The sequence below is a fragment of the Falco biarmicus genome, chromosome 3 (genome assembly GCF_023638135.1).
Source record: "Falco biarmicus isolate bFalBia1 chromosome 3, bFalBia1.pri, whole genome shotgun sequence".
NCBI lineage: Eukaryota > Metazoa > Chordata > Aves > Falconiformes > Falconidae > Falco > Falco biarmicus.
Window position 1 is genome coordinate 114,313,446 of NC_079290.1, and position 115,649 is coordinate 114,429,094.

The following is a 115,649-nucleotide window of genomic DNA, read 5'->3' on the forward strand; positions in this document are numbered from 1 at the left end:
GCACGGCTGCAGGGGGGGGTCCCAGGTTGCAGGGGGGATGTGGGGGGTCCCTGGCTGCAAGGGGGTGCAAGGCTCTGGAGGGTCCCTGCAAACAGGGTGGGTGCCTGGCTGCAGGGAGGGTCCCCAGGGGTCAAGGCCGGTGGGTCCCCACTAAGCTGGAGTGAATCTTGGGGGGGTCACCAGCTGCAGAACGGGTGCTGGGGGGAGGCAGGCAGGGTTATCGGGGAGGGAGGGATGCTGCAGGTGGGGCGGGAGCAGCAGGACCGTGCGGGGCTTCTGCACCTCGCAGAGCTGAGAAAAGGGGGGTGACTGCCCCCAGACCCTCGGGTGCCCCCAGCCCCCCGAGGCTGTGTGGGGCAGAGCCTGGTCCCCGTGGGCTGGGCACTGGGGACAGTGGGGACAGAGCCTCCTGCCCACCCTGGGGGGTCCTCAGACCCCGAACCTCCCCCCAGTCCTCCACCCCAAGCTAGGTGTCCTCAAGGGACAGGGACACACCATGTTGTCCTACAGGATGGTGACATGGAAGCCCGGACTGAGCTGTGCAGGGCTGGTGGTGGCCCATGGGACCCCAGTGGCACACAGCAAAGCCACCATCCCCGGTGGGGAGGGAGGTGCGGGGTATAACTCAGAGCCAACAGAAAGGGGAAAATCCAAATTATGCCAAAAAGGTGCAAAAAGAGGAAAATGTCCCCACCGGGCGCGGGGGGAGGCACAAGGCGCTGGCAGCCCCCAGTGTCCGCCAGCGCTGCCAGCAGGGATGAAAGGCGCCTTGTTCACCAACATCCTCTCCAGCCCTGTTTCTGGAGGAAAATGTTTTTCCAAAGGTTTGGGGCAAGGAAGGGGGGAGCTTTGCGTCGGCTTTCCGGCGTGATCCCTGCTCGGGGCACCCGGCCGCAGTTCCAGCCTGGGAAACTGCTGGGGCAGAGGAAAACTTGGAAGGTGGAGGGAACGATGCTGGAAATACTGGGATTTTTTATCCCAGGTCAGGCAGGGAGAAGCCCTGGTGTCAGCAGCACCCTACCACGATGCAGCCCTCGTCCTGCAAGACCAGGCAGCACCCAGGGCCAGCACCCAGCAGGGTGCGGGGGGACACAGGGGACCCGGGTGTCACTCAGCACCGGGAAGCTCCCAGCCCTGGAAGTGGGAAAATGCTGCCTGCCAGGACCAAAAAGCTTCGTCCAAGTTTGGCTCATCCCCAGGGCTGCTGCCATGCCAAGTCCCCATGTCCCCGTGTCCCTGTGTCCCCGTGTCAGGCTGGTTTATTTATTTGGCATCAAATCCAGCCCTGGAGAAATGAATCCCGGGAAAACCGAGGAGGGCAAACCAGCCCCGGAGCCGGTTCCTGGGGCACAGTGAAGGACCGCGCAGCCCAGCAGCAGTTCCCCCAGGGAGGAAAGGCCGTCGCTGCTTTTAATCCCGGCCCCGGCTGCATCGTTGCAACTTCATTTTGAAGATGAATTTTTGCTGGGAGCTGCAGAGCCAGTTGTGGAGTAAATCACGGCGGGCGCTGCCGGGACGGGAGCATCGCTTCACTCTGCGCCAGCTACAGCAGAGCTACAAAGAGCAGCCCGCTTCACAGGGCCTTCATCCCTGCAGAGCGGAGGAGGAGGCGGAGGAGAGGAAGGCTACGGGGGTCCTGGGTGGTGTCTGTGTCTGGGCCAGCCTGGGTGCAGGGTCCTGTCCCCATGGCTCCGTGTGTGGCGTGTCCCCTACCCAGAGCCCAGCAGGGGGGCAGCTGGAGCAAAGGAAACTGCTGGCAACAGGTGGCTCTGGTGGCAGCCCTGGGGACACTGCACTGACCAGGGGACACTGCGCTGCCCTGGGGACACTGTGCTGACCAGGAGACGCTGCACTGACCAGAGGAAAGTGCACTACCCTGTGGTCACTGCACTGACCAGGGGACACTGCGCTGCCCTGGGGACGCTGTGCTGCCCTGGGGACACTGCACAGCCCTGGGGACACCGCTCTGACCAGAGGAAACTGTGCTGACCTGGGGACACTGTGCTGACCAGGGGACGCTGCGCCGACCAGGGGACACTGCACTACTGCACTACCCTGGGGTCACTGCACTGACCAGGGGACACTGCACTGCCCTGGGGATGCTGTGCTGCCCTGAGGACGCTGCGCAGACCCCTCCCTGCCCCCTCCTCCCAGACCACAGCCACTGCCCCGGGCAGGGGTGCAGCAGGTCACCCCAGTGCTGCCAGCCCCCAACACCCCCTGGCAGCATCCCCAGCATCACCCCTCCCTGCACCACGGTGCCCTCCATTCCCAGTTCCCCCCCAATCCCCTCCAGCAGCTCCCCAGCCAGGCTGGCACCACAGTGTCACTTACTCACAGGGATGCATCCATCCCCAGGGATGCAGGGACAAACCAGACACGTCACACCGTGCCTGGTCAGCACCCTACATGTCCCCCAGCCGGGACGGCACATTCTGGAGTGAAGGCGGAGGACGATGGCCACCTCTCCCCATGCTCAGCCCCACGCCGGGCACAGATGGGACCCCAGCCCCAGTGGGCACCGCCGGTGCGTTGTCCATGCCAAGCACGGAGCAATGCCAGCAAATCCCCTCCGAGTGACACTAAAAGCCTGTTGCCATAATGCCCGGTGAAGGAATTAAGCTGCTTAAATGTGCAGGCAGGAAAGGGCTGGCATGGTGCTGGCTCTGCAGGGTCCCCCCCAGTCCATGGGGAAGAGAGAAACCCCCAAAATCTTGCTTGGAAGAGGACCCAGGTCACACAGCACCCAAAGGATGAGCTGGGCACAGTCTCTGCCCAGACTGGGGAGGAATATGGGGTTGGTTTTTTCCCAGCAGCTGAACTGAAACCCCTTGGTTCAGGAGGGAAATGCAGCTGAGGCTGAGCTGCAGCAGGACATTGCCAGGATTTTGTGGGAACCAACCTGGAAACATGGAGCTTTTAAGCCACACAAGCCTGTTAGAGCGATGCACCTTGCTTCCCACAGCCTGTTAAACCCCCAAATTGTGTTTCCAAACCAATTGCTTTGCAAACCCACATAAAAAGGTGGTTTTTTGCAGCCAGCATGGCACAACATGTTCCTCAGCAGGTCACCACCCTGCTCCATCACCCCACAGCCCAAACCACAAGGGGGAAAAATCCCACCTGCGACCTCCTCGGGTGAGTTAATTTGGTAACACATCCATGCTGCTTAACAAGGATCGTTAATGCACCCTGGACCTGCCACTCACCATGGGGATGCGGCCCGAATTTTGCATGAGAGGAGCTGGAGGGAGACTGGGGGCTCCACAAAGGCGCCTTGTTCCCCACAAAGGGCTGGCGCTGGCCCAGGGCAGGGCAGGTGGGCGGCAGCTCCCAGGTGTCCTTCCCCAGGGGAAGGGGCTTGGGGGAGCCCTGCAGGATGGCGGTGCTACTGGCTGCATGAAGGGGATGCAGGGAGGGGATGTATGTGGGGGGCGGTGCATGGAGGTGATGTACACATGCATGGAAAGGATGCGTGTGTGGAGAGGATGCGTGCATGGAGGGGATGCGTGCATGGAGGGGATGCATGCATGGAGGGGATGCATGCAAGGAAGGGATGCATGCCTGGAGGCTGCGTGCATTCGAGGGTGCATGGAAGGGATGTACAGAGGGGATATATGTATGCATGGAGTGGTGCATGGCAGATGTGCATGCATGCATGGAGGGGACACACGAAGGGGCTGTGTGCATGCATGGAAGGGATGTATGGATGAGATGTTTGCATGCATCGAGGAGATGTGTGCGTGCATGGAAGAGATGCATGCATGGAAGGGGTGCATGGAGAGGATGCATGCATGCATGGAGGAGATTCATCGAGGGGATACATGCATGCGTGGAAGGTCTATATTCATATCGCCAGCAAGTCTGAGCACAAGCAGACACTGCCCCCAGGCCTCTGGGTGAGGGCAGTTCCCCCTCCAGCACATCCACCGCAAATCCCGTTTGTGTAACAGGTCCAAACAGGAGCAAAATTTGGCAAAGGGCCTGTCACTGCCTGCCAGGGCTGGGGGGGAGGACCTGCCTCACAGCAGTGCCAGGCAGGGGCGCAGGGATGGCTTTGGGGTGGCACGGCACAGCACAGCACCCATCCTGCACAGCACAGCACTAATCCTGCACAGAGGGAAGAGAGGAGGGACAAAGAGAAGTAGGGAGGAAGGAAAGGCAGGTGGACAGCACTGTCCCATGCAGTGACAGGGATGCAGCTGGTGACAACCCATCAGGACCAAGCTCCATCCCATTCCCAGGGTGCAAATCCCATCCCTGATTTCTTCCCAAGCATCTCCTTCCATCCTGAACAAGAGCTGAAGGGTGAGAGGGCAGGGAGCACTCAGCACCCCGCAGGATGAGCTCGCAGTGCCCCAGCCCTTCCCCATCTCCCCGCTACCATCAGCCCCCAAGCGCCTTGCAGAAGCAATCGAGTTAAAATGAAGTAATCACTCCTCAAGCATAGTCATTTGCAGGAAAAATACAGGCCTTGCTGTGATCGAAAATGGTCTCAGCTGAAACCGTCCCTCCCATCGAGGATAAATGTTTTTAGCTCCGGGGTGTTTGGTGACAGCAGCCTCAAACCCAGCTATCATGGCACCCTCTTAAGGGGAGAACCCAGGAGGAACCCTCTTGGGAACGTCATGGAACCCTCTCCTGGGTTCTCCCGGGCTGGGGGTAGAAAGCTGGGGTTTGGGGCTTTGAATCTTTTAGGAATCAGCAGTACTTTGGGGGGGATTGTTGTGCTCCATGAGGAGAGGGGCTGCCCCAAGCCCTTAGCCCAGCACCCGCGGGATGGAGCTGCAGCACCCACCAGCCTCACCCAAACCAGTGGACAAGCATCTCCACGCTGACCAGGGCTTTCCACACCAAGACCCTTTAATTTTTACTTTTTCTTCAGAATATCACACTTTGCTTCTAGCATAATAATTCCTCACTTTTCCCCATTAAATGCACAGGGCATGGGGCCAGTCATCACCTCCCAGGCATTGCTCCCAGCGCTGCCTTCCCTGCAGCAAAAGGCTCTTGCAGAGCTTCAGGAACATGACCTGACCCCCAGAAGCCTGCACTGAAATTTGGGCAATTTTACCTCACAAATTTTTAACTTCTGATTTTTTTTCTCCTTTTCCTTTTATACCACTCTCTCTCCCTCTTCACCCCACGTCCCCCTCTTTCTCTTTCTATACCTCTACCTATTACATCCCCATCCAGTTCTTTATCTCTAATAAGTCTCTGCCATTTTCTCAAATCACCTGCCTTTTGCTAATGCCAAAAATCCTTTTTCTTTCTTAACAGACAAAATAGATTATCTCATCCCACCTCTCTTCCTCGTCTGTCCAGCCCCAAGCGGGCAGACGCCCGACACGGTGCCGTGGCCAGATGTAATAGGGCTATTAGATGAGTTATCATAGCCTGAAAGGATGAAATAACTTCTGTGTCTTTGTCCAAATAAACCTCCCTGTTCCTGTTCCATGCAACGAATGAACAAGAGTTCCCAGAGGAAATAGCCAGGAAAATGTTAGAAGGTGTTACAAGGTGTTAGAAGATGTTATTTAAGACCCAGCCCCTTACCAAGCCACCTCTTGGTTTGTGCTTGAAGGGCACAGGAGTTCCTCTGTGGAGAATGGGGAAGCGCAAGGGTCAGTGCCCAACACCCAGAGCTAAATCCTCACCCAGGCACCACTCCGACAGCGTTTTACTGAGTGCTTGTCGGCACAGCCTCACAGACACCCAACACGTGGCTGAGTCTGAGGACCACATGCATCCAGAAACCCACTGTTTTTTCACCCTCAGCACTGATTGCAAGAGGAAACATTCCTCTCCATCTCAGAAGAGCTTTCTCAAGCTACCCCTCCATCTCCCATGAGCTGCATACAATCTCCCCAAATCTTCAGGCGAAACCACTGGCATGGCCCCATGGCAGCATCCCAGCCCGTGTGGAAGATGCTCTGGAGTCAGTGAGGCAGTTGGTAGCCCCTGGGATGGCCCCACAGGGCACTGCCCCAGCCAGCTCAGACTAACCTCCCCATGCCCATAAATTCTCCCAGTAGGATTTTAAAGGGATTTTTTAGAGTGATGCGAAAAACCCAGGTCCTCCCACCTGGGCTGGCGAAGAATGGTCTGAGGCTTCAAAATGTAAAATCCCAACACTGTTACTAGGGCTACGCTCGTTCCCTCTCGGCCACCCCACTAAAACCTCCCGTTTCTGTCCTTATGGGGTGTGACCACCGCAGGGATATGTCAGGGCCAACACTGTCCATGTCACCTCCAGGCACGCTGTGATGCTCCTGGGGCTGCACCATTGGGCCCTGGGGTCCCAGCTGCTTTGCTGCCACCCAGGCAGGCTTAGCCCAAGTGCCTCCTTCACACCACCTTTTCAGAGCTTATTCATCTCACTTTGGGTCATTTTTGTCTCTTTTTTTAACTCCCAGAAAGGCCTCTCTAATGGTGGGGGTGAAGCAGGGGAATAGCGCTGAGCTTCCCTATGGTCCTAAACCCAGCATCTGCTGATGTTGTCATGCAAAACAGTTAAAAATCCCATTATCAGGGACAAGAAGGTCGGAGTCTGTCCCTGCCCCTCTTCCAGAGCTGTCTGGGAGCGTCTTGTTTGATCCTGGGATTTTTACAAACTGCTTTTAACCCAAAAATATTCCAGAGTACCATGCACTGTCTGTCCCTCCGTCCCCTCAGTGTTAACCCAGAGCAGCCACCATCCCAGCTGCTTGGATTTGCCCAGCCATACACCTTGCAATAAAATTGTCGCAACGGAGGAAAGACACAGTCACTCAATATGAGTGATCAGTAGACTTCGTTTATTGTCTCTTACAGTCACCTTTTATGCCTTGTTATAATTAGCTCATACATATTACAAAAGTTAAGCTCATTATTGGTTAGTTGCCTAAATACCAAGCCCGCCCCTAGTTTCTCTTCTGTAGTTATCTGTTCCCACCTGTAACATTCTTTTCCCACCGCGATCTTCCTGTTATTGTGTAACAAGAACAGCCAAGGACAGTGTATTTTTGCTTTACTTCAGATAAGCGGAGAGCGATGTGCATTTTTGTCCAGCCAGCTGGACTATGTCTATGTGACCCTTTTCAGCTAGCCAGTTATCCGCATAAAATGACTTTCATATAAAAAAAGAATAAAGGCATCAAACCCAAGCAGCCCTACACCAAAACTCTCTGTACTGTCTCCTCCGGTATTGCCTTGGAGGTTTATTCTTTGAGAGAGGGGGGGATGTAAATCAGCCAGAACATTTTGGGTCTCTGATCGCTTTCAAAATCACAAAAACCATTTATTTTCAGACCTGGGGTTTGAATATTGCTCAGATTTCTCATAATCATCTCTCAGTGCTGACAGGCTGGAGCCTGAGCACAGAGACAGAAGTGCAACCAGCCGTCATTTAAAATTCAACTGAAAGGAAAGGAGGGAATAATAGTGTATCCAATATTTCTTTATTATTATTTTTAATTTATTTTACTGCTTGTTTTATTTTATTCAATTTTATGTACAGGAGAAGGGTCAACTCTCCTCTCTCTTGTTTGTCCTCCTCTCAGCGTCGGCAGCTCCAGTTTGGTGGTTTTCCAAACCCCGTTGGAGGAAGGATGCGCTTGGCAGTTTCCACCAGAAAGAGCTCATAGGGCATTGGAGCCTAGCGGGAGTGAACAAAAGCGACCAGCTTGCGAACCAGCACACCTCAGAGATCAACCAGTTCTTTTCCCAAATAAGACAGTTCATGCTCAGGGTTCCCTGCAGTGTTGCAAATATTTTGGGTCTGCAGCCGACAGCAGCAGAATGGGAACGTAGTGGGACCTGGAGTACGGGGGGAGGAAAAAAAGATGAGCTAAAATACAGTTTAAAAGGATAAAATATGCTGATTTGCTGCCTTTCTTCACCTGGGCATCTTTTCAAAGTATTTTGAGACATCTTTCCTGCCAAGTCACCCAGGGGTGATGCCTTTGGGTGCCGTTGTGGCAACACATGTCCCAAAAAAAGCATCTCGCCCCCATGGCCGTGATCCTCCTCTGCCCAGCTGGGTGATGCCTTGCCGGCATCACACCCTCATTCTGCATCAACCCCCAAACACTGATCCTGGGGACCAGCTCCTGCACTGCCCCAGGCTGGAAAGATGCCTAAACAGGGTGATTTTTGCATCAAACACCACTGAAAGTCCAGGAATGGACCAATTCTGCTGCACAACCCAAACACGAGCGGCACTGGAAAAAGCAGTGATGGGAAAAGTAATAACAAAGACCAAGCAAGGATGATGTCCTGGGGCCACGCTGCCCGCGGGCAGAGCTAGTGGGCAGCAGCACAGCTACATCCTCTCAGCATCTCCCTCTCCTTCCTTATTTACAGCTCAAGATGAAGCCTCCTTGTTCATCTCACTGGCAGAGGACCAGAACTCCTCAATTCTCTGTTAGCCACCACACATGGCATTTCTTTCTATTATTTTTTTTGTAATTATCTAACAATGAAACAATTTAAAGGGGGATAAAAAAATCAGAGGAGGAAGAAGCCATCAGCGTGCTTAAAAAAAATAAACCTCTGTGGGTACGCAGCCACATCTGCCCTTGCTGCCACGCTGAGCCAGGAGCATTAGGCGCGTGTTTTTAGGTGAAGGATTCAACAGAGTTTATGGGATTGTCCAGCACCATCAGAGGTGTTAAATGTGGGATTCGGGGATAAACCAAGGATTATGTAAAGTGAGTCTTTAAGCACAATGTATTTGTCATTCGACGATTCAGACACATCTAATAAGAAGGCAATCCATGTCAGCGCGATGGGGCTCTGCCAGCACTGCTGGGTTTGGGGTGAATGGGGCTAGCAAGGGGAAAATCACAGCCGAGATGTCCCTTATCAAAACCAGGCGGTGGGGACAGGTCCGGCCCCAGGAGCCTCCAAGGGACACAAGGGGAGGAGGGATGGTGGCTGCAGTGATCAGGTGAAAGGAGGTGGGAGGTGTCGCTGGAGGGGGGAGCTCTGTGGTCAGTGGGATGGTGCAGCCCATCGACCACTTTCCCCTGTGGGCTGTTTCCAAGCATCCCTTTCTCTGCCAGAAAAAGGGAATTATTTTGCAGATTGTTTTACAAGATTGTTCTATTGGTGCATTGCAGCCCTGGGATCCCAGCCCAGCATCCCAACCTAAAACACCTGCAGGGCCGTTCAGTCTCCAGGAGGTCCAGCAGAGACTGGACCACATCTGCCCGTGGTGCAAAGGCCACCAAGAGGCAACACCGAGCAACCCCCTGGAGAAAAAACCCTTGAAGGCAATCTCCCCAGCCCCAGCTTTCTTAATTATCCCTAAGTGAAGCAGACACACCTTCAATTTCTCCACCAAAAAGGGAAAAGGAAATAGATTATTATACTCCTTAATTAAAAAGTGTGTCAGTCTTATAAGCAGTTAATTAATAATTCCACATTAACTTGATTAAGCAGTAGGACAGCGGGAGGCGGGAGGCGGTGCAGCACTCATGAAGCTCCCGGGGTCAGGCTGAACCGGCCGGGCTCAGCTCGTCCTTGTAAACGAGGGGATAAATTCTTTGTCCTCAACAGGTCTGGAGGTTTTAGGGATAAAATCACAGCAAACGTCAGCCTGGTGTCACCCAGCTCTCAGGGTTCCCACCACCCCCGCATCCCCCCAAGCTCCGGGCCGGGGGCTCCCCATGTCTGCAGGAACAAACCTTACTGGCAGCATTTTTGATTTCCAGCCATGGACAGGTATGAATATCTCAAATTAATGAATGGCTGTGATAAATCACAGCTCATGGACAGTAAGAAGGTTTTAAAACTGAGGGAAGCAGAAAGCATTGCTCCTTTCCCTGGCCGGAGCACCCACCCGGTGCCGGGTGCCGTCTCCACCTCCTCCTCCTCCTCCTCCTCCTCCTCCTCCTCCTCCTCTCCCCACCCACCCCTGCACCCTCAGCTGGACAGTGGATTTGCATGCACTTCTCCTCAAAAAAGAAAATGTAATTCCAATATACAAAGTAGTCATTAATCACCAGGAAATTGTGATTGTTACAGGAGAAACATTAACAAAATAATCACAAATTGTCTGCCAACCCTGATTTGCAAATGCACACGTTTCTAAGGATATGGAAAGGCATCTCATTTTGCTGGTGTAATTAGTTATTAACCCTTTGCCACGTGGTGCAGAGCGTGGGCACCCATGTCTCCCAGCACACAGGCTCACCCACATCACGAGCATCCTCTGCTGCGCCCGAAGCCACTCTCACAGCCGCCCCACCACAAAAAAATTTTAAGCACTCAGTATCCTCAGAAAGCTGTGGATTTGAGGCTATTAAAATCCTATCATTTTATTGCTGGGATTGGATTAAAACACTGATTTAAAGCAGCCAGCCATGCCGCAGATGGCTGCACACCCTGCTCAGTCCCCTCAGGATCATTCCTGCCCGGTGGTAAAGGCGCTGCCAGGACATGGTTGTGCTCAGGATCCAGCAGAGACGATGTGGGAAAAGCCAGTTTTGTCCTCTGTGGCCCTGCTGGTGCTCGAGGGCTCCTCGCGGTGCCATCACCAGTGGCACCGGGCTGCCCTGAGCCCTTTTGAACTCACTGCATGGATGGGGCATCCCTGCAGCGGCAAGAGTGGGGAGCAAATCCTGCCTCCCACGGTGATTCAGGCTGAGTGAAAGGGGGTGCTGCTGATTAGAGCAAGAAAATGTGCTTTGAAATGCAAGGGCTCATCAAATTCCTCTCTGCATCTGACGGCTTCGATCACCCTGACGGCAGGGGGCCAGGTCCCTGGCTCTGGTGTGGGGTTTTATCCTGGCAACATCCAGGCAGGGGGCTGGAAACCAGCTCCAGCACCCCAAGGGGTGGTCGTCGACCCTGACTTTGCCAGCCCCAGCACTCCTGTCTATCTCTTTTTTAATGCCATGTTGAATTTAACACCACAGAAATGTCTATATTGAATTAATTGCCATCCCGGCATCGGCCCGGGGAAAGGGGGAGATGCGATGCCACATGTCAGGATCTGGCCCACCTCCTCCCGTGGTGGATTCGGCTCCCGGAGGGTGAGCACGCCCCTCTCCCCCCCCGCCCCTCCCTCCAGCCCCTCAGCCGCTCCCCCCCCCCGCCCGGGGACAGCAGCCCGTGTCACGAGCGGTGCCGGTGCTCTGTGGCACACGGGTGCGTTGGCTCGGTGGGCGAGGGGCGGCTGTGGGGGCATTTGTCAGCGGTGATTAACTTGCCAATCCCAGGAATGTCTGAGGACTTTTACACCCACTCCGGTCACAAGCGACGCCAAGGTTCCTCAGAGTGGACAAAGGCGGCGAGAAGAGCTCTTTGTCTCCCTGCTCCCCCCATCTGCTGGCAGAGCCCCCCTCGCCCCCCCTGCAGCAGTTGTAAACCTGACCCCAGAAGAGAAAAGAGGCAGAAAAATCCTCATCAGCACCTTTAAAAAGGATTCTTTTCCAAAACTGGAGTTTCCCTTCATGTCAAACCTTCCAGCCACATGAATTCACACCCCCCAAAAAATGTTGTTTTCCTTTTTTCTCAAAAAAATAATGTGAAATACCAAGCATGTTGGTGGTTACAATCTTCTATTTCAAATCACTGCAGCCTTAGGGACGAGTCATTTGAGTCCGAAGGGACCCTCTCCTGCAGCACCCAGGATAATTTCGGATGCCCGCTGGGCCATGTCACTGGGATGGGGACACACTGGGGAGGGCATGGACTGGGTGGCGGGAGATCTGAGCATCAGGTACTTCTCGCTTGGATATCAATTGATTGCAAAGGAATTTTATGGGAATAAAATACCAGGGGCTTCAGCATGGGACTGGGGGAGCACGAAGGGAAGGGCTGGATTTAGGGGTGATGCCGATGGCCATGGGTACCCAGCCAGGCCACCCCGCCGTGGGCTCGCACCCATGCAGCATCGCCAGGAAGCTCCGGTTCACGGACCACCAGCAAAGCTCCAGGGCTGACACGGGGAGGGCTGGCGGTAATGAAGGGATCTGCTAATTGCGCTGAGAAGTGGAGTGCAATGAGCAAACTGGGGTTTATGTTGCTGCTGCCGCCCAGGTGGGGAAATCCAATCTCTCCAGGAAATAAGAAATTGTTCTTAAAATCACTGTTCTGCGGTGGCAGGCCCATCGGTAAGGCAGGCATCTTCACTTCCCTTTTTTCCCTCTGACCTAATCAGTTTTAACTGGAAGAATAAATGAGACCTTTCCTTCAAGATAATTATACAAAACATTGAATTAAATTACTATTAGGAATTTTTACCTTCCCACTTGTGTCAGGCAACTGTTGTTTTAAATAATCATCTGATGCACATTTGTGGTGCATCTTTCCAGCGAGCGTGTACATCCCTTACAGGCTGGAAGCCGGTGGTCCATAAATCAGAGGAAAGGGGCGCTGTCGTCCCCCGTCCCCCCCCACGCCCACCGAGGACCCCCCTGCCAGGGCTCAAGGGATGCTCCTGTGCCCATCACCGAGGCCCCTGGGCTGCCACGGCTCGGCACAGGGCGCTGGCGCAGCCTCCAGCACGGCTGATGTTTTCGGGAGTGGTTTGGGATAAAGCAGCCCCGAAGCAGGACCCCGGCCCCGGCGGTGCCGGAGCCCCCCGGCCCCCCCCGGGCCGCCCCGCAGAGACCCCGCCGGCTCATCGCAGCGGTGCCCGGGCCGCCTTAAGGCGGGGGGCGGGGCCGCACCGGAGGGCGGGGCTGCGCTCGTGACGCCACTGCTGGCCGCGCCGAGCGGGGCCGAGCCGAGCCGAGCCGGGCCGGGCCGAGCCGAGCCGAGCCGAGCCGAGCCGGGCCGGGCCGGATGCAGCGGGCGGCAGCGCGGGTGCTGCGCGGGGCGCGGCCCCCCCCCCGTGCGGGCGCTCTCGGGCGCGGCGCGGGCCCCCCCGCGGGGGCTGCTCTATGAGCGGCACGGGGAGCCCCCGGCCGTCGTGCAGTAAGGGGGGGGGCGGGGAAGGGAGTGCACTGCGGGGGGGCTGTATAGGAGGTGCATTGCGACGGGGTGCAGGGGGCCTTTACTAAGGGTGCATTGCAGTAGGGCGTGCAGGGGGGGCTCTAGTGGGGATGCGTTGCAGGGGGGGCTCTAGTGGGGATGCGTTGCAGGGGGGGCTCTACTGGTGATGCGTTGCAGGGGGGGCTCTACTGGGGATGCGTTGCAGGGAGGTGCGGGGGGGCTCTACTGGGGATGCGTTGCAGGGAGGTGCAGGGGGGCTTTACTGGGGATGCGGTGCAGGGGGGTGCAGGGGGGCTATACTGGGGTACATTGCAGGGGGGGCTGTATTGGGAGTACATTGCAGTAGGGAGTGCTGGGGTGCATTGCAAGGAGCACAGGGGGTGCAGCTTGGAGCAAGGCTGGCGTGCGGGTGCAGCAGGGGCATAAGCGTGGGGTGGGGGCTAGCAGAGGGGTGCAGGGTGGGGTGGAGGTGCAGAGGAGGCGTGTGGGGCCCGGGGTGCTGGCAGGCTGCTTTCGGAGTGCATTGGTGGGGGGGGGTCAGGGGTTGCCCACCGCAGGGTGCAGCTCCCTGCAGGACCCCCAGGCAGTGTCAAGGGGGCTGGGAGGGTCCCAGGCACACAGGGGGTCCCTGGGGGTGCTCCCATTTCCCGCATCCCACAGTGTCTCACAGGCAGGTGCTGTGGGGGGTGGGGGGGCTTGCCTCCACTTCCCCCACCCACCTGCTGCTGCTTCAGTTTGCCTTAAAACCACGTGTTTTCCCCAAAAGCCCATTCCTGATTAATTTGGGGTACGATGAAGAAGTTGGAGCCACCAGCATCGCTGCACCCTGACTTCACCCTTGGCTGCATCACACTGAGGGGGTTTCTCTGGGGTCCCAGCTCGAGGACCAAGCCAGTGTCGCAGCTCTCGGGGCCAGCGACTGGCACCTGGTGCTGCGGGATTTTCCTTCTAAAACAGCCAAAAAGCCTTGTAAGGGGAAAGTCACATTTTGGTGCGGTTTAGGCCCGATTATCAAGGGAGGAAACAAACCTTGAGGACTTGCTGCCCTGCCCCGCTCGGACCGACTGAGGTCACCCCTGGAGATGCCGGAGGTGCAGCCCGTTGTGTGGGTGCCCCTGCAGCCCGAGCCCCCGGGGTCTGGGGGGGATGGACGGTTGCTTTTTCCTTATGACCATTTAATTGTGCAACAGTGCTCGTTGCTCTTGAGATTTGCTGCCCCATCGCTTGTGCAAGGCCGGTCTTGGGCTTCACCACTTCTTGTTTCTGCAGATTTCTGAAACTATCCAAGTTCCCGTAACACTAAAGTGGGGCAGGACAAGCTGTAAAATCCCCATCCAACGGAATAGTGTATGGTATTTTTTTTACACAACCTGCTGAATTTGTTAAGATTATTGAGCGTTACTTTGCTTGGTGACATGGGATTTTGTTGGGTGGTTGGCTTTTGGCAGCCTCCATTAAAAATCTGTCCATCTGTCTAATATAAATCTGATATTTTTTTTAACGGGATGGCAATTGGAGCTGTGGGTTTGTGCCCAAGCCAATGCTGTGTGGAGATGCTGCGTGGTATTACCTTTAACCTCAATATTTAACTTCATTTAAGAAAAAGGAAGGGGTTTCAATTAGTCAGATATGCAGAGGGTGGCAAAACTCAAAATTATTTAATTGGCTGCCTAACAAGGCAGAAAAATATATACAGCATGGAGACAGCATTGCTGGGGGCCAGAGAGCCAGAGGCATGGGCATCCTTCAACAGCAGTGCCTGCGGGTGGGTCCCCGTGTCTTGGAATGCTAATTTTTATTTTCTTTTTAATCTTTTTAAGCCTTAAACAGGATGGAGCGTCAGTGTTTTCCTTCCAAAGCCTTGCCATTCAGCTTGAAGCTGGTTTGCAAGGAGCTAACTTCATCCAGCTGATTCTGGCAGGCAGTTTGCCCAGCAGCTGCTGCCGCTCCTTGGATGCTGGACACACACCTGGCTTCCAAATTCATAACCTTGCCAAAAACTGCATGGATCTGGGCAAAACCCACCAAAGTCAGGACTCTTGGTTGTACTGAGCAGCTGCGGGGCTGTATTCTGCACCTTGCTGATGCCAAACTCTCCAAGGGAGGTTTTTGGACCCTGCTGGGAGCCTGATGCCCATCTCATCGTCCAGATTGCTAATTAGGAGAGGAAAATACTTGCAAATGCCGGAGACCTGCCCCTGAGATGAGTGTGCAGGGCTAGGATAGCTGGAGTGATGGCAGAGGGCGGTCTTCCATGATGTGGACAGAGGGTTCTGTGCTTGGGGGTGCATCTGTATAGCGAGGGTGCTCAGCGAGGGTGCTCAGCAAGCATTCAGGCTGTGGGTTTCTGTTTGGCTGGCTGCTGCTGAGGAGCTGGAGCATGGCGACCTCTCCTGAAGCCGGCACTGGAGCGCATGTGGGGCCGTAGCTGGAGCTGCTGCCAGCAGTGCAAGTTCCCGTGTGCTGACAGCCGCCGGACACGTGCACGCTGCTGTTTAATTAAAACCTCAACGTCCTCTCCCAATCAGCTGCACAGCTAGGAGGAGGGAAGGGGGGAGCCACTTTGGCAGCACAAGCCAAGCCATGAAAAGAAATTCAGCATCTTGTTCCTGGTGACATGTAGTTAGCAGCGTGTAATTGCAGCAAAGAGCTGCTCCCAACGTTGGCAGCCTTTGCGAGCCCCTTTGCGGAGCCCCCAGCTCGTTTAAATGTGGTTAAAATTGCCTTCGTCTTGCCAATGGGCACGGCCAGGTGGGTTTGCCCTGGCTGGGAGGTGGGTCAGGCTGTCACCAAGCTCCCAGTTGCTCTGTCCCCTTGGTCTGTGGCATGGTGCTGATGGGTTTTATGGAGGAACTTCCCCCCTGCTCCTTGCAAGATCCAAGGTATCCCAGAAGTTTTATACTGCAATTCCCTAGGGCTGTGCACGCCAGGAGGATGCGTTTGAGGCAGGGAGATGAGCTGGATTAACCAGCCCTCCTCTTCCCTTGGTGTAAGAGCATCTTCATCATGTTTAAAATGGTCTTGTGGCAAAAGGGTTGGGGATGTCATCCCTCTCAGAGAGGCTTTTTTCTGTGCCAGGACTCTTCAGGGTTTGTTCCTAACCCTGGCTGAGGGTGTGAGGTTTAGGGGTGGATGTAGGCACTGCTGCTCCCTGGGGCACAGGAGTCTTGGCGGGGTCATCGAAGTCCAATGTTGGGTTTCTTCACTCGATGAGACCAGGCTACAGCAGTATAGGTGACATGGGGTACAGGGTGCTGGTTAATGTGTAGGTGATACAGGCATCTCTCTCCAGAAGACATCAGACTGGCCAGTGTTGATGCACTTTTCCCTTGTGTCTCCCTGTTTAGACTAAAGGACCTCGAGGTGGCCAAGCTGGGGGACTCCGATGTCCACGTCAAGATGCTGGCAGCCCCCATCAATCCTGCTGACATCAATATGATCCAAGGTAACGTGCCGGCCGTGTCTTTTTTTGCGTATTAATTCTTGCATGGTGCTCCCAGTGGGATGTCTTGGAGGGCCTGAAGACGGCTCCTGGGATGGGGAGGGATGGGGTATGATGGGGTCTGCAGCTTACCTCCAGCTTCCCGGCAGGGACCTACGCCATCCTGTCCCCGCTGCCGGCCGTGGCGGGGAATGAAGGTGTTGGGGAAGTGCTGGAGGTCGGGCGTCGTGTGGCAGCTCTAAAACCTGGGGACTGGGTCATCCCGGCGGATGCTGGACTCGGTGAGTGCATACCCTGGCATCCTCGGTGCTGGGAGCCATGGCACCGCTGGGTCCTTACACACCAGCAAGCTACTCCTCTGCATCCCCCCACCTGCAAAGCATCTTCTCGGGATTTTTGGGGTGCTTGAACCCCCTGATTGCTTACCAAGCCTGCACAGAGAGCAAACCCATGGCCATGCTCTTGTGCGAACCGATGCTTGGGGAGCTCCATCCTGTTCCAGGACCCCCCAGCACCATATTTGTTGGGTGTCTATAGAGCCACGTGCCTCTCCTGCTTACAGCAATTACATCTAATCGAATGTGACTTAAATGGGAAAAAAAAAAAAAAAGCCTCATTAGAGAATGCTGGGCAAGGGAGGCAGCAGTTGGAGCCCCTTCTGTGCTGTATTAGCCTGATCATAAATATAATGGGCTGGATTGTCTTGGATGAGAAGCACCGGGATAACTGCTGGAGCTGCGCAAAGGCATCTTCATTTCTTACCTGTTTATATCATGGCTTATGTTTTATTATTTCCACCACGCATTTTTATTTTTAATGTGTTTTTTCTTTAAAGCAAGCTCAGTATGTGATCCCCAGCGACTGATGCTGCTCATCCTCTGCAGATGCAGGGGAGCTCCAGGGAAGGATGGGGGGCTCAGGGGAAGGGGCTGCTGTGCATGGGACACATCCAGTGCAAAAATCTGGAGCACTCACAATAGCAGCGATAGCAATGCCGTTGCTTATGCTAAACCTGAATTTAGAAATAATCCACTTTTCTGTAGCATAGACCCTTTATGGGGCTTCTGCGCCATTCTAAAGCATTGCAGCAATCTGTGCTTCTCTGGAAACAACTGTGTTTTGTCACATCAGCTTAGAGCTTCTTTAAAGACCTGGGATAAAGCATTTAACCTGTGCAAGGTCACGGTTACATCTCATTACAGTTTTCTCCTTAATAGTGCTCTGGTGGGAAAGCATGGGAATTTATTTTCCAACCAATGTCTCTTGTGCTTCTCCAAAATGCCAATGGCCAGAAAAATGGCTGGTTCTGGTTCAGTGTAACAGATTGGTCTCTGCTTATTTTTTCTTAAAAGGCTTTTTTGCTTAATGGGAGAACGAAAGCTATCTAGTTAAGATCCAAATGTCATATTTTTAAACATAAAAAAAAAAAAGTAAATGGATACTAGGGGGCTAAAGCGGATATAAGTATAAAGGGAGCGAATCGAACTAAACTGGATTTGAATATATGGGCCCGTCTATAGGATGGGGAGTGTTTCCATTACCTCTGCACACTCCCTGCGCTCAGGGAGCCCCAGCCTCATTATCCCTCTGGGAAATGATTGGACTTTGCTGGGTGATAAATCTCAGCAGGCAGCGGGGAATCTACTCCCTGCCTCTCACAATATTTTGGCCGTACCCATACAGGAAAATATTTCGTAATTCGCTCTCCAGGGTTTAAACTGTGCACAGCATGGCAGTGCTGCCACGACCAGCATTGCAGCTATGGCCTGAGTTGCAGTCTCGTAACGTTTTCCTTTCCTTGCTCACCTTCCTGCCGCTCTGCCTGCAATGCTCTGGTACCCCAGGGACGTGGCGGACACACGGGGTGTTCCCCGAGGAGATGCTGCTGAAGGTGCCCAGCGACATCCCGGTGCTGTGCGCCGCCACCTTGAGCGTCAACCCCTGCACAGCGTACCGCATGCTGGCTGACTTCGAGACCCTGGCGCCAGGTATGGCTTCACCAGGTGGAAAACAAGGGGGGTGGGTTGGCCAGTTGCTTCTGCAACAAAAAAATCAGGATTTATTTATATCCAGGTGACTCTATCATCCAGAATGCCGCCAACAGCGGCGTGGGCCAGGCTGTCATCCAGATCGCCAAAGCCTCCGGCATCAGGACCATCAATGTGGTGAGGGACAGGTGGGTCCCCTGAGAGAGGAGAGGGTCTCCTGCAGGGCAGGAGCTTCCCTCAGCCTGGGTCAGAGGCTGGCAGGAGGTCAGGCAAGTTTGGCAGCTGGATCTGGTCATCCTGGCCATCCAGCCCAGAATTTTGCTGTTTGCTCCTCCAAGGTGTCCTCCAGCCTCTGCCCTGTTGTCCCCAGGCTATGTCTGAGCAGGAGGGAGGAGGAGATGACACTCTGCTTTCTGCCTCATCTTTTGGTTTTGTTTTTTTTTTTTTCTCCTCCCTCAGACCTGGTCTCCCAGAGCTAGTGGAGAGGCTGATGGCCCTGGGCGCAGACCATGTCATCACGGAGGAGATGCTGAGAAAGCCAGAGATGAAAGATATATTTAAGGTACCTCAATGCTGATCCCACTGGAGAGACCATCTAGCGAGTTGGCGCTGTGGGGAGAGGTGCAGGGATGGTGGGAAGGACAAATCTCTCTAGATCAGGATTTAGCCCCAGAAGTGGGGGGCTTTTGCTGCTGCCACAAGGTCCAGATCATAGATTTTAACTCTATGACTCTTAGCTGCCCCCAGGGTAAACGTTGAGGTTAAGGCAGTTGCCACCTCAAAAACCGCAGTCCCATCCTCCAAAGGAGCCCTAAAATTTGGGAACCTTCTTAATAAACTCTTGCAGAGCATCCCGAAGCCCCGGCTCGCCCTGAACTGCGTTGGAGGCAAAAGCACTACAGAGATGCTGCGGCATCTGCAGTAAGTTTGGCCGGGTGGTGGCTCGGGCACGGGCTCAGGGACAGCAGCCAGCCCTGGAGGGTCCTGCTCCAGAGCCCTCGGAGCACAGGAGGTGGCTGGAGTTGCTGTTAGCTGATGGTCATTACTGAATTTTTGGAGAGGGGAGATGAGTGGAGAAGTGGGTTTGGAAAATAGCAGGACTTCAGGTTAAGCTGTCATTGCTGCGTGTCTCAAATGCTGCCAGTGGCTGGAGGCAGCTGAGGTCCAGTTATGAAGGTCCACCAGGTCCTGGGCAGGTGTAACTGGGGTATTTAGCTGTAAATTCAGCTAATGGCGCATGGGAGCGAGAGGGGAGCTCTGGAAAGTGGAGGCTGAGGGGCCTGTCGGTGCCATGGTGGGGTTGGGTACAGCAGAAGGAGAGGCTGCAAGGTCAAAGCTGCACGTTGCGGGTGGCACAACCCAAGAGCCCCTTCCTCTTCCAGGCCCAAAGGGACCATGGTCACCTATGGTGGGATGGCAAAGCAGCCTGTGATGGTGCCTGTGGTGAGTACTGGAGATGCTCTTGATTTCCCCCAGGACAGGTCCCCTGTGCTCCACTGCGGATGTCCTGGTCCCCTCAGCACCGCAGGAGCTCGGCTCTCCCCTGCCTGCAAACTGAGAGCTCCAACCTTTTTATTTAACTGCTGGGGTCCATTATGGGACAAGATGCTTTGCATCCCAGTGCAGGTCTTTTGGCTTTATTTATGGAGGATTTGGGTGGCTGTTAAATCCCCACCGGTGCCAAGCATCAAACCCACCCTGACTCCAAGCCTTGGAGTCACATCTCCACATCCCACTGGGCCCTGGCTCACAAATGAGAGCGCTAACAAAGGAGCGAGGAGCCTCACTGCCACCCTCCACGGCTGTCACGCTGGGAGGGGACACACAGGTCTCACCTGGGTGTGTGGTTCCCTCTCTCCGCAGAGTGCCTTCATCTTCCGGGACGTGCGGCTCTGCGGCTTCTGGGTGACCCAGTGGAAGAAGGACCACGCGCAGGGTGAGCTGGCTGGGTGCTGGGGGGCGGCACAGGAACCAGTGCCAAACCACCACACCGGTGCTGTCCTCTTTATTCTTACTTGTGTCACAAGTGCTGATAGTCCTCAGCATGGCTGAAACAGGGGCGCTGGGCGGTGTGGCTTGGGGAGGGACAGCGTGAGCCACCGTGCTGGGGGCACATGCCACATGCCTGAGCTGGGAACCCATCGCACCCCAGCATCCCCTGGGTAGCATCAGGCAGGGGTCCCTGGGGACAGGCGATGGCTCTGGGACACGTGATGGTAAGAGCTCCCCCCTTCCCTTGCAGACCAGAGCCTGGCTGACATGATGGACGCCTTGTGCCAGCTGATCCGGAGGGGTCAGCTCACCGCGCCAGCATGCACCGAGGTCCCGCTCCAGGACTACAAGGCAGCGCTGGAGGCCACCATGAAGCCCTTCACGTCCTCGAAGCAGATCCTCATCTTCTGACCTGCAGCTCAACCGCGGCGGTGGGCTGAGCCCACTGCTGCTTCGCCACAGCCAGGCTTGCCCTTGCTTCCTTGTCCGCAAACAAGAGATGCTTAGGTGGAAAAAAACCCCTCCAGATCCACTGATTTTTTTCTCTTTTTTTTTTTTTCTCCTTTTTTTTTTTTGTTGTTGTTGTTGTTGTTTAAAGTTTTTAAAGCAGCATGTGTAATTGCTTCTGGAGGAAGGCTGCAACCTTGCTTTAGCTGGGGGGGGTTTGGGTGGAAGAGAAGGCTCAGGGAGCCTGGGGACAGCGGCTCGCTCAGCTCAGGGTATCCAAAGAGCAGCAGCTCCCCCCTCTCTCATCTTTTTGGGGCTAAGCATGTTGCATTGCAGTCCCCTGCCTCCTTAGCAGCTGTCAGTGTTGTTCTGCTGTTTGCACTGTCCTTCCAGGTGATTTTTGGCTGCTTGTGGGTGGCTCTGCAGGGTAGCAGGGGGCTGGTCACTGCCCTCCTCCCAGCCAGCACAGCCCTGCAGCCTCTGAGCCGCCTCCATGTCCCCCCTCCAAGTTCAGCAGAAAGTGCCAGGGGGTTGGGGGCACTCCCCACATTGAAATGCAGAGAAACCTCAATTTTTTAAATGGATTTTTTTATTGTAAAAATTTTTTATTTTATTTTTCCCTGCGCAGCTCATGCAGTGCTGGCAGGGGATGCCTGTGCCGGCTGGAGGACAAGGGCACAAAGGGCTCTTCCAGCCCTTGGCATCCCCTCCTTTCAAAAATGAGCTCGAACAGCTCAAAAAAAGAGAAATGCCAAGTTAGCGAGTACAAGGAGGCCTTTTTGCAGTACCTGGACTTGAACTCAGTTTTGCTGCTGCCCCTGCTGTCACTACTGATCGTGATGAGAACCTCATGGAAATCCATGTCTAATACGTATCTATTTTTTTAATACGTATATATTTTTTTAAGATGCTGCCAATAAATGTTTCTATGCTCAGTCGGGTGCGTGAGGGTGGGCAAGGGATGTGTGGCACTGAGGATGGGCACACGCAATGCACCAGGCTCCCTTGCTACCTGGCCTTTTCCCCATCCTAAATCTTGGGGATTTTCTATCCTATAAAGCTTTAATTACAATTGCACGTAAACAGTTATCATCCTGCTAAAAGTAGCAGGAGGATGGATGTGGTTTTGCCCCATTAGCAACTGTCAGTCATCAAAACCAGTGTTTTTTACCCCAAATCTGTGCCCCCAGACAGACAAAGATGCACTTTTTCCCCCCACCCAGTTATTGCAATGGGAAGGATGAGGCTCATCCTCAGGGCAACAAGAACCACAATTCCCTTCAAAAGCCTTTTCAAAGCACCATGGTGTTCATTTGAATTTCAATTTTTGGTCTTAATTATGATATTCAGCGGCGGAGTGAGCTGCTGCTCCTGTCCCTCTGCTCTGCAGCCAGCAAAGCCCGGGAGCAAGGGGCCAGTGCCTGCCTGGCGGGGGAGCGCCCGCCCAGCCTTCCAAGGTCCCTTACAAGTGGCAGAGAAACTCCAGGTTATTTATTAGCCATCATGTTGGTGGCCACCTGTCTACCCCTGCTCGCCCCTGGGTTTGGGGTCTGAAGAGGACAGTTCAGTCCTGAGCTGCAAGGGGGTGAGATGCTGTGGGTGTGACGCACGCCTTCACCCCTCCTTCCCCTAGCAGCTCCACCAGTAAAGCTGGAGCCACAACCAGTCTCATCCACACGCACCACAAGAGTGACAATCCCAAAGATGTGCTATAAAGCTTGTAAAGTCCGGTGGCAGAACAAGGTGGGGAGCAACTCCTTGAGCTCCTCTTGGGTGTGAGGTTCAGCACTGCTCAATCCTATTAGACAGCAGAGAATCCACATGGCAGTACCTAGAATAAAACCCACCCATTGTAGAGGGATGGGGTGGAATTTTGGGAACCTGGCTGCTCATGGCTTGGACAGGCATACTCTGCTGGGTAAGAAGCTGGCTGGCTGGGCTGCAGAGGGGTTGGCAGTGGAGTCACATCCTGCTGGTGGCCGGGCGCACGGGGTGTCCCATGGGCTGGGTGCTGTTTAATGTCCTCATCAGAGGTCTGGACCAGGGGGTTGAGGGCACCCTCAGGCAGTTCGCAGATGACACCAAGCTGGGTGGGAGTGTGGAACTGCTGGGGGGCAGGAGGCTCTTCAGGGGGGTCTGGGCAGGCTGGACCATGGCCAAGGCCAAGTGCATGGGGTTCCACATGGCTCCATGCCGGGTCCTCATGTGGGACACAGTGACCCCGTGTAACGCTACAGGCTGGGGGCAGGGGGCTGGAAGAGCTGCCCCTGGCCTGACGCTGAGCTGGGGGAGGAAGGGGCACGGAGCCCCCGGGAGCTCTGAGGGGTGGGTGGGCTCAGAGGGGCCATGGCTGCTGCGGCCTCCGGCTGGGATGTGCTGTGCCCCCCTGCGTGGCCCTGACGCCCCCCCCTCCCCCGGCCCAGGGCACTGGGAGGCTGTAGAGTGAGCAAGGCAGCGTGCCAACATTTGCTCCTGAGAACAACAAAGAGTTTACTCCTACTTACTCCTATATTAACTTGTTTCAACCTCAACGACTCCTACACTATTGTGTTTTCTAACTTGATGACTCCTATACTAATGTGTTTCTACCTCTGTATTCCTATACTACTGTATTTCTGCCTCTGCAACTCCTATACTACTGAGTGTCTACCTTCATACATCCTATACATAAACTGAGTTTCTACCTCTATAATCCTATATAACTGAGTTTCTACCTCTATACTCCTATATTCTGCGTTCCCGTTACCCCCGCAGCAAAGCCACTGTGCCCCAGCACTTTCCTGATCAGCAAATAAAGCGGGGTGAAAAAAAAGCAAGAAAAGACTTTGGGATCGTTAAGAGCACTATTAAGCGTGACATAAACCAGAAAAATTAATGCAAAGCATTCATCCCCCATGTTTATTTGACTCGGCAATAAAACCTAACAAGCTATAGAGAACTTTCACAAAATGTTCCGAGCTCTTACTCCTACACCAGGGCACAAAGGAATAAATAGTTACATTTAACTCTTCTTGTCACACAAGCGGAGTTGTCATCGGAGGTCCAGCTGCTGGCATGGTGCACACATGGGATTAATTTTTGGGAGGGTGATGGAGGGGGGGTTTGGGGAGGTGGTGGCTGCTGAGGCTGGGATATTGCTGGGAGCCTCTGCTGGGGTCTGCTGTGCTTTAGGTGTCTGTATCAACTGAAAGGATAAAAATAAGTCCCCAAAGTGGCCTTTAGGGATCTGCAAGGGGGATGTCGTTGCTCCTCAGTGGGAGTGAGGGATGGGCAAGTGGGGCCGGGGTGGGGGTGTCCCCAGGGAGGGGGTCACCGCAGGGAGACCCCTGAGAACCCCGAGCTGTGGGGGTGGGGGACCCCCATCCCTGCCTGCATTTGGGGGAGGAGGAGCCCAGCAGTGTCCCATGTGTGGGGAAGGGGGCACCCCATCAGCACCCTGGCACACCATGTGGGGCTGTGGGGGGAATGGGGGACCCCACAAGCCCCCGACCCGTGGGAAGGCAGCCCCCAGCCACACCCCATATATGGGGAGGGGAACCCCATAACCCCCAGACCCCTGGGAAGGACCCCAGCCCTGCATAACAGGCAAGTGGGAGCCCCACAAACCGGGGGAAGGGGGAAGAAGTCCACCCGACAGTGCCGTGGCCCCTTTAAAAGCGGCGCGGCCAGGCGGGGAGGTGTGGTGGAGGGGGCGTGGCCTCGCGTGACGTATTCCCTCCCCCCTCCTTTATCGCTCCCCCTCCCCTCCCCGCTCGGCGCCGTGACGTCGCGCCGCCGCTTCGCCCCGCCCTTGGCGCGGGCGCTCCGCCGCCGCCGCAGCCCCGCCCCCCCCCCCGGGCCGCGCCCCCCCCCCCCCCGGCCCCGCCGGGCGCGATGCCGCGGGTCTACATCGGCCGCCTCAGCTACCAGGCGCGGGAGCGGGACGTGGAGCGGTTCTTCAAGGGCTACGGCAAGATCCTGGAGGTGGATCTCAAGAACGGGTGAGCGCGGCCCGGCCCGGCCCGGCCCTCCTGTTCCCCGCCGGCGGAGCGCGGCCCGCCCCGGCCCCGGGCGGCGGCCGTGAGAGGCGGGCAGGCCGCAGGGGTCCCTTGGGGAGTAGGGGGGCGGCCGGGCCGCCCGGGCTCCCGCCGGGCAGCTGAGCCCCAGGGGTTCGGCAAGCCGCCGGGGTTCCTGTGGCGGGGAGGGGGGCAGGACGCCTGGGTCCCCATGGCAACGGGGGGGACATGACGCCTGGGCCTCCGAGGGGAAGGGGAGGCCGGATGGCGGGGTCCCGGGAGGCAGGACGCCTGGGCCTCTGTGGCAAGGGGGGCCGGGCGGCTGAGTCCCTGTGGCGGCGGGGCGGGGGGGGGGGGGGGGGGCAGGACGCCTGGGTTCCCATGGCAACGGGAAGGGGGACAGTGCACCTGGGCCTCTGTGGCAAGGAGGGGCCGGATGGGGGGGTCCCGGGGGAGGGGCAGGACGCCTGGGTTCCCATGGCAGTTGGGGGGGGGGGGGGCGGGCAGGACGGCTGGGCCCCTCCCTCAGTTACTGAGGGAAGGGGGAAGGTCATCTGTGTCCTGCCCCCCTCTGTGGGGAGGGGGTGTCCCACAGGGCTTCCCCCAGGCCCCTCCACACCACAGGGTGAGCACTCGGGGCTGAGCCAGGCATGCTCTGGGACACCAGCACCTGCTCTCCCCCCACCCCCAAAACCAAAAAACCAACAAAAAAACTCCAAACAACCAAACCCAACAAACTCAACCCTCTGGGGGGGCTGAGGCCCTGCCTTGCAGCCCCTGTAGCAGCCGCAGAGGTTTGTTCTCAGCCCCCCAGGGTGGGAGGCATGTGCTGGCATCAGCCGGGGGGGGGGCCTGCCTAGCCAGCGCCCCGGTGTGCCGCATGTGTTCTGACCTGTGTGCTGTGCCAGCAGCTGAGCCCTTGCTGCACCTCGAGGGTTTGGTTCCTGCTTCACCAGGACTTGCCCAAGACATTCAAGTGTGGATTTTTCAAGAGAAAACAAATTCCTATTTTTAGTGGGTTTTTTTCCCCAACACTTGAAGCTTCACGAGTGTTGGCGTCTTTACTTTTTACAAGAAACCCAGCTTGAAGTCTTGCTCAGGAAGGCTGAGTGGAATATGGATTTTATTATTATTAGCTAGGCGAGCCAACTATTAACTTCACTTTAGAAGTGGAGAAGAGGCATTTCTCGTAAAAGTTAGTCCCTGAGCATAAAACCAAAAAAGGCACGTTAAGTTTTAATGCTGGTTGTACTGGTAGGTGGACATATAACAGGTTTATAAGATGAATAAAATCCGTTACTAAAACAAACAACTGTGCACATGTCAGTGTTTTAATTAACGCAGCTTCAGGTGGTATTGAAGGTTGCCTGTAACTGGAATATCAGTGTGCTCTGTTTTCCAACCCCACTGTAAACCCTTGAAAGTGCTTTGGGGGGTGTGTGTGGGGGGGTGCCTGTCAGTTTTCCTGTTGCTGCATAAGCCTCCAAATTAAACATTTCTGGCTTATGGACAGATGTGGTGGGGGAAAAAAAAAACCAGACAAACTTTTTTAGCAGATGTAGAACTGCCAAGTTACATGGCTGATGTGGCTAATGGACTTGTCACCTTGCCTTTATTGAAAAATACCTGCCAAGGACCAGCCCCATGATCCCAGCTTGGCATTCAGGAGTTGTCTGCGGGGTGGTGGTGTGGACACAGGAGTTGACTTACAGGTGCACTTGTGTAGCCCAAACTTGTGGCATCTTAAGTGCAAACAGTAACAGGTATAGAGGGGAGGAGGGCACAGTCTGCCTGGATCTAATATCCAGGCGCTCTGTATGCAGTTTATTCCAGAGCTAGAGTCCTTTTTGGAACTTCACTTGGGGGAGACAGAGTTCAAAAGTTGCCAATAAAGGAAGGAATACAGGAAGCCTAATGTTAACTGAGTTATCATCCACCTTGCTGTTTGCTGCTTCTGTGGCAGATGGCTTCAGCAGTGGCTTCAGTCCCTATTTCTAGGATTAACTCAACAATTTTGTTCCTTTTTTAGTTTTATATTCTGCAGTTCTTTCAACAGCTGTTGGTTTGTAGTTAAATTAGGGTTGGACAAAAACTGACTTGAGCTCTCGGGTTTTGTGTGTCGCTACTTGGGATAGCCTCACACTGTTTTTCTTCAGGGTACTGTGGCATGCTTTGTTTGCTCTCTGATCCTTTCTCCACGGCTTATTTTTAGTAGTGCTTAGCAAACGATTAAAAATTACTGCACGGTGTTTGACTTGAGACATTCTTTCAGTTCCTTCTGGAAATTTGTGAGCTATCTTTGGTGCTCAGCCGGCAGGAGATTAGTGGTTCGGTATTTTAGCAGTTAAACTGAAATGCCTGAGCAGGAGGATGAAACTGCAATGTGATACAGTGGAGTCCTAAAAGCTTAGCTGGGTCTTGCTTGCCACTAATTGTAATTTAAGCTTGCAATTCGAAGGCTTAAAGTAATGCTGCAATTCCTAATTGTATGCTCATAGTTTTCATATTCTTTTTTTCTACTCAGAACTGCACTGACAACCGGAGCTCTGTGTGGCAGTGGTGTATGTACTAAGCGACCAGAAATTTGGACTTTTCAGCCTGCTTTTTACCTTCTAAAAAAATGCTGAAAGCTAGCTGTAGTAGCTGTAAGATCTGAAAGCTTTCATGGATGGGGACAACAATCTGCAATCTCGCTAGGTTAAAAAATAGTTCTACCTGTGTGCTTGTCTGCCCTGTGTCACCCTGAGCAGCTTTTGAGAATTTGCAGCTTCATCCTTATAAAATACCTGCAAGACAGAGGGATGTAACTTCTCCAGTGGATTGAGGAAGACAGATCAAAACTAAAAGCTTTGGACTTAAGTTCTTCCATCTAACTAGGCTCAAAGTCTGTATTTGCCCAAGGAGAAGTAATTTGATTTCCTTGTACTCTCCCCACCAAAATATTTAGTGCTGATTAACTTCAATTAGAGTAATTGGTATTAAACAAAATCAAATTGGTGTCACAACATAATGATACCCAGTACACCTAGATGACAGTAAGGTGACCTATTAATTAATGCCAGTGGATTTTTTTCCCCTTTTGCTAATATTGGGGTGAGTAAGGTGAGATTCTAATTTCTTTTTGTTTTAAGGTGTCCAGTCATGCTGGAAGAGCAGAGATTCTCATCAATGTTTGTCATTAGTGCAGAAACTTAGAAGAATCACTACCAAATCTTACATTTAAGTAGTTTAAATCTTGAAATTCAAGTATTTTTTGAGGTTGTAACTTCAGTGACTCATTAAATGAGTGTTTTGTTTCAAGCAGTCTGAAGATGCTTTTCTTTAATAACGCCTTGCTCCTGGCTGTAGCCGCCTCCAAGCAGGACTGGCAGGCAGAGTGCTGCCCGTGCCTCTGCTGTTCCCCTTCCTGGCTACAGCACGGGCGAGCGTATGGCTCCAGCAAGCAGCCCGAGTGGACTGCGAGCCACCTACAAGTTAACTTTCAGGAGTGTTTTTTAGGGTTGGACGCATTGCATTCTTTATTCCAAATAAAACCGGAGCCAGGAATCGCTTTTTCATGGGCTTCCTCCTCTGCTGCTGCTCATGTTGATGCCTGCTTGCCCCGACCTCGCTCATCCAGAGATGCAGGAGGAATGGTGGAGGTGCAATGTGCTCATTTTGGGAGCATCTGTCCATATGAAGCAATTGTGTAATATAAAATTCAGAAAGTGGTGAGGCACTGGAAGAAGTTGCCCAGAGCAGCTGTGGGTGCACTATCCCTGGTAGTGTCCAAGGCCAGGCTGGACAGGGCTTGGAGCAACCTGGGCTAGCAGGAGGTGTCCCTGCCCAGGGCAGGGAGTTGGAACTGAATGGTCTTTAAGGCCCCTTGCAACCCAAACCGTTCTGTGATTCTGTTCTTAGAAAGCTGCCAAACCATCAGCTTGATTTGCTGAGAGAAGAGCATGGTGAGAGTTGGGCATGTCTCTCTTTGCTGGGAACCTGTAAAGCAGTGGCTGAACTGGCACTGCAGCCACAGGTCAAGCTCAGGCAGGTTGCCACTCATCTAAACTTTATGGATTTCTTGTGCTGCAAAGGGTAGGGACAGCAGCTTTGAGGTCCTTCTCGGCCCATGGGACTCGTGCTCTTGGACTCCACCGCATCTCCAGCACCAGCCGTTAGTCAATAGTGGGAAAAAATTGTCACCTGGGGAATACTATAGAGGTGAGCTTGTGGGCTTTGTGCTGGTCCTGGTGGGCTGGCATAGAGAAGAGGGTGTGGAACCAGCAGGCTTTGAAAGCAGTGCAGTGGAGGAGCAGCTGAAAGGAGAAAGATGAGGGTCTGCCTTTTATTTCAGGTATTAAGCAATTTCAGAAAATGACGTTTTTCCTTTCCTTTAAAAACCAAAAAAACCCACCTTTTAGGATGTTTGGTCTACTGGAATTGCTTGGGATGAGGACAGACTCCTGTAGTTTTTTCCTTTTTTGGTACATGAACAGAAAATGGCATAGCTTCACGTTAGCTGAAGTAAATTGCATTGACGTTTTTAGTAAGTAGTTTTATGCCACGTATGAAATAGTAATAGTAGGCATTTAAGAGAAGATTTACTTGCACTGCTGTCATATAACAGCAGGTTCAGATTGCTGTAGTTAAGGCTGTGTCAGCAGTTGTGGCTTTCTGTGGTGTAAAACTGTGCTTCTGAAGGTTCTTGATTCGTGTTTTTAGATCACACTGCAATATTATACATATTTAACAGGTGGATCAGTATTACTTTCATTTGTGAGTGGTGTGGACTATGGTTTCTAATGTTCTTTAAATGCAAGTAATCTCAAGGTTTGTATGAGCTTGCTTGTTTGTCTTACAAGAAGAAATTTCTAATTCTTTTTTTAACTTTTGCTTTTTCTTTTTCCATCAGAGTAATGTCTTATTCTAGAGCTACTTGCATTCTGTGTGTTCCCAGATGAAAAAGAAGAACAGCACAGGGTCAATGATAAGCCTTCCCTTTTGGAATGAGCAAAGAGAAGAAAAAATGTTAATGCTTTCCATCACCATTTGGCCAGATAAAGTCCTGTTGATGTAGGACCATCTTGGGAGCAGATTCCCGTGGGAGGCCAGGTGGAGGAGCTGGTGTCAGACCGCGAGTGCTGGAAGTGCTGCCTCTTGTCTCATGCGTGGTCCGGGTGTCCGAGTGCCCCCCCAAGCAACTTCTGGGTGCACTTCTGGGAAGAACAAATTCAGTGCTGTGCTCTGATTGAATTCAGATATTCCTGTGTTATTCTAGCCTCAAATGTCTGTGCATTTATTGTCTCGAAAGTGCTGGTGTTTACCAGCAGGCACTTCACTGTGTAAGTAATTGCTATTAAGGCGAGATCTCGTTTAAACGTTGGCGCTCACTTGCTCTATTTTTGGAACTAAAGGGAGGAAAGTTGCAATTTGAATGGTTTTATAATGGTTTCAGTTGTTATAAATCAATGACGCTTGTTTCTTCCATGAAACTACGGCACTTGCATGTGAAAGCAGCCACCTTATTTGTGGTGTTTGGAGTCATTTTTCAGTGTTTCATTATTACGGGTACCATTATGCAGCAAAACTGTAGCTGCTGGTAGTGCCATGGTTGGGGGAGGTAGTGAGAAAGCTTAAAAACAAAGTGACTTAAAAGAGGAGGAGGCCAGTGTTTTTCTGTCAGGGGGTTGTTTTTCTGGATTACTTAAAACACCAGCAGTCACAAAAATTTTGCCCTGTGGCTTGCTAAGACCTGAGCTCAGGATTACATGTTTTCCTACAGCAGCCGGAGAAGTTGCAGCCAAAAGAGACTCTCAGTTGCACAAAGGGCTGCAGCATCCTCAGCTGTTGCTTGGGCGACTTTGGAGCCTGGATCCGGTCTTGGCAGGTAACTGAAGGAGAAGTGATTTCAACTGCAGGTAGTCTCTGAACTCCGGTAGACAGCACTCTGATGTTTTTTGTTCTCTTCCCCTGACCCGTTGGGATAACGGGTGTCCACACAATGTTAGTTTTTAAATAGGTGTTTAACTCTTGTCTGGTTAGAAATTGCAGGCTTGAGTTTTGCTTCAGAGCACTGAAGCTGTGCATTTGCTCTGCAACTGTAAGCAAGTCACCAGCCTGTCTCTGAGCACCAGCTGTAAGAAATTATTTTAAAACCCTGTGCTTGGCCTTTTGGGATCTCTAGCCGACAGGGATTAGGCACTTGCAGCAGCTTGACATTGGCACTGATGCCTGTGGCACCTCTGACGATAAACTGAAAACACTGGCTTTTACCTTTTCAGGCAAGCAGTGGTCTGTAAGTTTTGTCTCTGTATTGTGTTTGGTTTTGATAATGAGAAATCAATGCCGAAATATTTCATTTCAACATTCAAATGAACATTTTTTTTTTTTTTCCAATTTGTATCCTTCTTGCACTTGATCTGCTCAGGACTAACAAATCTTGAGCAAGGCTAGTGCAGCAGATGTTTTCAAACACAAAACTTCGTTCTTCTCTGGACCTGCACCCTGTGCTGCCCTTGCAAGCCCTCTTGGCTGCAGGTGGATTCCTCTTTTGCCCAGGGAACTTGTTCCGCGTTACTGTTGCTGGATTTGAGTCCCTCGACAAGGTTTGGACTTGCCATGCTCTCTGAGATGCTAGGATATTGGAAATATAGTGGGCAGAAAACACTTTCTCAGCAGTACATGGGAAGCTGCGGGTATTTCAGCAGGTGGAAGATCTGTCCTGTTACATGAGCACATGGCTTTTCTTACCCAGACCATCAGTACTGTCCATAGTCAAGAGTAGAATTAGTCTGGTTAAAACAAAATCCCTTTTCCTGACCTGCCTTTGTATTTTCTGTCTTGTTGGACCTTTCACGCAGCATATACAGACCACTTGTGTTTGCAGAGATGAACGCATATTGCCATTTGAAGAGCAGGAATTAAGATCGCTTCCTGATAGGACCAGGAATGAACCCGGGGCTTTTAAAAACTCAGGATAAATCCTGATCTGTGGAACATATATACTGCACTATCTGTCAAATGCCAGTTCAGCCTCACTGCCGTTGAGCAAATTTATGGAATTATTTATTGAATATGGTGCAGCACAGCATGATATTTAGTGGGCTTGTGGCAGGGGTAGTGCTCGTGGCCTTGAACCCTTAGGTGGCCTTCAGGAGGCTGCCGCCGATGTTGGTCTGAGGGACCGTGCAGCACGCTCTTCGGGCTCCGCAGAAATCTGTGCAACGCAAGTTGTCTTTGAGCGCAGATACCTCTGGTTCAGTTCTGAGTGATTCTTTTTCTCTCCATCTCTTTAGGTACGGCTTTGTTGAGTTTGATGATCTGCGAGATGCAGATGATGCTGTTTATGAGCTAAATGGTAAAGATCTTTGTGGGGAGAGAGTGATCGTTGAGCATGCCAGAGGCCCACGTCGTGACAGCAGTTACGGTTCTGGACGCAGTAAGCACTAACATGCATTTGTATCTGTGACTTATTTTAAATAAAATATTTTTTGCTCATTTTTTTAAAGAGTAATATAAAAAGAAAATTATATGAAGTTGTGAATAGTGTTGTGTAACTGTAAATGTAACTGTTGATCTGAATATTTAACGTTTGTTGTATTAAACTATTTTAACTGATAAATTAATAAACACAATTTCTTGTACCATTTTTATTTTATCATTTTGTTTAACTATTTGAATGGTTTATTTGCACTGTGATGTTTAACATAGATTTAACAAAGACCTCAATGTTTTAATTAAAAGAGTCCTTTGAGGCTAAGATGACTGCCTGTTCCATTTGCTGACCCTGGGTTACCTTTCCATGAGTGGCTCTTTGACCTTTGTGGCCCTTGGCTGACCAAAAAAAAAGGAAGCCATGTGACGACCGCAACCTTTTCCCATTAGACCTGGGTGGTGAGGATCCCAAGGGTTAGAGACAGATGAGATTAATCTGAAATAGGTGCCTGAAAAGCTTTATTCATGTCAGATATTCAGAAAGCCTTTAAGCAACGTAAGTAACATTAGTAAACTGGCTTAATTTGGTTTCTTCTTTCAAACTGTTTTTAAAATAACTTTAAATTTAATTGCATGTTAATCATAGCGTAATCATAATTATGTGCATTGTTTTAATTATGTGCCTGTAGTAAAAATCTTTTAATGCTTTGGATCTTTGTAACATTTCATACAAGGGGGATCGAATTTAGACCAGTGGGTGGGTGAATTTTTAATGTGTTTTGTGAACATACGGGGCAGAAGAGTTTTCGTCCGGGACGTAGAGTGAGTGCTCCATTTCCCTAGTTGAAGTACTGCTGTCTGCTTGTCACCTCCTAAAGGTGGATATGGTTATAGAAGAAGCGGAAGAGATAAGTACGGTCCTCCTACCCGTACAGAATACAGATTGATTGTGGAAAATTTGTCAAGCCGCTGCAGCTGGCAAGATCTTAAGGTATGGGGCCCCTTTCTTTACCCTCTCTATTAAAGAGCACAAAGGGTAAAAAAGTTAGCTTCCATTTCAACAAGGAAAACTGGCATGCACCCATGTTCTTTACTCCTACTTATTAGTAAGTCTGTGTGCTCGTGTGCATACAAGTAGATTTTGGAAGTGATACACACTTAAATCAATATAGAAATGTATTTGCATATGTGAAATCATTAATGTGACGCTGGGTGTTGCACCTGCAGGCTTGGTGTCACTGGGCTGTAGGAGGTTAACTTTTTTCCTTAACACAAACCAGCATCACGTACAGATGTGTTTTATCTTATCTTTAAGCCCTGTCAAAACACGCTTTAATCATGCCAGTGGTAGGATTCACGAGAGATTGAGGAGTTCACCCTTGACACTTTGGATTTTACTCATCAACTTGTAAGGTGCTAGAGCTATTTGGAAATGATAGCATCATTCTTGCACAGTCTCTGTTAAGAATTTCCACACCACATAAAGCTGTTTTAAAGAGAGTTTCAGGGAAAGGACGCTCCCAGAATGAGCAATCATACAAAACCTCTGCCAAAAGCTGGTGTTTTCCTAAGTCCAAAGGAGTGAAAGGTGATTCTCAGCAGCAGAGGTGCTGGGTAATGCTGTGTACCCACAGCACCTCTGAGTACGCTGGAGGTGGAGTGTTGGCTCGTGGTTGTCTGCGTCATGGATGGAGGAGGCAGGACAGGGAGCAGAATTTCAACAGTAGGTGCAGAAAGATAGTGTTTTCTTGTCAAACTTAGCAGCAATGGTTAAAAACATTTGTTCTTACAGGAATGCATTCTTTTATGGTTCTCTTTTAAGGATGTGTAAAATTTGTTCTAAACAAACTTTGACGTAGTAGAAACTGGTCTGTAATTGAATATGTAACACTAGTTCAGGTACGTACCGAGATTCTTCAAATGTCTTTTGTTGTTAACGCTTCACAGCATCAGTAGCTTGTCTTTGCTTCTGGTATTAAAAATTGTAAGTAGAGCATGGCATGATTAATCCTCTACTGGATGCATTGCTTCTTTTGAATAGCTTTCATTTCAGTGTACTTAAGGTGGGAGTAGCTGGGTTGAAAACAGACTGAACTGGGGTTCTGTGCCCCATTTCCATTGCAGCCCACGTCTGCAGTGGCTGAAAGATGACCCTGTCTGGTGGCTTACTCAGAGCAGGGCAGGACGGCCCTCCCTGATAAACAGGCATTTAGTAATCGAAACAGAGAAGCCAGGGAGCATGAAGTGGGGAAAATGAATTGAGCTTTTACTTGTGGGGGGGTTTCTTCCTGCAGAATGAGAGATGTTACCTAGGTGGAAGACAAAGGGAAGTCTGCTTGTCTGTAGTCTTCTTGCCTCTTCATATTCGACCTTTAAATTTGTCATCTTTCCCAAGTTACCTTTGAAAACATGATTTAGAGAGCGATAATTTTCTTTCTTTAATCACTTTCGTAATTTGAAACTTACCTTAGTCCAGAGCATATTCCATATTGGACTCGAGATGAGAGACCTTAAATTAACATTTGGCTCAGAACTACCAACACTGCTTTGGTTCTAATCACACAAACTGTGAAATCATAGCGTGTTATTTGGCTTGTTCAGAAACCTTGCCGTTAGCACTGCGAATGCTCTTTGGTTAAAACCCTTGCTGACATCCATGTGAGTAGAAGAGGCTAAGTGAGCGTTGTTGCAGAAATGAACAGAGTCAGCCTGGAAGCCTGGCTCTGGATTCGAGGGAATGGTTATTCTGTCCTCTTCCTCTAGGATTATATGCGTCAGGCAGGGGAAGTGACATATGCAGATGCACACAAAGGAAGGAAAAATGAAGGTGTGATTGAGTTCAAATCCTATTCTGACATGAAAAGAGCCCTTGAAAAGCTGGACGGGACAGAAGTAAATGGCAGAAAGATTAGATTAGTGGAAGACAGACCTGGATCGAGACGGCGCCGCTCTTACTCTAGAAGCCGAAGCCATTCGAGGTATGTCTCTTTATAACGTAGCTCAGGCCGAGTCTAGCTGCAATTACATGAATATACAGCAGGTTCCAAAACACCCTGGAAGCATTCAGAGTTCTCAGTACATCTAGTTCTTGAGAATGAATTGGTTACCTGCAAGTAACCAAGGGGAATGAGGCCTCTGTTCAGAGCTATCTTCCTTGGTGAACGTGTGTATCTGCTAGCTAAACACCTGGCAGCGTGCTGCCATTCTTCCCCAGCTACACCAAGTCCGTAGTCCTTGCTGTCTTGCAGGAGAAGGCTGCGTGGCAGGTGGAGCTGCGCATGCAGAATGAAACAGAAGGTGCCTTTGACACTTCAGCTCTGAACACTGTGTTCTGCTGTAAGCACCAGGACTAACAGTTCTTTCTCAGCTTGGAAACCCCCACCCATTCCCTGTTTCTTAGAGATTTGCTGCTTTTATTCTATGATCAAGAGAACTGCTTCAACACACAACACCATGTATTTTCCCCTTTCCATTCTGGGGTAGAACGTGTTGCAAGAAAACTCAGGCAAGCTTCTACCGTCCATAGAACAGCTTGCTTATGAAATCAAAGCTTTATCCTCGTGTCTCACTGTATTCACTCTGCCTTGACTGGGAAAGTGATTCTCACTTCCTTATTTTAAATAAGGTTGCATATTTTCTTTGGGGTAGCCACCCTGCTCTCTTCCAGACATGGCAGCAGGGGGTGAGCAGTGGGGAGAAGGTTACTCTTAATTTAAGCCTGTAACTATCGGGTAACGTCTCACCATTCGGCTGCTTGAAAGGTGCCTTAATGCTACGGGTTTTGCCCACAGGGAACTGGGGATCACAAGCTCTCCATGGGCATGTGCTAATGTTAAGCTGATTGATTTTTTTTTTTTTGTTCCAGGTCTCGCTCTCGAAGCAGACATTCTCATAAAAGCAGGAGCCGCAGCGCCAGTAGTAGTCGCTCCAAGAGTAGATCAAGATCCAGGTATGTCTTTGTGTTGGAAGAAATGGGGGCTACCCACTTAAATGGGAAGAATCATCCTAAACTTGCAGCAGGAGCACTGTTTGTTTTTCTTTTCCCTACCTATTATGCACGCCACTTGAAGTGCTAATCAAATCCAAGCCGCGCTGAAGTGGAGCTGTCTGTTGTCTTTGCGCTTCCAGGTCTGTGTCCCGTTCCAGAAGCAAGAGCCGTAGTCGAAGCAAGAGCCATAGCAGAAGCCAAAAAGAGAAAAGCAGGACTCCAAGTAAAGAGGATAAAAGTAGGAGCCGCAGCAGGAGTGCAGAGAAATCCCGAAACAAAAGTAAAGATAAATCTGAGGGCGCTCTCCATAACAGTGATGAGAAAGCAAAGAGCAGGAGCCACAGCAAGGAAAAGAGTAGGAGCAGGAGTGGGAGTAAGGACAGGGGAGACATGAGGGAGAGCATGAGGAGTAGGAGCAAGGAGAAGAGCAGAAGCAAAGACAGGGAGAAGAGCATTAGCAAGGCTAGAAGCAGGAGCAAGAGCAGGGATGAGAGCAGGAGCAGGAGCCACAGTAAGGATAAAAGGAAAAGTAGGAAGAGAAGCAGGGATGACAGCAGAAGTAGGAGCAGGAGCCACAGCAAGAGTGAGAAAAGCAAGAGGCGCAGCAAGCGAGACAGCAAACCAAGTAGCAAGAAGAAAAGGAAGGACAGCCACGAGCGGTCCAGGTCAGCCTCCAAAGACAAGGAGCATCTAAAATCAGATTCTGACAAAAAGGAGGCAAAAGGTGAGGGTGAGGATGCAGCTGCATGTCGGGTGTCTCGCTCCAGGTCTAGGTCGATTTCCAAGTCAAAACCAAATGTCAAATCGGATTCTCGTTCCAGGTCTAAATCCGTTTCAAAGCCTAGGTCCCGGTCCAAGTCTAGATCTAGGTCTGCCTCTAGGTCACACTCCCAGTCGCGGTCAAGGTCTCGCTCCAGATCCTAACCTTGCTGCAACTGCACTTGGAATGGTTGGAAAAGTCTTTTGTACATGTTTAGTAGTTGTAGCACAAGTGATTGAAGTAGAAAACATGTCAATGCTGTATATTTTTAACAACCTGATGGTCTGTCTGTCATTATTAACTGCAGTGCTCCCTCCCTGCCATGCTCTCTGGTGCAAGGTTGTTCAGCTCATTTTCTATCCTATAGAAAGGTTCTCTTTAAATATAACTCTTCCTAGAGCACCAAAATTGCCCTGTTTTCCGGGAAGAGCCTTGCAGAGAACGAGCACTGCACCTTGGTGGGTTTATGAGATTTGCAGTGATGACTGATAGGGTAGGTATGATGGCTTCAACAGTCTTTGCCCTTGAATTGATGCCCTTTGATGTATGCCATTTAGTGGAAGTGCTAAGTCTTAAGTTTCATACTACTTTTGTTTCATATTTTTTTGACTTACAGAGTTGTGAATAGCACAGTCAAAAGGAAAAAAAATATAGGTACTTGCAGTAATCCATAGGGAAAAGAAGTATAGTTCCATATTCTGGTATTGTGACAATATCCTTGTTTTATATTAAATTTTTTTATTTTATTTTTCCCTGTCTTGCAAAGTACAGTGATTCCTGTTTCCATGAAATTTGAATAAAGACTATTTTTGCTTGATGACATTTGGTGGTGGTTACATGAAGTTGTGTCGTGACTGTCAGTGTTTGATATCCATTGGTGTAAACTAGAATTTGCAGAAGAGTTACTCACAGAGAATGGGATCTTGGTTTAGAAAGCCACTTTAATATTAAGTGCTGTCATGACACTTTAATACAGTCCAGTTAAAATAACTTGTTCCTCCAGAAACACATAGGTGTTGTTTGGAGCTTTAATGTTGCAGTAAGAAGAATACAGGAAAATGAACCAGAAGCAATAATGAAGGTGACAAGCCTGTTTTCCACTGTCTAATAAATGAAATGGAGTGAGCTTCAGCTTCCATAATACAGGGAAGAAAATTTGTCACCCGCTTAACTCGCTCGACTCAAGTCAACTGAGATCATTGCTTGTCCCACAATGTTTTAGGCTTTGTACAGCTGTGCTGGAGGGAAGCGTGGCTGGCGTGGAAAGTGTGTTTTTCTGCTCTTTGCTTTGTTCTGTAGATCATTAGTTCTGTTTCTTCATTCACACAGTTGGCCTTTCTTACTGCACCTGTGCGAAATGAAGGGCAAAGAAGCACGATGCTTTTAGCGGTGCCAGGCAAGGTAGCACGCTCAGCAGGAGAACACAAAGCTACCCCAGCTGTTTACTTCTGGTTCTTCTTTGATTTCATGATTCTTGATTGCGAGTTTGGGATTTCAGTCATGAACCACGAACTTCCAAAGGGAAGGCGTTAGTTTGAGCCAGGTGGGATGGGGATGTTGACTCCGATAGCGTGAACCAGCCTTTGCTCTGGGCACTGTGCAGCAGCCAGTGTTTGTCCTAATGTCCCCCAAAAATGCAGGGGAATGGTAGCTTGGAGATTTCCAGCCATGGATTGAAGGTTCACTTTGTGTGTGGCCCTTTCCTGGAAGGGAGCTGCTGTACAGAAACCTTGTTTGCTCTGGATTCAGTGTCCAGACGGGCTCTGTCATCTAGCTGAAATTCCCTAGCACTCACTTTCCCAGTCCAGCTTCTCTAGTCACACCCAGAGCAATTTGGAGCTGAGGCTGGAGCCTCACTCAGCTTGTCTCTTCTCAGCATATTTTCCAGGAGTGTTTCCTCCTAATAAAACACCTTTGCTTGGGGGGAACTTTTATAAAAGAAAAAAAACCCCAAAACTGCAGGACACGCTTCTGAGGAGCTTGGAAACACCAAGAGCGGTGGGGGCTGCTCTGCTGCATGTCCCCAGTAACCCTCAGATGTGGGGGGGAAGGCAGGCAGCTCCTAGCAGGAGTTTCGTAGGTGTTCCTGAATAATATCCCAGTTTTAGTCTCGGGCCATTAGCAAACTGCTCAAACTGAACTTTCTACAAGCTCTTCTGTTGCATGGGTGCTTTGAATGGCTTTTGAATGAAGAAGTGCTGTCCCCAGCACCTTGCTCTGCCTGCCAGTGGTGTTCTGAAAAGTAAAAGGCAAAACACATTTTGTGAGTTTTTACTTGGTCTGGGGAAAAAAAAAAAGCTAGTTACGGCTTTATGAAAATCTTTTCTTTAGCAAATTTCAAACTGCTAACAATACTTCTGATAGCAGTTCTTGCAGCTAGATGTTAACTTCATAGGTACAAGTAATTCTGTGTAATTTGGTCATTTGAAACTTGTACTGCTGTATTAAAAAGATGAAAGGGCAGTAGATCATAAGACTTGCTTTCAACACAAAATATTTCCATAGAGTTTAAGAGGGGTCAGGTCTTGGTGAGTGGCTCAGACTTTATCAAATGTCATATTACTACAGCAGCATGAGAAAGCAATGTGGAAGTGAATTTAATTTCTTTAGAAGGAAAAGCCTTTTCCAGCTATATATATTTAGTGCTTCAACATCTTAGGCACTCATAATAACATTGCTAATCCCTTTTGCTGCTTAATCTTGGTACAGTAGCAAACCAGGCTAGGCAAGATGTTTGCTAATAGGGGATAATTAGCTGAAAAATACCTTTAAGAAAATCTGCAAATGATAAAGTCTAGGCTAAGACTTTAAAAAGTAACTCTGGCTTTTGCCATCTGGCTGCCAAGGCTGCTCCTAATGAGGTGAGCATGGCTTTAGTGAGCCCTCAGGGAGAAACATTTCTTCCCTAAATACCTGAAGACAGGCTTTTGGAGATGGAGGTACATGGAAAACTTTTGGTTGAGGAGTAAATCTGCGTTGTGTGCAGCAAAGGTTGTTCCCTGCAATGCTCAAGGTTGCATGTGTGAGCACCTCGGGTGATGCTGGAGGTACAGGGCCAGCACCTGCCCCGCAGGGAATTCTGCGTGTGCAATGGGGTGTCCGTGTCATTTTTTGATAGAATTAATTGTGATGTCCCTGCTTTTGTTTTTGCTGTTTTCAAAGCAGGTGATTGATTGTTGCAAGCAAATTTTCAAGGGGTGGAAAAAGTAGGTTTTGATTAAAAAGGCATTTGAGGATTGAGCAGCCCAGGATCTGTGCCTGTTTGCCCAAGTCTCTGAGTACTTCTGTATCAGGAGGAGCCTTTGGCAGCTCTTAACCAAAACCACTTCAGATGCACCTAGAGCAACTATTTGGAAGCACTGTTCTCGATTCTGGTGCGAACTTGGTCACCTATGAGAGGCAGGGTCTTCTGCAAAGCTTGGGGTTGCTTCCCTGCACTCCAGGCTCCTGCTGCTCAACAAACCTTGCTGCAAGGCTGTGATCCAGCCGGATTTGTTTTGAACATGAATAACCCCAGTGAAGAGCTGGGACTCGTCTCGTGTCCGATATGAAGCCTGTGCTTAAAACACTTGTGTGATTTAGGTGTGCATCTCCCATGCTTTGGTTTACCCCTAAATGTGCCCAGATCTAAGTGGGAGTGACCCCATTACCCCCGTCCCCAGGCCAAGCCGCTTTCTCAGCCTGCTGGGTCCTTTTTTTGGCTGGGTTGAGGCTGCCACGTCTCCAGCTGCTCACATGCAGTGACAAAGCCAGGCACCCGGCTGTGCCGCCACACATACACCATGTAGCTACAGCTTGTGCTGGGCACCTGCTCAGAGAGGATGTGGTAGGAGCAATGCGGGGATTTCATCAGCATCAAAGAGGAGATTTCATCAGCTGTGCCCATCAGGAAGGTGAGAAATTAAACCCTCGTCCCAGCTCTGGACTCTGGCCTTCCCTGGGCATCGAATACCCCAGCGCCTTTCTGCAGGAAGGTCCCAGTGCTGGCAGCAGGACCAGCAAGTGGCTGGGTTGAGGCTTTGTGCCCCTGCGTCCTGCTCTGGGGGGACCTGGTGATGCTGCCATGGGGTGGAAGTGACAGGTGTCCCAAAATGCGCTGAGCTGCTGAGCAAAGCAAGCTCCAACACCCTCACCCCACCTCCTCTGTGATCTCGGCTGGGGCTGTCTTCCTCTGCCGTGAAGGCAGCTTCTAGTGACGCGAGTTGCACGTAAAAGATGTTCCTGCCACGGGTTACAGGGAGTATAGAGGTTTGTATTAAGAAAATAAAAGGTGTTTCCTGCACTTCCTGCCTTTGTGGGTGGGTGACTCCAGCCGTCACTGAGTCCCCGTGGGGGCCCTGCAGCCCCCTTGTCCCCTGTGCCCTGGGCTGGCCTGAGAACAGGCTCCTCCAGGGACGCAGCCATGGCCCCCACCACAGCCCAGTGGCCCAGCTGGAGGCTGAGACGATGACAGTCGTTGCCTTCAGCCTCTCTACCTGCAGGTGCTGGTGGGCTCTGTGTGTTGGCTTGCAGTCCTCAAACCTCTCCTCATCCCTGTGCTGTGATCTCAGCATCTCTTCTTCTTTTCCAGGACTGAGACCCCCTCCCAAACCATCCCTGCAGGCTGCTGATGGCTGAGATGCTCCAATGCTGGGATGCTCCAGGTCACATCCCATCCCGAGAGCACCACATTGCACCCGCCCCCCCCCCCCCCCCCAACCCGCCAGCACGTTGGCCCCTTCCCTGTCCTGAGAGCGCTGCTTCAAGCTGCAAAGCCCTCCAGCACCAAGAGGTCTGAAGCCTGGGGGTGGCACATCAACTCCCAAATCCCCAATAATCAGCATTTTAAAAAGGCAAAACATCAGCACCAAAAATGCTATGGTTCACACAGAGCTGGCCCTCGCGGGAGCACAGCCTGGTAAGAGGAGCTGCTTTCCCAAGAAATTTTGGGTCCGTGGTGCTAAATTCTTACCTGAATTCGGCACGGGCGGGAGGTGGCATCCAGCAGGATGGCGCTGGAAGGACGCACATTGCGAGTCTCTTGGTCTCTTTTTTTTTTTTTTTCTTTGCTAATTCTACCCTTGCTCAATATTTTGTCTAAGAGAAAAGGGAAACAATTTGAGGTATGTCTGGAAAGCGGAAAAGAATAGGAAGACAGGCATTTCCATGGCACCTTCTCCTTTTGCTGCATAATTCCGGGTGCCTTGGAGGGGCAGGGGTGATGCGAAGCCTCAGCCCGCTGCCTGCACAGAGCGTGCCTCAGTTTCCCTACCTGTGGGATGGAAATATTGACTCGGGTCTGTTTGCTCTTGGGTGATGGGTGTCATCGCTTCCCCACCAACCCTTTGTGGGAACACTGCGGTGCTTTACTGCCCAGTGTAGCGAAAGGCCTAGAGAAGGGCAACTGCCCCGTGAGCGTGGTCACCCTCCCCGGCGGGTACCGCGGCTTTCAGCCCAGGTACCTTTTTGCACCAGATGCAAGGCCTGGGGGTGTTGGAGCAGGAATTTCCAGGGGTAAGGATATTCTGGGCCATCTTATTGCCACTAATTAGGCTGAAGGTAAGTGCCCCCTGCAGCAGGGCAGCAGTTGCACCAGGTCTCTGCAGGGATGCAGGTCACTGTGCCTGGCACGCCTCTGCCACTGGCAGCGATGGGCACATGGCTCAGCTGGGTCTCGGCTGTGTAATTCAATGTCTGTTTCCATCTCCTGGGTGTCTGATCGTCACCAAGTGAGTCTCCCCCACTAATTTTGCATACAGGTGTAGGTTTTGCATCAAAACCTTCGGCTCGTGTGGCTCGGTGGTGCCGGCACAGCCTTTCCCAGCCTGGAACTGCTGCAATCCCGGTGCTGCACCACGCGCTCGGGAACCTGCAGGGCCTTAACTGGCAGCAGTTGTGCAGCCAGTGCAGTAATGGTGGTAATAATAATATATAATAATAATAATCGTAATAATAATAGTGATAACATTATATGGCTAGAGAGGAAGAATCAGTGGTACCTCTGCTATAGTTCTGCAGTATTTCCAATCGGTGTTTCTGTTTGAATAATTAAATGCAAGAAGCCAGCTTTAGGCTGGAGATACCTACCCAGGTGCACTAAAAACCAGCCCCAAAGTCTGATTTAGGGTTGGGATACCCGTTTCATGGGGCAAATGCAACTTGTAGATGAGCTCTGAGGAGGGAAAGCAGAAACTGATGCAGCAGGCATGGGGCAGGCTCTGTCAAAGTGATCGGTCAAAGCAGTGAAAAGGGCAAGAAGCCCTGAGATAGGGACCCCTCTACAAAACTTACCTTACTACAATTAACACCGAAGTATGAGTCTAAATACACATGGATAGTTTAGTTATTTGTAAACTCTTCCAGCTCTTCAACATCCCTGTAAACCTGGTCCCAGTGGGTGCTTAAAACACCAGCCGGGAACATCTGCAGAATTGGGGTTTTAGCTGGAACTTGCTGACACAGATAGGTGAAAAAAGTTTTTGTTTTCCCACTAATTTTAAAGATGGGTATTTTACGTGCCTCACTTGAGGGATGAAGAATATTATGCTGTGTATTTCAAATGAACCATTTGAAATCTCATTTATTATTTTCCTGAAATCCCATTCCATTTAAGTTGTCACAGCTTGGGGCCTGCTTGTGCTCCTTACTGCCTCACCACAACAAAAAAAAACACCCCCAAAGCATCATTAAAAAGTCCTACCACCACTTATTTTATTGTTTCAAAATTCTAATACAAAGGAAAAAAATATTCTCAGATGAGAAGAAAAACAAGTTGAACAAATGCAGAGAAGAGGGAGAATGTTTTGTATTAATTACCGGTGAGGGAGGCAGCGCGGTCCGTCAGGGTCCCGACCCGCTGGTGCGGCGGTGACAGTGACGTAGGTCTCCATCTCCCAAACCTCCCTGCAGACCCAACCGGCGGAGGGGGCAGCGCCTGCCCCGCTCCCAGTGCCCCCACTGCCGGTGGGTGCCTCCCAGTGCCAGCCTGTCCCAGTTCGTCCCCATCCCAGTGCCAGCCCTGTCCCAGTTCATCCCCATGCTTAGTGCCAGCTTGTACCAAGTTCATTGCCATCCCAACACCAGCCTGTCCCAGTATGAGCCTGTCCCAGTGTCAGCCTTGTCCCAATGCCAGCCCTGTCCTAGTTCATCCCCGTCCCAGTACCAGCCTGTCCCAGTGCCAGCCTGTCCCTGTTCATCCCCACCCCAGTACCAGCCTGTCCCAGTGCCAGCCTGTCCCAGTTCATCCCCACCCCACTGCCAGCCCTGTCCCAGTTCATCCCCATGCTTAGTGCCAGCCTGTCCCAGTTCATTGCTATCCCAGCACCAGCCTGTCCCAGTATGAGCCTGTCCCAGTGTCAGCCTTGTCCCAATGCCAGCCCTGTCCTAGTTCATCCCCATCCCAGTGCCAGCCTGTCCCAGTATGGGCCTGTTCCAATGCCAGGCCTGTCCCAATGCCAGCCCTGTACCAGTTTATCCCCATCCCAGTACCAGCCTGCCCCAGTTCATCCTCGTGCTTAGTGCCAGCCTGTCCCTGTTCATCCCCATCCCTGTACCAGCCTGTCCCAGTATGGGCCTGTCCCAATGCCAGCCCTGTCCCAGTTCATCCCCATCCCAGTGCTTGCCCATCCCAGTGCTAGCCTGTCCCAGTTCATCCCCACGCTTAGTGCCAGCCTGTCCCAGTTCATCCCCGTCCCAGTACCAGCCTGTCCCAGCTCATCCCTGTCCCAGTGCCAGCCTCCCCAGTTCCTCCCCATCCCAGCACCTGCCTGTCCCAGTGCCTGCCCCGTACCGGCGCCTAGTCCCGTTCCATCGCCAGCCGTGTCCCAGCTCATCCCCGTCCTACTGGCAGCCTGTCCCTGGGGCTGCCGCATCCCAGTGCCCAGTCCCATCCCAGCGCCGTGGGTCCCAGTCCCGCTCCCAGTGCCCCATCCCGCCCTGCTCCCAGCGCTGCCTCGGCCGGGGCCGGGGCCGGGGCCGGGGCCGGGGCCGGGGCCGGCGCGGAGCGGGACGGCCGCGCATGCGCCCCGCCCTCCCGCGGGACCGCCGGGGCACTAATTGTTGCCGGAGTTAAAGAGAAAAACCCCCGGTACGTGAGGGAGGCACCGGGCGGCCGGGCCGGGGTGAGTCGGGGCGGCGGGGGGCACGGCGGGAGCGCGGGAAGCCGCCGGCCGCCATCTTGTGGCGGGGGGCGGTGGGGCCGAGACGGGCCGAGACGCTTCGCCGCGGCGGAGCCGCTGGGCCCCGGGGTCCGTGAGGGGAAATGGCGCCTCGGGGGTGAGGGCTGCCCCGCGCCCCGTCACGGCGCGGCCCCCGGCCGGGCCGGGCTCCTCTGCGGGGGTCTGCACCCCGCCGGGGGCTGAGGGGACCCCTCGGCGCGTCCCTGGGCGTGAGGCTCCCGCTGGGGGGGAAAGTGTGTTTCCAAACCCGCGGAGCGGAAAGTCCGCGGCAGAGCTCGGCTGAGGAAGCTTTGGGAAGACGAGTTTAAGTTGTTCACCGGCTACGGAGCGAAATTATAAAAATATGTCCGGTTTCTCTGTTGGCTTTTTGCCCGTTTCTAATGAGTCTACAGAGGTGGCTGTGAAAATTAGCGTTACCCGGCCGCAACGCCGGCAGAAACTTTGTGGGAGTGCGAGAACTCCGAAATGTTAAAAAACATATAAATACAGCGCAATAGAATGAGGACTGGGAGGTTTACCCAAGACTTGAAGGATTTAAGTTTGAAAATAGAGATTTTTACATGCAGGGGGGAAACCCCCAAACTTTCTGACGGCGAGTTCAAAGACTAGAACTAATAACATTTTTTGAACAGAGGGATAAAAATAATACTTAGGAAGTATTGATGTAGGGATGGGAATGGGATAATCGTAATGATTTTTGGTGTTCAGAAAAAAGGGATTAGGACAGTTTTATTGATGCTTGGTGCCACAAGGAATTGGATTAGATTTTTAATATGAAAACATTTAATTTACTCAAGTATTGCCCAGATAAGCTGAAAAAAAGAAACAAAAACAAACACACGTTGGTCTGTAATTGGGATTAAGGGAGAAAGAGGTCTGATCTTTTGTGCCAAATTGCATAAGAGCTTTCTGGTTCATGTCTTATTATGTAATGAAACAGAAGGAAAAGGAGGCAAAATGGGTACTTGATGCTGCAAACTCTTCTTACCATGCAGCAATTAACAGCCATCCGATGCGGTCTTGTTAGCGTTGGTGTTTTGCTTCCCGGCTCTTCCTTGTCCCATCTATCTAGATTATATTTTTTGAGGGTGGGGACGAGTCTCTTCCTCAGTGAGTCTTTCTACTTGGCAGTGTAAGATCTGTAATAATAATTAGTAAGAGTCCCCAGGGTAATTTGCAGGATTGTAGTCTTATAAAGTAATTACAGATGCAATTAAAACAGAGGACATTTTTGGCCTCTGTGCTCTAGTTTTGGCCTCAAATTGATTGCACCTTACATTGCAAATAATCCCTTTAAGGCTGAATGCGTGTGAAATAAATTGTAATTCATCGTGAGTGCAGAGGTGGAAATGGAGCCCGAGTTTGAGCTGCTGAGTACAACTGGGTACAACTACTGGGCAGATTGTGCAGGGCCAGTTCCATTTTTCTTGGCCAGAGTTAATTTATCTTGCCTTTGTGGTTTTTATTGCCATAATAAGTAGGTTGCAGTAGTGTGAGTGGTTACAAACAGATGTGCTCTGCAGATTCCTGACCGACTGACTTCTCATGGCCCAAGGGTGTGTTTTCTTTGCCTCAGCCATGCTGTTTGTCTGCACTTTTTACCACCAGTTCTTTATTTACTGGAATTTTAAGGCAGTAGCAGAAGCGTGGGTCTTTAAACTGACTGTTAAAAGTGGCATCTAGCATCTGCAATTTTACTTTATAATGGTTGTCTTAAAAGTGCATTATCTGCAGGAGAAGGTCTGGCTCTCTGTTATCTCACTTCCACCTTCATGCAAAGCTTTTAGTCTAAACACTTCTAGGTATGATGATATATGTCTAGTCCATTGGTGGAGAGGGGACATGAATTTGAGGGTAAAGCCTCAGTATTACCCCCTTGACCTTTTCTATATGAACACTCATGTTTTTTGAGAGGTGAGCAGTGTGGTGGGCTGCAAACCTGGCGCTGGGAGATTGGTGATGAGATAGGATGCTCCCAGGGTGGTGATGAGGACGTGGATGAAGGTGTGGAGTGCTGTCTGTTCAGCCTTCCTGTGCCAGTCCGTGCCTCACCTCTGTGCAGGAAAGGGGTTTGGAGGCCAAATTCCCTTTACCAGAATTTGCACAATTTGCGTATCAGGGAAACACAGTTAACCTGGGTCAAAACCAGACTGAACCACGGCAGCAGTTACTCTGGAACTTTACAGTCTTTCTGTAAAACAACAAGGAGGTTCCTGAGTTGCAGTGTCAATTCTTCCTCGAACACTGTTCCTGCTCTCCCCAGTTTATAATTTTTAATCTATTTCAGCCTTTTCTCAAGCCCTCCATCAGTGTGTTGTCTTGAGGTACAGGAGAGGGAAGAAGGTAGAACAGTGGGCTGAAAAATTAAATTAGAGACTGGGGGGGGAAATGACCAAATGTTTACTTGTTAATGAAGGCTGGCAGCTGAATGCTCCCACACGTGGAATCAATTAGCAGTCAAAGCAAACAGAGATCCGACCAGACCCCGTCCTTCCTAATTAGTAGCACTAACTGTGCTCTGCAGGTGAGGTATGTATGCAGATGTGCTTTGCTAAATTTGGCAGGTTACTTTCCAGAGGATGGTTCAACTTACTGGTAAAATACTTTACCTCCAGGGAATGGATGTTTTATTAGTAGGTTTAGCATCTTTTGGCTCGTCTCCTGTTTTTTTAAATTTCTGATTGAATCCAGCAAAATGATGGGATAAAAGCATGGTAGATCCAAGCAAACAGAGGTAGCAGCTGTATTCATGAACCACACAGGATTTGTTTTGATAACCCTGTTTATGCTGTAGCTTTTAAACCAAACAAAATACATGATTTAAAAGCCAGAAACCTGAACAGAAGAAGCAGCAGCAGAGATCATTCTTGACTGGTCTGAGGCAGATCAAAGCTTCCTCGTGCGTTGCTGTTTGGCTGGTAGCAGGGCGGTGCAGAGCTGAGGTCCTGTTGGCACATCAGAAATAGTCACCGCTGTTAAATCAATCGTGTGGCTCGTCTGCCCCTTTGGGGTAGGGTTGGTGGAGGCAGGAGTTCTGGAAGGCTTGTAGGGGTGTGCTGTGTCTTCCAACCTGCATCAGAATGTTTTTTTCAGATAGTACCTGGTGGCTGTTGTTGCAGTCCTGCTGCTCCCTTTTCTCTTTGCATGTAGTTTGTTGGGTTGTTCTGGGGCTTTTTGACTGCTTCCTTGTATCTGGTTTGTACAGTGCTACTTCATGGTGTCCCCAGAAGCTGGAACATAAATGGTGAGAATGCTGGAGCAGGGAGAAAATAGCTACAGTGAATTTACAGGGTGAGCTGCAGTAGTTGCAGCTTCCACTTCCCTTTTGAATGCTAAACTCATGTGCTCTTCTCCAGGCTCCAGGGAGATGCTTTATTCCCTGTGCTGTGTTTGGAGGGTGTCTGTATGGCTCGAGAGGGACGGCAGTGTGGCACAGGACCCGGGAGCCTGAGCCCCGTCCTGTCCACACCAGTGCACGGCAGCCTCAGCTCTGGTTTCCTCATTGCTGCTCTCCACTTTGGCAACTTTCAAATGAGATAGCATAAGACCGGATCACGTAGAAGTTTGGGGGTTTTTTTAAATAAAGTAAACACATAGGAAAAAGGTCAGTCCCGTAAAGGTGTCTTTTTTTAAAAAAAAAAAGTTTATTCCTAATAATGCAAGGCCCTTACCTGCTCAGCAGTCCTTTCCATTGTCATTCACTTGTATTGAAACCAGATGCAAATTTCTGTACTTTAGTGGGTCACCCTTGGCTGCAGAAGGGGCGTCAAGGAGGAATTGCCTCTGAAATGCCTGGAGAAGGTCAGGAGCTGTCTTTGCTCGCTCAGTTGAGAGAGCAGACATGGCGAGATTGGGGATGGTACTGGGTTGTTAGAGAAAAATAGTATCTCAGCTCTGGTTTGTAACTCTTACAGTACCAAAGCTGATACAGGGATATTTGAGCCCAAGGCATCATTAGTTTATCCTCATTTTATGAATCACAAGATGTTTATAAATCACATTTGGAAATTGTTGGTACTTCTGTGTGGATTGTGGGTGAGGTTTTTTTTCTCTCTTCTTTTGAGTTAGGTGGAAATTTGGGTTATAACTTTTCACAGTGAAAAGTTGGGTGATGTAGTCAAAGTGTAGGGTTCTGGGCACTTGCACAGATGCTGCCAGTGAAGCTCCAAAGTGCACACAAAATCTTTAGGAAATCAAATAGGACTAAGCATATACTTAAGCACACTGTTGGAACAATAACAGTGATATTGCTTACAGAATTTGCACATTTTCTTCTCCGGCTCACCTTTCATGACTGTGATATCAATCCATGTACTTCCTGAAACTTCTGGTGGGGAGGGAGGGATGGAAAATGGCTTCTGTATGTGTGCAAGCTGTGCTTTGTTTCATGTTATCTGAAAAAGTACTTCTCTAGGTTTTTGTTTAATTAGTTCCTTGACTAAACACTTCACTTTTTAGACTCAGATAGCTTTCTAAGAAGATTCATTTTTGACCTAACCCTTTCTGCAACAGGAACAGCAGTATTTTTGCAGTTTCTCATTGTATTTAACACAAAGAAGGCATGTGATGCTTAATTGAAAGAAGTTTGGATGTTTTTATATGGCCATCTGTGCCAGATTTTACTTCAATTCCTTCATTCTGTAGTAATGCTAAATCTGCAAATAACAATTTGACTGCATACTCTACCAAGCTATTTAGAAAACAAATACCAGAAGAAAAATCTGTTTTGCAATTTTTGTTGCACAATTATGTACACAGAATATGGGCACTCTGGCTGGTTCTGCCTCCTGACTGCAGCATCGAATGGATCCAAAAGACAAGCCTACACGTACTTGTGGTTTTTAAGCTTGCTTCATCAATTCTTTGCACTTTTTTCTTCTGGAATACTTGACATACATTATTCAACATGAAACAATTGTGGCTGGTGTCAGTATGGCGCATAAAAAACTTGTGGAGTAGGTAGGTACTGGTAGTTTTGGAGTTCAAGACTAGACTCCTTAACACCAGTCATTTGGAGTTTAGATAACCAGCCTTAATTATTCCCCAGAAAATTATGAGTATTCAGAAAAGTACAACATAATAAAATGGCTTCAGAACAGAAACAAATAACTAGTGCAGAGATTTGACATCCCTTTAAAACATCTGTCTGGGAGCCTACACCCAATGTGCAGCCATTGTAGATGTCAAAAATGTTGGCGGACACAAAACATTATGGGAAATGGCTGCTGCTTTTGATTGTTTTCATTAACTAATTCCACTTTAAGGGCATGTTTTATTGCAAAAGTAATTATCTGTGTCTTACTTAAACATGTAAGTGGTGTGACTGAACTTTTAGTTTTCCATTAGGAGATATTATTTTTTTTTTTCCCCAGCACGGCAGTTTTTATATTGTCACAAAATTGACAATGTCTTGAATCACAAATCTTACAGCTTCCTTACAGGTCATTAAGTTTTGAGTGAATATAGTAATGATCACGAGTGATGGAAAGTATTTATATCTTGCATCTGTTGTTGGAGAAATCGGGTCAGATTTAGAAATGGCAGAAGTTCCAGCATCTTGCTAGGGAGGGCTTTGGGTTGCTCCTGCAGAGGTGCTTCTGAACATGATGGGTTTTATGGTGTATGGTTTCTGTGTGGCACTGGGTGACATTCGTTAGCATGTGCAAGTGTTACAGTGGTATAAGCAGTTCCCAGAGGCCAGGATTAGCCGTGTCATGGTCTCAGGCCTCGAGGGGACATACCTGAGCCTCCTGGCTGGGCCCGCTGAGTGTGAGGTTTGCACAGGGCTTTGTCAGTGGCCGGGTGCCTTCCCCAGAGTCACCATTCTTAGCAAGCAGGAGATGAAAAGCTGGGGAGAAGCAGCATCAATGCTGTTAATGAAAGTTACAAAAGTGAAGGTAGGATGTGCTTCTGTTCCTCACTTTCAGTAAATGAACAGAAAGTGTAAACTGTGGACATGGAAGTAGGTTTTGTACCTTCTTTTGCATCCCTCCCCTTCTATTTGGAATAGGTCGAAATGCTCTCCAGTGGAGCGCTGAGTGCCTCGTGCAGCTCCTGCAGCAGGAAGGACAGGAGAAAGGCTGTTTCCTTGCTGGCTTCACAGCGTCACATAAATCTAAAGAGAAAGGTAGCAAAGCTAGTGTGATCATAGATGGAGATAGACTAGAAATGAGGCAGCGCCACGCTCAGCCTTCGCAGTCAGATGTGCTGCTGCTGACTTGCCGCACGCTTGCTTTTCAGTGCGCTCCGTGGGGAAGGCTGGCTGGCGCGTCAGCGGGGCGGGGAGCGGGGCTGTGTGTAAATCGGGAGCTTTGCAGACCGTGCGTTCATGTAGCAAGCAGCCGCAGCCTGAAATAAATCCGTGCGTGTGTATATATTTGACACAACTGTGTCAAGAAACCAAGAGATAGCAGCTTACGAACCGTTATGCTGGTTTGGGCTTAATACTAGGATCAGCTGCTGGGTTTAGAGTAAACTCACAGTATTGCTGTCTGATCCTATAAATTGATTTAAGTTGTATTGCCATGGTGACTGTTTATTTGTCTCCCAGCGTAATACCACCTAAGCATAATCCATACATTAATGTGTACATAGGGTAACCTTGAAAGGGCTGTATTGTACAAATGAACATGGCAAACTCCCGAAAACCAGAGCAGTTTATCTTGGCAGTCCTGTGGCAGAGCTATGACAAGAAGCGTTTGCTTCCTCTCCGTTCCAGCCCATGCTGTGAGGCCAGGGCATCCCTCTACCTTCCTCGACTGTTTCCCTGCTCTGATCTTTCAGAGCAGTATTTTCCTTGTTTTGTAGTTAAAATTTTTCTCTCTTTTCCTGAGAAACAAAAATTAGTAAGAAGTACAATGGGTGGAGCCTGGGATTCCTCAGTTCTGAATTTTATCTTCGCCCCTTCACTGACACAGGTAGTGAAAGCACTTCAGTGTTCTTCACACTGTTAAATACTTGCCAGTGGCTATTAACACTTTAGGCATTGGTACGGTTTCTTTGCAGGCTGTGAAAAGTTCATTTGAGACCTTGACTGATGAGTTTCCTGGAGGTGAGGCTGGTTTTTTTTCTAGTAATGGTATTAGTTCAGCCTTGCAAAATATTACTTGCCTGAGGTGAGTAATAGGCTTTGATGGGTAAGTAAAGTATCATCAGTCATCGTCATAGAAAGGGACAGGCAAATGATTTTTGTGTCTGAACTGCTAAGTGTTCAAAGCAGTTCCTGAGACCAGATTAGTTGTGCCCTGTGAGAAGTCATGAAATTATTATTTTTTTGTTGTTTCTGTTTAAAAATTGCAGTTTGGTTCTCCACTAACGTCATAAGAGTGACTGGCAGGTCTGATACGTTGGGTGTTAGACACCCTGCCAAATCTTACAAGAAACTGAGGATGCACAGAGTTCTGAATGCCAACTTGCTTTGAGTGCACTTAACACTGAATGAAATGATCAGCTTTTGCTAGGTTTCCCATTCTGTTTTGGGGAAGAAAGGTGGTTTGTAAGTCAGTTATTCCCAGAACAGCACAGTATCAGATGGTTTTCTCGGTGCCAGCTGCTTCTCAAATGGAATTTTGCCTCCTGGTACGTGGAGGCTTAGCTAGAAGGGCTGCAGACATCACTGTTGTTGCTTGATTTACAGTCTTGGGTTTTATTGCTTCGTTGTGTTTCTCACATTTACCCTCTTATAAAGACACTGAAATCCTCATGTCTTTAGGAATCAACCTGGCAGCATCTGAAAAGGGACTTCGGTTGAAATGTTTCTCTTCCCATTAGGTCTGATAGCGTATACAGAAGTACAGTGAACCCCCATCCACCCATTCAGTCTTCACGATTTTGTTTGTATGAACTTGTGCCTCTTTTCCTTTTTTTTTTTTTTTTTTGGGGGGTGGGGTGGGGGGCGGTCCTAAGGCAAGATGGATGTTAAAAGCCAAAGCTGGTTTTCTACAGTAACGATGAAGCTCTTTCCCAAGGCTGCACTATTGTTCACTGGTAGAAACGAGATCAAAACCTGGGTATTTCTGACCTCTGCCTGTGGATTCCCTATCTGAAGTTCAAGCGCAGAAGTCTGGGTGGTAGCATATTAATTATGAATCATTATCTCTGCCAGCATGGTAGTCATTTATCATTTCATAAATTTGAATCTATGACTTGGGGCTGCATGACTCATCTGAGTTTTGCTGTATCTTTTGCATTAATGTTTCGAAGTCTGAAAATTTTAAAGATGAAAAGCAATCACAAATATGGACAAATGGGGAACATTCATGCCTCACTACAGCTCTTTGAAATGTTTGAAGTTAGTTTCTGCTGTCTTTTTTTAATTGCACAGTTTGCTTCCTTTTATTGGGCTATCTTGATTTTATTGTAGGTTTTACTGATAGGGAATGTTATAAGAAAAGTAATTTCTTTACTATATTTTTCAAGGGGTTTTACTGGATTTATAAAATGCAGAGATGTAAAAGGCTCATTATTGTATCAGGTCTTCTCTGGTTAGCACAAGATTATTGTCTAGATTGTGATTTTTGACAGTTTTCCTGGCCCAGTTTTAAATAAAATCCACAGCTTAATTACTTCTGTCCAAGTATCCTCCAGGCTCCTTCTCCCAGAGGGAGCTGTGTAAGTAGTCTTGGTGTTTGAGCTGCTTGATTTTAAAAGCCTGATTGTAAAGAACATCTAAAAAGTGATAGTTTTGCCCTTGCTGAAACTGGCATCAAAACATTGGCTACAAACGAGTGCTTATAGATGTACAAGGCTACATCAGATGTTAATGTATGGTGAGCCTTGGGCGGCAGTAGTTCAGTACCACCCTATGTAAGGCTTGTTTAGTCCCGTTTGTAACTTTCCGTAGCGCTGTGGAGCTGCGGTGGCGCCATTGTGTTGTGTGTACGTAACCACGGATACCAGCGCGCATCTCCCGCGCCTGCGGTTCCGTTAGAGCCGGTGGAAGCTGAGCTGGCTTCTGCAGCTTGACTGCTGCTCTGCTTTGCTCCCGTTTTCACCCTCCTGACTCGTTCTGACTAGCCTATATGCAGCTCATCTTCACAGTTATGCAGGATTGTAAGTAGCTGGAGTTTTATATTTGGGGGAAAAAAGGAAGAGATCCTCCTACAGGAATTAGGTTGCGATATCCGAAGATATTTGGTATTCCAGTTTACAAACATCTGTCCTGGTTTTAACCCAATTTAGATTATCATAAAGAGCTGTGATGCTTGAATGAGAGTTTCAGGAATGCTCAAACATCAGATATTATCCTACCTCAGATCTGTGGTTTTGCCTTTGGCTGAATTAAACTTATACTTTGAACCTGTAGGTAGAAGGTCTAGCATGTGGAAGGCTTCACATCAAGAGTGGAGTTCACCTGCCCTTACTTAAGCACTTGGCAGTTAAAAGCCTGCCCTGGCAGTGTATCTTAAGGCACTTTCCAGTGCTCCAGCAGAGAGCCAGTCTGCCAGAGGCAGATCAAGCACATGGGCCTTGGGTGATGCCTGCTCTTGCTGTAAGAGCTCAGAGTGACCTTGTTGAACTCAAGCATTCAAATGTCAGAGCAAAGACCCCTGCCGTGGGCAGTTTTGACCCATTCCCGCAGGAATGCAGTTGGACCTGTCAGTTGAACTGTGCATTTTGTACTTAACATCAGTGGTTTTGCTCACACTAGAAAAATTAGTAGAGCTGACAGTTCAAGAGAAGATTGTGAATTTTTTACTTTTTTTTTTTTTTTTAAGCAAGCAGTTACGTTCATGGATTGAAAATACTGAGGCTACGTTTAAAGGGCATGAACATACAGTTAATTTATGGTCAGTGTTTGGTTAATGTCTACCACAAAAATTGTTGAGTAATTGGATATGGGGAGCCCGTATAGCAGTGTGGCTTTTAGTCGAGTCTTCTAATGGAGCCCATTAGTTTATTTGCTGGGATGTGAAAGCAATACATGGCGCTTAAGCATTTTAAGAGCTTTATAGCATTTCTAGTGCAAAGCCTTGACATTACAGCAGTATAGAGGGGCCTGGAAACAGCTGTTAGATGCTGCTGCTCCCCCCTGATGTGCACAGACTTTTCACTTGTATATGAGTTTGTGCATACAGCTGTGTATTTGTGTTTCTGTAATTTTAAATCCTGGTACTCCTAATATCCAGACCAAAGCTCCTACTGAATCCAGAGGCTCTAGGATCTTGCTAGTGAACTGTAATTGGCAAAAATGTCATACAAATCAAGTAACTGTTAAAACTTACTGGGTTTTTTTGTCCTCAAGCTGTACATATGCTTAACGCTCTCAGCTTTCTTTTCATGTTTACTGAAGTGTCATGAGCAAAATGCACATTTGACATTTTTCCCATCTTTTGAAACTAGCATTGCTCTGGAAACCCTTAGTGAAATGTGAGCAACAGACCTCTTTATTCTGTGCCTCTTTTTTTGTTTTGTTTTGTTTTCACACCCTAGTTTTCTTTGTTAAAATTAAATAAAGAACCCAAAGACTAAGCGGAAAGATGGAACAGAATGTCCCGGAGAGAATCATCAGCATCCCGACAGCAGACCGCGATATATTGAATGCCTTAGACTGGAAAGACGGCATTGGTACCTTGCCTGGTAGCAACATACAAGTAAGAAACCAAGGAACACAATACATGAGTGGCCACCATGCCTTGGCATCACAGAATATTTGCAATATATTCTGTAGTTTGCACATGAAGGTTGTGCAGAGAAAATACTTTGTTTTAAACAACTGGGTTGGCCTTACCAAGGAAGTGGTGAAGTGTTAGTAATGTTTCTGAAATGATGATACTCCCTCTCTCCTTCAAAATTCTTGCTGAATTGATTTCTAAAGGCAGGAAGTATTTTAAGTAATTGTTTTCTGCTAATGAAAGTTATGGGTCTGATCTTGCTAATCCCCGGTACTGTCCATACAACATACTCTGGGGCAAGAAATCCCGTTGATTTCAGCCCACTATGAGAAAGATGTTTTCTCTGAAAGACAAATTTTTGTATTTTGTGGGGTTGAGTCTTTAGATTCTTTTCACATCAGTGGTTGTTTTTCGCAGCTTTTGACAGCTGCCTGTATCTTATGTATTCATGATAGTGACAAATACAGCTGTCGTGTAAATCAGAACCAAGATTTGATGGTCCTAAACATAGTGTTCTGTGTTAGAGGAGGGAGGAGAGTGGGTGTCTGCTGGCTGTTTCCCAAATTACCTTCAACTGTTGCTTCAATTCAGTTGCAGTTCCGATGACTGAAAATGAATACATAAAATTGCCCTCAAGGCTGCAAGTTTTGAATCTTGGGGTGGTGGTGGTGGTGGAAGATCAATTTTCAAGTGAAAAAAAATTGGAGCTGAAGGGACTTGAAAGCTCTGAAAAATCGGATTTTGGTATCATCACATCAGGCATTCAGAATCAAGACCTCCTGCAAGTGTTGACAGTTCCCCTTCCTCCCCTGCTCCTCCTGCCTTTGTGCAGACGGTCTTCTAGACGGGCTGTCAGACCTCACTTAGGCTACGAGGAAGATGCTTCTGCCAGCAGATGTCGAGAGAAAGTGGATGAACTTGCATGCTTGGAGTATTTTAAGATCAGTGGTTTACACTCCCGTAAAACCGCCATGGAATGGGGTCCGCTGACTTTCTAGGAGGTCCTTTGGGTGATTCTTTTGCAGTGGCCTAACTTTTGCCCTGTATTTAATCAAAGTAATTATACTTCTGCTTCTTAAAAGAGCTCAACGGTGTATTGCCACAGGTTCTTTCCTAAACAGCAGTAATGTTCCTTTGCAGACACAACTTCACTTTTATTGATTCCTCATAATAGTAATCAACAAAGCACCACATTATTTTTTAGACAGAAAGACATCAGATAATACTGTATTGTTTTATATTAGATGATCAAGTATAAGAACACTGAGCACCACAGTTAGTGAGTCTGGTAGAAATGTTTAGCTGGAGCATGGTAACTAGCTGCACAGGAAGCCACTTCATTCTTAAGATGCCAAACACTTTTTTTTTTTTTTAATTTTCCCTCACAGAAGTGCCAAACACTTTTTTTTTTTATTCTTTTGCCATTTAATCCTTCTTTTCCCCTTTTCTTCCTGCTATATTCTGGTTCTTACATGCACAATGAAATATACTTTTCCTTAATTCTCTTCCCAAGTGTCTCAGGAAGGACTAATTCTTTCTGGAGAGTTTGTGTAGATTTCATATTAGCAAATATGCTATTGTGAACTCCTTTGTGTAAAGGAAGGTGCAGTCCTCAGAGCAGCAGTTATGCGTTTCCAGAACTTAGGAATGAGGGATATTGCTTTGAAGAGTCTCGAAATGGAACTGGTGGTTGCCTCCATGGATCAGCCCATCCTCAGCATCAGATCAGAGACCATTAATAAAGATGCTTCTTGTTTTTCTAACACAAACTTATGTTTTCTGTGGCCTGGGCTGGGCTTCACCAGTTTGTGTGGCTGCAGATATACCATTGAATTATTAAAGGAGGAAATAACAGGCTGCTGTCTTCACTGGTTTGAGCTGAATCAGAACTGTTAATTCGTATGCAGGAGCGTCGCTACCCCAGAGACTAATCTGCTAATACAAAATGACACTGGCACCCTTCCCCACCTCCAGCTGAGAGCTCTGCTTCACACTTGCTCGGCTGCTTAATGGCACGTAGAGCTCTGGAGATGTTCCTTCCACTGACCTTCTGCTCATGATGCTGAGCTGTCCTTATCAGCTCTAGCAAGGACCCCTGGGATCTGCACTGTTGTGCTGCTGCTGCTCTGGTGTTTGAGGAAAGTGATAGGTTTCTTCTCTAAACTTAGTCCACTTCAGAATTATCGCTTCTCTGAAATAGATTGTTTCTTTTTGTGCTGAAATAAAAATGATGCTCTGTCTCTTCAGGGGTGCAGAGGAAGATGTGAGCTGCTTAGAAGCAAGTCCAGCATCTTTGAAGCTTTAAGAAATACAGGCTTCAGATAAAAAAGGGGGAAGAGAGCAAAGAACGTTTGGGATAAGGCTTTGATAGGGTGCTGGAGGCAGGGTCCTGAGCCCAGGAAGCATGCAGGAGTAGAGGAAGAATGGTGCTTCTCAATGCAATGGGGGGTGCTGCTTCTGAAGCAAATGCTTTTAAACTGGGTTTAGCAGGTTTGAGCGGCTGTGAAAAGATCTCAGACTACTAAAGCTAATCTGCTTTAGAGCAGAGCTTGCACATGCAACCTACCTTTGACTTGTCTCTTTTATTCTGGAGTTCAAGGAGTGAGGCATCTGTCTCTTTTATTCTGGAGTTCATTTTTAGGCATATTTGCTCATCAGAAGTTTGTTGGGTTTTGTGTTGTTTTTTGTTGTTTGGGGGTTTTTTTTGTGTGTGCTCGGTGGCATTTGCAGATCAGGACTAATAAAAGATGCACATTGACACTATTTGGCACAATTTAGTAATTTTGTCTGGACCAATGAAGTGTTCTTTCACAGCCTATGAAATTTTTTAAGCTTAAAGCATAAGAGCCTGTGAAGTCTGCCACATCTTATTCCTTCTCTATAGCTACCCCATGGTAGCTTCGCTTTGTATCTGGAGGGTTTTTCTTATTCTGTGTCTGAATTTACTCATGCCCTGTAGCAGGACAGGCAGTGTGTGTGCAGGGTTGGTAGGCAGGTGCTGTGTTGGAGCAGAGGATGGGTGTGCTAGCAAAACCGCCGTGGGAGCGTCATCTACCCCAGCGGCTGATGGAGGGCTTCTTAAGGGTCAAAACCTGGGGCGACTGGGACTGGGAGCTTGGAGACTGACTCCTGGCCACACTGGTACATGTCACCTACCTACTGCCACTATCTGTGGCTTCTGTTAGGTGTCTTTTCTAGGTTGTTCAGAAAGGGTTGATTTGGATTTGAGACTCTCCCCTCTGTCCTTGGGCCAGGGCCCCACCGTGGCTTTCACTAAGAAGTGGTACTGTGCAAGCAGGAGCTTATCAAACAAAGAAGAGCTAGTTATTTCTCAGTGTCTGCTGTTCTTCAACAGTGTTGCTTGTGCATATCCCCGCATTCCTCTGCTCCTCTGGGAGCACCAGACTGTCAAGTGTCATTGAAGAAGGGTTGGGAACCGCTTGGCCTCTTGCAGCTCCAGATGCTCACTGCATTTATGCAGTCCTGGCTGTCACTGTGCTCTGAGGTCTTTAAAGCCCAGCCAGCACCAGCTGGAGAACGTACTGGACAAGTTCTCCACTGGAATGTGACTTTTCTGTCAACAGCTGGGTGATTCCTGCTTGCACAGAGATTTTAGGGAAGTTGCTGTACATCATAACTGCAGTAAATGTAATTGTGCTTTGTTGGGTGAATTTCAACCATCATAGCAGAGTTTTGGGTTAAATCGCTTTTCTGAGGGTATTTATTTTGATGTGTTTGTCAGAGGTCTGGGTTTTATAAGGGGAGCACATCCCAAGCAGGTAGAATTAACGTTGCTTTCCTTCAATGACAACGAAATACATCGTTGGGGATTTCTGGGGGCTCGCTGGTGGCATTTTGAGGAAGAGTTGTGTTAGGTGTTTCTCACTTTTATTGTTACTTATTTTTAATGCTTTTTAATGTATATTCAGCCATTTCTTTTTATCCCATACCTAGTTGCTCCTCAGGGAACCGTATTCCTTCCTGTCCCTCTTCCTAGCCCTTTTACTACGGCTTATTTGCTTACTTTCTTCTCTTACCTGCAGTTCTGTGTAAATGAGTTTGGACTGCTAGAAATCATTACTGAATCAGAAGCTGAAGCCATAAAAACTCTTTCAGCCTCAGCAGTAAATGCCAGCCCAACCAGCTTTGCTCCTGCTGCTATCAACGTTTCTGCTGCCTGTAGCACCAATTTGGAAGGTGAGCTTTTTGCTGTGGAAGAGAATACACAGTTTCTGAAAAAGCTTCTAGAAACGGGTCTAACTGAAATGTGTGTTTTAGTAGCGTGGTGCTCCCTGGTGCAGCATGTGGAGTGAGTCTCTGCCTCATTCCAAATAATTCAAGAGTATTTAGAGTGAGTGTAATTACTGCATAGTTGTAACAGTACTTGGTGCACGCATTGTGCTCGCCTTTGTGGAAGGTAAGTGTGGTTATGTAAATGATCTGGGCTAGATTTGTTGATACAGTCAAACATCCCTGTCACGCTGAGCCTTACTGGACTGCTCTTGGGGCGACAGGAGTTTCCAGCGTTACTCCTTTCTCTGGTTGCATGCATTAGGCAGTGTGGACCATGAATGGATGGCACAGTGCTGTGCTAACCTGGGGTTCCTGACTCAGGATGAATTCCCAGTAGTGTTATCTTTGCAAGAACATTCTTCAGAATCTTCTCTAACCTGGCTCCTGCTAGGAGTTACTCTGTTAGCCATAAGAGGTTTTAGGTTTCCAAGGCTACTGTAATTGAAACTTGGGGAAAACTTGAGTTTTAACAGGATAATACAAGCATGTTATTGGACATGCACACCTGTGTAAAACAAAAAGTATCTCAGTTCTTACTGTTTATCCAGAAACCAGTAGTTCAGAACAGAATATATTTATATGATAACCTCTGAGCTCTTTCACTGCAGACCACTCAGTTAAGCTGGCCAGCCTCACTTGCTTCAGTAAATCGCTAGTTTCCTTTGATTAAATTACTGTTTCAGTAGAGCTCCCTTGCAGGTGTGCCTGAGTGTCTTCCAGAGAGCACTAATGGAGACCAGTGCTAGGGAGTGAGTGACAGCTGAGAGCTCTCATCCCGAGAGTGCCATCAGCCATCCAGCGTAAGGTCGTATTTTAAGGATGCTCTTGGTTAAACGTAACAGCATGTGGTTGTGGCACAGGGAGCCCTTGGTAGGTTGCCCTGGCACCTTGTACTGAAACAGATCATCTTCTAAGGTGGCAGGAGACTTGAGAAATAGCTTGGGACACACAGGCACCACAGGATAGCAGCTGGAGCCTGTTCAGTCTTCGACATCATCAGTGCATCCTGGTGCAGTAGTTGGAAGGACGTTAACTGTATAAGGTTTGCGGTAGCGATGCTGGATCCCTAGTCAAGGCAGAGATACATCACTGAATTCATGCATCCCTATGGTTAGAATTTCTTATTTGAGAAAAGAACGATCTCTTGTTTTGTTGCCTGCCTGGGCAAGCGTCTGCTGGTTGGCTTTCCCCAGGATTTTGATGGAACTGTTTCTGTTTTTGGGTAGGAAGGCTTTGTACCTGTCTTCCCTGCTGGCTTTTCTCATCTTGAATTTCATTGTAAGCTCTGCAGGTTCCCTTACACTTACAGGCATTCGCTTACGCTCCTGCTGATTGTGGGTCATTCTCGTCTATGCCAGCTGAGGAGTTGTCAATCCATCTGGTGAAGAACCAGCTCTTAAATGGACACATCAGCACTAAGAATTTTTCACACCCTCTTAGTCCAAGTGTATTCCATAGATCAGTGTGACTTCTAACTGAGCAGAGATTTTCAAGCACTCTATGTTCTTGCAAGTTTTCCCATTTTTGTCTTTTTCCTGCCTGGAATCATGGGTCCCCGATGGCACAGGGAGAGGCTTTAAGTTGTGATACAAGCAGGCATGCGTGGACTCTGTGCGTAGGCAGTCTGTCTGCCCAGTTCCAGCCAGGACCTTCTGACATCCGTATTGGGCTACAGGGAGCGATCAAATATAAATGAAAAACGTCAGCTGTCTTAGCAGAACGAGTACAAGTACTGGTGAGGAGACTATGAAAATGGCTTTAAACAAAAAAGCAAAGTGACTCATTTTTCCACATTCTGGATTGTGTGGTGTGTTTTTTTCTTTTTTTCTTTTAAAGTGTTTAATGGTGCGTTCAAAAATGGATTGATCAAACCAGTGCACACAAATGGTGCCACTAAAAGTAGAAGAGGAATGATGTATACTTAGGAGCCCCTGTGCACAATTTGCATGTCAGGTTAATTGAGCAAAGTGTGCGTCAGGATAGTGCAGATGCCTGGTAATGGGTATCACTATAGTTGTGTTTTGCTAAAATATTAAACATAAATTAATTTGCATTAGGAAGAACTGAAATCATAGGAGAAAGTAAACATGAATGATGTATTGGAGTTATTCCTTACATTTTCATGCTTTCATTCAAATGAAAGATTGATACATAGCCCTTGCTATATATAGAAAGAATTGTTTCTGTTCTTCCATCAAGAATGTTCTATTTCCAGAGGCTGCCTACAAAGGATTTTCATAGGTACAAAGTATATATAAAGGTGGAAGTTTTTGAACTTAACCAACTATATTAAAAGTGTCCAAACAAGATGGACTTGTTTGACATTTGTCTTTCAAGTTAGAGGGTTACTTGGAATAAGGAAATATAAAAAGTAATTTGTAACTATGTCCTGGTTATAGCCTTGAGATTATATTCTCCTTTATCACTTTTACAGGTGGCAGGGTTTCTCAAAAATTAAAATATTACGGACAAAGGGGTTTTCCTTTAATGAGGTGGTACACTTTTTCTGTGTGGCAGCACACAGATAACAATTACTTCCCTCGAAACAGAATACTGAGGGTCACTTAATGAAAGTTTGTAAAGGACTTTGGCGGAACAGATTGCATCAAAGGTGTTTCAACATTTTAATTTAATAGTTGTCTTTTGGTTTGCTTCTGCAGTGCCCAGACAATACGTGCCCTGCTTCAATTTCCAAACCTGTGAGCAAATGGATTGTTTTGAGAATGGAAAGTTTTGTACTCAGATGGGCTCCCAGCAGCACAGGGACAGGTAAGGAAACCCCAGACTATTCCTCTTCTGTGTTCAAAAACCTTTAAAGAGAACAGCATGGTAAAGTGTTGCTGTGACTAGAATGAAATCCTCAGAGCCAGTGTGACAGTGGCATGGCTGAGGCAGAGCCACCTGTGCAGCTCTGCCATTGACCTTCCTGTTACCCTTGAGGCTCCTGTGCCAGGCAGGAAAGGTCCTCTCCGGAGCTCTGTCCTTGTTTCTCTTTGCAGCCTGCAAATGCTGGTTGTGTGCTCAATGCCTCAGTTTCCCCATCCTACAGATAAGGATGATGTCATAACTTCCTTGTTGTGTTAGAGTTGGAAAAATGCAGAATTAAAAACCCTCTTGAGCTGCTCTGGTGGTGAGAGCTGTGCCGGTACTCTGGAGTGCTTTTAAATGGTATATATCTGGCAAATCCTGCAGACACAATTCACTTCTCCAGGTTCTCAGTTCTCAGCCCAGGCATGCTCATTCTTCTAAACTGGTACAGAGACACTGGGAATACTGCAGGAGCATTGTTGCACTTTTAATTTGATTTTGTTTTCAATTTTGGATGTTTAGTGATACCAGAGACATTCCAGATGATTGCAGAAACAGGGGAAATAGTAGAAATCTTAATACCAGCAGTGGCTGTCAGGTGAATGAGGCTGACAGACCTGTCAAACGTCTCAGAAGGAAGAGAAGACTGCTTCTGGAGTCTGAAGATGATGAGGAAAATGCAGATGAGGACGAGGTAAATGAGGCTGCATGTGTTTTCTTTGAAGAGAACTGTGAAAAGCAGGGACAATTCTGTGTCTCAGATTTCACTGTGGAATGCAAACGGAGCTGAGGGAGCTTGCTCTGTGCCCACAAGAATGGTCTGGGCCTGCTCCTGGTGTCCATCAGTAATGAGAATGTCAGTTATGAAGTCTGAGGAGTCATAAGGGTGAATAGCTCATGTGAAATTGAAGTCAAAGTCAACATTTCAGACTGTAACTTTATAGTTCTAGTTATAGCCCTGTGCACCAAGTGTATTTCACAGTAATAAAAGCACGTGCCTCCAAAAATACTTTAACTACAGTCAGGTGCTGTTATGTGATATTGAAGATTAGTGTTGAACCGCAGTTTGATTAGGCACTTGCATGGACACTCATTACACTGCTAGAAACCTGTGTTAATGGTGGATGAATAGAAGTACCTCAGTCCTGACCTCATCTTTTTTTAACTTCCATTAAGCATCTTAACTCCCTTTAGGGGCCTTTCTTTGTGCAAGCCTCCACTCTGCTACCATGTGCATAGCTTGTAAGGCCTGAGACATTTTATTTATATTCATGCATTGCACATGCTTTTGTAATACAGAGACACTGGGGTAGGTGTTCGTTGGTAATGCAAGCTGAATGTTGTGAACAGTTTAACTCAACTTGTTGCTCAGCTTTTCTCCGTGATGTATATAAGATGTTTTAAAGAAGCACTTGCATTCTGTCTCCCCCTTCCTCCTCCTCCTCCTTGTTTGAAACTGCCCCCCTGTCTCTTCTGGGGCATGTATGGCCGGCAGCTTTACATTTCGGATTTTGCCCTTTTTGGTTTGCTTTGAGAAATGACAACCCTGGGTGGATTAAACATGAGCCTGAAAACCACAGAGGAGAAACGTGAATGGCAATCTGGCTTGGAGTGTGACACAGGGAGACCACATTTTCTGGGGTGTTCATCTATGAAGCTTCTGCGTCCTTCAGGGCTTCATAAATGACTTTTTTTCTGTATCCATTCCCTGGCATAGATGGACATAAGAACCTCTGAAGGCAAAAGGAAAATGGAGCGTTACAGTAAGGTTGCTGATGTGATCAGTAAATCCTGCGTTGCAGAAAGCAAATCCTGTGTATTGTGATGGAGGTTTTGGGCCCATGTTGCTCTACAGTAGCCATATTTAAATGAACTTTAGTAGCGTATATTAAATAATTTATAAAGCACTTTGGGATACTGCAGGATCAAAGTTATATATGTAACATACCCTATTAATGTTCTTGCAGGGTTATTTAAAAGAAAATGAAATGCTAGCTAATAGTCCTGTTAGTTACATGTTACATCCTTATTGTACCTGCATTGTGAGATGATCAAAGAGGGAGGAAAAAACAATATTGCTAAACTTTTTTTTAACATATCTGTGTCTAGGAGAAGAATAAATCAAATAATATGAAAAGCCGCAGAAACACTAAACCAATAAAACAAGGTGAGCTAAGCTCATAGTCTCTTTTCTTTAATGTTTATAGATTTTTTTTTTACTAGCTATTATAAAATGAATAATAGTAAACAGAAGAGGAAAGGACAGTAGAGCTCATTTCACATTCAGAATAGCTTATTAGGTACATGACCCTCTTACCACAGTCAATCTTCTGAAATGTATTAGCAAGAATATACTAGATTTGCCTGCATGATGGGCACAGTGTAGAGGATCTAGAAGGAGACAGCCTGATCCAAAGCTCACTGAAGGCAGTAAGAATCTTTTTTCAATTGACTTTGGAGAGCTTCATAGCCACAGACTACAAATGCTAAATAGAAAATAACAACAATCAATTGACAACATTTGATTGATTATAGACTATGGGTTACATTTAGTATCTAGCTTAAAGGAGTTAGCATATGTAACTGGGGGGAGATTTTTAATATGCATTTAAAATGTAATTTTCAGTGTGTATGACCTTGGTCCTACTAGAATGAATCCAAGCACCTACCGAAGTTGTTTTCATCATCTGAGTGCTGGTAGCTGCCTCTCTAGTAGATGCATTGTGGTATTAGCAGGTTATAAATACATCTGTATATATATATATATTAAAAAATACTCTTGTGAACTGAACAAAAATTCACTTGGTTTTTGATTTGTTTTGTTTTAGGTTTATTTCAGCTGTAATTATATGCCTCCTTGTGCTGTCTTTTAGTTCATAATCTAACCCCTTATTCCTCTGTGAAATATCAGGAGAAGGAATTATTTTCCACAATTTTATTATATCTTGTCCAAACTTCGCAGTGGCAACTTTCCATGGGCAGCTTGCCAGCAATCCGGGTGCCACGATTCATTTGACCTGTGATACATTTTTTTTTTTAATGAGAAATGAGCACGTTTTCCTACTGCTGGAATTCATACCTTTCCTCAAAAGTTGGGTAACACTGCCTCCTTTGGGGTACAACAGCAAAACAGCATTGGTGTGTACATGGGAGGAGAAAGAGAAGAGAGGGCACAGCAGGAGGCATCTAAGAGAAACACTCATTTTTCTCTTTATTTTTGATTGCTTAGTTGTTCCTGGAAAGAAGAAGGTATGGAACTGGGTTTCCTACTTAGAAGACGAACGGATGCCAGCTGCTCCCCTAAAACTGTTCAGAGAGGTTGGCAGCTTTTTCAACTCTCTTGCTATGTTTTTCTCAGGCAACATCACAGAATTACTAACTCAGTAGAGGTAGGATTGGAGACTGCCCTCAAGCCAGCAGTTACATTTATGAGTTGTTTCGGTACAAGCAAGCAGTAAAACCCCCACGTTTGTTTCCAGCCCTGAAGCACTGTGGAAACAGGCATCTGCCCTGTGAGTCTCATCTCAGACCAAGGTGTAAAAAATGCTGGTTGAATCTCACTCAGAAATAAACAATGATTGTTTCAATCTGCTTTGGGTAGCTCTGGAGCAATGGGCAGTTAGGCAATCTCCAAGTACCATTGCAGAGGGACAGCTTAATGCCTTTCATATGTCCTGTGCTTGGTCAGTGGTGGTACAACACCCCTTCCAGCCTTCCTCTGTAGAAAGCTGCAAGTCAGTCAGCCCTGTGAATGTTGCAGACTGTCTCAATGAGAAGTGACTGTTACGAGGGAGGCGGTAGGAGTTGTGTTTGTTCAGAGTCCCATGCACTGAAGGTGCAGGAGGCCGAGTTTAGCCTTGCTGAAGCTGCTTCAGTGCACCAGCCCACATTCAAAGTTCAGCTCCCAGTGAGCTCTCCGAAGCCAAGGGCTGTTGGCACCTTACAGCGTGAGGTGAGAAGGAAAGTCAGGTATCTGCAGTAGATGCAAAAAACCATTTGCAGTTCAGATTTATTTTAAGCCTTTACTATACTTCACGTTTAATTTGGATTAAGACTGCAAATAAATGAAAACCCCAAATGTTTTCTGGAATGACTGTGTAAATGGGCTCCAGATCAAACATGCCTTGTGCCTTTCACCATTTAACAATGGGAGTTACCTTTTGGGAAAATCTGGATTGCTGACCTTGTGCTGACACAGGCAAAGTGATTTGGGCTTTCCTGGCTCTTTACTTCTGCCAGCTCTCCTACCTTGGGCTGTGAAGGGGATTCTTTTGTGTCTGAATAGAGTTCATTTCTGCATCTGCTGAAAGACTTGTTCATAGCTAATTGCAGCAGGCTTGTGGTTCAGTGTTTTTAAGAGATTATTTAGAATAACAAGTAAATCTGAAATATGGTGATCATGCCATTATTGATCTCTGTACCTGCACCTGTCTATTAAAGCAGCAATCATGTAGGGATAGAATTTTCTTCTCTGAGATGAAAATTTGAAGCCTTAAGTGTATCTCATGACTGCTCTGCAATAGATTTTGTCTTTAGGAATTAAAACCAAATGTTTTCTTCTCCCCCTCCCCCCCCCCAGTATCAGTCATTCCCACAAGGACGAAATGGATTTAAAGTTGGAATGAAATTGGAAGGGCTGGATCCTGAACATCCCTCTCAATTTTGTGTTCTCACAGTGGCTGAGGTAGTTGCTCTTCCTGTCTTTGATTCTAGAATTGCCATGTACATTTAGGATTTTTTTTTTTCAGTAAAAATTAGAAACAGAAGAATAATAGTACTTTAGTACTTTAATTAATTAATGGTTAAAAGGAGTTCAGGGTGACACTGAAGGAATAGTGTTATGTGGTTAAGGCTCTATGCCTGAAATCCTACTGTCAGATTTTTGCAATTGTAACTCAGAATAGTAAACCTATTAGTTGCATGCAGTGGACAAATATGAAAAAGAACAATGCCATTAGGCCCTAAGACTTAGTAAATATAAGCAAGTCAAAATGCTTTTATACTCCTTCAGTTATGTAAAATCTGTGTTGATCTTGTACAGACATAAAAGTTTTTGGACTGCATTTGTACTCCAGATATTGCCACAGTAATATGCGCATGAGTACGGAATAGGAGGCCAGTGAAGTTACAGTGACTGATTGTATTTTCGGGTGTTTGAAACGAGGAAAGAGGAGCATGGAAACTGGGAGATGTAAATGAGGAGAAATAAAACTAGACTTTTGAGAAATAAATGAGACCTTAAATTTACTTTTATCTGTAAATCCAAATACAGAGTGTTTGATTAGTGCTTTTCTTTAACTTCTTTATGACTCTTTATGATAATCAGAGCTCCCCTCGTTATAGGTACAAGGGTACAGAATGCGATTACACTTCGATGGTTATCCAGAGTGCTATGACTTCTGGGTTAATGCTGATTCCTCAGACATCCATCCTGTTGGCTGGTGTGAAAAAACAAGTCATAAGCTGCTCCCCCCTAAAGGTATGAAAAAAAATAGTATGGTGAACAAGAAACCATAAATTCTGCGGAGAAGTAGGTGTCCTGGCTCTGCGTGTTTCATTTTTAGTGTGATTTCATTGTGGAACTCGAACTGAGTGGCTTAAAAGGAAGAGGTGTAACTAAGATTGAATCACAGAAGAACAGAACAGCTTCCTTTTGCTGTTCCAAAAGACTGATGTTGTTAGTCAAATTAGAAACTCTTTATTGGATGAGCATGTAAAAGGAAGGAGTCTCATTGGGGTTCAGAACTTGCTTCTTTCCTGCATTCAATTTCCTAGACACATTTGAAGGTTGAGATTAATGATTGGACATTATACTGAAAAAGAGAGATGTTTTTAGCTGAAATGCATAGCCCGTGAAGATTGTAGAAGGGCAGTTATCATGCAAAGTTCATGTTCTTCCCAGGTAATTTCCATTTCTGAAAAACCAATCTGAATGTAACGGGGCTGTGTAAAACAATCTTTTTATCTCTCTTTCTAGGTTTCAAGGAGGGTGAATTTAATTGGACTTCCTATTTGAAAAATTGCAAAGCTCAAGCAGCTCCAAAAAGCCTTTTTAAGACCCTCGGCACTGTAAGTGGTGATACTGAATAAAAGATGTTGCAAATAGGTCTGATGCTAAGTGAGTTTTGACCAGAATATTTACGTGTTTTTAATATGCTTGTGTCAGAGGTACAACCATGGTACAATCAGATGCAAGCTATTTCCTGCTGTGATTTATTTTTAGGATGGGAAACTAGTATAATTTTTCTTCCTTCCCCCAGTCACTGACTTTCCAGAGAGAGAATTCGTATTTCCCTTCCTCCTTAATACTGGAGGAAAAGATTTATTCTACCATTCATTAAATATATTACAACGGTCTGTTTTGCTGTGTCCCTACAGTCAAGATATTTGTGTCACTTTCCTCTAATTTAATCATTTCCAAAATAATTTCTGGTTTCCAGCAGCATACTGATGTGAGCCGTGGGATTCATTATGAGGCTATGGATCTTGAGCATTTTTCATCCTTCACCCACTGTTGCTTTCTTTTTGGTTGATGGCCTCAGTTCCTGTGTAACACTGACTCCCATTTTGTGTCACTCAGATGACACAAAGTCCGTGGTCTGGCGGATTTGATGCTGCAGAGGGACAGAGCACTGACTTCAGTAGGATCAGAGCTGAACTGTGCAGCTCTGCTCTGCTTCCACCTGAGTCACCTATTTTTGAAGGCTGTCTTAACTTTTCCACTAATAAGACAGAACCTGCAATGTTTACGCTTATCCCCAGCTAATACCCATCACCACAAGGCGTGTATGTTTTAGTGTTTGAGTCTGTAGTAGTGTGTATGTGGAGATTCTGTTATTTGAGCTGCATCAGCGTTTTTTCAGAAATAGTAACAATCGTTGCCAGAACGCATGGAAATCTTGTCTGTAGACCTCTTGCTAGTAACTAGAGTGTGTTTTGGTCTGGGTTTTGGGGTTGCAACCTGCAACAGACAAGTTCGTAAGGGTAATTTAAATAGCCTGATCTAGAACATGGCTCATTTCCCTTTGCTGACGTCTTGTTCCTCAGCCTGTCACACCGTCTGGTTTTCGTCTGGGAATGAAACTAGAGGCAGTGGACAAGAAGAATCCATCGCTAATGTGTGTCGCAACTATCACAGACATGGTGGATAACCGCCTGCTAATTCATTTCGACAACTGGGATGAGAGCTACGACTACTGGTAAAGAGATTCTATTTCTAATACGCATCTGCAAGTAGACTATGGTTTCACTCTACCACTAAGGGTAATATCTGATATTTTAAATGTAGTCACTAAAGTTGGGATCTTAAATTGGTTTGCAAACATCTGAGTAATTACTTTGGGTTTTTACAAAGTGCCCGTTGCCCAGTAGCTTCCCCTGCTGTTTGAGAGCTCATCAGTTGGCTCAGTGCACAGCCCGTGGGGTTAGCTTGAACTCCTGTGAAGCCTTCAAGGTAAGAAGCATTCGAGGTAACACAGCTGGCTGACTTGGGGTCAGGTCAGGGAGTGTTCACTTTATCCATTCCTCTGGCAGGGCCAGAGAAAGAGTAAGCTCTGCTAGTGACACTGCCTGGAATTAGTAACATCCTCTCCTCCAGGGTTAGTAGGTGTTGGCACATTGCTCTGCAAACTTACATTTAGAAGCAGGCAGTGCTAAAGTCAGTAAAAATCTTTTTCATTTGCTTCAGCGGAGTTTGGCTGAGGCCCTTTGAAAATAAAAATGATTGCCAACACGTAGGCTTTTAAGTCCTCACCAGCACTATAGTTGTTCTGCATCTGAGGATCTCGATCCCCTGCCCTCGTGCTGGGATATTACTCAAGGAAATGTTTTCTCTTTTTTGATCCATGTTTTCCAACCTACATGAATGGAGTAACTTTCTTTGAATTCATCAGTAAAAGCAACACAAGGCACACACTTATCAAAATAACAGTAATTCGACCAGTATTCTGCATTCTCTCCCCCATTTCCTTTTGGTTTTTTTCGTAATAGGCACCTGTTTGGTGGCAAGTTGATGGTTTCTTTCTTTGCCATAAGTATGTCATGCAGAGCTTCGTAACACTGGCGTTTCCATTTGCAGGACTTTAGATCTTGCTCCTTTACCATTTTAGCCTGTGAAGCTTTGATTCCATGCCATGTTTTGTTTGGAATTTGAAAATTTTAATGGGAGACACCAGCAAGCAAAGCTTCAAAGTATGGCTTGGCTGAAAACACAGGTTTTTTCCTAGATCTGAAAGACTGCTTTGGTCCCTTCCTCTGAGCAAATGTGACAAAAGGGGCTGTCTTAAATTGGCCCATCACCTCCATCAGGGACTCAGAATATCTAAACATGCAATAAATTTAGGAACCAGGCAAACTACCATTAGGTTTCGGCTAGAATTAGGGTATGATGTGCAGTTCTTGGCAAAGAGTTTAGCAGTAATTTCCCCTTCTTCCACAGTAATGGTGTTTCAGTTAGGGACGAGGGTTTGGGTTTTGTTTCTTTGCTTCCTTTGCATTTTAGCTTGGATGGTCTGTGTCCAGGCTGAACTGTGGTTGGTCCATGTGTGTAGGGCTTTTCGTTGTTGTTTTTTTAAAGCACCAGACATTCTTCTTTGTACTTCCCTATCTTTTGGGGCAGCTTGAACGCCTTGAAAACTTGGCGTTATAAATTATAATAAGGTAGTGTTTCTCTTTTACATCATGATCACACCCACTGAAAGCATCTGCTAACCCAGCAAAGGCATCTCAGACAGCATTTGAAATTCTGCTTTTCTTTTTGCTTTAAAATTGACTGGTGCCAACTTTCCCTCTTTGATTCAGGTGTGAAGCTAGCAGCCCATATATTCGTCCTGTTGGCTACTGCCAAGAAACTGGAACCCCACTGACAACACCACCTGGTATGTTGAAAGTGAGACTTATTTCCTGCCTCAGTCAAAAAACCTGCAAGCTTTATCTTGCACATAATTACGTATTTGCAAGTTACAGGTTCCATTCAGTACGCTTGAATCTACTGACTGAACAGTATTATTGTTCATACTTTCTGCCACTGCATTTTACTTTGTTGCATAGCTCTTTCAAAAAATGGGACGGGTTTGGTAATTTGTAATTGAATTTGATTTTGGAAGGGAAATAACTTTGGAGTATTTGCAGCGTTTCCTTTAAGGTGAGCTAGAAGGAAGAGGAATCAGTATCATGGTTTCATAGATGATAAGATAGAATTTCTGGAAATGAAGGAGTAACTGAAGCCATGTCTTTATCTGCTGCACTTGAATTCAGTAAATGAAGAAAATGTTGGCAAATGAAAAAGGACAGAACATACAGGAAAACCAATGTTGTTTTCAGGCCTTGGAAGTGCTCATTCACCTTAAAAATAACAAATATAGAACAAATTATGTCTGCTGTTTTCTAGATTGACAGCCCTGGAGCAAGAATGTCTGTCATTACTGTGTATCAGGTTTAGTAGAGTGGGAGGCACTATAAGATCCCTGTGCATTGGAGGAAATAGCCTCTGTGCCTTTGCTGCAGATGCAGAAGGGGTTGTCAGTGCTTATTCTTCAGCAGCACCATCTATTCCTGCTCCTGAAATGTGCGACAAGGCTGTGATGTGCAGTTCCTCTGCTCATGCCATGATTGCCTGTGCCCCCAGCAGAATCTGCAGTCAATTCTGATCTCTCTGCTGAGAGATTTGTGTGCAGCAATTTGTAGATTGTCCTATGCATTTAGTCATTGCACTGTCCTGCCAACAGGAAACAATACTGAGGCTAAAAAATACTGAAATAGGGAGAGAAAAAAAAAGTAGATCTGTTTCTTAAATGTACTTGCTAAGGGGAGACATCCCATTACTGTTAGAGCCAGCCGCACACGCATGTAGATGTCTGAGGTTATGGTAACGGTGATGGAGCCTTTTATCTCCAGATTGCTAGTTTTACTCAGCTATGGGTGAGTAGATAGCAGGAGATGAGAAGTTTTGAGTCTTGCAGACTCTCACACATAGAATAGTTAATAAAATAGGAAATTAATTTAGTGATACCATTGCATGATACCATTGCACATCACAGGATCCTCTGACTAACTCTTGATTGGCAGCTTTCTCTAGAGAATGACAATTGATTAAGCTGTACAGAAATGAACTCTTCAGGTTTTTCAGGTCAGGGTTAAAGGCTTTTGTAGAAGCTGGGGAAACTTGCAGTGCTCCTGTGTGTGCTGTAAGTGGTGTGCATGAATAAACAGACCACTTCCCAGTGCCATCCATTGTAAGTGCTAAATTAACATAACACGAATGTGTTGCATAGCTGCTTTTCTGTTGTTTGTAACAATAAACATGGTTTTTTCTTACTTAAATGGTAATTCTCTGTTTTTTCAGGATACAAGGATACCAAAGCCTTCTCATGGGAGAAATACTTGGAAGAAACTAATTCCCAGGCAGCCCCAGCAAGAGCATTCAAACTGGTTGGTGAATCTCTTTGATTGTCCTAGATCAGGAGGGTGGGGGAAACTGCTGTTAGGCACCCTTTCTTGCCAGATGCTTTATTTGGTGATGGTTCACCATGTCTGTTCCAAGAGGGTGAAATGTTTTTTTACTTTGAGCCTGAGTTTAAGATTATCTCTCAGTGCTGCTAAAACAAAACACAGCAGACTACATGATTTTTTATTTTTTTTTTAAATGCCATGGAAGGCTGTCTTGGAAAGGCTTTTTGACTAAACATCTTCAGTTGCTCCATTAGCAGATTTAAGGGAAGAGCTTTCAGCCCACACAGATAATTGTGGCTTTCAGAGGAATGTGTGAAGGGCAGTACCTTGCTTCAGAGAGGGCATGAAGAGGAGAAGGAGCTGGTCCTCTGCTTGAGGTCTGAGTGGGTAGGCAAAGGTATCTCTGATCCTGTTGAACAGGCATTTCCAGACTCTCTTCATGGGGGTCAGAAGTGGGTATTGCTGCCCTGGAACCAGGGACATTTTGTGGGGAAGGGAGGAAAGGGGATGGCGTGGGGTGTATGTGTTTGGGGGAGAATGAGAATTGTGCAGTTCCTCCATTCCCTCTGCATGAAGTTTTACAGGTTTCTCTGAAATGTTTGCACCTTGCAGTTGTGCAGATCCTTCTTCCCCTGGTTGGTGTGTTGAAATTAAGGTGGAGTGAGAAGTTCCTATCAGGGGCTTACATGTTCTAATATATAATACAGATCTCAGTTCTTCTAGGGAGGAGCCAGCTGTGTCCTCCACAGAAATAAGTGTACTAACAGATGATAGAGCATCTCTGCCAAACTACTAGATGGAGTAAGATCATCCTTGCAGACTAAATGTGAAGATGGTGTTCTCAACCTTGGGAGCATGAATTTTTGTTTCTTACATTAGAGTTCACTGTGTTTATCTGGAAGCTCAATGTGAGCAGAAACAAAAAGGAAAACCCTTCAAAATAACTTCATTTAAAAACCCTTTACGTTAAAGTTGGAGGGTTTTTTTGTTAGCAGTTTCTTCCACACTGCTGGCTCACCTTGCTAAATTTTGCAATATGTTTTAAAACTTTTCTGTGGCATCGTGATGCTTGTCTTGATTCCTTTCAATGAAGTTAGAGTTGCAGGTTAATACCTGCTGCCCTCTTGTACATTTTGTTGGTAAGCTCTTTGGGACTGAGGAGGAAAAGCAATCAGGGAGGCCTCAGATAAGGGAGGTAAAAATCCAGCCAGACAAGTTTGATAATTGCTAGATTTCAGCAGGTATCCGTTTGAAGTTGTAGGTTGCAAGGTAGGTGTCAGGGCGTAGGAAGAGGTGTTGCCTCTTTAGAGGACTGTAAGGCTACAGCTGGAGTTACCTGCAGCACAGCTGAACTCCAGAACATTCCTTAGATTAAGGTTTTGCAGAGTTGGGCAGACAGCATCTTCGATCATGCAGCACAGCGTGTAAAGCACCTCAGAGCCAGTGTGCAGGATAATGAGTGAAGCTTGTCAGCAGGACACATTTGTTGCCTCCAGCGTAGGCTCAGCCTTTTTCTGAGCTGCACTGGTAGAATCCCAACAGTGCTGGTAAATGGTTCAGAATACAAGAGTGAAGGAACGCAGCAATTGGTCTTCTACACAACAGAGGAACAATGGCAGTAATTTTGGAGAGACAAATATTTTGGAAAGATCATAAACCTCTTCATGATACAAAAAGAAGCAGTGAAGTGCGACCTACTTAAAACTCCCAGCCTGAAGTCCTCAGTAATCTCTCATTATGGCATTCTCTCCTCAGATTTTCAGAATATAAAATGTGTTGAGGAATGTCACCTGAAGATAACAGGGCTGCTCAGGACAGAGAGTCTTTTTAGTACCGAGTTCTCCCTGTTTTGGGTTCTTCCCAAATAAAGTGTCTTCCCAAGGGGGAATGCAACTGCCTTGACTGTTGCCTCTTTTCCTGTTTTACATACATCTCTGCCGTGGTTGTTTTGCTGCTTCAGGTATCTGGCTTTGAGAGAACAGTAGAAGGGCCAATTCTGGCTCTCACGAAACTCCAGAAAATATATTAGCATCCAAGACTGTGTTTCGAAAATAAGACACACACAAAAAAAAAAAAAAAAAAAAAAAAAAGGCATTTGATGTATCAGCAGTTAATAGAACTCTTTCAAGATCAAACCTCATTATTTTTCTGGCTTGGTTGGTCTGAAGTGCAAATATATGGTGCAGTTATTGATTTTTTTAAAAATTATGATGATTATTATTATTATTCCAGCTAGCAATTACAGGAAATCAGTACGTAAAGATATGGGTTGAGAGCCAGAACAGGCGTTTCTCACTGAATTAGTTTTTAACAATTCTAAAGAACTATCTTATGTAGTTTGGAGACACTGATTATCGGCACAAATAGCAGATGTTGTGGCTGGATTTCTGCCTTCTCTTCCGTCCAAAAACTCAGGAGGAGACAGCTTCGTAATAAGCATTGCAATTTCAGCCCATTGTCTTGGGCTGTCAATTCAGAGACGTTAAATAGCTATTGCCAAAAAGGCTGCAACCCTTCAGCAAGACTTAAATAGCCTAGCTCATCTGGGCAGGATTTCGTTCTCTAGCACTGGGGCTCCTTCCTCAAGGAAGACAGACAAGGTTGGCTGGTTCAATAAGATGTTCTTAAAACTAAAACCAGTTTAGATTGTCTGGCTTCCAGCGTGTCGTGTCGTGTGGTTGAAAGCCTGTGGGTAAATGTCTGTGTCCAGGTTGAAAAGACCAAAGAGAAACTTCAGGTTTGGAGTCTGTAATCCCCTTAGCTCAGAAGTGGACCTTCTTCCCTGCCCTCAGCTACTGGTAGTAAAAAGGGTAAGGAAGATAGCGAGGAAAGAATGATTATCATCATCTTTTCATTAACCTGATCTTGTTCAAAGACACGATTTATCATCTCTTGCTAAAATCCTGACCTTTGTGTGCAGAAGTGAAGAAGGACATGTTTTGAATGAGTATCCAGTGCTCCATAACCCCCAGCTGAGGAGGTCAGAGGAGGAATTTGCAGTCATTTAAAGATGAATGGAAAAATTGGTAAATGCTGTCACTTACTTAGAGGTTTAGATCTGTGCGTGCTGCAAAGAACACACATCAGGTCAAAGGACATTCTGGAGTTTTTACAAAGGCATTTGACCACTGGGTCTTGAGAGAAAAGGTAAGTCTGCAACTGCAGATAGGAGACTCCAGCAGCTGGAACTGCTCTTGAGACCCCAGCACTGCAGTTCTCAGCAGTCGTTAACAAGCAGATGCAGTTGTGGTCATAAGCAGACATTAACCTGCTTAATGAAGGTAACTGTAACATCCAGATGCTGCATCTGGTGCCAAGATAGATGTCACATAGTGTAGTCAAGAGAGATGTCACATAATGGTGTGTGTTCAGGTGTGAGACAGTGGTGAACTGGCCAAGGTCCTTGTCAGATGCGAGATCATCTCTGCGGTGTTTGGGAGTGTTACCAGGCTGCGGAGCCTGTGTGTCGGTGGAGCCCGTGGTAGTATCTGGCTTTTTGTCTGTTAGAGAAGTGCCTCTTGCCCTGGCTGTGGAATGCTTCTCTGCACTGAGAAAGATCAGACTTCCTCTTGAGTAGTTTTGGGCTGCTGACAAACAGGCAGTTTAATCCTTTAGGAAGCTCTGATTTTAACCTCTGAAGCAGTCTGCTGTGTGAGATCAGGGGCCAAAGTTGCAAAGGCATTAGAATGGTAAATGAAAACTACAGTGCATTTTATTCAGAGCAGGTGACTAGCTCTGAACGCCCAGACTTCTTAATATTCTGCTTACAATCCCCTCTTACAGCGTCCTGCTCACGGATTCCAAGTTGATATGAAGTTAGAGGCTGTGGACAGAAGAAATCCCATCTTGATAAGAGTGGCAACAATCGTTGACAAAGACGACCATCGCATTAAGGTATGACCTTGCTTCAAAGTGCAGAGCCCATGTACTGAGCAGCGTAGTGATTGGCAGTACGGGAAAAATACCCATTTGGTGTGAGGAGCAGCAGATTCCTTGCAGATGATCTAGCCTACAGGCCTGCCCAACTGGAAATTATTTCTGTTGTTTTGTCCTGTTGAAATCTCATGGAATTGCCTGGTATTGTTAGTTACTGTTTTAATGTAACTGTTTTGAAATAACATTTGACAGCATGATTTTCCATCTTTTCGTGGCATCTGTGTGAGTGAAGGCAGCATTAATGTTCTGCTGGTGGGAAGCTACCTGACGAATTTTTTTTCCTAGCATCCTTAAAGGAAAACCCAAAGCAAGTTAAACCCTGGTACATATGGGAAGTGGCTTCATTCTCTACTATGACTTTGTTACATAAATGGATTTTAACAGATTCTTTTCACATAAATATATTGCCAGAAGTATCTGTTGTGCTTTGGCTTCTGAGAAATTATGTATGAGCTAGCTAAAGCAGAGGCTGCGCTGACGGAGGCTCCTCGGCCACAGCTCTCCTTCCTGAAGGCTGATTATGTGGACAGAAGTGGAGTTTGCTCCCCATTAGCCATTTGATTCTCAGTCTCATTGCTGTGGTTGCAGGCAAAAATCAAGTTTTGCCAATATATAATAGCATAATACTCAGTTCATAGATTTGTTTGAAACTTTGCCAGATAGACTACCTAGTAGTCTTTAAATTGCAGTGATCCTCAGTCTCTTGTTACCCTGACCTGGATCTGAGCTAACTATTACTAGTCTCTTTATCCAGCAGAAAATTTGAACTTGTTCACTGCACAACTCACCAAACTTGTTGGGTTTTGTGTTTTTTGGGGATCCTCAGAAAACAAACCAATTAAATAAGCATTTGTGTTTGCATAGATTTAGTCTTTGAGTGAGTGTGCTGGAGCACCCCATGGTCTGTGCTTTCTTGCAGACCCTGTGATTTAACTGTGTCACCGGAATCTGGTTGTTCTGTGAAACATAGGTGGCAGGGGTCAGGAAAACAAATAGTTACACTGAGCACAAAGGACAGTTGTGCTTGACTGAAAGACTGAATGAATTAGCCCCAAGCTGAGCAAGGTGAAACAGAGGGGGAAGTTAAAATAAAAGCTGAGTCATGTCCTTAACTGTATCTCTCACTGAGACTGTGTGCTTCTTTTAGATACATTTTGATGGTTGGGACCATAATTATGATTTCTGGGTCGATGCGGACAGCCCTGATGTTCATCCAGTAGGCTGGTGTGCAAAAACTGGACATGCTTTGCAAGTCCCTCTAGGTAAAGTAGATGACATCATGTTGTTATGTCGAATAATTTTCCTAAATGCAGTCAGCTCTTCAGATGCAAGGAGCATTTTACAAATCTATAAAAAAACTTTTTTTTTTTTTTTCTTATTACCAGGTGCTGTTGATCGGGTGGGAACAGTAGGACAAGCATGTCCTACTCCAGGCTGCCATGGTATCGGTCATGTCAGGGGGCCACGATATGGAACACATTATACGTATGTATATGAGATCTTGTAAGGGTTCTGCCTGCGAGCGTCTGACTGCTGTCCATAATAATAATGCTGCAGCAAGCACCTGCACTGCACTGGAATTATCTCGGGGTGTTTAGTCTGGAGATAGTTATACCTGCAATTGCAGCTCCCTCTTGTGTCTAAATGTACTGTTTCATCATAAATTCTGTTTATACCAGTATAATCATTACAGCTGCAATGCAATCCAACATAGATTAATTCACTCCAATTTCTGCATTCCAGCGTTACTGAAGGAATTTGTTTTGGTAAAATAATTTACTTGAGAACAGCATGCAAGGAGACAGTTAAAGAGGGAGAGGGTGTAGGTAGATTATTAAAGTGTAAGAGTGAGGAGAGCTAGCACATGTTTTGTGCTCTGCCTTCTGATATCTTTTGGGCTCTTGGAAAAGGTTTTTCTCAATTAAACTATTTTAAAGAGCAAAAAACCAATCTCAAATGGGAGGTCTGAAGATCTAGTAGTATATAATGTGGTAAAGGGCCTTGAATTTTTCAGAGTTGAAATTGCAGGACTCTTGTTTCATGAAATATTGTTCAAACAAGCAGGTTACGAGGAGTAACTCTTGTTGTTCTCTGAGGTGAGTCTCCAAAAACATCACTTTGGTTTCTAATTCTAATTCTGCCATGTAGTCCCCTGCTTTCCCGCACCTAAAACTGGGTAATAACAACTCCCTGAGTGTTTCTAGCTTCACTTTATCTGGGTTTCTTGATGGGTATGTCTGCCTGAGGCTGGTAAGACTGTATAACTTAAAAACATGCATCATCATCTTGTGCTCTCTTCCCACCGCACACACACACACACATGGCCTTTTTTTTTTCTTTAACACAGGTTAGTTGGCTGCCCATACTCTGATGTGAACCTCAGCAGAGAAAACGTGTTACAGGACCGTCTGAGTGGGGAGAGACCTTCCCCTAGCAATAGCATGCAGAAAGCCAAGAAGCTGGAGACTTCTGCCCCATTTCTGTTGGGGGCAGGAGAGTCTTCGCAAGACGACTCTCCACAATCCAGGTGAGCTGAACCCTTTTCTTGGCCAGGTACTGGGGAGCAAACCCATTTTACAAGGCTGAAAACCACAGAAATTGGCAGAGAAGCAGCAGAGCATTGAGTTTGTCTGTCTGTAATACTGACCCATGCCCCAGACACTCCTAACACAGAGCAGTGCATTTTTATACCCTCCTATGCCTTAATAGGTTTCTTGATTCCTTAATCCTGCTGCTCTGGTCACATTCCAACAAAGGAAATTGCATTCTGCCTCCATAAATTTTGTCTTGCTGTTTCAATTTAAAATATATTCTTTTCCTTCGTTTCCTGTCCTAAAACTGTCAAATGAGGTAACTGCAGTCCACCCTGGAGTTGTCTGCATGATGCTGGTAGGTATAATGACTATATGTGTATCACCTGGCAAACAAGTTGAGTTCCTTCAGATATTCTATTTGCTTACATGAAGATCTTGGAATTGAGTAAGCATTGAAGCAAACTCTGTTAGTTCTTAGACTGCAAGAGGCACTTAAAATGTTTATTATTATTGTCACCTTTAGTCTATGCAAATCCAGTCTCACTAGGGCAAACTCCAGCAATACTTTTTGGTCTTTGTTGTGGTATATGAAGGCTTATATACATTTTAAAGTTCATTTATTTGCTTAGATTTATATTAGATTTATAATATTTTCAGGATATATTTGGCCAGAAAAAGGAATACTTCTCTCTCCTCCCTGGCATACATGGCCTGTTTGCTTCCTCCCATCCCAGAAATATGCAGATGTCTCTGTGTCCTAATTTTAACATGAGAATTGATGGCACTTCAATGGCACTGTTACCATAAAGTGCTCTCAGGAGCTTTGGGATTCTCCCAGAATAAACAGCATGCTAAAATTGTAATATATTTCTATTCTTCTAAATACTTCATTTCCTGATGTTGGGAGGTTTGAATTCAGTATGCAGATCTGGTAACACCCTACTGCTTGTCCTTCCCTGGGCATCTGTGTATCTCAGTTTACGCATCAAACTCAGTCACGGAGACTCTTAAACGTTATCCAGAGGTATCAGGATTCAAAAATCTTAAATCTCTTGATTTCACCGTAACACATGCTTCAGTGGGTTTTTTATAGCTGCTGGTATCAGAGCCTCAGTCCACAGGGGCTGATTTATTTCACATAATCTCTCCCAAGCCCTGCTGAAGAGTAAAAAAGTACTTTGTGCTGTGCCGGTAGTGATGAGTGGAGAGGAAAGCTGCTACCACTAGGTGGTAGTTGTTACTCTCACTTGCAGGGAGCAGCCAGCTTTGCTCTCCTGCAGGGAAAGGGAACAGAGGATGTCAGCTTAGCTCCTGTCGTTTTTCTGCCTTCCCAGAAAATCTGCACAAGACAGTGAAAAGTCGTGTCAAAGCAGTGTTCACAGTCTGTCAGAACAGTCTGAAAACAATCAAGAGAGAGACTGGGTAGAAGAGGATTCCTCTGGAGACATCAAAGCCAAACCGAAAAAGTAAATAAGGTTTTTGTGATGTATTTTCATGCATTAACAGTTGTGTTTCTTGATGTTGCTACTATATCTGAAATACAGATGTAAATCATAACTTTGAACAGCCCAGTTTGATCAGAGATTTGCAGCACAGGGGTTTAAAATGACATGGTAAATCTCCTCCCTTCCCGTTATTTTTGGCCTTCTCTTTCCTGCAGTAAATGCAAATCTGAGTTCTAGCCATGAATTTAATAGCACAGTCCTTAGCTTACAGAGAGAGGTCAGGGACAGAGTAGTGCTATTGCTTACTTTAAGACGGAGAAATTTTTGGTTCCTATGAGTCCCATTAATCTCTGTATAGAAAAGGAATTACATCAGTTTGTGTCTCTTCTGAAATGTTTTATAATTGATGCTTTCAGGCTTGGGTGTTCACATGCCTATATAAAGTTCCAGCTGGTGAAACAGGAAAGCAATGGAAAAGGTTGGTTAAATTTTATTTTTTTCTCTCTGTGTGTATATATGTGCAGTATACCACAGACACAAGGAACATTTAAAACTTTAAAGCTTTTTTTGTCTTTGATTCCACAGTCAAGAGAAAGCACACACTGGAGGTGATGGGAATGGTGGTCTGTCTTCCTTTAAAATGAGGAAGAAGGGTAAAATTACTTTGAAGTGAAAGGTTTAATACTTTCTAGAGTGAAGCCTCATACATATTAACTGAGAAGACAAGCTTGCACCATCTCTTGTACACTGTATACTCTTCTGAAGTGGCAAGGAGCTTTTGTTCCCCAAACAGTCGGTGACTGGTCTGGTGACGGAACCAGCAGAAGTGTCAAGGGAGACTTGCTCAAAACCTGGCAGATAGTTTTAAGTTCCACGGACTTACGTCTTTAGACCCCCTCTGAGTATTCAGAAACAGACTCTGAATCATTTTGGGTGGTGACTATTTCAAAGTTCTCCTGTAGATGAAAAAGAAAATGAAAAGTTAAATTGAAAAATAATGCCTTTTCTTTTTTTTTTTTTTTTTTCCTGGTACATGACAGGTTAAGTTTTAAGAGCAGCTTTCTGATATCACTTTAGCAAACCATATGCTTGAGTTTCAGATTTACTATAAAAAGCCATTTCAGAGAACCAAGCTGACCAAGCTTTTAGGAGGATTTAACATGGTAATAAGTCTCCAATCAAAAATAGCTAAGCAGACACAAACTGGGACAGGTGCCTAGCACGTTTTTATTTTTTTTAATACTCGTTTTTACCTAGTGCTGACTTCTGCAGTCAGAGCTGGAGAAGTCTGCCAGCTATGGGCTGCAGTTGCAGCTGGCAGGGAAAGCTGTCTGCTCTCCCTTTGCATTCACCTTAAAACAGAATGATGGAAATCAGCGGAGGGAAATTCTGCAATAATCCACTGACCTGTAATTTCATGATTACCCAGAGCTTTCATCCCATCTACATTTAAGCTATTAGAACACTGCTTCTTTCTCAGAGGGAAAGTAATTTTAGATCGTGGTTTGGACACTTACCCCCAAGAATTTGGGCTTAGTGAAGGAGACAGTCTGTGACAGAAGCAGTGCCCACCCAGCAGGGAACGTGGCAGTACATAAAACATTGGGCACAAACAGGACCTCCTGCAGCAGGGAGGTGGTGGCAAGGCCAGCTGCTGTCCCCAGGGACGGCGGGGGGGAGGCAGGGGAGGAGTAAGTGACAGCCCAGGAGCAGTGTCCTGTGCCCTGTTGTCACCAGGAGCATCAGCTCCCGAACTGAGCAGTTCTTACACAGGCTTAATTTTTTTAAATCCTCTGTCTTGGTCTCATTATTACAAATAAAGACCTGTATTTGATGCTGCCTGCATCGTTTAGGGAGGTGGGGATGAGGTAAGGTGATGCAGCTGGGGACAGGGACTTTGCTAGAGCAGGCTTTATGCCAGTGGTGCTTTCACTTTGGCTGGTGAGGAGCAGGCAAATCGTGGAAATGTGCTTTGTCTTTATAGTGCTGTTTTCCTTTGTGCTTTACATGTAGCGGCTGGCACACCCCACAGATCCTTACACAGCAGCCTACTAACACCCGTTTGCGCTAACACTGAGCAAACCCAGCCGAGGCCGTGCCAGACCTTGCTGAAGGCAGGAAGAGAACAGGAATTTTGTCCTGTTGCCACGGGATGGCGCCGGGCAGCCTGGGCAGCCTGCACACCCTGCGCACAGCCTGGCAGGGCGGGGGGCGAGGGGGCAGCACACGTTAGCCGCTGGGAACCAGAGGAATGTTTCCCATCTTGATTTCATCCTCTGCTTCGCTTCCTGTTGTATAACCAGCAAGTCCCCGTAGGACCATGACTCTGCACTACTCGAGTGATCTCATTAGGGAGGGGTGATTTCTTCCTCTTTTTGCCTTGATTTTTAAAGCTTCCATCACTTGACGCACAAGGAGGGAGTTGATGTCTGGAGGTAACTTGCAGCACCGCTGGCCTGGGAGCCTCCTGGGGAGGTGGTGAGCCCAGGCCATCAGCTGGCACGCGTAGCGTTCTTCGCAGGCTGGCTACAGCTGTGAGCTGGAACGATGCCATTAGTTTCCAGCTGAAGATGCTGTTACCAGAACTCCTCCACCTTGTCAATAAAATGCTGCAAACATCTTCTCTGTTAGCAGCATGACATCATTTTCCAGGGAAGAAGCTAACGATAAAGCCTCCAGCCTGGCAATCTTATCTTTATCTTTTTATTTTTTCTTTCTCCTTCTTGGGAGGGTGGGAAGAACGCCCTGAAAGCTCAGTGTGCCATGCAGTAGCTGTGCCTGGCAGTCTGCTCACCCTGCCTTGCTTTTCCCTCCAGAGTGTGACCCTTCCTCCTGCTTTATTGCAATTGCTCCTACTTGAAGCCTCACTGTGACTTATCTCGTTTCCTTTTCCAGACTCTGATTTGGATCTCCAGCAGGCCCTCCACCAGTCCATCTTCATGCCTTCCCTGGCCTCTAACCCGACCCACCGCCTCCATCTCTGCTGGGAGCAGCACTGCAAGCTCTTGCCAGAGGTCTCGGGCCTCACGGCCAAACACGTGGCCAAATGGACTGTGGAAGAGGTGAGTTACCTGTTCCATTCGGTGCTCTTGGGGCATGGGAATGCCAGAGCCCTCCTTTTCTGGAGTGCTCATTGGAAAACATCTTTATTTTCTTTCCTTTCCTAGGCAGTGCTCTTCTGTTTGCTTTGCATATTGCCGACTTGACTCAAGTTATACACAAGTCCCTTTTATAAGGGAGGGGAAGGATGCCTATTAACCCTCTGGTGTCCACGGCTTACTTCCCTGAGTAGAATTCCCTCCATTTCTTTGTTTACCCCTTGCTCTTTTAGTCCTCAGGCCTGAAAAGTGATTCTGACAGCAGATTCCATTTCTCTCTGATCTCTCTCCCCCTCTCCTGTGACTTCACTGCTGATTCACTTTTACATTGCAGATAATTCCAAACTGCACTGTGCATGCCCACACCTCCTGCGTCTCCCTGCCTGCTTCCCCTGGAACAAAACTGCCCACAGCCTGACCTGATTTCTGACAGAGGTAGCTGTGCAGCTGGGGATATGTCTGCAGTCCTAGCTCTTGAGATGTCTCCTGTAATTAGGTGGCATGTGGAAAAGCCAGTATCTTTTGTGTGCTGAGTAGTTGGGTTTTGCCTTGATGCCTTGGGCATAAATAATATTTGTATCTCTACTTGGGAAGCGGTGACAATTTGGATCCTGGCGCTTAATAGCAGGCCATTTAATTCGAGAGAAATGTGCTGTAATATTGTGCTTGCAAGAAGGTAGGTAATCTGCAAAGCAGGGAGAAGGTGCTGTTCTAGATGCATAGATGATCTTCAGAGACTTTTAGAAAGTGCATTTTCCCTAAGTGCCTCTTACATCAGATAAATCCAATCTTGACTTTGCTTTTCATGCTGGAGGACTGCTAGGAGTCTGGTGGGACTGCAGTATCACAGGAGATGGGAACCACAGTGATGATTAAGGGGATAGAGCAATTAGTGTTGCTGTTTTAAAACTTGGTACTTTTTTTTTGTTGTTTTTTTGGGAATTTGTTGTTGGGGTTTTTTTGTAATGAAAATGTGTTTGAATTAAATCCATAGCAAGGAGACAAAAAACTCTCTGAAAGATCTGCTGTTTGTAGCCTTCTTTGGAGAAAGCTTCCAGTGATTTTTGCAAAAGGTTTTTTAGAAAATCAATAAAGGCAGAAGCAGTTAATCCTCTGACGTGAAAATGAGAATCTCTTTTCTTTTGGATAGAACATGGAGGCTGGTTCATGGGAGAAGGGAGTCAGGATACAAGCCAAATAAATTTGTCCTTTGCAGTTGACCTTTAAAGCAACTGCTGGGTAAATTTAACTGGGATATTAGTTTGATAACAGATGAATGTAAGCAGCGACCACAGGGCACGAATACAGGGCACTCTGGATATAGCGATTCAAAACCCAGAATGCTGCAGCCTGAAACAACTGATGAAGTTTCAGCTGCCAGCAGGAGTGTGTGGCACATTAAAAAGATCAGTTGCAGCACCACAATGGACTGGCTGAAGTCATTACAGGTTTTGTCTTGAATTTCAGTACAGTGGATCTGGTTTTGCAAATTATGTTCATCACAAATTCCCATAGGAATCAATTTGGGCTCTGTATAAGCACTTGCAGGATCAGCATGTGCAGTGAAATGTAGCCGCAGGTCTGGAAGATGAAAGCAGCAGGACTTTCTGTGTTTTAGTGAGTCCAAAGCAGATTTGATCTGTCGGCATTTGGGCTCCTAACATCTTCCTACAGGGCAAACACTTGCCTTTGGGTTGTGCTTTGAACTGCTGCACAAAGGGGGCCGTTCTGCTGGTCTGAAACAAGAGCAGTGGGGGTGTAAAATTCTCCTTTGGTTTCAGACTGGAGAACTGTTTTTATTTTATAAAACCCACATTAAGGAAAAAAATGTTGCTTTAATTCTCTGTTGGTTGAGAGCAGCTGAAATGGCAGAGCAGCATTATTTAAGAACCCTCAAGCTAAGAAACTCTTGGTTACACTGTGAACAGTCAACAAGAGTAGTTACTTTAATGCAGCTTTGTTATTTATTGAAAGCTTCCTGTCATGTTTTCAGAGCACAGCTAGTGAAGGATATTGAATTACAGAAAAATATTAGTACGCGCTAGAGTTGTATTGTTCATTAGTTAATCCTGCATCAGATGCTAATACCTTGTGGGGGGGGACTGCCTTGTGCTAATTGCCTGTGGATTACTAAATCCTAGTTAAACCCAGCTCCTCTTTGCATAGGCGCACGAGGTGGTGTCAGTTCTGCTATAGCTTGATATTAAAGGGATGCCATGTGAGGTTACCTTCCAACTTCACCAAAAAGGTATACAGCTACTGTGCTGATTTCAGTGTCTCTCACACACCTGGGGTTGCAGTAACGTTCTGTACAGGTTGCATGGAGTTTCTAAGGTGTTCTCAGAATTGCATAAAGCTCTTTTTCAACCCTTTACCAATATGCAGTCATAGTGTAAGATGCTTCCACCAGATCGCTCTTGTGAGTACTGGGGTTGTTGCCAGCAGGAAGGGCAGGCAGGCATTCAGCTCCTCAAAGGAGAGCCCTGGTCTGCCTGACCCCACTGTGCTCCTAACCTGTCTGACATCTCTCCCATCCTCATCTTGAGCCCCTCCAGCCTCACCCTTTCCCTTGGTTCAGGGCTTCACTGTGGGGCTGAGTTGGTTTCCTCTGATCCATAGCGTTAGTGTGTTTTGGCTTGGGACCCCAGCCTCCCTTGCCCCTCAGCTGCCACATCTTGGTTTGGGGACTCACCTTCCCCAGCAGTGCTGAGCCAGGCAGGTCACTGTGGCTCAGTGGAACCCAGGGTTTGGCTCGCATCCTGGGGACTTTCTCTCCAGATTTTTCCTCCTGCATCCTCCTTCCCTCTCTTTTCTCTATTTCTGGTAAATCCCAGGACTCCTGTTTATTTAAAAGGCCGCTCTTGTGGCGCAGAATGCTTGCAGTGTCCATACAAATTGACTTCTGGGACAGATCAAAGGTCTGTCACTCAGCATCCGTGACAATAGCCAGCAGCAATTGTGCAGGGAATAACACAGGAGCAAGGCAAGCTCAGATCATTCCCCGGAGATTTCTACCAGCCTCTCAATATCATAGGCACTAAAGGGCATTTATCATCTTGCCATGAGGGGTCCAACTGTCTCTTTAATTCTGGAAGGTACTAGACCCTGCAGAAGGATTTTCATTTGTGTTTTAATTATAAGGAGCAGGGGGTGTGATTCAAAAGAAAAGTAGTGGTTTGTTATTTGTTTATAATAGGAGTTTGCACTTCTACTGAAGAAAATTTGGAGTCACTGCCCAATGGGGGGGGGTGTGGATTTTAGTGTTTCCCTTTAAAATGGAGCTCTCTCTACCAGCAGAGGATAAGGGCGAAACACGAGAGCGATGCTCTGCTTTCAGATTACATAACAGAAACAACGGGAGTCAGAGCTGTTCACCAAAAATCGGCTTCTGCCAGGGTAGAGCAAAACCAGAGGGCATGCTGACAGCTCTGTTCCTGCGAGTCACAACTGGGGGAAGGGAACAAATGTAAGTCAAGTGGTGGGATCAGCTGGAGATGCAGTGACACGAGTTAGAAGAGAGTTTGACAACACTGAGTTAAAGGGAAGCTTGTATTTGACAATGACCCCTCCTAACTGTTTATCTGTGTTCATGGAAGAAATGTCACATCTGTAATAACTCAAATGAATATGCCTCATGAAACAGAGCTGCTCCTGCAAGGGAGCATCCAATTAGCATGAAATGTTTGATCTGATTATGCCTCAATATACAAATCTTCCATGAAGCAGTGAAGCTACAGCTGGAGAAGACAATACATATTAAGTCATCCTCCACTGCATTCAGGACTGCTTCTTGCACTACTTAGCGTTATATCTGCTTGCATGTCTCTGGGGAGATTATTGCAAATGTTAACAGATTTCCTGCTTAGAAAGGTTTTCCCTAATGTAAAATGTAGAATTAACTTTTACTCGTTTAATCCTGTTGGTTCCGTGGATCCTGTGCACCCACCACAGACTAAGAAAAACTCCTTTTCTTCCCAGCTCTTCTGCCTTCTGTGTGTTGGTAAACCAGCAGTACTCATTCAGTTGGTTTATCTTGTCTCTTAAAGGCATGCCGTCATGGGAAAATGTCTAAATCCTTTTTTCTTTTTAATTTTACTTTCCAGCAATACCGTAGAGAAAGTGAAGTTGTGGATGGGTTTAAAATAATATAGCTATATACAGCTTTTAATCTGTAGAAATAATGTTGGTATTTTATGAGGATCCTTTTGAGGAATGGAGAAGCTGGACTCTGTAAAGAGTAGAGAGAAATGGTCAAATGGCAGTGCAGAATGTTATTACTGATAACCAGAACACGCTTCACGGAGGTGTTGCAGCAACAGCCCAGTAATGTTTTTCATATATACCCTTCACTAAGGGAAGAGTTTTAGGTATTAAAGGCTTCAAAATTCTTGCATGTAGAACTCTCATATAGAAATACGAGCTTTTTTCTTGATGATGTCTCATTTTAATTGTCTGTGTTTCTCTTTTCTCAAATGTAATTCCAGGTGGTAAGCTTTATCCAGCGTTTACCTGGTTGCAAAGAACAAGCATCTGTGTTCAGGGAAGAGGTAAGTTGGGTCTGCCCAAATCCTGTGCTGTGCCACCGACAGGTCTGACGACAGCGAGGTGGTTTTGTACCCCGTTACTCTGGAGTTACAGTGCAGATAGTATAGACATACTCAGACTTGTCATTAAAGAGCCTGTGGCATTTAGGAGGCAGCTTCAGAATCGAGCTGAATTCCAGCATGGCTAATTGCATTCTGCTGCTTTAAATTCCCCCTGCAGTTCCAATCACTGAGCTTATGCTTAACATCCTGTCTTGGACTATTGTGTAGTGGGTTTGGCATCGTTGTGAAGATGTCCTGTTGGAATGGTGCAGCGAAGATCTCATCTGCTCCCTCTTAACGAGCACATATGCCTGCTTCTTTTGGTGAGGTTGGCAGTCACGGGGTTTCCCAGGAATCGCTGGCTTCCCCCAAGGGCTGAGGTGAGGGCAGGAGGGGAACCTTTCCTCGAACAAGCAGTGGTTGGGAAATCAGAGCATCTCCTGCAGGCAGTGTGTCCTGTCATCGCTGCCATGGGCTGGGCTGGGCTCAGTTCCCTGTTTGTGGTGCATTCACCACAGCTTCTGAGAAACCTCAGCGCGTGCCGGGGTATGGCTGTCCTGGGTTTTAGCACACTTCTTTAGATGGGTCATAGACATTTAGCCTCTGCTGAGTGCTTTGGCTTCCACTTACATTGCAGATACGACTTTTGGAGGTTCTTTATGAACCCCTGATTAATTTGCACAGGCATACCTCCCCTTCTGGCATCTTACAGCTCTACTGCTCTTATTGTAAGAGCTTGAGGGAGGGGGCTGTACCTTCTCTGTGCAGCACTGAGCGCACCCTCTGTACCGAAGAAAAGCATTGCACATTGTAGCGACTGTAAAGGGCAGGTTTTTAATAGATGACTGCTCCTCAGAGCTGGCTTTCTTTCAGGATGAATCAGGCTGTAGTGCAATTTATGGGATTTGTGTATATATATTTTGTTTTCTCTTGTTTTAAAAAACATGCACGCACACAAAATACAAAGCAAAAGAAATGGAGGCTTGCAAAAAGCACTATTCACAATGTAACAATGCAGTGGAATTATCTGTAATTGCATATAGTGGAAATAATGAAATTTATTCAAATGAATAATTTTGAATACGTTCTTTCAGTGTAGCTGAGTGTAAAAGGTGCATAGTTTTCTAGTGAAGATGTATTCATAGGTGAGAGTTTGGTAGGTAAGATGTAACTAGCAAATCTTGTAATGAATCCAGCCACTCACAACACATTCTATTTCTTCTAGCTGTAATTTAAATGGGTCCTGAACACAGCAACTGCTTTCTGGTTTGGAAGGGGGCATAGCCATGTTCTGTCTTAATACCTTACTTTTTTGTAGCCTCCAAGTATGATTCCCTGTGCCAGATGAGAGGAGCTTGGGTTGTTTTTCAGGTTTATGCTCAAACCAAATTGTCAGTTTGAAATTAAAACCCTCTTAGCAGTTTGGCTTTGGCCAGAATACAGGTGTGAGTGACAGGACTGCTGAACTCCACCCCCATTGTCCATTAGCTGTAATCAGGCCTTTGAGTGCTTGCCGTTTAGGATAAATAAATCCCTTGCAGACTTCTCTTGGTGGGGGGGAGAAGGATGAGTTGCTGCGTACATTAGGAACGAAGAGAACAAACTGTGCGCAGAATTTTAAAAACCATCCAAATAAGATGGAACAAAGAAATTAATAATAAAGCACAGGCACTGATACTGCGCTTGTTTCTAGGTCCAGTTCAGGGAAGGTCTGTTTAAAATAAGCAAGTTTGAGGCAATGCGGTAAAAATGAAGCATAGTGATAATATTGGCCTCAAAAGCATTTTGAAATGTAGGACTGTTTTCCAGCAGTTTTCTGCTACTCTTGACTCTGTAATTTAAGCAGCAGTCCATTTGTTTCAAGCTATTTTTAATATGTTCATTGTAGTAGTGCAGAGGCCAGGCAGCTTGCAAATAAGGTGCGGGGACGTTGTGTGGACATCTGTGGACTGGGAGCACTGCTGTCATTTCCAGTGTACATACTGGGAAGTTAAGTAACTTGCTAACGGTCTCTTGTGTGATTAGAGAAGGGGAAACCAAATCTCGACCAAGCTTATTCAGTGTATCTTCTTCCACCAGTCGCTGACATCCAAAAAAGTTCTAGTTAGGAAGACTACAAAAATAGGAGAGTTGTTATTCTGGATGAGTTGAGTGTCCAGCGTTGTCTGCTGCACTGGTGAACATCAAGTGAGAGGATGAGACGCTGTCGGTCTCTGTAAATGAACTTTAATAGAATAACTTAGGAAGACACATATTGTTTGTCTGTGTCCATTAATCTTTGGTTTCTTCCCTGCAGCATTTGGGGTTTGTATTAATTATATCTGGTTTGTCTCTCTGGATGTTCTTGTAAACCCAAGTAAATTTTTAACCTCTTCTTAAAACAATACATCACAATTTCACTCGCTGCTACCTAGAGCATCCTTTATTTTCACAAGGTAGAATGTTTTTCACTTGCTTACTTTGAATCTAATCAAATATCTCCTTGTTGATGAATTAGGGGAGTGTGTATGTGAGTCCAGACAGATTACATGTCTCTGCTATGCCTTGGTTTATATAGCGCATGATCTCTTTTACAATGTGCTACGCACGCCTGTTCAGCATCGTTGAAAACCATTTCACAATAGCCTCCTGTTTGTCCCTTAAACAGAGACTTGTGGTCTATGGGCATAGTACGTCCTAGTTGTGAGAGCAGCCAGATGTTCACGTCTCAGGAATTTTTCTCATCTGTAAGGTTTTTACAGAGCTGACAAAAGAAAAAACAAACCCCAACCAGCAAAAAAAGGGTGTTTGCCTTTACATTTTACCCTGAACAGCTTAACAAGGGTTGGAGAGTCTGTGCAGTGACAGTATGTAATGAATGCACTAGGAAATGATGATTTTCTATCTCTAATCGTTGTAGATCAGTGTAGTATATTAATCCTTGGATAGCTGCCTCCTGAAGGCTTGTGTTCTGGATTTCCTGATAGAATTTCTGGCCACAGATTGTGAATAGGTCGTAGGATTTTTGACAGTTGTTGGCTTTTTAGAGCAATTATAGTGAGTGTAAAGTCTCATGAACAAGCATCCTCCTTATGGTCTCTCCATAAGCGTTGCCCACACTCAGGCTCCTCTATTTCTAGAAAAAGGGCTGCTAGATGAGGTCTGAGAGCCTTGGAAAGGGCATCGTGCCTGCGAACTCCGCAGGGGTGTGTATGTATGCCGGAACTAGAGAGAAATACGAGGTTTCAGTCTTTCAGACCTGTCTGTACTTTCGTCCCTCAGTTAAAGCACAGCAGAAGTGAGAATCCCACCTGTCTCTTGACAGTAATCTTTATCTTATGTTGTCTTTCCAACCTCTAGCAGATAGATGGTGAGGCCTTCCTGCTCCTGAACCAGAGCGACATAGTTAAAATACTCAGTATCAAGCTGGGTCCTGCCCTGAAGATCTACAATGCCATTCTCATGTTCAAGTCTGCAGAAGACAACTGAGCAAAGCCCTTTGGCAGAGCCCATGAAGAATTGACAGGGAACAGATCCCCACCTGAGAGCATTACAACGTGCCGAACAGGCAGATTGGGACTCAGATGTATTTTAAGTAGAACTTATTAAAGATATTTTGAGGACATAAAAATCCTGCCATAGTCTGGAATATGGGGCAGCTTCACTTCCAAGAAGAGGATATTATTATATTTTGTAATTGAATTTGGTTTTGATATATCAATCTCTTTTTGAGATCTAGAAGAAACCTCCGGTTATAAGGGGAATCCAGGGTAACGTTGGTGGAGCTGCAATAGCAAGAAGAAAGCGATGAGTAAAATGACTGCTGTGTCCAATGATAGTGCCTGAAAGAGAGACTTGAGTTATCACCAGCATGTTTAATATATTCCGTATGTTTAACAACTCTGAGAAAAGAGAGTAAGAAAATAGGAAACAATATGCACTTCAGAGCAACTGACCAGTATCCTTCAATGCTGTGACTGAAGAGCTGAGCTTTTCAGGACTGATTTTAAAATTCAGTTTCTCCTGCTGATCCTAGTTGTTCTACTACCCTTGGCTACTGGGCTGCTGGCACCACAGCAGAAAGGTAGCATGGGGAAAGGGTTTCCATCAGCGACGGTTCGCATCATTTCTGGTAACAAGCAAAATGTTCTCATTCATGTCACCAGAGAGCAGGAAGCAAGCCCTGTGTAGATAGGCTTTGGGTAGGCAAAGATCTCTCGTAAAGATACCTCCCACAGGAGACAAAGATAAATATTTTAGCTGTAGTTCTCCCATCAGTGCTTTTGTGCAGCTGCTGTCTGGACCAGGAACGTCTTCCGGCAAAATGGCACAATGAGGAGCACTTGGGAATTGGATGGGCTTATTCATGTCCTCTCACCTGCCAGCCAAATGTTGGGAGTATGAGCTGGAACCCCAGCAGTGTATGTGTACAGGTGCTGGAACCCCAGCATATGTGTACAGATGCAAACAGATTTCCTAGAAACAATTTGCTTTTAGTTTTGAACAATCGAAACTCGTTGAATGCTTAGTGCTTTAGCCTTTTCAGCTTCCAGCTGGACTTGGGTCTGTTCGGCCGCAGAGTCGGTGTGCCGTAGCAGCAGGGCACCGTCTCCTCTGCCTCTCCAGTGGCCAGACAGGCAGAGCACGCAGGGAAGTTTGATTGGAGGGGAACTGGGATTTAAACAGACAGCAAAACGAGGTAAGAATTATTTCTCGAAAGAGAGAGCTAACCTACATCAGGGAGGAAGCAAAGCTTGTGGCTGTGTTCCTGTGCATGCAGTCTGTGCTCTCCTGGTGGGAGGGGAGCACGAGTGTTTCCTGCTCTGCTCAAAGTCAGAGCATAATTTTATAACATGCACGTGGGACTGCGATGTCCTGGGTGGGGGATTTCCACACCGTTACTTCCAGAGCCATCCTCTTACAACGGAAGCCCTGGGAGAAGCGGTGAGCCCTGCTGGGGCTCTGCTCAGTGTTTCCATTCATGCCTGGCAGCACGCTAGCTCGTGACTCTTCCTCTAGCCACGCTCCCTGATAGATATTTGGCTGTTCTGGAGTTTAGCTAGAACCACCTTAGCTAGGGAAGCCTTTTCATCCCTTTATTCAGAGCTGCCAGGCTGAATCCTGCGTGTGTCAGCCCTTCCGAACACTTAGGTGTGTTTGCACGGTGTTGCGCCATCAGCCTTTGCCCAGGGTTGCATGAACTTCTCAGGGCACTGCATGGTGAGGTGTGATCCACCCACCTCAGACTCCCTCCTGGACTTGGCATCTTTGTCACCGTTGCTGCTGTAGCCCCAGCCCTGCAGCTTCTCCGAGAGCTGTTGGGAACAAAATGAACGTGCTGTCTGTGACCATGTGGTGACAGAAGGACCACACTTGGTCTTCCTTCCCTAATCACTCCACATCCTTTGTCCAACCTTCCAGCTGCTGAGAAGGTCCTTGTGACTTGCCTAAAGTGGTAAGTTCCTTAAAATTGTAAATAGAGCAGAATCCACACTGCTGAAGCCATTCAGTCCTGAATTATTGTATAGAGCAAAATTGTCTCCGTACTTTCTATTTTTATATAAGATGTTAAGGAGTTTAAGCCTTCCACAGAGAAGGCATAGGGTTGGTGGGATATTTAATAGCTGAAACATTAAATATCAGCCAGGCAACTGCAGGAAAGTAATTTAAAGCAGTGTTAAGGACTAGGCAAGATATGAATGTAATTTATTAAAATACATTTTTAGTATGATAAACCAGGATATTCACCAAAGAGTCACGTTCCTTTATCCCACTCTGCACATCTAGCATCAGTGTAAAGAATTGTAAGTGGCATTTCCTGGACTCTGACACAACTCGCCTTCCAGGCAAAGCAAAATTGTTCCCTGACAACTGGAGCAGAGGATCCGTAGCTGGACTGTGTCGTTCCTGGCTCTCCACTGACTTGTTAAATAACCCTGAGCCCTTCTTTGCTCCACTGTCTCACTCGTGACACCCAGCCAGGTGGGGTGAGTGCAATTTCACCTTTCTCTTGTTTCTAGCAGAAAGGTCCTGCCAGATTTTCTGTTTTACCTCCTTCCTTTGGGAAACCAAGTTGCGGGACAGCAGACTGCCTCCAGCAATAAAACAAAATAAAATTTTATTTCATCTCTTTTACTATATATAGATGGAGGATGATGTGAATTGGTGAAACAAGCAATGAGATTCCAGTCACTGAAATTATTCAAACGGAAATCTTTAATCCTAGGGGCTTCCAAGCCAAGCTGGATCAAAGTCGAAAATGCGTACTTGGAGTTTGTTCAGTGACAGCAAGAGTAGTGCTTTCAGCAAGGAGGAAGGAGGAACCCTTTTAGGGATAGAAGAAGGAGGAATGTGCTTCTTGTGCCTTTTTTTGTAATCCAATAATTGTCTTTGCAGAACAAGCAAGAATGTGCACACATCTATTACTGACTCCTTTTCCAAATATAGCTATATTCTAATAAAATCAAGCAACTTCACTATTAACACAAGGGCAAAAAGATTGCCAGGGTCTTCACTGGACACATTTACAATTCCCTAATATTTACAAGGGAGAAAACCAACTAAACTAGCTCATCTTTTAGCCCATAACTTTGGAATTTGTTGGTTGCTGATGCCCTTTGGCTTGTGTCGGGGAGTGCCGCTTTCACGTGTGGCTTGGTGACTTATTTGTGCTGCCAGACTCTGCCTGTACAAACTCAGCTCTGCCTTTTCCCAGTCCTGGTCAATACCTGCGTCAAGGCAAGGGGTCTGCAGATGCCTTTGATTGCCTAATGCCTTGTTGTCTAATTTGAAACATGCACTTTGAAGCAGAAAGCCAAAAGTTGTAGCTCTGTGGTGAACAAAGCTGAAACTGGTTAATGCCACCTGCTTTGAGGAGGCTTCCGTTGTCTGCTGAAAGTTTGCAGAAACCAGCTGTTGGCCCAACTGAACCCAGAAGTCACTTAGAAATATAAATATATTACTTAGAAGCAACCCAGAGCTGGGACAACTTCCCGTGGGCCGGCAGTGCAATTGGGAAGTTTCAGTTCTCAATTAAAATGGATCTTATTCCTGGATATGTTTTTGTTCCTGTATCCCTGCTTTTGAAATCCAAAGCAATCAAATTTTTCTCCTTTTCCCTTTTCCTCCTCGGTAGAGAGTCCTGTTAAAATTTTTCTGTGCCATCACCAACGATCATCCTTGTAATCCAGTAGCAGTAAATTTCTGCTCTGGGTAATGAATTGCATTAAAGTTGGACAGAAGCATTTGGCAGCACTGATAGCAAAACTCTACAACCAAAGGAAAAAAAAAAAAAAACATTCAGCCCAGGGGATAAGCTAGTTCAGCTGTAGAAGATTTCCTGCCTGCTACTTTCATGCCCTGCTTAGGGATTTATACCAGAGAAAGCTTTAAAGTTTTTGACATCCTCTCCATCATGTGATGAGCTAGCTTATTTTTGAAATTCCTATTACTTGAACTGGAAACACGTGCAGGGGAAGGGAGTGTGCGCCCGTTGCCTCGGTTAAGCCTCTGAAATGTTTGCCTGTTCTAAACCAAACAAATACTTGAGCTTTTCGACACTAGCCATGACGTTGCACTCCACCGATGCTTTCTTCTGGAAATGTGAATAAAATTAATATAAGTTCAAACCTGACTCGTTCTTTCCATGTTTGGGTCTGACCCCGGCACGTGCCCGCAGGGAAGCTGGGCTGGCTCGCTGCCCCGAAGGGCTGTCACCGGGGTGGGTTGGGCATTGCCAAGGTTTGTCCCCTTCTTTTCCTCCCCCGCCAAACCTGGCAATCAAAATGCAGGCAGCTTTTGCGTCTTTTTTCCACCAGGCAGAGTGAAGCTGTGTATTCGAGCTCTCCTTGATTGTGCACAGGACAGCATCACCCTTGGCTGGCGTTGGCCACTAAGACTGTCCTTAATCCCCCAATTCCTCGCTGTCCTCTGCTGCTGACAGTGTTTTGATGCCTCATGGTTCCCTGTTGCAGAGCGTCCAAGGGCTCTGCCAGCTTCCTGAAGCAGCTTCCAAACCGGAGTGTTTAACTAAAACAAGCAAGATCTGCTCATCGGTATGAATTGACATTAAACCTCTGCATTTTGGGGTCTTTGTGTCTGTTTTACCTTCCTGAATTCCCTGGGGGGCTTCTTCATGTGCTCCCCGTAACAGTTTTAATGAACTCACCTGGGCATTTGTTTCTGCTGTAATTGGCTGATCCATTGCAGAACGCTGCCCAGGTGTGCTGTGGGTTGGTTTCCCCCCAAAAGCAGGTGGTGGAAGCTCACCCCGATCTGTGCAGAGGTGTTTCTGGTAGAGCCAACAGGCTGAAGCTGCACCTGCAGCGCGTCACCGAGCCAAGGGCAAGAGGGGACCAGGGCACAGATTCGCTTTGGCGGCTGAGATTATCAGACCTTTCAAAACTAAAAATATTGGAGAGCTGGCACCCCGCCATAATTTCGAAACTATCCCATCATCAGGGTAAACATTTGCTCTCATTGGTTTTTTCCCCTTCCAAGGTTTTTTGCTTCTATTTAAACCCCAGCTTGTTTACTTTTGTTACCGTGATTGGATTCCCAGTCTGGTGAGCTGGGATGCTTGTTGCACACTCGCTAACATCAGATTTTGCTTTTACTTGCTCTGTTAGTTCCCTCGGGGTTCTGCTGGGATGCATGCTTGTCTGTGTCATTGCACTCGTGATATCTGAATTTCTCTGTGGAAGGGGCTGGGGTTTTTTTAACCAAGATTTTGATGGAGAAGTCTTAACAGAGCAGGGTGCATTAATCACCCAAATGGCTGATTATATTTGCAGATTATTCTGCTCAGGCAGACATGGAATTTTTTGTCCGGAGTCATGTTTCTCCTTGTGCACAAAAAAAGTTTATTTTTTGCCTGCTTGAATGCTCAAGTTGTTCTGTGGCCAGCCCCGACCACGCTTCTTGGGACTGCTTTTTCCCTCATGCCGTGGCCCTTGCATGATTCCCAGTGGGGATTGCACACCCATGCACGGGCTTGGGGGGTCTCTGATTTGAGGTGAAGAAAAAGTGTGGCGGAAAGATGTGCCACCCACATCACTGCTGCACCAGCTTTCGGCCCTGTATCTCTGCCTTTGCCTGCCTGGTTGCAGCCCTTCGGAACGGCTCGAGACACGGAAGCAAAACTCCTTGCGCTCAGCCTGTCCCAGACGCTCGTCAGACCCTTGTAATTAGACTGATCTGTGGCAGCTGCGACTCAAGGGCTGCATTTGCACACTCCACTGAAGCAGGTGGGCAAAGACCTTAGCCTTCGCCTCCAGCAGAGACCTCCTCCACCTCCTCCTCCTCCTCTTCTCCAGCAGCTCTGCCCCATGTAGGACGCTGGCACCCAGCTCTGCGTTGAGGTATGTGCACGAACCTTCACTTGTTGCCTTTCGTTGCTGAAAGTGTCTGTGTTCGTGCCAGGGAAGGTGTGACCTGCAATGCTCCCGGGGGACTGTGTGAGGTTGTGGCTTTCGTGGCGCTTTGAGCTCCCTTCGAGCGGCCCCTTCGTTCTTGGTGGCCCTGGCCTGAAATTTTGCCAAAGGGGCAAACGTGGCTGATGGGGGTAGAGCCAGCGACGGGGAGAAGGAGCACCCTACCCACCTCCACCCCATGCAGCACATCTCTCCCACACAGCAAAACCAGTGACTGCCCGTCCTCCCCTCTGTCTCCCGCCGTGGAGGGTTCAGCAGATCCACGGTGCCGCTGCCGTGCCCCTTGCCGGCATCCGCTGCCTTCCCAGCCAGGGATGCTGCTGCCTCCCGGAGCTGCAGGTGGTGGGAGGCTGTTGGCCTTGGCTGCGTGGTTTTGGAGTTCAAGAGCTGGTGCTGGTGAGACTGAGCTTTGCTCCCATCCTCATCAAGGGAGGTGGTGTGGCACGGAGGGTGGCCGTGGGTCGGGGGGGTGTGGGCGGGATGGTGTGAGCGGGTTGCTTTCAAAGATGAATAATCTTAATTTTGAGAGAAAAGCTTGTGCTGGAGTTGTGGTGTTCCTTTGAAAGGTTGACTGTAGCCTCTATTCCCTGCGTGTGTAAAGTGCCCGGCGGGATCTGGGGGGCTGCGGTGGGGTTGCTCTGGCGAAGGAGGTGCCCACAGTCCCCCAAGGCTCACCTGCGGGAGGGAGCAGCCCGGCGGCTGGTGGCGGCTGCAAAGGTTGCTCTGCTGAGCATCTTGTTAAATGAAAAAGAAGCCAAGACCATCTGCCCTTTAAGTGCTTTTAAACACTCGTTTTCATTGTGCTTTTGCAGCGGGATTGAGGCGTTAATAAGCATTTTATCAGGGCTTGGTTAAACCTGCTATTACCAGTGGATGCAACTGGAGGTGTGTACTGGGCACCAGTGCCAGCTCCTACCTCCTCATACACTGGGCTGGCCGGATCCCGCCACTCCAGGGGTGCCGGCAGGCTCTCTGCCTGGGTTTCCTACACACACACACTCAAGTCACACTCTCAAGCCCAGCAGCTTTTCCAGGTGCAGGAATGGTGAAGACAAACGTCACTGTGCTGCCAGCCCAGCCCCGGCGGGACCCAGGGGGAACCTGCCCTCTCCGTCCTGCGTGACTGGTGGGCAGATTCCAGCTCCAGGGGAAAGAGGTGATGGTGGCATGAAAGGAAAATGCAGGGGCTGGGGGGGTTCAAGGATGAGGCTCTGCCTGGGGGGGGAACTTCAGCTGTGTTCGCTGCAGCCCTTTCCCCAAATACTGCACTTGCTCCACTATCTGTTGGCTTTGTGTGTCACTTCCCCTAATATTTTCTTACAACCTTGCCACCAGGTACAGCCTCAGCTAATTAATTGCCCCACGACACTTTCTGCTCTCTGCATTATTCACCATCCAGACACTGTTAATGTAAGCAGGATTTTTTTTTTTTTCCCCCTTTTGGAGACGGATACATTTGCTGCTGGAATATCTCCAGCCACGTCTCCGAGAAACACGCTGAAGCCTTGTGCATGAAGGGTCCGGGTGCTGCAGCCCTGAGAGGTGCTGGGGGCTCTGGCATCCCCCTGGCAAACCCCTTCCCCACCAGTCCCGTCCTGGAGCGTGGCACCGGTGCCTTCAATCACATGGGTGTTGCATTTGCAGTAGGGTTTGCCCTCAGAAACGGGGTTGTGGTTTCAGCAGGGTCAACCTGTTGTCCCCATCGGTGGTGGGTCCTTTTGGGCCACAAAGCGGTTTTTGCAGCAATGCTGACTTAAGAATCTTTTCCACCTGCAGAGCGCTGCCCAGGCTGCCTTTCAGCACTGTTCTTCAGTTGACTCAAATTATCCAAGTGTTTAAAAAAAAATGTCAAAAAAGGCCATTCCAAACTCAGGTGGTTTCCATGGCTGGAGTCGTGGCTGTGCTGGGAGCCGGCGGCTCTGCTGGTCAGGGTTGCCAAAACGCCTCCACTTCATGCACTGTCCTAAAACTTGTGTAAAGCTTTTCTGCTCTGGGCTCAGGTACCCAGGGCACGCAGCTCTGGGTTTTGTTATCCCTGGCAGAAATGAAGCGCAGGGAAGCTGTGGTATGTCTCTGCGTTACGAAATGGGACCACACAACTATTCAATGAGCCTCTCTGGATGGTTTTCACATCGTCTTGAACTCATCTCTCATGGATGGAATTGAAAAAAGCCAGAGGAGAGGCTTGAATATAAATTTCCCTTTTCTCAAGCATGTCTCTGCTGCTGGTTGATGGCTGGGGAAGGTCTTGCTCTTTGGTTTCAGTGAAAAACCTTTCAAGCATCTTTATTTCAAAAGAATAACAGTTGAAACATTCCCCACCCCCTGAAACGGAGTGTTTTCCTCCTCCTTGCGCTGTGCCAGAGCCCCATGTGCTGAAAGCATTAGCCTGATTACCTTTCAGAGCTCAGTAGCACCTTCTCCAGTTTTCTCCCTGGGTTTTACCTCTCCCTGGTCCTGCCTGCGGGACCTCCCTGCCTGCTCGGCTCTGCTGCCCTGCAAATCTCCCACCCCATCAATCAATTCTTCATGCAATCGGTTAATTCTGCCGTGCTCCCACAGTCAGTTCTCTTCCCATCACTGAACATTGCACACGCATGCGTGAACCCATGGGCTTCCCCTTCTCTTCACCCTCGTCTCTCCTTTCCCACCTTCTGCTCTCCTAAGGTCCGCCCTGACTCTGCATCCCTCCCGGAGGCGGTGGGTCAGGCAGCAAAGGATGGGGGGGGGGTCCCTCGGGCATCGCAGGGTGAGGGCAGACCCGCAGCTTTCCCACCGGCTCCTCCAAATCCTGTAACAAATCAGCGTGAAGATGTTCTTGGGCAGCAGCAGCGCAGCTCCAGCAGCAACACAGCCTGCCCCGCTCCCACCAAGACGGGCTGCAGACCCTTCCCATGGCCAGAAAGCCCAGGACAAATGGGAGGCAGCGGCACCGAGATCCTCCAGCCTGAGCCAGACCAGGCTGCAGGCAGGGGCATCATGTCTACCCACTGCTGCAGCAGGAGCCAGGACAGGGACACAAAGGGAGTGGGAATCCCACAGCCCCAAAGGAGAGAGGCTCCTCTGCTGGCGCAGGGTGCTGGAGGGATCTTTACGCTCCTGTGGTGCTCACCAGTTGGAGACTGCAGGGGAGGAAAAGCGATCATTGGAGATGGAGCTGATGTGAGCGGGAGAGCGATGCTGATGGTTGCAGCACAGGCTGCAATGCTCAGGTTGTTGCAGCAGCCTCGCAGCAAGTCTCCAGCGAAGGCAGCTCTGGGAATGCTTTCCCAAGGGATGGGGAGGCCCCTTTCCCACCCTCCTCTACATAAATCAGGCAAGAGGGTTTCCATGTCTTCTTTGCAGCTTTCTCTCTTCCCCAGGACTTTGCAAAACTGTGCTAAGTGACCCATTTGGAAGGAAACTGCCCTGAACAGCTTGTGAACAAGGCCGTAGATAAAGGAATCATTTACATTTCAAATAAATAAAGCATTTTTGGCTTTGGGTCTAAACATAGTTGTTCAGTGTTATCAGTTTCAGAGTGAGTCTTTTTTTTTTTTTTTTATAACCAGGCAGCTTCTCTTATAAAATGTGCATGAGGACTTGCTGTAAGCAGGGCAGGAAGAGCAGACTCTTTTTTTATTATTATTAATTTATTTTTTAATTTTATTTTATTACTGTTATCAAATTACATTAAAAGCCCAGAGTGATGCAGTGGATAGCACTACTGCATGTCACCACCATATTTCCAGCTGGATGTTGCAAATAACTCTACATCCACTATGAGTGGAAAACCTTTGTATACTTGGATCTGGAGCTTCTGATCATGGAGCCAAGGAGCCTTCTTCCAGGTGGGATACAGGTTTCTGCCCCTGTAACTGCACAGAAAAGGGCTGGATGTGAGTGCAGATGGTAACAATATCAACCCTGTCTGCTTGTGGTGACAACCAGGAGGAGCATAACATGCCAATATCCCAAAAAAACCAATATCCACCCACGCTGGAGACTCTTGATGTGGCAGAAGAGGTCAACCATGAGCTTTGGCTCTCATCAGCGCTGGAAGGGTGTTGTGCTTAACTAACACCCAGGCCATCGGGTAGCACAGTCTCTGTGGTGAGGTGATGGAGCTACCACCCACCTCCTCCTTAGCATCTTTCTGACACCCAGGTGCAATGGCTGTGATGTTTCTGCTTCATCAGTGGGAAGAGCTGGGAATATGTGTTTAAGGCCTTCTGGACGCTGGAGATCAGGTAATGGTGTCTTCACAGAGGAATATGATGTAGTAAAGTGAGTTCTCAGAGCACCGTTTGATCTTCCAGATCTTCAGCCAGAGCAGTAGCAACTGCATCCTTTTAAGAAGACATGTCTGGTTAAGATCATCCACCACTTCCTCTGAAGCCAGGTTTCAAGTAGGAGACCTCCCCTTCAAAGAGGTGGCTTTGTTTAGCAGTAAAATTGATTAATTACTGGAAGGGATAAAGAAAACAAAGCCTTCTGTTGATCCCACGGGGTAAGACCTGCTATGGCAGATACTCTGCGAATAACGGACAGTTTTGCCTTCTGTTAACCTTGTCACACTCATCTGCTCTTGGGCAGAAGCTAAACAGCTTTGCATCTCAAGAGACCGTCATGTGTGGCTCCTGCCCGGTTTCAAGGGAGAGCAGCATCCAGATGGGTGTAGACCCGTCTGCCGGTAGCTACAACACAGAGCATCAACTGCTGCGCTGGAGGGCAAGTGAGGACAAGAACTCCAGCCTGAGCCCATTTCTCGCGCACGTGAACGCTCTCTGCTTTCATCCCTTCTCCCTGGCACGCGAAGGAGAGAGGGGAATAAGAGAGGACAGGTTTTACGTGATCTGGTGTGGCCCAGAGACATGCAGGGCGATGTCACAAGTGTGATTTGTTTCAACCGGCATCAGCCCTCCAAAGAATGAATGTCTCAGCTGAGGCATCTCAGCTCCTGCGCTGGACAAGGGAGAACAAACCAGCACCTGCCAACATGAATGAATTCCTCCCTTCCCCCCCCCCCCCCCCCCCCTTACACCGCTGCTCTGGGGTCGGGTGTGTGGAAGCTCTGACTTTCCCCCTTGACTCTTGGAAGAGCCCGGAGGATGGCTGATTTTCAGATGACCGAGGTCAGACGTGGTGAATCCCTGCAGGCAAGATGTATGGGATGCTTTCTGTAGTATTTATTGTATGTTTTATTGTAATAACACAGCAGGATTTTTCTCCTCCCTCCTTACGCCTGCCTGTGCAGGCTCTGACGGTGATTAACCTAGGTGATTGCTCCCTGCAATGTTCAGCAAACGCTGGTTGACTTTAGGAACCCATCAGCTGGGCAATGCCCCCGGCTGGAGGGGCCGGTGGAGCGGGCGCGTGGCTCGGGTGGTCCCGGGGGCGAGGTGCACTGGAGCTCTGCCCTCGCAGGGAGAGGGTCAGCTGTGGCACTGCTGGTCAGGCAGCTCCGCAGGAATCCATAGATGGAAAAATGCAGTAGTCGTGTGTGAGATCCTGAAATAGTCCCAAAAGAATGACCCACCCCGACCCTGATAGTCCTACGGGAGCTTGGCTTCAGCAGGACTCATAAAATCACCACTTGAGCCCTTGCCAGAGTGCTAATTATTTTCCTGCCTATTAGAGCCACATGTGTAATTGCTCCAGTGCCTGTTAGCGGGGTTAGTGAGTTACTCTCCCAAACAGCACCTCCTTTTTTTCCCCTTGTTTTCATCTAGATACAGTTGCTTGGAGACCAGATCGAAATCTTCTACTTAACGTGGTGTCAAAAATCATTGCTGGTCGGATGACCCCTTTCCCCTGGATCACCAGAGGGAACCCATTTTGTCGTGTCGAGATGCCAAAAGAGCTTACACTGCTGCCTTGGGACAACCCCAGGGTTTGTGAGCCGATTCGTTTCCCTTTTCTCCAGAAAATCATCCCAATTTTCATATCATTTCTAGGAAGATTAAGCAGCACATAGAGGGGAAGCAGCACTCCGACAGCTGAGCTCCCTCTTGGTACAGGATCGCTTCTTCCCAGGAATTCTTTCTGTCTGGGCGAGAGCTGAGGCCAGGGCTGTTCTTTGGCTGCTGTTTAATTAGATCCTAAGTTCTTCTAGTGCAAGTGTAGATCTACTTAAATTAAGGGTAATTAAGCACCTGTGTGAGGAATGGAGCTGTGTAAGGTCCCTGCCTCATGGCACAGATTCCCCACCTGCCCTTTGGACCTGCACATCTCTTCTCCTCCCTGCTTCTTGCCTTTTTTTACCCCATTTTTACTCCTAGTCTTTGCTTCTTGCTATCCGTGTCTGGGTCGGGATCTCTAGCCAAATACTCCATGACAAGGGGGATGGCAATAAATGGGGTGGGTGGTTCGGACTCCTTGTGGGTTGCTCTGCCACCACCCAACTCCACGGAGCCTCCAACACGTGCCCCTGTGAAAAAGAAAGATGCTGCTTTTGGTTTTCTACTGCAGCCCCCAGAGATGCTCTAACACCGGAGCTTGACTCCTTGACAGGTTTCAGCTAATAATCACACCCAAATGTGCCTGCAAATATAATCAGTGGTAAATGTGTGGATATAATCATGCCGGGGAAGAGAAGAGGTGCCATTTAGCAGCTCTAGAAAAGCCTGCAAAGAACAAGCTTTCTTCAGACTATCGGTCCTTGGGGAATGATAGCACATGCAATATTCAGTGGGACACGGAAAGCAACACGGAGAGAGCCATAAATATCTCCAGGAAAAATACCGCTGATGGAGATGATGAAGCTGAAGCGGATCAGAGGTCTGGAGAGCCTCCTCCGTGAGCCGCTGCGCCTTGAGACCCTCACGGACTCCCCTCCAGTGCTTGCAGTGGGAGAAGCCCACGGCGGTTACCCACACCGTGATGGTGTTCTGGGCACCAGGAGGGTTCCCAAGCCCCGGAATCTTTGCAGGGAGTAGGAGAGGCTGGAGGGGAGCGGGTGCACGGGGCAGCCTGTGCACGTTGCCAGAGGAGCCCGGCACAACCCTAATCTCATTACGGCATTTTCCATAACATTACAACACAGCCCTAATTATTACAGGATTTTCCGTTAGCCAGTCTGTAATTGAAAACTTGCTGGAGCAAACAGTGTCAAGTTCCCTAAATGAAAGTTATCCCTTTTGTTCCCCAAAAAACAGTCTTGTTTCTGGTTGTTCCCTCTCGCTCCCTCCTGGGTCCGTTTGCTGGTGTCTCCTCCCTTGCTCAGCCCTTAGATGGCCATAAAATGTCTTCATTTCTGAAATCCCCGTAGCCTAATCCTCTCCGGAGGGGTTATAGCCAGCATTTTTCACGGTTGTCGTTGCCTTTGCACTGTTGGCTGATCAGCTGTCACCGTCTCAGGACTTGTGCTGGGATGCTGGGCTGCAGCGACCTGCCGGGGTTACATACATACATATACATATATATATATATAGGCACATATGGACTGGGATGGGTTGTATGAGGCCTGGTGTTTTCTAGGTAAAACTTCTTCGCAAAGCATGGTAATTGGGGTTATTTCACCCCCTGAGTTTCTGGCCGTGCATCCAGCCTCCTCATCTCTGCTTCGCGCCATCGGCCCAAGCAGCCAAGTCCTTTCCAGCGAGGCTCTTGGAGAGGAGGGGGGAAAACTTGCCCGGTGCCAAGGAGCTCCAGCCAAGGGCTTTGAAGCTTGCTGAGGTCCAGGGGCAAGAGGCAAGGTCTTGCAATGGAAAGGGCTGGGCCATTTTAATTGCAAACAGCGTTACTGGCTTTGCTCATAAAATGACTGCACGCGCTGCCTGGCTGCGCCACCACCGTGTCCAAACCTGTCCCCAGCCAGCGGGAGCTCCTGTGGCTGCTCCCGGGGTCTGGAGAAGCAGCTCTTGGGTGTTTCTGCCCAAGAACCGAAGTACACGACGGAGCAGGGAAAGGCTGAGCCATCCTTTCGTCAGGAGCGCTCGCGCCAGGCTCCTTTTGGCAAGGCGAGTTGTGCGGGGGGGCAGGTTGGTTTGCACGCCTGCTTGTTAGCATGTGGGCTTGATTATGCACAAGGAAGGGCAGGGGGCTGGCAAGGGAGAGAGCGTGCATGCATTTGTGTGCATGTGTGTGTGTGTGTGTGTGCCCCGTGCAAAATATTCCGGTTGCTGCAAGCGGTAATGGTTGCCATATGGAGCAACGCGCTGAGGATGCTTGGCTGGCTGGGAGCGGGCAGAGCCTAATTTCTCATGATGGGTTTAAGCTGTGAAATGTTATTTGTGGGCACCTTTTCCCCGGTGTGTGCCCACCTGGGATGTTGGCAGAGCAGCCGTTTTGGTGATATTCACACAACAAATGTGTGGCTGACGGTGTGACACGAAATGGTCCCGACAGTTCGTTTTGTCCTGACACCTCATTGTGGGGGGGTTTTGCCCCATTTCCCAGTGTGCGGTGGGGGGCCGGGGATGCCAGGATATCTTCCTGTGTTGTGTTTAGGTTGCACGCTTGCACCCACTCCAGGGCTGGGGGCTGGGCCAAATCCTAAGTTTCCACTATTTCTCCAGATAAAAGAGTGTGCGATAAGTGAACGTCTGCTGGCACATCTCAGCTGCCAAGAGCTTTGAGCCTCTTTTAGCTTCTCCTTGCAAACCCTCTCCCACAGCACAGCAGGGAACGCGCTTGGGGCTGACCTTCCATCCCAGTGGGATTTAAGCCATCTCCCCACTGGGGACCAGGGGAGCCCAGAGGAGGGGGTGGGAGATCTGTCCAGCTGAGGGTGACAAACCCAGGGCTGTGCCCAGCCCTCCCCCACATCATACCCGAAAGGGTCACAAGTCCCGGCTGTTAACCAGGACAGGAGGGACCTGCTGCACCCCACGGACAAACGGCAGGGCTGGGTGGTTGGGCTGAGGCTGGGAAGGACGATGCCACAGCCCCACGACACGCGGGGGTTTGGTTAATCCCCAGCCAGGCACTACTGCTCTGTTCATCTCTGAGCGATCGCTGTCGGGGCTGAGCCTGCGGGGGAAGTTCATAAAGTGCTGGGCAAGGGGGGTCTGGGGAGGCACCAGCTCCTGATGGGCAGGGACATCGAGGAGACTGGGGCTGGCGGCAGAGGAGAGGTCAAGTGGGGGAAACTTGCTATAAAGAAGATGAAAGAGAGCAAGGTTCATCCATCACAGTCTTTCCCCCCGCTTCTTTCTTATTTTTAAGGTGAAAATGCATTTTCTGCAAAAATAATCTTAATTGCAGTCTTTAGCAGTGAGATAGTCCAGGGTGGCGGGCTCGCTGCTGGAGGGTGATTTGCCACCTCGATGGCCTAATCTGGATCATCTGTCACCCGTGTGTCACTGGCAGTGCCCTCCTGAGCAAAGAGGCGAGGGCGAGGGCACGGTGGTACAGCCCGGTCCTGCAAGTGCGATCAGCCCACGGATGCTGCAGAGCATCTCTGCAATGCGAGACGTCCCACCTCCCCATCCTGCCCCATTTCCAAAGCGGTAACAACCTCTGCACCCCACACAGGGGAAGACCTCACAGTATCGGCTCCAAAAGTGTCCTACTTTATCCCCAAGCCCCGCGCCTGTCCCCAGAGCCCTCTCGCTCTGGCAGTTTCACCTGGGTAAGCTCCAGCTGTCGGTTCCATTTATCTGAGATGTGTGAAGTGGCTGGCAGGTTGCATTATTCTTTAAGTGCACATAGTTCTTCCAAAATTCATCATCTTCTTCCTAGCGAGGCGCAGCACTTCCCACAGGCTGGCGGTGGTGAAATTTTGCAGCATCCCAGACAGTGGTTCCCAGTGACCTTCCCCAGCCATTGCTGCTGCAGGGTGCTGGAACTCCCACATCGTGCTTTTTCCTGGCAAATATGGAAAAGCAGGACTGCAGTTTCACCGTTTTGTATCCCATCGGCTGTGGATCTGCTTATTTTTATCTAGAAAATAGCATATTGAAGGTATACATACCTGTTGCTAGTAGATATTTCAGCTGAGGTCAAACTACAGCCTCGCGTTATATCAGGGGGGTGGGGAGATGCGATTAAAAGCTGCCCAGTCTGCCAATAATAACTAAACAGTCATTAGCCAGAGCAGCTGCATTTCTGATTAGCATCAGTAGGATCCAGAGGTGACAAGTAAGATGGTGCTAATGGTGAAGTATCCCACGCTGGGACTTCTGTTCTGGAGTACAAAACTGAGATGCCCAGAGGATGTGTAGCAGGCCTGGGGGAGGGAATGGAAAATGGGATTTTTATATCCCGGGACCTGCAGGGCATCAGCAGAGCGGAGCTGGGACCTGCGCTGGGAACCACCCAGGAGCCACAGCCAAACCAGCTCCCAGCACTTGGAAATGGGGATCCCCGGCCCCCAGCTCATTGCTCCGCATCCCCTCCGGCTCTGCCCCTGCCCCATCCCACTGCTGCTTCCAGCGCTCGGCATCCAGCCCCGCTCGCACCCAGCTGGGACCTTCCCCAGCACCAGCCCGGGGCGGGGAGATGCCTCCAGCTTCCCTGCAAGGCAGGAGACATCAAAGGCACCAAAGCCCTGACTTGTCTGTGTTCTGCCTCGGCCCTTCTCCCCGCCCCCACCCCAGTTTGCATCATGGAAAATAGATGTCCGCGGGCCTCCAGCCGCGGCTGCTGGCTCTGCTCCACCGAGCGCCCGCGGCCGGCTGCCAACGCAAGTTCCTCCTCTCTCCGGGGAGGGGGCATTATTTTCCCCTCCCTCCCTCCCCTGATGCTGCATCTCTTCCCCTCTCCCAGAATAATTATAGCTGTTCAGGAAACACCGAGGAAAGCCAGCGAAAGAAACTGCTGCATTTTCCTCCTTCCTTCTTATCCGCTAGCCAGAACCAATTAAACCAGAGGAAGCTCAGCTCGTCCCTGCTTCCCTTTTAATTTCAGACCCCCTGCTAAGAGGAGACAGGATAAAATGCAAGATTAAATGCCTAATGCCTAGGATTCAGGATTACCGAGGCCAGGCTGGATGGTTGGAGGTGGAAGGATGTGTCTGGCCGAAGGGAGGTTGGAACTGGTGATGCCTCCCCGCATCTTCTTTCCCACCTGCGGCATCAAGGGCAGGGCAAGCGTGAAACCCCTGCACAGATCCAGCCCACGGGCATTTGGAAATGAGAAGCTGAACTCACTGATGCTCAGGGGTGGCCTTGGGAGGGGGCTTCTGTGACGGTGAGGGGGCACAGGGCCAAGTCTCTTGGATTTGTAGGTTAACGGCATCCCGCAGTCCCTATCATAAACCACACATGTGTCATCTTCACATTCCTCCTGCATCTTCCTCCCTGCTGGAGGGTTTCAGGCTTTGATGGCTGGGAAGATGCTGCTGATTTATTCATGGCCACTTCCCACCCATTAGCGTTAATAGCTCTCATTACTCTGGTCTGTCTGTGGAGCCCAGTCCTGTCCCAGCCTGGCCTTTGCTGGGAAGGTCAAGCACAGTGAGATGCTGCAGCCCAGAAAATTTCCTGGGACAAACTGTGTGCCGGGTTTCCATCCTCAGCATCTGACCTTTCCAACAGGGAAAGAGAAGGATGCCAGCTAATGTCCCCTCTCTGTTTCTTCTTCTTCTTGATCTTCTTATTCAAGAGAAGGAACTGCAAAGGTATAACTGTGGAGAGCTGCTCTGCCTCCCCCCCAGCTGCTCGTCAGCCGTGCCATATGGCAGACAAGCTCTGCTCTGGCTTGCTTTGGGTGGAAATGTGCCCTTTTGGTGAATCCCAGCCCTATATAAACCCCACAGCCATTGAGGCCACCACATCTCATCCCTGTGAGCAGCCAGGGGATCTCCAGGACCTTCCCAGGGAAGGGAAAATCAGGTCTTCGAGATAAACCTCCACATCTGAGCTGGTCATAGGGAAACAAGCTCCCTGAAACAAGCTGTTAAATTCCTGGTTGCTCCTGCCTTTGGTTCCCTCACAGCTTCAGACCTATCACCCTGCTTTGGCCCCTCACCTCCGCCCCACCTCTGCTGACTTTTGGCACCCCCGCCTTTCAACAGGCCCAGGGTGCAGCTCCAGCCCCGCTGCTGGACTGGTGGTCCTGGGGACAGGGATAGGAAGGAGCTGGGGGGCCGTGCTGGGCTTCTGGTGCTATAGGGCTGAGACTCCCTGCTGGGGCGCGGGGGAGGGGGGGGTTGCCCTGCCGGGAGCATCCCAGCAACATGCGTGGGAGCATTTTGCATCCTCCCAGGCCCTAGGAAGTAAGGGATGCTCTTTGTGCGCGATGGCTCGGTGCCTGGCAAGCGATGTGGGGGGGCAGGATCCAAATCTGTTGAGGAAAGGACTGCAGAGGACGCGCTTGTATCCAGGGAAGAAGCCAAATATCCCAAATCAATAAAGCTTTGTGTCTGAGCTTCAGCTTGGGCTAATCTCCTTTTACAAGGGCTCTTGCCCAAGTCCTTCCCCCTCCCCAAGGTCTCCCTCCCTGCCTGCACACGCCCTAGGATGTTGGTTGAAGCAGGGACATGGATAAATGCAATATAAATGCAATATCGTTGGAGAGATGCTGAGATGCACCTGATGGGTTGAGGAGTAGATAAACGTGTTAACGCTGAGGCACTGCTTAGGCTCCTCCTGCTCCTGCCTGACCTGTGGTAACTAACTTTAATGTACAAGAAAAGGCTGTGGCAATAGCATTGGGTGATATATATATATATTTTTTTTTTTTTAAATCACTAATCCTTTAGAGGCTTGATAGCAGAACCAGAGCTTTCCTGGGGGCTGCCTGGGGAGCTGGTGTTCAGACACAGCAAGCGACGCTGTTTCATAATATTGATAAGGGCTTATCTCTGCTTTGGGGATATTCGCCATACTTGGGAAACACAGGGCTCAGTTATTTTAATTGCCAGTGAGGTCTGTTTAATGTGCTGCCCTAAGGTGTGTCCTCAGCTTGGGACCGAGGCAGGTGACGGGACATTTGCCTCTTGTGTCTGCCCGAATGCCTGAGCCCTGCAGTTTTCCTCATGTGATGGAGCTCTGTGACAGCTTCTGCATCAGCAGAACATGGACCAGAGTGCTGGGGGACGCTGGCATGTGGCATGGGATGGCTCCGTGTCCCGCTGGGGGGAACAAGGAGCAGGGATGCTGCCAGGTGCTGCTGGGTCCCTCTGTCGGGCTGTGAGCAGGGGACAGCCCTCTCCCCCTGCCACACTGGCACAGCAAGCTGCTAATGAAAGCCTGGTGCTCACAAGGGTGTGATTTCATAAGAGAGGGGACAAACAAGGGACAGGCGGTGTGGAGAGGCTGGGGATGTGGACCCCAGCCCAGGTCGGGGAGCAGGCTGAGAGCTGGATGTGCAGAGGACGATGCTTTCCCAATGTGCTTCATCCCTTCGGAGCGCTGATGCCTTGAGGGTTTCTGCAGCTGCAGCCGCCACCCCATCGGTCACGTTCGTTACCTGCCGATGAAGCACTTCTCTGTCAGTTTGAGTTCTCCCCTTCCGAGCTCGTTCGTGAGCTCCTACAGGGACGAATCCAGCAATTTGATTAAACAGGGTCTGAAAACACATTTCCCTCTGTGCACATTAAATTTTTGCCCTGATAGTTTCCTTGGATTCCCCTGGGACTTCTCCTGCAGGATGAGCCATCAGGAAGATCCCTCGCCTCTCCGTACCTGTCCTGTCAGCTGAGCCCAGCCTGAGCCCTGCCCGCTCTGGCACAGCGAGAGAGGGCTGGAAATACAAATCACCTCCCCCAGGAGCCGTGCGGAGCTGGAAAAGTTATGGCTCATTTTGAAACGAAAAGGCAATCTCAGAATATTGCATTTCTGTGAAATATCCCATCCCAGCTTTAGCTGAAGCACTTCTCCAGCTTTTATTTTTGTAATTCAACATTAGCAAGCACTAATGCTTAGTAATTTGGGATAAAATTGAAATGACAAACCAAAACATTTTGGTACGGAAACCTCTTTGAAATCTGGGGAAGAGCGAGGAGGACAAGCCTTTTGGTGCGTTTTGGGATAATCCTTCCTAGAGAGCCCCCTCTTCCCATCAGGAGCTGGATCTCAATCCCTCGTGTGACCAAGCAAACGAAGCGATGGCCAGATGCAGCTACTCCGGAGCAAAAAATTACTCTCCTGGATGCTTCTGCCTGCTTAAAATTAGGGCACCGACCCCCACCCTGAGCCATCCACCAGGGTGGTAGGTATATACACGATGTAAGCGAGCACCTCCCCTCTAGCTCTCTATCCCGTTCATAACAGGCAGTGCGTATTCTGCTTTGAAGAGACACTGGGTGAAATTAAAACCAGCTTCGGTGCAGATTTTCTCCCCCTGTTTGGGCTAACGCAGTGTTGTCGGAGCTGGAAATGAGCAGCCAAGTGGCCTCTGGCTAGTGCTGGTCCTGGGTCTGCAGCGTCTTGCTTCCCGCTCCTCCTCCTCCTCCTCTTCTCCCCGAGCAGCTGCTGGAGCACCAGGAATGTAAATGCAGCAGGCAATGTTATCTTCCCAAATATTTTCTGTCGAGCATGGATGTGTTGCTGTGGACATAAAAGTCCACAGAGCTGCGTTTTGGCCTAAAGTTTCCCAGCTTGATGTTCCCTTCCACTGGAAAATTTTTCTTTTTGCTTGTTTTTAGGGAGGAAATAATTCTTTATGCGGAGCTCTGCAACCCGTGAGCCTGGTCAGGAGGAGGAATCGCTTTACATGGCAGTGGAGGAGAGATCCCGTAAATCAGATCCCACTTTGTCTCCTGTACAAGTACTACTGGATAGAGAATAAAATACAGCATCATACAGTAAAGTGTGATACGTCCAGTACAGGAAAACTTTGCAAACCAGTATTTTAAATCACTGGAAAGAGAAGAGGCATTTAGCTTAAAGCTTTAGAAATATATTAAAAATCACTCATTTTGTAAATTTGGTTAACTTACATTAATCTGTGGAAATATGCAGATTTTCTTCTACGTGGAGATGGATGACATTTCCAGAACTCAAGTCTTTAGGCTTTTCCAAGTTCTTATTGAAAAGCCGGAGATAATTACTTTTGCAGGGACATAAAGATAATGACTCCACATTTACAGAACATGATTAATAACAAGTCTGTTTATATTTACAGTCACTTCACTTACCGCTGAAACGGGGCCACCTCTGAAGCAGCCAAGGCAGCTTTCTGTCCCACGGCGCTGGGAATCTGGCGCTGTGGTTATTTCCAGGCGTGATACCAAAAAATCTCTCTGAAGGGGACTTTGGGAAGATGCTGGCTCATCCTCCCACTCCTAATGGCTTGCCCAAGTCTCCTTCCCTGCCTGCCTTGGCTTCAGTCGATGCGGGGAATGTTTTTTCCCCCTTTTCTCTGCAGCAACCTTGTGAATATTGGGGAAGCTGCTCCAGCATCTCGCGCTGGGTGGAAGTTGGGTGGAAGCTGGATGAAAGCCCTCGTGACCTGCAAGCATCAGCTGCCGGCAGCCTGGGAGGGGATGATGGTCTGTTTCCTCAGCCAGAGATTGCTTCCAGCCACAAAATGGCCTGTCCCTTCCCAGCATGAGGAGCGTGTGACCACGGGCCAGGGATGGAGCAGTGAGCAAGAGCCATCATGAGGCTTTTTTTTAACCACCGCAGCTGACTTGGTGGTGGGAATACATCACATCCCTGCCCTGTGCCTCGGTTTCCACACTACCAGGGAAGGGAGAGGGATGTCTCCTTCTTACCTTGTACTTCTTTGCAATGGCAGCCCTGGGGCTGTGCAGGGCTGACCCACCCAGCCCCATCCCATCCCCGCTGCTCCGACTGCCCCCTTCCCCAGGGCAGCATCACCGACCCCAGCTGAAAGCCCTTGCACTACACATCCCTCAGCCAGAAGGGACCTTGCTAGCGAGAAACCTCTCTGCTGAGCCCTGCCTGCTGACCAAAATACCTCTCCGGGTCGTGACCTCACTTTGGCAGGTAGCATTCCCCTGCCCATCACCTCCCGCACAGGTTGGCAGCTGCCTCTGCACGAGCAGAGACATCACAGAGGCTCCTCTCTCCCCTCTGCTAATGGGGAAGGCTCCACAGCCTCACCGAGCTGGTGCCAAATCCTGCTCCAACAGCTGTATGTTCTCCAGCATGAGTCATCCCCACCCCGAGCTTTCAGCCTCTCCATAACAACATTCCTTCTCTCTGATCTCAGATCCTGGCTGTGATCACTCGCTGTCTAGTTCTCCTTCCTCCATCCACATGGTTCCTCCTGTCCAGGCTCCGTCCCCGGCCGAGGCAGCGGAGAGCAGAGGGAGCTTTGCCAGGATCACCAGAGCTTGAAACAAGGTGCATTCAGATCCTCTCTCTTCCCCAAAGTCAGGAGGAGGTGCCCAATTACCATGAGATTCAGTTTTTCTCCCTCTGAAGAGAGTCAGTGATGTCGATTCTTTTTCATATTGTTTTTTGTTGTTGTTGTTCCTCCTCATTAAAGATGTGTCTGTAAGAGCAACTGCTGCCTACCCTCTCCCAGAGCATAAGGGAAAAGGCTCCAAGGCTTTGGTCCTGCACATCTCCCATCCCACCATGAGCTCTGCTCCAGACTGGGCTCCCTGAGCCCCTTCCTCTCTCTCCCTGCTGTCACTTTTGTCCCCGGTGGGTTCTTTTCTCCTCTTCACCCCTCTGCTCCTCCGGAGGTGATCCCACTGTCTGCAAGGACACAGGCAACAGCGGCATCCAGCTCCCGCTCCGCCTGGGTACCGCAGGATGGACGGGGAGCCAGGCTGAGCTCTTCCTCCTCTGCAGGAGCTTGTCCCCTGCACAGCCCAGCTTCAGCCCCAGAGAGCTGCAGGCAGCTGCCCCCTCCCCTGTGCCTGCCTCCCACCTCTTGTGTGGGGGTAAACCCCCCAGGAGACGGACCCACTGCAGCATCACTGGGCGACCCGCAGCTGGGAAACAGCTTTTGAGTGGGCTGCTGCGTGGGGATGGGCAGTGCCCCAGCATCACGGCCCCTGCCAGCTCCCGGCCCTGCCCGCGCTGCCGAAAGCGCTGACCCTTGCTCCTAAAGCCGCCGGCGCTGAGCTTGCTGCTTCCCTCTCCAGCTCTTTGGCCAGCTCCGCCTGGCACAGGCACAGCCTCTGAATAGAACTCAAATTTTGCTCAAAAGCATTAATTTCATCTGGATTGTGGAGTGCCCAGATGGTCTCCAGTGGCAGCAAAGGGAGACCTTGAACAGCGTGAAGAGTCAAAGTCAGATATGATTCCTCCCTGGGCAGCTGGGTTTGTTAGCTCGCCTGGATGGCTGGGATGAGCGAGGCATCTCCCTGGTCCAGCAGTGCAGAGCTGTTATCCTCACCCTTCCCCCATGCTCATCACTCAAGAAGCTCCAAAGTTTCCCAAACGCTGCTTTAACTGAGCCCAGCTGGGAGCAGGGAAGGTGACCCCATGCAGCATCTCCACAGTGTAACCCAGAAATGTGGATTTTATTTCTCTCATCAACTCACAGGATGATGGTCCCCTGCCAGAGACAGGTGAGGAGCCCGA

At 48.0% G+C, this 115,649-nt stretch overlaps 3 protein-coding genes across 12 annotated transcripts; all 3 read left to right on the forward strand.

The window, feature by feature from the left end:
- Positions 1-12,724: 12,724 nt before the first annotated feature.
- Positions 12,725-21,728, forward strand: MECR (mitochondrial trans-2-enoyl-CoA reductase). Of its 2 annotated transcripts, none has more exons than XM_056332791.1 (10): positions 12,725-12,906; positions 16,272-16,369; positions 16,516-16,647; positions 18,211-18,354; positions 18,440-18,542; positions 18,814-18,916; positions 19,202-19,275; positions 19,737-19,797; positions 20,218-20,290; positions 20,597-21,728. In XM_056332791.1, the coding sequence occupies exons 2-10, from the start codon at positions 16,324-16,326 to the stop codon at positions 20,755-20,757; spliced, it is 897 nt and encodes a 298-aa protein (XP_056188766.1). In that variant the 5' UTR covers positions 12,725-12,906; positions 16,272-16,323; the 3' UTR covers positions 20,758-21,728. The 2 variants fall into 2 exon arrangements, with proteins under 2 accessions (XP_056188766.1, XP_056188765.1); XM_056332790.1 differs by lacking the exon at positions 12,725-12,906 and adding an exon at positions 13,418-15,913.
- A 2,890-nt stretch (positions 21,729-24,618) lies between these two features.
- SRSF4 (serine and arginine rich splicing factor 4) lies at positions 24,619-37,771 on the forward strand. 3 transcript variants are annotated; one of them, XM_056332546.1, is made up of 7 exons: positions 24,623-24,773; positions 30,550-30,654; positions 32,063-32,205; positions 33,080-33,192; positions 34,965-35,179; positions 36,067-36,150; positions 36,330-37,771. In XM_056332546.1, exons 1-7 carry the CDS (start codon positions 24,667-24,669, stop codon positions 37,111-37,113), a joined length of 1,551 nt encoding a protein of 516 aa, XP_056188521.1. In that variant the 5' UTR covers positions 24,623-24,666; the 3' UTR covers positions 37,114-37,771. The 3 variants fall into 3 exon arrangements, with proteins under 3 accessions (XP_056188522.1, XP_056188521.1, XP_056188523.1); XM_056332547.1 differs by lacking the exon at positions 30,550-30,654 and having other exon boundaries at positions 24,619-24,773; XM_056332548.1 differs by lacking the exons at positions 24,623-24,773; positions 30,550-30,654 and adding an exon at positions 32,511-32,757 and having other exon boundaries at positions 32,132-32,205.
- Positions 37,772-44,883: 7,112 nt separating this feature from the next.
- Positions 44,884-96,479, forward strand: LOC130146163 (lethal(3)malignant brain tumor-like protein 3). 7 transcript variants are annotated; one of them, XR_008820778.1, is made up of 22 exons: positions 44,884-45,014; positions 59,762-59,915; positions 62,672-62,780; positions 63,342-63,513; positions 64,929-64,986; positions 66,049-66,137; positions 67,399-67,503; positions 68,163-68,298; positions 68,797-68,888; positions 69,867-70,018; positions 71,619-71,695; positions 73,162-73,247; positions 77,052-77,162; positions 78,352-78,466; positions 78,590-78,689; positions 79,552-79,731; positions 81,073-81,204; positions 81,600-81,661; positions 84,079-84,245; positions 88,766-88,828; positions 92,207-94,833; positions 95,073-96,479. XR_008820778.1 is itself a non-coding variant. In XM_056332025.1 (21 exons), exons 3-21 carry the CDS (start codon positions 62,719-62,721, stop codon positions 92,333-92,335), a joined length of 2,088 nt encoding a protein of 695 aa, XP_056188000.1. In that variant the 5' UTR covers positions 44,884-45,014; positions 59,762-59,915; positions 62,672-62,718; the 3' UTR covers positions 92,336-96,479. The 7 variants fall into 7 exon arrangements, 5 of the variants coding, with proteins under 5 accessions (XP_056188000.1, XP_056188003.1, XP_056188002.1 ...); XR_008820779.1 differs by having other exon boundaries at positions 92,207-93,545; positions 94,693-96,479; XM_056332025.1 differs by having other exon boundaries at positions 92,207-96,479.
- The last annotated feature ends 19,170 nt before the right edge of the window (positions 96,480-115,649 follow it).

Bases quoted from the DNA above. Each gene is read 5' to 3' on its own strand.
- SRSF4 (XM_056332546.1), top strand. From the start codon at position 24,667: ATGCCGCGGGTCTACATCGGCCGCCTCAGCTACCAGGCGCGGGAGCGG. The intron at 35,180-36,066 runs GTATGTCTCTTT...TTTTTGTTCCAG, and splicing joins AGAAGCCGAAGCCATTCGAG to GTCTCGCTCTCGAAGCAGAC. The intron at 36,151-36,329 runs GTATGTCTTTGT...TTGCGCTTCCAG, and splicing joins AAGAGTAGATCAAGATCCAG to GTCTGTGTCCCGTTCCAGAA.
- MECR (XM_056332791.1), top strand. From the start codon at position 16,324: ATGCTGGCAGCCCCCATCAATCCTGCTGACATCAATATGATCCAAG. The intron at 16,648-18,210 runs GTGAGTGCATAC...CTGGTACCCCAG, and splicing joins CCCGGCGGATGCTGGACTCG to GGACGTGGCGGACACACGGG. The intron at 20,291-20,596 runs GTGAGCTGGCTG...CTTCCCTTGCAG, and splicing joins GAAGAAGGACCACGCGCAGG to ACCAGAGCCTGGCTGACATG.
- LOC130146163 (XM_056332025.1), top strand. From the start codon at position 62,719: ATGGATTGTTTTGAGAATGGAAAGTTTTGTACTCAGATGGGCTCCCAG. The intron at 71,696-73,161 runs GTATGTTGAAAG...CTGTTTTTTCAG, and splicing joins CCCACTGACAACACCACCTG to GATACAAGGATACCAAAGCC. The intron at 77,163-78,351 runs GTATGACCTTGC...TGCTTCTTTTAG, and splicing joins AAGACGACCATCGCATTAAG to ATACATTTTGATGGTTGGGA.